This window comes from Rousettus aegyptiacus, unplaced genomic scaffold (genome assembly GCF_014176215.1).
Source record: "Rousettus aegyptiacus isolate mRouAeg1 unplaced genomic scaffold, mRouAeg1.p scaffold_m13_p_7, whole genome shotgun sequence".
NCBI lineage: Eukaryota > Metazoa > Chordata > Mammalia > Chiroptera > Pteropodidae > Rousettus > Rousettus aegyptiacus.
This window is the reverse complement of record NW_023416310.1, coordinates 60,983,154-61,127,332: the sequence shown is the minus strand read 5'-3', so window position 1 is coordinate 61,127,332 and position 144,179 is coordinate 60,983,154. Positions and strand designations below refer to the sequence as shown.

General features: G+C 38.1%; 1 protein-coding gene across 1 annotated transcript; it reads right to left on the bottom strand.

The window, feature by feature from the left end:
- Nucleotides 1-94,062: 94,062 nt before the first annotated feature.
- Nucleotides 94,063-142,729, bottom strand: TMEM182 (transmembrane protein 182). Its single transcript, XM_016161853.2, has 5 exons — nucleotides 142,071-142,729; nucleotides 141,734-141,833; nucleotides 140,023-140,121; nucleotides 112,462-112,599; nucleotides 94,063-98,104 (listed from the first exon to the last, which is right to left on the bottom strand). The coding sequence occupies exons 1-5, from the start codon at nucleotides 142,200-142,202 to the stop codon at nucleotides 97,884-97,886; spliced, it is 690 nt and encodes a 229-aa protein (XP_016017339.2). The 5' UTR covers nucleotides 142,203-142,729; the 3' UTR covers nucleotides 94,063-97,883.
- Between the last annotated feature and the right edge of the window lie 1,450 nt (nucleotides 142,730-144,179).

Below are 144,179 nucleotides of genomic sequence, written 5' to 3'. Positions count from 1 at the left end.
TATAATTTCTGTAAGTCTTTGTACATAATCAGAGCAAGAAATCTAACAATTAAAAATATATGTTATATAATTCCATCATCATGATAGTAGATTCTTATGCATGTGTGTGGTCGGGAAACATGTGGTCATAAAAAAAAAAAAAGAGTTCTTCCTAGTTACTTTTATTCTCTTAGTTTGAATAATATTTTATGTTTGCATAAAGGTCCATGTAACCATCTATTTGCAATTCACCTACTCTCAATCTTAAATTCCAAACTTTACAATTGCTGGGTAGCCAGGGAAGAAGGTCTTAAATTGGAATATGTATAAAAGTGAAAAAGATTGTAACATAAATTATTAACCTTGGGACATCATATGAATATTTAGACATCATGTGATTATTTAGACATCTCCTTATAATAATTATCACAGTGAATCTGGCATCACTGAATTTAAAATATTTCTAGATTATAATATGTTGCATAATATTTAGCCAAAGGTTCAATAAATAACATTTAATCCAGATATGAAATATTTGTTTTTATTTCACATTTACAAAAATTTGTGCTCATTTGCATGCATGGGCTGAGTTTCTAGTTTATCTAATTCTACGAGTCAGTCTTGACTTTTCCATGTTCCCCCATTTTGTGAGGAGAAAAAAATGACATCAACGTCAAAATCCTCTGAAATAGAAATATCCAGAGAGCAGACGAACTAGACAGTCATGGGACCAAGTTCAATACATTATCTGAGGAGAATTGCTAAGTACGTGTAATTATTTTAATATGTATCATTAGGCCGTATTTTGTGTAGTGGGCAGTTCTACTCCTACGTTGTTTCTTGTTTCCAGCCCAAGGACATATTTCAGTGTTATAATTTGTTCCTCTTAATGTGACTATTATTTGTGTTTTAGGAATGATTTGCAGATTTTTTTTTTTGACAAGGGACATGGGGCTCTTCATATTATAAATAAATTACAGAAAATTGCAACCAAACTACTGTTACTCATTGTTATACTGACAATTTAGAGGGTTCACAGCTCATGAGCTTGGCTAACTTAAATTTTTAGTGCCTCCTCTCTGTTAAAAATTTCTGTTTTTCCATCATTTTTGACAGAGATTTCTCTTTTGATGCCTTTCCCTGTGGTATTCGTTACCACTGCCCTGACCTGCTTGCATTTAAAGAATAGTAAAGCTTTGAGGGGCCTTCATCTTCTGATCTAAAGCCCCTCCCCCATCAGTCCAAGCTCTGAGAAAACCAGAACAAAGAGGACCTACATTTGTGCAGATAACTAACTTATTTAATCCATGTAAAGATCTTTTGCCATCAATCAACCTTTAGCAGGTGGGAAAATGGGAGCCAGAGATAATAATTACCTGCCGAAAGGGTCCAAGGTAGCAAGGGGACAGCAAGGATCTGAATCCCAGTTTCTCATCCCCAAACCCTTGCACCTTGTCTCTGCCATGGTGGGGGAGACAGTGCATTAGTAGTGAGTAGAGTGGTGTTAGAATTTTATCCCCTGAAGTCACCATTTTGATTCAATCAGCAAGAAAGGCAGTAACAATAGGAAGTTCAGGACCAGTGAGGCCCTACGGTGGTACCAAGGCATTACAAACTCAGGGGTGTCCATCTTAGTGGGCAGAAGTTGCAGCTGCCTATTTGCATCTGGGGAAGACAATATATCTTCCTTCTGTGTCTAAAATAACACAGAGACCTCCTTTTAATTTTTCTCTCTCATATTAAGCACTGAGTGCAGTTCTGATCCTTGGGAACTATGGCAGCTTAAGGCTGTCAGCCTCAACAGAAGCCGTCCTCATAAAGGATGAGTATTACGTCTCTTTCATAAGAATTAAAGATCTAATCTGACCACAGCGCCATCGGTGCTGATCCGGCAAAGAGACTTCTTCAAAAATGGAAGACACATGATTACCTTTTATGGGTGAGATATTCTAATTATTCAGTAGGGATTCGTTTCAAGTTACAGGATTTTTATGGAAAACCATTTAATTTTCAGTACCTGTCATTCGAAGTGGACAACGAAGAGGCACATTTAAGAATTACTGGAGCACAAGGCCAGGCCCTCCATAATTTGCATACACCCATAGAATATAATTTTTATCTTCTTTCCACATAGAGAGGCAGTAAAATTGCAGATATCATTCACAGACTGCTGCATGGCATATTGGTCGTAGCAAACTGTTAATAATAATAATAATGCAGGAAATTCAATTTTAGGAACTAGCTATATTTATCCCCACAAGAATCTCCTCAGATGCTAACTTGAGCAAACGAAGGGGAGACTGTGTATTTTCTCCTGCTCTTCTGTTTCTTTACTGTTCACCAAAATTAAATCTAGTGCATAATTTTCTACAGCAAGTGGTCATTTTAATAATGAAGATTAAACCCAAAGCAGACTGATCAGTAAAAAAAAAAAAAAAAAAAAAAAACTGTAAGCAATCTCTGGGCTGTTTCACTGATTTATGCTACTGGTTGATCTTAGGTCTATTACAGCAATTTCTGGGGCTATTAGGTTTGGTTTGTGCAAGTGGGAAGCATCTCAGAAGCTAGATAGCAGAGATTCTCGCGCTAGGATTTACACTTGTGCCTGTTCATGTCCTGGGAGATGCTATTTGCCACCAATCAGATGAGGTTTCCAGAAGATGCCTTGTCTTTAGAAAATGTCATCTTGTCAACAAATTTGCATTTTGTAGTTTGCAGAATTATTCTAGGCAATGCCTTTTAGAATGGCGTTCTTGTGGTGATGCCTTCCAACTATCTGAGATTCGTACAGTTTTGCCTTCAAGGCTTTTTCTCAAGCTTCCTCTACATATTTCCCATGAGCTCGAGCCACCACCACAAAGGTTGGAAGAAGACAGATGAGATTCCCATGGTCTCAGATGATTTTTCCTCTCTTGAAGAAGACCGTTGGGCCCGCTCAGATAGGAGGCACTCAATAAATGTTAAATGAAAGATTTCATGACTGAAAGAGAGTTGATACAGAAGGGCAGTGAAAAAACTGAATTGGTGATGAAAAAAAGAACTAAGATTCACAGAGGTAGGAAAACAGACAAAAACGTGATAAAGAGGATGTGATGGAACTTCTGCCTGAGTTTCTGCCAGTAACTCCTAGTTTCCTGACTCTTAACTCAAAAAATACTGATTAAATAGGTAGTCATTGATTTTCCTTCCATGTAACCTGTATTGTGGACAGAAAGCCATTGTCAGGATAGAACATGAAGACACAGAAAGGTTTCCTATAGGCAAAAGTGCCAGAAAAGGGTTCATTTTATCTCCCTATTTGGTTAATCTATGTGCAGAATGCATCATAGTAGGCTAGACTCAAAGGAAAGAGGAGTAAAAATTGGTTGAAGAAATATCAATAACTTAAGATATGCAGATGACACAAACTTATGGGAAGAAAGTAGCAGTGACTTGAAATTGCTTCCGATGAAGTGAAAGAAAGTGAAAAAGCAGGACTCCATTTGAACATAAAGAAGACAAAGTCATGACCAAAGAAAAAAATATACAAATTTAATCTAGACAATGTAGACACTGAAATTGTTAGAGACCATCCATCATAATGGAAACTGCAGCCAAGAAATCAAGAGAAGCCCAAGACTCAGAGGGGCAGCAATGCGAGAATCAGGAAGGACCATCAAGAGCAAAGATGTGTCATTAGAGACCAAGGCTAAGAATACCCAAACCCTTGTCATCACAATTACTATGTACGGATGTGGAAGTGGGATAGCGAAGAAGGCTGATCAGAAAAAAGAATGATTTATTCAAGATATGATGTTGGGGGAGAGCTCTACAGAGACCTTGGACCACCAGAAAGATGAAGAAGGGGGTTCTGGAACAAAGTAAGCCTGAGACATCACTGGAGGCAAAAATGACAAAAACAAAGCTGTCCTGCTTTGGGCACATCAAGAGAAGGTTGGGCTCTTTGGAAAAGGCAATAATGCTGGGAAAAAGAGGAGGCATCAGAAAAGAGGAAGACCAAATATGAGATGGATCGACTCCACAAAAGGAGCCATAGGCCTAAGTCTACAGAGGCTGAGCAGGGCTGTTGAGGACAGGACACTGTAGGCATCACTCATTCACAGGGTCATCAGTAGTCAGAGACAACTCAACACACACACGTTAGAACTAATTAACTCTTTCATAGACTCTAAGCCTCAACGTATCCTATAAATGAGAGCTTTCAGGAACACACAAGAATTCAAAGAATGGCCATGGAAAGAAGCAATAAATTATTGCCATAGGTCAAAGGGACCTTGGAACCCTTCTAATCAATTCACTTTCACTGACCGAGGACTCCAAGCTCTTCTGAAGTTTCTAAGTTGTCTGCTATGAGGTTAACTCTAATATAAGCAAGTTAAATCAGTGGTATTTAGGAATTCATAAAGCTCTATTAAACAGAACCACTCCTAACCATAATACCCTCTTTACCGGCATACTTCATAGTCTCCAACCAGCCTCCCATCTCCAAAGCCTTTAACAGCTCATGAGCAGGACTTAGGGAAAGTGATCTGAAGTGAGCCTGGTGTCAAAAATCTGTATCGACAGTTTGATCACAAGCAGCGTAGGACCAAAAGGTTTTGAACAACAAACGATTTGAGAGTGTGTAACGTGCTTGTGAAAATATTCAAGGCATAATTAGATAAATAACAGATCCAGTGTCTATTTTTACTTTGCCTTGATGAGAAGCTTTGCAGGAGAGACTGCTGGTAGTTAATTCTCCTTAACAACAATCTGTGTAATCACAAACCCCAATTAGCCGTGCCTGTTCTACGCCATACAAACTATTTCCTTAGCGCTTCACATCACTACTTTGTAATTAGCTTTCATCTACACGAGCTTTGACTAAAAAAATATAAAAGAGTGTAAGTGATTGTACTGCCACTCAGTATTCTGAGAAATAATCGCCTGCGATTTCAATCAGATTAATTTTATCACCCGTATTAAGGAAAATTACCTCCCTCTTCACTCTCTACAGCTGAGGGCTATTTCATTTCCTGAGATGTTCATAAAAGCATAATATAAAGCAATCTGTAATTGTAAATATCCTTCCCTAATAACTTTGAGATATTTCCTTAATACATCTTTACATTTGGAGTTTCCGTTCCATAAAATACAGTAACAAGTGCTCTATTATGTTTTAAGTGTGTGCTGTTAAGCTGGACAACTCAGTGCTGTCCTTCCTGTTTTTACATAGGGTTATATTTAACTTGCAGATAATGGGAACAAGGTTTAAAAGTGATGGAGCGGAATAATGGCGTTACAGCAATAATATATCTTGCCTTTGTGAGGGATAGAACTTTACAGCCTATTTCAGGTCAGCCGACACTGATGCCATTTTTCACAGCCTGACAGGTTTCACCTTCACCCAAACTCCACATGGGTTTTAAACACCCTTTCCAGCCAGGACGCAGCTCTCTTGCTATTGGCGTCCTTCCTTATGGACTAGAGAGGAACATAAAAGGAGGGGAGGGGGTGAACACAGGGAAAATAAAGGACCGTACTACTGATCACGAATTCTTCGGATGTCTAGAGATTTGTAAACATGGCACCCCGAAGGGTTGAGACCTCCACTATGAGTGGGTGATCTCAGAAAGGATTTCAATCCTGGGTGTGTGGGCAGCTGGAACTTTCTCTTTGGACTGGGTTCATTATCAGTCTTCTCATCATCAGGCCCAGAGCGGAGTATTCTGATGTGGTGACAGGTGGCCACCTGTGATGTGCTGAACATTGCACTGCAGCCCACTGCCTCCCTGACAATTTGGTTCATTAGGTGGGTCATTCTATCAGAGTTGTAACTGGAAGGTGGATTTTAAAAGTACTTAGGATTCCGAGCTCAAAAGTATCTCAGAGCTCCAAAGCTGGGGAACCTGGGGAGTCTGCTTAAAACCTTACTGATATTATGAAAATATAATTCGTATCCTGCGCTACCGATCCATAGTTTCATGCATAAAAAGTCTACCAGAATCTAAGACCTGGCATACCTAGACAATGCGCACAATTGTATCTATCTGTCCTGGTGGGCGCAGGTCATTTAAATTTGATAAAGACCACAGGGGGTAGGCTGGTGAGGAAGAGAAGTTCCATCGCTCTGTGCAATGAACCTTGAATTGTTCTCATATAGTCAGGCCCCATAGGGAATTGAAGTGTTTAGGCGGCTTTAATCTGCTCCCCTGCAGCAAGCACAGTGGCTTTTGCCAACTCAACTCAAAGTGTTCTCCCTTGCTGAACATTCTACATATCTCTCTGTCTCCTGGCAGATTTGCATGTTTATTTATATTATTTATTTATTTGTTTGTCTGTTTATTTATTTTCTGCAAAATCATGTACTGTAGACCAAAACTTTGGAATTAGAAATGAGAAGCAGAAAGAAAGAAAAGTAAAATCACTCACTCTTTTCTTGGTCTTCCAGTGCAAGAGAGGACACAGAGGAGGCACGCGTTTCTGTGTGAACACGTGGCCAACCAGAAGGGTCCGGAGCATCCAGCTCCCACATTGCTCTTTTCCTTAAATGGTGTTCTGACCCCCGACTGCCAATGTAAGCGATGCTCTGGGATCACTTTGAGATCGATGCCGAGATCTGGGGCAAACAGTGACATCTCGCTACCTCTGAGGACAGGCCTTCCAGGATGTGAGCAGTGAAACGAAACTGAGACCTTGCAAACTAATTAGCCTCCTTTGTTTTATCTCCTGCGCTGTCTGCATAGTCAAAGAACACGTGCTCTTGCTTTGTATATTTTAATGCCGCCATTGACAGGAGACCTTTTAGAACATGAAAATGTCATTTGCAGTTATGAAAGACACCCAAACTTGGGCATTTCACAAGAAAACCAGGTATGGCTCTAGGGTTGCCCTTTGCGGTGTTCATTGGGAAGCATCAATGAGCTACATTGCGTTAGGCTCCAGCATAAAGTCCTAACGCTGCCCAGGAAGTCCTGGTTTATGACATCCGTACACAGAAGCTCCCCTTTAACTCATTTACTATACCTCTTAACATTGTGGATATTAATGGATTGTTGCTCTGTTGCCAGTGATACAGAGCCAACAAGATCAAAACAAAAAGCTCTTGCATGTGGAGGAGTTAATTACATCACACGGTACAAGTGGATGGTTCAAAAAGAAAATTTATATTGTGAAGGCCTCTCATCAGGCATTAGTAATGAGAGTAGTCTCCTGGAGGATGGTGGACCTCCTCTATTTTCTCTGAAGTTCTAAGGTATAAGGAGAAGCCAGGTGGTGGTGATGATGACTTTTGTTCACACACCTGAGGATGAGGAGCAAGGGTCAGAGATGAGGGTCAGCATTTTGAACACGGCCACCAAAACTGCCCTGTTCGCTGGGTTCACTTAAGGAAAGCTCAGCCGCTCTTTGCTTTTATGGAGATTGAATTACACAATTACAGGGAAACCTTGGAGGTGTTGCAGGTTTGGTTTCTTTCCATTACAATCAGATGTCTTAGTGGAGAATATGATTTGGTCTCACAGGGCCTTACCTGGTATATCTGCTTTCTGTTACAATCAGGATCTAGGTTTCAGGTCCTGCTTTTGGTTGCCATACTTTAAGGTCCCCAGTAGCAGGTGCAGACATACCTTGGAGACATCGTGGGTTCAGTTTCAGATCACCGCATTAAAACAAATGTTGCAATAAAGTAAGTCGCATGATTTTTTTGGTTTCCTAGTGCATATAAAAGTTATCTTTACACTATACTGTGGTCCATTCAGTGCGCACTAGCATATGTCTAAAAAACAAATGTATATACCTTAATTTAAAAATATGTTATTACTAAAAAAAAATGCCAACCATCCTCTGAGCCTTCAGTAAATTGTAATCTTCTTGCTGGTGGAGGACTTTGGCCCAATGTCGACGGCTGCTGACTGATCAGGGTGGCGGTCACTGAGATTCAGTGGTTGTGACAATTTCTTAAAACATGTATGGATCGACTTCCTTTTTCACAAGATTTCTCTGTGACGTGTGATGCTGTTTGACTGCACTTTAGTCACAGTAGAACTTTCAAAATTGGAGTCAGTCCTCGCGAACCCTGCTGCTGCTTGATTAACTGAGTTCATTTACGTAATATTCTAAATCCCTTGTTGTCATTTCAAGTCTTTACAGCACAGTAACATCAAATATCGCTGATCACAGATCACTATAACAAATACAACAAACTGTAACAAATACAATAATAATGAAAATGTCTGAAATATTATAAAAATGACCAAAATGTGACAGAGAAACACAAAGTGAGCAAATACTGTTGGGGAAAAAATGGTGCTAATAGACTTGATCAATGCAGGGTTTCTACAAATCTTCAATTTGTAAAAAAACACAATAACTGAGAAGCACAATAAAACAAAGTGCAATAAATTGAGGTAGGCCTATAATTAACATAAAACTTTTTCCTTAACAATATAGGAAAATCACTTTGAGAAAAAGGTTTAAATATTTAAGTACTTCTTAACCTGTGAATTTTAAAAGCTTATAAAGGACAGTTTGGTTTAGAATCATAACTTTCAAGTACTGCTTCAAAGAATTAGGACAATTCATTTAATAATTGATTCATTCCTAAGGTAATCATTTTTATTGAACACTTATTATATGATGAATACTATTTTAAGAGCTAACTGTTTGAGGGAGGATCTTTTTAACACAGTAAATGGAAAGAACATTCAGAAACCTTTTTTTTTTTAACACTTAGTCACTATTGCAAAAGTAAATAACTTGAGGAAAAGATGCAAAGACTGAAAACATATGAAATCCTATTACAAGTTTTTGCTTCATACTACCAGAAAATATTCCCTGAAGATGATAAAGGGGGAGAAACTCAAATGACCTAGCATATTGAAAATTTGTATTTTAATAAAAATAACTGAAAATCAAAATATCTATGCCGATTTAAGTTATTATTAATTTAAACAAGAGAAGTTAGAAATGTTTAATTTTGTTTTTGTGAGATATCGTTTGGTAAAAAAGACTCAGCTTCATTAGCAGAGTTTCACTGCATGACTCTCCCCCGCCTCACTGCACAGCCTGGTGGCTGGGAACTGCACATCACACTCAGCATCCAGGTATCAGAACTGACAAAACAAAAAAAGGCCTGGCTGAAATGGCAGTGACAGCTCATTTAGTTTAGAGGTGAGAAACACTGACACAACTCCCTTCATCTGGGAACACTGTTGGTATGCAATGAAAGCAAAATGATAGTATTGAAACAATATTCACTTAAACCAAAAAAAGTAAGAGGAATTCAAAGAAAAAGAACACTTAAGTGTTTTGGAGACAACTGGATAAAGAAGTGATACATATATACAGGGATTATTACTCTTACTGGGTGTCTCTTATGTGTCTCTTATCATAAGGACACTAATCCTGCTGGATCAGGGCCCCACCCTTATACTCTCATTTAATCTTAATTATTTCCTTAGAAGCCCCATCTTCAAACAGAGCCACAGTGGAGAATAGAGCTTAAACATTATAAATTTTGGGCTGGGAGGAAAGGACACAAACATTCAGTCCATAACAAAGGAATCTTACTAAAATCAATTCTCAGGTAGGATCACCAAGCAATGAATCCCTAGTTACCTCAGATACCATCACAAAATAGAGATGGAGAAATAGAAATGGGCCCAGGTGAATAAGTTTAACTGCGTCATGCAACTGAAGTATCGCAGCTGCCTACTCCAACGTGTTTCAGCACTTGCCATGTGTCAAATGTTAGACAGACAAAGCGAAGCAATTTGCAAAGAAATTCTAGCCTCTCTCTTATGTCATGTGGAATTGATGCTCAGAGAACATTCTAGTCCCTGCTGCAACCAGAAGTAAAATGATGTTATTTGTTTTGCTTTTGCCTACTACTATAATGAGGAAACACGTGGTAGTATGCATATACTTTTGCAGAATGAGTTTAAGAATGAAGAGATAACTTTAGTCTATACACAAATATTTCAAATAAACCTGCCTACAGTTATACCATCACAACATCTCCCTGCTGAAAATTTTTCTGGTAGGATAACTCTTGGTGGTGTTTTTGTTTGTTTTATTTTATTTTTGTTTTTCTTACTTCTCTGTTTGTTGTTAATTTCTTTTTCAGCTATAAAACTCATTTTCCCCTTTAATGGTCACTCTATCATCTAAAATATGCATCTTTAGTTTATCACAGTATATTTACCTTAAAATAATATACTACTACCACTCGAATATTAAATAAAATCATAAGAGTTCTTTTCCCAACCTCAATTTCTGCGCTATTGATGTGCTATATTTTTACACGTGTTAAAACCCCCACAATGAATTGTTACTTTTGTTTAGACAGTCAATTATCTCTTACACTATTATATTTTGAATTAACATTTATCCATATATTTACCATCTTTGGCAATCTTCATTCTTTATTATAGATCCAAGTTTCCTTCTATAATTATTTACATTTAGCCCAAAGAATTTCCCTTATTGTTTCTTGTAGTACAGATATGCTAAAAACCAATTCTCTCATCTTTTGTTTATCTTAAAATGTCTTTATTTTACCTTTATTTTTAAGAGTATTATCACAGAATATAGAGTTATATATTTTTTCTTTCAGCATTTAAAAAATATTTCATTGATTTTTGGCTTGCATAGTTTCTAAACAGATTTGGCACTATTTCTTATTGCATAATATGATTTTTTTTCAGCATATTTCAAGATTTTTTACTTTTTCATGGGTTTTAAGAAACTTCACTATCATGTACCTTAGTTTATCCTACTTGAGAATTTTCAATCTCTTGGATCAACAGGTTTATAACTTTTAAATTAGAAATTTTTATGACATTATTTCTCAAATTATTTTGCATCCCTTTCTCCTTTCTTCTTGGGATTCCAAATACACAGATGATAGGCCACCTAGTATTATCCCACAGGGCTCTTCATTTTTTTTTTTAAAGTCTTTTTTCTCAGCATTTTGGTTTGGATATTTTCTACTGTGTTGCTTTTAAATTTACTGATCTTTTCTTCCTCAGTATCTGATCTGCTGCTAATCCCATCCAGTGACTTTCTATTTTCAGATTGTTTTTAAGTTCTATGGTTTCAATTTATTCCTTTTTATTGCATTCATTTCTATCTTCATCATCTTCATGATTTTCCTCTAGATTCCTGAATATATTTATAGTAGCATTTTATATTCTTCATCTGGTAAGTATATCATTTCTGTCTGTGTCTGTTTCTCTTGACTGATTTTTCTCCACATTATTGGTCCTGCTTCTTTAAATGTCTAGTAATTTTTATTAGATGCTACACATTGTGGTTGTTACCTTGTTGAGTGCTTGAATTTTTGTGGCTTTTTTAGAGTGTGTCAAATTCTTTTAGCAGTTACTTGCAGATTATCTTTAGCCTTCACTTTTAAGCTATATTGGGGTGGACCTAGAACAGTCTTTATGGGAGCTAGTTTAGCCATACTAATAAGGCCTCACCCTGCTGGAGTCTCTACTGAATGCCCTGCATATATGACAAAATTCTTTCACTTGGGCTGGTTGTACCTCATTCTGTGTGAGCTCCGGGAAATGTTCAACTTATAACTCACTTATTGGCAGTTACTATTTTTTTTTTTTTTTTGCCCTGATTACAGAGTTTCACTCTATGCATGTTCAGCTTAGTAAATAGCCAAAGTCTCAAGGAAACTCCTGTGCCATTTCTCTCTCTTCCTCCCTTCCTTTCTTTTCTTTTTCTCTTCTTCTTGTTTTTGATCTCTCTCCTCTGCAGTACTCTGCTTTGCGAATTCCAGCCTCATGAAATGACCTAAATTCCTCCATCTGTATAGTCAGCTCAGTGAAGCCACACACTCCTACCCTGATTCTGTCTCCTTACACTGCAGTGTGGAAAATGCCATCAGACAGAAAATTGACTGACTATAAGCTCACTTTGTTTGTTTCACATCTTACCAGTATTTTAGCCCTGTAGTGCTTTGTGTTCAGTGTCTAAAAAGAATTATTTAATAGATTTTTGTCTAGTTTTCTAGGTGCTTATGCCATGAGTGTGGGTTGGTTACTTTAACATGGCCACAGCAATCCTCTTCTTAATTTTTAATATTTAAACACATAACTTCTCTTTGTCTACCAATATAATGTTTTTTGGCAAATCTTTATATGGAAGTACTATATTTATATCCTCAATGCTCAACACAACATTTTTTACAAAGCAATAGGCAGAAAAGTCTTGAGTTACATTTCATAAACAATCTGTAGAATTCTGGATAATTGTGCTGAAATTCACACCAAGTGTCAACAAAAAGGGCATCTACTTCATATGCTGGAGCTAAGAGAGGCCACTTAACAACATAAATGCAATCTCAATTCTGGATCTATATCCAAAAGAACTGAAAATATTGAGAAGGCAGCCTCTCATCAGTGGTTACTTTTTAAACAGCTTCATTGAGATATAATTTATAGATAACAACTGTTGGTTTACAATCAAGTTAATATTTTTGTGATCTGGAAGTAGCATTAACTTTTTGCATCTTAACATAATAGTTTATTGGTACATCTGGGCTCGGGGTTTTGTGTGCTTTTGTTACATTTAGGGTATTAGCTAGGGATTTCATGGTCACATATAAGGCCACAGAGCTTTTTTTTTTTTTCCCATTCAAGGTGATGGCAAATGGATCCAGTAAGTGTTTGGAGGCAGAAATCTGATTTTCTGGATACTATTCCCAACATTAAGCATAAAATGACTGTGATTCGCAATGCAAAGGCTTCTCCCAAAAAGATTCCAGAACTTTCCAAGGGAGCACACTCTAATTCTTAGCAAGCTTCAATTACTACCCAAACATCTAGAGAACAATTTTTTAGGGTCCATTTGAATGAAATCTTTGAGAGATTATTTGAGGGTTATTTGAATCCTGACATTTGAGTTCTGCTGAAAGATGGGTAATTAAACCGTAGAAGCAGACTCACTCTGAGCTGGCTGTAGTAAATAAAAGAAAAAAATTCAAGAGAGAAAATTCAACCTTTTGACCTCAAGGCGATTAACAGCAGGAGAAGCTCTTATAATCACACATGTAAGGCCCTTATTACAAAGGGGATGACTGTTTATTAGAGTGTTAAATGAAACTTCTGACATACAGTATTAAAACAATAGAAAAATGCAGTACAGGGGACTGATAACTCAGAATTGACAATGATTATTTTTTTTTTTACTGAAACGTATTGGTTCGAAAGGGTTAAATGAGACCAAAACCTTTTAAAACACAAGTACCCAATATATTAATGATTTGTATCTACACGCAAATCAAATTAATTCTACTACTGCTGGAAGTATTACAAGTAAGGAGGGAAATTTCTCATTCAACAAAACCCATTTAAGTCCATTTGGAACCCTTTTTGAGAGGCATTAAGAAGATTTAGCTATTTAAAGAGTGCGCAAAGCTATTTGGACACAATTATTTTAAAGTATTAAAACACGCTTCTGGTTTCCCTAATTTAGAAGCACAATGCCCAGGACCTCTCCTATGCAGTGAATCCATGGTGTGTTTAACATTGGCCTCAGTTGTTTTATTTAGCAAAGATTCTGGCATGATAAGAGCCCAGACCACTTTCTCCTTTAAGCAATATATATTATCAGGTGTCTAATTAGAAAGGAATCAAGAAATAAGCTGTCTGCTGAAATTTATGATTACTTATAAAATGCTAAGGGCCACGCTGGTTCATTTAAAAATGCTGGCTGCCACTAACATTGCCTTTCCTTCTACTGAAATCACTTAACAAAGAAAAAGCATTTCTGAGCCACAAAAATTACATCCAAGAAGTCTGGGAGTGATGCTCAATGAAGTACTTTGCAGGACAGAATCTAATCATTCTGATAGGATTGGGCCTTAGTCTCAGTTACAGGGCCTCTTTTTATAGGCCCCTCAAGACTCTTTAGGGGAAAAAATGCAACCATTTCCCCAAATTTCAAATGTCCTATTTTAGTAGCATTAATAGACACCTCAGGGTGAGGCAAGGAGGGGGTAAAGTGGATGGGTGGGGGAGGCGAGAGATGTATTCTGTATGGAGCAGGCGACTTTAACAGCATGCCTGCCATTTCCGTTAATAGAAATCTTGCCGTTAGAGCCCCATTCACCCAGTGGACAAGTACAGTACCCCAGCTCGTCCTATTACAGCTTTTCATTAGAGAACAACGACACCCCTCCCTTTTGACATTAAACACGCCAACACTTTGTGAAAAGAAACACCCTAGGTATCAGACTGGTAGCTTGGCTCCAGCTTGGACTTTGTTTAGCTCTGGTGGAGCCAGTTCTGCTCATTGTGAGGCAGCCACGTGCAGGCAGTGGGCAGCGAGTCCAGACATGCAGATCACTGTACTTTCAGAAGCGCAAGCTTGAGTTCCCCAGTGGGAGTAGCTATGCCAACTGCCTCACCCCATCATATAGAGCCGCACACCACAGACATGAACCAAAATCTTTCCTGCGATGTTCAAATAAAGGGGGCAAGAAACGTTTTTCTTAGATGTATCTTCTGAAAATTACCCAAATCTGAACAAATCTCACAAACATGCCTAGTGCCAATTACAGGGCTCCCTCTTTGGTGCTTTCTGCTTTTGAGAAACTACAGTCCTATTTTCAAGAATATTTAAATTTTACTTTAAAAAATGCCTTTATGTTTAGCGCTGTATGGCCAGATAAAAAGACCAGAACTTTTTTTACGATGTCAGAATTAGGCAGAGTTTCCATGTCTCTCCATCATTCTAATGTTTAAAGTGTAAAAAGATCCCAGTGCATCTGCTCCAGCTTCATCTATAGAGTAAATTTCCTCAGTGAGATGCTTGTTGTTCTGGCCACCAGGCTGCCTTCTGGAAGCCCCCACCCCACCACAGTGCTTCCGGCTGTTAGCAATGCCTACTAATACCCAGCTTATCTCAATGAATTTGTTGATCTTCGAAAGCAGGGCAAGTGTCCCCACACTGGATTGGGTCATCTTGCTGGCAGGGTCAGCCAAAACGAATTAAGCTGTCCTTGATCCCAACATTTTCTCTACCGTTGAAGAGTCCACATCATGCTCCATGGGGCAGTTGACCTCAATCGCACTTTGGGATCTTATGTCCTTATTTTGTCCCCAAGTCTCTGTGCCCCCTACCCCAAATTCCACTGCCTCAACAATCCTCATTCTCCTTCCCCCAAAACTTAACCCACTGTTACACTAAAAGAATCATGGACTTCCAAATCAGATAAATGAATGAGAGGTAATCTTACCCATTTCTCACTTTACAATGAGGAAACTTTAGAGCATAGGATGAAGTGAGTTGTCCAAGGTCACCAAGCTTAGTCAGAGACACAGCTGACCTTAGAAATTCTAACCAAGGGTGGTGTTTCCCTATGTGAAGCCTGGGTCTTGCCAGTGACTACGTATTCGTGTGTATATGATAACCTAAATGTTTAATGGCAAAGATGTCAGCTTTCCCAAACAAGCAAATGTATATTCAAACAGCTCCTCTGTGCTCTAACTGAAGGAGTGATGAGTGGAAAATTTGTAGACACTGTGCCAGACAGGGTCTTTCACCTGGTCCCCTTCTTCTAAACTGGAGGCCACCTCCGTTGGGACTATTACAGACTGCAAGGAGAAGGAAAAATTCCACCACCAGGTCTGTAGTCATGGGGTCTTCTTTATGGGTAACATTGGCACAGATTATCTGTCTTCTCCCCTCTGGTTTAACCACCAAAATTTCTCTTCAACTTCCTTGACAAAGGAAACAACCACCAAAACAAGTATCATATGAGGAGTCTGGACAGACTGAAAGACCAACACATCCAAGGATAGCTAGAAAAAAAGAAGTCACCGGAGGGAAATTCTCAATTCTGATGAAGGCACAAGCCACTGGAGCAGAGTGGTGATGACTGCAGCACTAGAAGGCAGTGGAGCGACTGCCCTAGGTCACACTCAAACATTTCTTCTCATCCTCAGATGCTTACCCTGATGGAGCATGACCACATAGTAGTGTGCCCAAAGGAGATGTTCGAGCAGGGATGGGAGGGGAGAGCCAGCCCTGGGAAGAAGGCCGCACTCCATGACTGCTAAGGCTCTGTGGTTTTATTACAGATTTCCCACAGTAATGATTTTGACTATGCTATTGACATTGAAAGCCGTCCACCCCCGACATCTGTAGCCCTTTCGGATGTGTGTTCTTTCTGACACCAATTAAGGGGGGCTATCATATTTTTGAACTTCTACTTTAATATCCATTTGTAGTTTTCTTTGGTCTTCAGAAATCAGTGGTACTCTTCCATTGTAAGAATCAAAGGAGACTTGGTAGACCAAATTCTATCAGCAAAGATGATATTTAAATTATTTGATTATTATTATTATTATTTTGGGGAGAAACAGAAATAAAAAAATGCATATGTTGACGGGAAACATGATCCTTCTGAAAAGTAAGTAGATTTGCTTTAAAATAATTAAGTAATTAAAATAATAAAACCACCCAAGTTCCCATGCCAAACACCAACAGCAACAAATTAAGAAGCTTCCACCTTCACGTTACACATTGTTAAAGCTTCCATATTTATTTAGGTGCAGGAAAAGTCATAAGTATCTAAATCTAAGACTCAGACACCTGATTTGTAAATACAAATACATATTTTTGTATCCACAGAAACTTATATGTGAAAAAGAAAATCACACATGCAAACACATTGGCTGCTTCCAAAAACTTGGCCCCGAAAGTTGACTATATTTTGCCATCGGCAGACGTTGTTGTTGTTTTTGTCATTGGAGACGTCGGTATTTTTACACACCAGAAAGGATCACTGCAATCACAAATGCTTTTAAAAACAAACTTAAAGAAATCATTTACATTCAGGGTCCAAAACAAGGTAACAGTAGGAGCAGGCACTTTGATGAAATGTCCCTTTTCTTTCCCTCCCCTAAATAAATACAGAATGACGTGTGATTCACTTTCCAAGCCAGGTTACCTTTAAGAAGCCAGAGATGGCCGTTGCCACTGAATTGCTTGCCAGCCCTTGCCAGAGATGTCTGCCCATGCAAAACCTGTGACAAAGGATTGAAATGACAGCACTCTGACTCACTCCCACATTGTGTTTGTTTAGGAAGGTCCTAGAAATTGTATTTCACCAACCACATTCGCTATCAACACACAATTATCTGGCTTAATCATGTGGAACAGTGGCAAATTCACCTGGGGCTTAAGAACTAATGACATTCTCGTCTGAGCTGCTTTAGTGTAATGGCCTAGCACCTGAAGCAGGAACAGCAAGATTGCTCAAGAAAATTTGGTTTTCTGTTTTCATTTCACAGCATAGGGCCTCTGCTCAAATCAACAAACACTCCTGATTAAATAGCTGTGGTAGGCGACTTCTTCGCACTCCTATGCGTGGCTCTGAATGTACACTGAGCACCCCAGCCTTTACAGGAAAAGAATTGTCTGTGACTTGTTTGTGATGCATTGTCTTTTTGACGGAAAAATAAGTAAATAAATTGGTATCGAGTAATTTAGGTATGATTACAGTTATTAGTGTGACCAACCCCTCTGTAGCTGAAAGGAACTCTAGCCCAGTTGCCCCAACACTGTACTAATATGTCCAGGTATATATTTTCATTTCCTCTTCTGATCTGTGGTGAGGGCATTAAGATTCTGCTTACTCTCGAAAAATTCAGCCCCTACCCTCAACCTTAACCTCCAGTGTGTGAGGGCTTTGTAGAGTCACTGCTGACTCTGCTGCTAACTCCCAAGGAGGGGAGCGGCCAATTTTCAAAAGCTGGCAGTGGCAAGAAATTGAGTGTTCAGACTTCCAAATGCTTCAAAGAAAGGGTCAGGGGCAGTGTCCCTCCTGGTGGGCTGCAGGAGAAATGGCTTTCATTTATCAGAATAATGATTGATTTGCATTAGCATGCCAAGGCAGACCAGGAGAGCATACCAAATACCTGGTTCTCCTCTTGGTGTGTGTTCCGCACCAAATGACCTTTTATTTTTATTTTGGTTTTACCCCTCTCATTAGCAAGGGTCATGGGGCTAAAGGTGATAAATGGAAGGCTTTAACTTTAGCCAAATTATTAGGTGTTCCTACTAGCTCTGAGACTGGGCTTCCAGCATCAGAACCCAAAACAGGTTGTTTAGAGAAATTAAGGAGTCCCCAGGTTGCCATCTGTGGACGTAGTTTCTATGTACTCTGCCTCAAATTCATTGGCCCTCTCCCTTTTCACCCTAATCTCACCACTTCTAACTACCACTAATAGTACTACTACCCACTACTGCCAAGGAATACGCAGAGATGCATAAACTGGGATAAAAGTGCTCAGAGCAGAAGTGATAAAAATAATGATAAATCTCAAAGCAGTAAAGAGTCAAAGAAGGAGAGAAAGAGCGGTAAAGGTTAAAAATTAGCACAAGTCTAAAAATTCATTGTCATACTGACTTTGGATATTATACTTTTAAAAAATGGTGGTATTTTATATGAAAATGTTTTCGTACTTGATTAACTAAAAGTCTTTTTGATTGAGTTCCAAAATGAACCTGCCTCATAACAAAATGCCTAATGCCACAAACAGTGGTTCTCTGAGGCTCCAAGTAAACTCACAGTGCTTTTTTTCACCAGCCAAGTGAAGTACACATGGTTCCTCGGTAGACAGATACCGATGTGACTGCTTCCATCTCTGTGAGACAAATGTAATCAACTTTTGTTGTCTGGTTAAAATGATGTTACTACACACTAATCACAAATGGTACAGTGCTGCTAATCACTGGCCAGAAACAGCAGCTCCTGGCCTCATTACAAAGAGACAACAATACAGCACAAGATCACAATGAGTTAAGCAGGTAGGCAGTTACACAAGGGTCAGTTTACACATGAAGAATCAGGACTCAGATAGGAAATATAAGTTCAAAATCAAATAGCTGTGAGAAGCATGTCTACAACCTGCATTATGCCTTTTCAAGTACTTCTATGAGGACTCAGAAATGAAAACCACTTAGAAAAATCTCAAAATATACTCTTCCAAAAGAGTGCTCATCCAGAAGACCCCTATCTTGGTAAAGAGTTCAATGTCTTCTAGTTTTTGCATCTACTCTTGCTTTGGGCTTCTCCCTAGAGTCTCCTTCCCATTAGCTCTTCCATCTACAATGTTAATGAATGTTTATCCATCACACACATGTGGAAAAAAACTACAGTTTAACAAGACACAATTCTGCCATGAAAAAGACCATAGTATGGGTGTCGTAAGGATGTAGAAAAATATGAGTAATATGTTTTATAGTATCCATTGTAATTACAGAGATGTACATAAGGGCTTAAGGAACAAAAATGCAAATGACTTTTTTTCTACTGATAAAGTACAGAATCTTTACACACACAAACAAATATATATGTTTTAGATTCTCAGAGAGAAAAAAATGGGAAAATGAGTTTTCAAGTGGAGGAAACAGCATTCATTCACTCATCCAGTGATATGTCCCCTTAGTAATAATTAGTATTGCTCTAGCCACTAAAAGGGGAGTACTGGGGAAAATATTATATCTGTTCTTGTAAACTGAAAGTCTATGAGGGGAGACATAAGATTGTCAAATGATTATATAGCCAAAAATCGTGCTAAGTAGCATGAAGAAAAATAGAGACATCAGTTGAGAGCAATGCTGGACCTCTCTGAGTAGAAGACATGTAACCTTAGACCTATGGGATGAAGTTGAGAGAGCCATGTACACAGCAGGGAAAAGAACTAAGGCAAAGAGAAAGAGCTGTTACGTTGATGCCCGGACCAGTTAAATCCTAACTATTGGCGAAGAGTCTAGACCTATGGCTTGAAATGTATGAAAGCCCATTTTGTAGAATTTTGGTTTTCTTCACTGTTTACTGCTATGCTACATATGACCACTTATGTGAATCTCTTTTCTTCCATGTATCCACTCCGAGACAGATGAGTGAAAGAAAAGCACAAACTGATAACAGAAAATCTGTGGGAAAGAAAATGTTTATCTCCTGAAAGTTATGGCTTTCTCTTAACATTACCCAGCTACTCCTTTTTCTCTCCTACAGTCCTATGTGTAGCCAAAATGTACTTTTCTACTGCCTCAAAGTAAGACGTTTTCACCTTTGACCACAGCAAGTTGAATTATAAATTCCATCTGACCCTTCAAACCTACATGAAGTATGTGTCTGGAAAAAACAAACAAACAAAAAAAAAACAACAAAAAAAACCTTCTTATGCTGTTCCATAATCCAGTTTTCAAAAATAATCTCATGAATTCTAATTAACTAAGGTGGAGTAAAAATATCCAAATTCATTACTAAAAGGAACTCATCACTTTCTAAACTTAGCAGCATATTTGAAGTTGCACATGGAAAATAGAAGCCAAGAACTGTCAGGTAAATGGCGGGGATAATTTATAAATGAAAATGGGAAAAATCCTTGTTTGCCAAGGTGGAAAACTCAGGAATAAGAATACACAGAAATCTAGACACCACACAACTGCTGACTGGCTGGCTGTGCTGCCAGGTAAAACGCTTAGAAATTCCCTATTTTTCTTGCTTCACATTCTCCACCAAATAGAGATGGTCCCTAGTTTTCCAAAGTACTTGGACAATGAGAAAATCAAATGAACAGCCATGTTTTTTTTTAAAATGCTTTTTAAAAATCATCAAACTGCAAACATCTAAGCTCATTAGACTGTCATCCTCAATGAGGTTTCTTAGATTAAAAGATGGTAACAAAATTCCATCAGTCTCCATGGGGACAAAGATGAGGGGAAGCTCCCTAAGGATAAAAAGAGATATGCACAGAAAATCACACAGCACTATGAACAAACCCATCAGCTTGCAAAACCTTCTCCTCATGAATGACTTCTAAAGAAACTGGAAGTCTACAAGGGGACCTCCAGGAGGTATTCCAAAATAACCTCTTACCCTTTACTAAAAAAATCTCTTTGCTATTTGTTGTGGAATATTAGTTAACAATAGTGTCAAGATGTTTTTAGCCAAAGTTTCTTCCCAGGAGATTATAAGAGTGCATTGCTCACCAGAGAGGGCCGAGGTACCCCATCTTCCAATCTCCTGGAGATGGTGATTCAGTAAATGGGGGAGAACATCAAGGATCTGCATATTTAACTAAGGTTATTTAACACAGGTGATTCCCACTTTCAGGCAGGTTTAAAAACTCCCCTACAGCCTTGGTAAGCCACTGAAGTGCTTCCAGCAGGAGCTTGGCACCATTCATTCTACACTAAGACCAATTATAAATGCCTTCGTCCAGAGAACTTAGTACTTGGAGTCAGAGATTGGCTTCTTGGAATTGATTAGAAGCTGTTCAAAACCCCAGTACCCAGAGATCACACGCCAATAACGACAGAACCTTTCAGGAAAGGATCCCAGGGCGGCACTGTTAAAACTCTCCAGGAGATTCTGTTGTGAAGCCTGGTTTGAATGGATGGAATATACAGCATTTTTCTTCCTGGCTCCTCGCTCAAAGAGGATGACCCGCCCATCTCTCTGACAGGCTTTTGCTTTCAAGAATAAAAAACCAGAGCTCCTTGAGTTAGCTATGAGTATCGCTTGCTTTATGTTTCTTCATCAAACTATTGCTACCTTACCTTTTAGTATACTTTGGTAATATTTAAAATACACACACACACACACACACACACACACACGCATACACACACAACTCAGAAGAATAGAGCCTAGTATATGTTTAATTGTCTTTATTATTAAATTGAAACTATATATATAATATAAACTGACTACGGATGGGAGAGGTAAATATTATTGTTAGCCAATACAACCCTGATAAGATATTAATTGGTGAAGGTAATGAATGAAGAGTGAGAGCTTGTACCCAGCAAGAGAAAATGTCCAAATGTCCACTGCTAAAAATGGTGTGAGTACTAGTAAATTGATTCCTCTTTCCTAATAGAGAAAAATTCTCATAGATAGCCAACCATTATTAAATTTTTGTAATAGAAAGTCATTTAAATAATACAAATATTTAAGTAGATGTAAACTCTTTCTGCTCACAATCTCTCATACTTCTATAAAACAAATCAAACACAAATGAAATGACAGACCAACAAAATTTTATTTAACAAAATTAATAGAATGTGAGATATGATGTTATCCTGCAGAAATAAAAACTCTACATTTCTACAATTCTACATTTAACAGGAGAAAGTGGTATTTGTGCTTTACTTTTAACTTCTCCTTTTGATTCTTTTTCTCTTTTTTCTTTTTTTTGATCATGGTAGAATGCCATAAATTACATGGTGTCTGTAATTGAAATTACTTTCATTGAAATATTGTATTTCTCTCTTTGAACAATAAATTTGTATTTTTAAATGTAATCAGTAACTTTAATGAGCACATATATTTAAGAGTGCACCTTAAAATACAATACTGACAAAATATAAAATGCCAATTTAATGAAGCCCTTCAACATATAACAACTGTGACATCGATGATAAATATAACTTATTATTTGCAGAGCTTGGATCTCCTCACACTGGTGCAACACAAGGGCTCAGGTTACCGACTGATATAGGAAAGGTTTTATGCTTGCTTATTTTTAGATTAAAAAAAAAATGAAAAAAACGTGTATGCTATGAAAGCCAACAGCAGTTATGTCAGAGTTGTAAGGTTGTAGATCACTTTTGGATTTTTTGATTTTGTTTCCAAAATAAATAAGTATTAGTTGAATAAGTTCATCCTTTTACTTAAGACTCTATTATTAATAAAGAGTTTCAGAAAGTTGCATGTAGCATGAGCCGATTCTATAAGGAAAAAAATGATATAAATGTTTTACAAGATGTTAAAAAGTGTCTGTATGTATATATACCTAAAATTTAATAATAACCAAACCTGGGGAAATGAGATCACAGATAATTTTGTAAATATTTTTTCTCCTCTGTGCTTTTCCATTTGTGGCTGGCACCTATAAACATTGCTCCAATTAGTCCCACCACCCAGCAATCTACTCCCGATAAAAGTGAGCAAAACTTACTACTGACTTGCTCCTAACACAGTGAATACAACCAATGAGATAGACTGTCATTCTTGAGACTAAGTTTTAAGATCATTGCTTCCATCTGAGCTCTCTTTCAATCTTTCTTGGAATGCTTGTCCTTGGGAAGCTGGCTGCCCTATTGTGAGGCAGCCGGGCTCTTGTGGTGAAGGACCAAGATCTCTCTAGTGATCTCACAAACAAATCTACACTCCTGTTCCCTTCCCCCTCCCCAGGAGAGCCTTCAGATAAGACCATAGTCCTGGCAGTCGGCTTGACAGCAATTTCATGAGAGACTCACTCAATTCAGCATACCCAGGTTCCTGACCCACAGAAATAGTCAGATAATAAATGTTATGATTTATGCCACTAAATGGTGGAGTCATTTGTTATGTGGCAATAGATAAATAATAAAATGTAGTTTTACCATTTAAAAGACATAAGCATATTAACTTTATAATCAAAAAGAGAATTTGGGGTCAGTTGGTTTCCTCCTTCCTCGTTTATTTCCTTTTGCTCCCCCTTCTCTTTTCTACAATAAGATAGCTGAGTGTGATTACTCGGAATGCTGGGAACCTCATCTCGGTGGCCTTTGCCAACGCTATACACAAACGCCCTAGCCTCGTGTTTTGATTTTGATTGGACCCACACTTGTCATTTTCCGCTGTAAACTGTTGTTAAAACTTGCACAATTTACACTTTTTAAATAGCCACACTATGTAGAGAAGTGACCCCATACTCTTGCAAACTCTGTCCTTTGACCGGGCATTGCTCTAACAATAAGCCTGTCCCACCTTTGGAAGCCATCTTTGCTGTGATTAAGGAGAGGAAATTGCACTCTGATTTTTGCCTTGGGAGTTTTCATTATAAAGACAGAGCAATGACTTCCTAACAAGTAACATAATTCATAGATTACGTTCATCCTAAAATACTAAATAAATATATCCGTTCCTTGCTTTAGTCAGAGACGAAAAATTGGAATCTTAACGATGAAGAGGAAATGATGGAAAACCAGAGAAGAACCATGTGATTAGACATCTAAATGAAGGTGTGCAAGCATGTCCCATCATGAACGGTGCCAAGCACCACTTCCTGCACAGACTCTACTGTACATACGGCACTTATCACTGCTCCCAGATTCCATATGACATGTCTGAATCAGGAATAATATGGTAATTTCCACAGTTACAGAGTGGAAAATATTTATGGGGGAGAAACTGAATGTGTCTTTATTTCATATTCTAAGAATCATGCCACAGGATAAAAGCAAAAATATTTTGAATAAGATGTGGACAAGCCTCTGGATTCCTGCTTCAGAAGCCAGATAGCTTTTTGATAGAAAATACTCTCCCTGTTCATCGGGGTTGCCAGCCTATGCTGAGCTTAATTAAAATCAATGGAGAAAAAAATTGAATACCAAGAAGTACTATTTGGGGCTCACGAAATGTAAATGAGTCCAAATATGAAATACACAAATGACCTTGGGCCATGCCTTTTGTTTAATGATCACCTTGTTGGTTATGAAAGCCACCTTCCTTCTTTTCTTCTCTTCTGCTATCTTTAATAGAACCGGGCATTGGCAAATAATTTAATGTTGAGCGGGAATTTGCATACTGCTTCTTTCTGTCCATACTGTCCCCACCTTCCTCCCACTTTCTGCTGTTTCTCTATTAGCAGTTTTGTCACTCTCTCTCTTGCTCCTTTATTCATACCTGCATGGCAGAAAGAATGCTAGCAGGCTGCAGACAAAGCTTGTGTTTTTGAGTAGCCTGGAATGAAACCTGTCTCTTGATTCCAAATAAGAGGAAAATGCACATTTCTTCCTTTTGCCTTATTTAGGCACAACAATTCCGTTGTATGCATGTGTGATTAGAGGTCACAAAGAAGTTAGCTGAACCACAAGTGCATTCGAGTCTATGTAATCGATATTCCTTTATTTTTAGGGCATTCATTTGGTAGTAAATGTACAATTTGCAAAAATGGCCAAATTCCTCAGCCCTCCCTCTAACCAGGCTTCTTCCCATGTGACTCTAGAGGTCTGCTCAGAAAGGCAGAGTATATTCCTCTAACCTTCCTGCTTTGATTGGGCCAATAAAATGGAGTGGAGGTGTCAGTTGCAAGTCAGGGCCTCAGGAGCTTGCCTGTTTCCATTCTCCCACTCTCACAACTCTGCCATCAATAGGGGACACACCCAGACAAGCCTCCTGGAGGATAAGGAACATGTGGAGCAGAGCCAGATCGCCCTACCTGTCTAAGTGGAGACATCCTTGATCACACGATAGCCAGTTCTCAGACTTTAATCAAGCCCAGACCAATCAGCAGAGCCACTCTGTCGACCCCCAGGTGCCTCCAGACACATAGGCAATGAATAGTTTTTGACAGGTGCCACTGAAGTTTTTGTGTTGAGTTACACAGTATTATAGTGGCAATGAATAACTGATACAACAGAGTTTCAGCATCCATTATCACTAAAAATAAGACCCATTATAGAGACTGATTTGAGAAGTAAACTGGTATATAAGCACTGCTATGGTGTGTGTGTGTGTGTGTGTGTGTGTGTGTGTGTGTGTGTGAAACAGAGAGAAAGGACACAGTTGCTATGTCTTTACATGGAGGCCTACAGACCATAATTTCTTTAATCTCAAGATGGCACTTGGTAACTTGTCCATTTATTCTATTTGTTTATTCATTCACTAACTTAATAATTATCAAGTAGCTATAGCATAGTAGGCATCAGGGATATAGAGGCATATAGATTGTGGTCACTGCTTTTAAAGAACCTTTCTGTCTACTTGATGAAATATTGGAAAATATAATAAAATGAGTGTTCTGCCTTCTCTCTTTTGTAAATTATGAGCACGAACCGATGTTGTGCTCTACCTTATAGTTACTAGATTTTGTAATTACTATCTTCTGTTTAATATTCTATGAAAATTCAAATACTTCAAATGAGAAAAATAACTCAATTTGTTTATTACTCAGTCTGTAATGTCACACCTCAAGGTAAGACTTCCTTTAAAATATGAAACTCTTGACACTGGCGGTATGGAGAAATAAAGCACATGTCACTCAGTGGGTGCCAGAGACCTATATTATGTCCTACTGTTGGTTACAGAATTTTCAATATTTCCTTATCCTTTTTCACTCATATGAACTGCAGCTTATAGCAGTGGTAATCATTTCTTGTGTTTGAAAAAGAGATGAAAGCATTCATGGATGAAAGCAAGTTGGATTTAATCTTCTTCTCTCTCATCCAGTGCACTGTACTGATCATTTTCCAAAAAAAACAAGACTTAAGCTCATTTTTGTCATGACAAAACTAGTTTCATAATAATCAGATGGCAATTCCTAGTGTACACAATTCTAATATAATTACCAGGAGGAAACGTAGAGGGAGTTGCAGGTTTGAGATAAAGAAAAGCCTGTGAATTTTGTATTAATGTCTCAGACTCTCTTATTTGTGCAAGTAATCAATCTTTCGGGGAGTAGAATAGTAATTCTTTGTGGAAAAAATGACAAGAGTCAGAGGAAGAAAGAAGATAATCTGAGTTCCATTCGGTACACAGCAGGTCAGCTGTGATTGACAAAGCTCATCACAAAACTGTAGCTCACGAAGTAATCCCAGTAGCAGAGTCTCATTTGCAGCCCAAGCGGTGTTAATGACATGTTTAACAGCTGCTTGTTGAAGTTTGGAATCTGCATTAACCCGCAGAGCAGTGAACAGAGAAATGAGGGAAAGTATTGAAATCAAGCCTTCATTATTCTGACAGCCCAGGTGAAAGGGTGTCCAGAGGTTGTGGAGAGGCGGGGAGGAGGGTTTGGAAGGTGGAGAGTTCAATTGCATGTGAGGGCCATCTCAGAGATGACAGAGTCTGATCAATAAACACTGAGGACTACAAAAGCAAACCTACGTGCTCAACTCTAAGACAAGGAGCCAAGAGAGTCAGCAATCGGAATGAAGTCCTGGCTTGGGATTGCAAACACTATGCTGCGATTGTAATTGCTATAGATCAACTCAGTGTTCGATTCTGGGAAGGCTGTCACATTGGGAAGACCAAGCAATGCTATCTCTTCAGATTCCTTTACCTCCAGGAATATTATTCATTTGTCCAAGCTCCAAAAGCAAAGGAATATCTGTATCACAGTGTATTTTCTAGACTTCCAAGATAGTATTTGCTGCATTGGCTTAAATTAACTACTAAATGTGTTTTCCTTAAATACAACTCTATGATGGCCCATTTGTTCTGCAGAAGTGTGTCTATGGTCTTGCTATTGGCAGAGGTACCCATCGCTGAGGGCAAAGAATAAGGAAACAAAGGAAGTCTCAGGGCATCTGGGGGAAATCCCATCTTTTCCATGCTTTTTTTTAAAGGCAGATCATGCAAATGCCCTGAGCTTCAGCATTCTTATCTGTAAAATGGAATGGTAACACTCTTCTCACAGGGTTGTTGTTAAGATGAAAGTAAAATGCACAAAGCCCCCAACACAAGTAAACACTTCAGAACGAGTCATCATTGTTTTTACTGAAGATGATCACTGTCAGTAGCGTGTGTAGCCAATCTGCACGAAGAGTTTCATTAGCACTGAACAGCCACTCAGAAAATATTCGTGGGTGACTAAACCTGCTGGAAGAATCTGAATTGTCTTTTGCTACATGACATTTTGTTTCTATTTAAGCCTCTTTTTTTTTCATTAGAAAAGAAGAAAACAGAAATTCTTGAGTTATAAGATCTTAAGAGCTCATTTCATCATCCACTATATTTGCAAAGGAGGAAGCAATCTGAGGCCCAGCTAGAGGTTGCCAAACTCTAGGCAAAGAGAGCTTAAGGTGAGGATTCACAACCTTATGACATATTCCTTTAGACTGTACATGGAATGTTTTTTCTTTTACCAAAGAGTTAGGCATTAGATTTTTATGCGTATTTCAGCCATCAAAGCAGCCTTGCTCATAAAGCGCTCTTTCTTTAGCTTCAAGTCGTTTTACCTCTCAGGTCTTCTATGCCCTCTTGTATAAAATAAGGAGATTGGAGAAGGATTGTTTTCACTCTGTTTTCTGTGGAACGTGGTGGTTCTGTGGAGGTGCTGTGCAGGGCAGCTCTAAACTCAATCTCCATTCTTATATTCCCATTCAAAATACAGTAACTCTTTCTTAAAATCTATTTTATATGCAAGCTTTTATAAAAGATTTAAATGTTTGGAGTTAAACACAGTTTCTCCAGCTCAGTAACAACTTGACTAGATGACCACTAGACTACCTTCCTTCCCATCCTTTTTGAGAGTGGAAAGAACAATCAATCCATTGAGAAGACATTCATCAGCTTCTACTTCTCAAGGGAGGAGGGTCCCCACAGAAAAGTCAGGAGGGAAAGAGGACAAGAGGAAAGAATAAGAGGAAGAACAATTCTATAGCACTTGCAACTTTTCTGGACCATGTAGTTCTACACCTATCATCATACTCATCCTTCACAAAAAGTCTATAGCATAAGCACCAAAGGTATTATTTCCATTTTTCCTGGAAGGAAGCTGAAATACCAAAGGAAGTAAGATAAGTCCCCTCACACAGGTTGCTTCCTTAAGGTAACTTGTCTTAATATATTTAGTAAACAATAATGGTCTAATAGCTTACATCTTTGAAGTCTCAAAACACAATCGACATTCATTTCCCGCTGATCAGGATACATCTAGAATAGTCAAACATCTTCATGGAACTCTGTCATGGAACCAACATTATGAGCATTTTTCTACTTAGCATCTCGGTTGTGAGTGCTCTGTTGCAGATATACTAACTAGTCATGAGGCCAATAAACAGTTAATGGAGCAGGAGATATCAAACTCAACTCCTTTTGTGGTATGTATAAAGATAATTAGATATTCTGAAATTCCAAAATGCACTAAGTGTGTAGAGCACCGAGGTTCCTGTTGCTGGTTTTGTGACGTTCTGATGTTCTCCCAGATCCCGCCACTTTCCTCATGTTCCCCTACAACCTCAGGACCTTTCTTAAAATATTTTAAATGTATTTAAATGTAAATGGTTTTAATTCACTTTCCACATATATCTACACTTATGTTGGCGTAACTGCAAATATTCATTTTTCGCACATGTCTATTTATGTGTATTTTTAAATATATCTATGGAGATCCATACCTCAGTCCTTTATAAAAGCCCAGTTCAGAGAGCCAACTGTCATGAGGAGAAGTTTCAGGGTCTGCCCTGCTTCCCTCCACTCTAGTATGGTGCTTCCCCATTATGGCTCATTCCAGCACCTTTCACCTTCGGCCCTTCCTTTTTCTCCCCCTACTTGGTAATAATACCAATAGTATATACAGATTACTGAGCACTTAAATGTGTCAGAAACCATGTTGGATGTTTTACAGACAATATCTTTTATAATCCTCTCCAAAATGAAGCGCTGTTATTATTATCTGCCTTTACAAAGAGAAACTAAAGTTTAGAGGTTATATAAATGTCTAAGGACACCCAGATACTGAGGAAATGATTAATATTCAATCTAGGTCTAGTGTTCCCTGTGTGCCCTGTGCCTCGCTTTCTCAGGATCTTCCTACAGATAAACAAGATCTTCATTCATTCAGTAAATGTTTATGGATTATCTCCTCTCTGCCAGGCACAGTTCTGGGAACGTTAGTCAGATCCAGCTGTGGATGAAACTGACAAAACCCTGCCTTCATGGAGCTCACACTCTAGTGGGAAAAATGTTCATCTTTCACAGATGAACATAGCTGAATCTACTATAGAATGGAGATACTTGCCTTTTTAGCTCTCCTGGAAGCCCCGTGCCTAGTTAAGGAGAGTGGCTTTAAAGGAGGAAGCGACACAAGGCACATTGGCAGGAAAGCCGGAGCTTCCAAGGGAGCTCAACCAATCAGACTTGCCAGCAACCCTCTTCCTGCACAATCCTTGCCAAAAATAATGCTCAGACTTCAGAAGTTTGAAAATCACTCTTATTAAGTACCTAAGTCCATGGAGTCCTAAGGACTAAATGTCAAAAGAGAACGTGGAAGCATTTTGTAGTGTACACGCTTGTTTAGTATAAAGATCACATAAATGGGGCATGTGATGGATACCATTAAGACTTTGTGAGGAAAGTCAGTATATGCTGACAACAGCAAACAGGAGGTGAAATGCCAATTACCACTGAGACCTGGGCCCTTTGCTCCTCCCAAGGGTACTCAGGAGATCTGGTGATGCATCTGGGAGTGCAGGGCTCTTTTGCCTTTGAGACACATAAAGACCACAGATGTGACCCAAGCTTTTTCACAAAAATAAAACAAAATTCAAGATGCAATTTACCTTACCTTATTCCTTTCATTACTAACAAATTCTTTAAAAAATTAGTTTGTTAATGGTTTGATGCTTTGGTACTTATTTTAACATCATGAAAGTGATTCAAAAGAGTGCTTCCCCCAGTTCCTCCAGGGAGTTATTTTCCGAATGCAGTTGTGAGGGTCCAGCATGGATGGGCACAGGACATGCAAATCTGCATCACAGGGGGTGAACTGCTAGCATTCTCATGTATAATATTACTTAATATTTCTTCACTAGGTTCAAAATAGAAAAATATTGAATTTATCACAATAACATTTTTTCCAAAAATGAGGAGAAAAAAAAACTTCACATCTTGACCACATTCTCAAAGATCTTGATACACACATCACAGCAATAAAATAAAATTCACCATGTGATATCAGTAAAAGAAGAAAAAAGATGCAAAAGATTAGAAAGAGACACTCTACATGCCTGAAAACAAATTGGTTCTTCTAGCCCAAATCCACCCCTATCCCAGGTGGAGTTTTGGGATAATCATAGGCTATTATGGTAGGAATCAGTGCTATTAACCAAATAATGCCCAGTTCTCTGGCTGCCAGGAATACAGGAGTTTGAAATAAGCTGTGGCCATGTGACTAACTTTGCCCATTGAAATGTAAGCAAGAATGTCACTTCCAAGCAGAAGTATTAAAAACCTCTATGTGATTCTCTGCCTTCCCAGACCTCTGCTACAGTGATCCTGGACATCAAAGCAGAGGAGGCACCTGAGTCCCTGACTGACCACTGTGAGTACAGCCCTTGCTGGCCCACAGTGGACACCCAGCATAAGTGAGATAGAATCTTTTAGTGGATTAAGTCACAAAAGTGTGAGGGCTATTCGTCATTGTAGCACAGTTTTGCTTGTCCTGACTGATTCAGCTCAGAAGTGCCACACACCCTCCAAGTCCAGAAATCAACTCATAAAACAGCGTCTGACTGATTTCATTGCCGGATTTATTCCTCTACTGTAGCGGTTGTTCAGGATAGAAGATAATCAGTGAGTGCCTATACTCTGTAACCCTCAAAGTACCGATTCAGAAAGCTCATTTTAAATCTTTCTTTAATACCCTTATGTGCTCCTGAATCCCACCTCAACCCTCTACCCATGAGCCATGGATATTGCAGCAATTCACGTTTCATCATTTCTTTCTACATCAGACAGCAACCAAATAATTATAATGAAGGTAATCTTGCATGCTGCCTCCTCCCTTTCTAATTTGTAGAGAAATAGGAAAATGCAAGCAGAAGGAAAATGTAAGCAGCTGACATATTGTGTGAAGCTGAGCAGGTCATATTTAAAATCTATGGATTTGAGGAACTTAATTCCTGAATATATATAAATGCAAACCCTCATTTCCACTCTTTATACATAGCTCAATAAAATAGAAAGAAATTATGTATGAGAGTTAACATTTAGGTCTCATAACAAAATATGAATCTACTGCCTGCTGCTTCCCTGATTCTGGCCCCGAATTTCCCCAGGTATTACTCATGACCCTGCTGACCTCTATCAGACTCTAGAGAAGCAGCAGGTGACTTGAACAGTGACTTGAGTAGTGACTTGAACAAAGGAAACACGCAACATGATATTAAACTGGACTTTTCTTGTGGTCCTGGTTGAGACCTCAAAGGAGAAGACAGAATGGAGACAACAGCCACCTTTATTCTCAAGAGTAGCTGCATCATCTGTATTAGTGTTCTACTCCTGCCGCACTATATCACCGCAAATTGAGCAGTTTAACTACACAAGGTTATCATCTCATAGCGCTGTCATTTGTAAGTCCAGGCAAGCTAGATGATCTCCCTGCATTAGATCTCTCAAGGCTGAAATAGCAATGTCAGCAGGTCTGGGCTCTTATCAGAAAGATCTGGGGGAGAATCTTCTTCCAGGTCATCAGGAGGTTGGCAAAATTCGGTCCTTGCATTTGTAGAATAGAGGTCCCCATTTCTTTGCTGGCTGCTGAAAGAGGTCATTCTCAGCTTCCTCAGGCCACTTTTATACCAGGGCTTGTGGCTCCCTTTGTCTTCAAGACCAGCAGCAAAGGGCTGAATCTTCCTCACACTTTGAATCTCTCTGGTCTTATCTTCTATCTCATGTCTCCTGCCTCTATTCGGAAAAGGTCCTCTCCTTTTAAGAGCTCATGTAATTAGAATGGACATGTTGGATAAACCAGGATCATGTTCCTGACTTAGGGTATATAAACTTAATTCCATCTGCAAAGTCTTTTTAGTCATGTACTATAAATAGCCACATGCTCCAGAAATGGGGCCAGGAGCACCTTTGCTGAGCCCTTTAGTCAATACCACATCACCTGTCTATCAGCTTGGGCTGCTACAATAAAGGACCATAAACCAAAAAGCTTATAAAAAACATAAATCCATTTATCACAGTTCTTAAGGCTGGAAGATTGAGATCAGGGTGTCACAAGGGTCAGATTCTGATGGGCACCCTCTTCCAGGCTGCAGACTAATGACTTCTACTTGTGTCCTCACATGACAGAAAGAGAGCGAATTAGCTCTCTGGCCTCTTCCTATAAGGGCACTAATCCCATTTGGGAGGGCTCCACCCTCACGAACTAATCACCTCCTAAACTCCACCTTTAAACACCATCACACTGAGGATTGAATTTCAATATATAAATTTTGGGGAGACACAGTCAGTCCATAATACCATCTATGTCTTGCTAAAATAAGGGGTAGGCAAACCCCACTTCTGTGGCCTGTTTACCAATTAACATATGGGAAGAGTAGAAGCTGATTGGAAAATGGTAGGACTGGAGAAAGAGAAGGGTTTACTTGAGGAGATACAGGCTGGTTTGAGTCTATACGGAAGAGAAGTGTTTTGCTGCCTTAAGGGAAGGCATGGAGGGATGTTTTCACTGACCCCAAATCAACTGTAGGAACTTTGTGGCTTAGAGAATACTGAGAATCTTTGGATGAAATTGACCTGTGTCCCAGAAGTTTGAGGGGCAGGGAAGCCATGTCCCTGGAAAGAGCTGAAGGCAAGAGGCTGCCTATGGCCACAGAGCCAAGAAGAAAGGCTGTAGTGAGAGACACTTGAACCTCTAATGTTGGGTGGGTCATTGAGGCCAAATGGTTTTCCAAGGCCTGCCAGGGGCAGCTCCTCAGCAGAAAGAGGCTATAAACCAGAGGGAAAGCAGAGGTATCCTTAACAGCTGAGAAGGAAAATGCCATGGCCAAGTTGGTCAACAGTGGTATGATGGCCAATTTTATGCATCACCTTGATGGGTTCACTGTGTGTCCAGATTCAACAGTATTTCTGGGTGTGTCCATGAGGGTGTTTCTGGAGGAGATGAGCATTTGGATCGTGAGACTGAGTAGAGCACACTGCTCTCCCCAATGATGGTGCATATCATTCAGGCCCTTGAGGACCCAAAAAGCAAAAATGCAGATGAAGAAAGGGTTTATTTTCCTCCTGCCTGACCACTTGAGCCAGTACATTCTCTTCTCCTGCCCTCGGAGTTGGATTTATTTCATTTGTTCCCCTGGTTCTCAAGACTTTGGACTAGGCTGAAATGACACCACTGGCTTTCCTGAGTCTATAGGTTGCAGACGGGAAACTGTGGGACTTCTCAGCCTTCTAAATGCTGTTAGTCAATTCCTCATAATACATGTCCATATCTATATGTCCATCTGTATCCACCGATACAGATCTTGTGGGTCCATTTCTCTATGGAACCCCGACTAATACAGATTGGTAGGAACTCTCCATATTACATCTGCAAAGAGCCCATAAAAGTGTCCTCTGAGAGGAAATACTGGCCTCTGGATTCTACCACCCAGGGGTTACCACAGTCCAACAGCAAATCCAAAGCCAAGTAAGAACTGCTCCTAAACCTCACATTTCCTCTCTCCATCCCAAACCTGGAGGAGCTAGAAGGAACAATATAAGTTTCATTTTGTTTCAACAAAATGAAACAAAACAGGCCACCTTTCCTCTATACTGAGGTTTTAAGATTGCTTCTAGCTTGAGTGAGAGACAGAAGAGAAGCTTCTGCCTAATGACAGATTCAAGTTCTGATTTGGGTAAGATTTAGGTTTGCCAGGTGGTTAGTAATACAGAAGAGTGAGCAAAGGAGGTCTGAACCCTGCTTCACTTGTTATCTAGTGCCAGGGGAGAGAATGCCATCAGGACATGTCACTAGTAGTGGTAAGGAATGGAGAAGTCCATTCTCGCTTGCTTACCAAATCCTATTCATTTGGTTTACCAGTTACATCATTTGTCCTTTATGATGGAGATACGAAAATGCATACAAATATAGTTAATCCTGTATTTGAACTTTAATTGATATACAGTATATTTATTTTGTGGGACAAACCTCTGGAAAATCAGGTACCAGAAAGAAATTCTGGCCTATTTCTAACAATTATATGTTTATATATTAGTCTCTGTTCAACTCCATGAAGGAAATTTTGAAAAATAATAGTAGGAATGCATCTAGAATTCAGAAATATTCGGATGTATTCAAGATAGAAGTTCTAACTTATTCCTTCATGTGTTACTAAAATCTAGTTTCTTTTTCTTTTCGAAGATACTGAGAAAGGCAGCAATACTTGTGGAACTGTGAATTCTCTAAGTAATACCTAATCTCTCTTATCCTCAAGTTTACTTTTTAATCAGTAAAATGGGGACATTAATGCTGAGCATACAGGGATGCTATTGAGATAAAATGACATAAAACAGCATTGATAAAGCATTTAACACAGTATCTGGTGGGTGCTCAAGAAATGACAGTTCTATATAATCTCTACTTGGATATAGACATAGATATTTTAGTTGTAATTCAGGCAAATTGAAAGTTAATTCATTCTGCAAGCTTACGGAGCACCTAGAGTTGGGAGTACAAGGCTGAGGAGATGTGGACTCCACCTCAGGACACAGAAGTATCTAATTTATTCTGAAGAAATAGCCATAGAATGCATGTTTTTTTCATAAGGGAGACAAGAATGTAAACTGGCAATACAATGCAATGTGACCGTCATCATGCACAAATATACCAGCTATTCAGACTCAGAAATAGGTAAATAACTGAGCAATGTGGGACATTGGCAAGGCAGGAAAAGGTTTTTAAAAAAAAAAAAAAAAAAAAGTATCCTAGAGGGAAAGTTTCCATGGAGACCTAATGGATATTTACCAGACAGACACATGGGGAACCAAACCATCATCTACGTATGACAGAGATGGTTACTGTCCAAAAGGTTGTATTGCGTTGTGGGAGATAAAGGGGGCTGATGGGATTACATTTCTTTAACTTTGGACTGTTGGCCAAGCTAGAGGAATGTTTCCTAATTAGACTGTATTTGGCTATCAACGCCCTACTTTAAATAGCCTGACCACATGGAATGCAAAGAAATGTTGTGCAGACATGCCCAAATGATGCTCTACTACAGATTAGGTCATAGACATGTTACTTCTCCAACGTCTGCAACAAGCAATCCCCATACCCTTTACAGTCTCCCGTGGAGGAGAACACTGTCCCCTCCTTCTGGCACATGTCCCAGAGATTCTATAGCACTGTCCCCTGACTTAATTTGTTCTGCTGAGTTCTGTGCACTTTACCTCAAGTCCAAATAATCTGTGAGTCTGTAAGAGTTACTTCCAGGCTATGCCATAGGAGCGAATAATTAATAAGTGCCCCTTTAGTAATTAGCTATTTGTGCAAATTTGCTTTCCTTTCTTCACTTTCAGCTGCCAAATGGGAGAGATTTTCATTTGAGGCCAAATGGGAGATATTTTCATTTGAAGCATTCCATCAACAAAGTAGTCATTGGCCTTCTGCCTTCCCCAGAATTAGATGGCTTGTCTCTTGCCCGAGGGGCCATTTGCTAATTGCTCCAAGACTGGGAGACAATTTTTTTCCCCTTAGCTTATTTATTTTTACAGGCTAAGGAAGATACGGGCTACGTTCTAGAAAAAGCTACATTACTACCAATTGCTTCTTGGGTAACTGAAGTAGGTTGTGTTACTATTCAAAATACTCACTACCTTTCTATATGGGAAGATTATACATCTTCAACCAATTGACATCGGGTTTAGCCATGTGAATTAGAATGCTTTTCCCTACAAAAGGATTATATACTCCTGCCTCATCGACACCAGTCTTGGCTACATGACTTCCTTTGGCCGATGAAATATGAGAGGAAGCAGCATGTGACACTTTTGAACAAAAGCTTTAAAAACTCACAAGTGATTCTTATTTCCCTCTACCACAAAAATGGGCAATGCTCCAAAGAGGAATTATGCCTTTATCCTAAGTCCAAGAAATATGACTGACCTGTAATGGATGAGTAGCATGACCCAAATATTAATGTGCATTTTTATAAGCCACTGAGAGTTGGGGGATGCTTGTTATTGTCACATAACTTAGCCTAAGCTGACTGATATGATTCATAATCCTGAAGTCAGCTCTTAGTCTGGTGATAACTTAAAAATTCAATTTTCATAATATATTTCTCATGTGCAATACTGATTTGATCAAATTTTGTAACATGTCTTACAGAAAAGAAATTTCTAGGTATTTACCTTCTAGCTGACATTGTTAGTGGGTACTACCAGTGATCTTTAGCCTATCCCCTAGGACCTTTGAGTAGCAGAATAAAGAAATTCAATTCCGTAAGTCACAGCAAGTCAAGCCCTTCAGCTATTCTATCAGTCAAATTTTGTCATGTTTACATTCAGCCAAAAACTATTCAAAATTCAGATATTATAACAGTCTTCCCACAATGCACTGGAGTCTTCATGAAATGGAAATGATGAAAAGGAAGGCATATACCCTGCTTTGAATAGGATGCATTTTATCTACAATATTTCAAAGAATCTCTTTGCATTATTTTAAAATTATTACCAAAAGGACAAAGATGTTCTGTCACTTTCAGTTAAATATATGCAACCCCTTTTTAAATATATGTAACCCTCTTTTAGGGATAATTTTTCTAAGGTAGGAATCCACCGTTCAAACAATGGGACTGTTATAGTTTGAATCCTTTCTTACTCAACAAGTCCTAAGAGCATAAGATCAATAACACTGAGCTATTAAAACATTCAACCACAAATCAAAAAAAGATTAAATACATCTCTGAGTGGAACATGTGTTTAAAATTTTCTATTTATTCATATATCTAGAGAGTATTTCTGTAATCAAACATGTGAAAAATCAAAATTTTCCAAGTTTATAAAATTTGTTATAATTATAATTGTTTATATTATATCAGTTATATTACATTTTGAAAGATTACAAAGACCTAAGACATTTCTATTGGTCTTTTTCCCCCCAGAAATACTTTGTAATCTATCCTTCATGCTGAGCCAGAAAGTTTCTGACTTTAGAAACATTGCTATTAATGTAGGGAAGAGGCATGATAACTAAATGTTAAATCAAGCCACATTCAGAGACTGCAATGTGCTGATCTGCCCTAAGGCCGGCCAGGAGGAAATCTACAGAACAAAGGAAAAGTCCTACTGGGGTTACTAAATTAGCATTTACCCACACCATGAACAGAAAGTAGAATCTTGAAGTCTACCCTACATTCCTTCTCGATGTCCAAAAACCATGAGAAACCTGTAGATTGAAGACTGGGGATTGCCAGCAGGCTTTCTCACTACATACCCTTATCTTTTACACTGTATACCCATACCATCAAAGGCAAACAGGTGAATAAAGTCTTTAAACTGTAATTCACAGAAACCAAGAACAATGTATAAACTGAATTTCCCAAACACTCAGAGTCATTCTTATTGTCTTTTCTCTCTGTCTCTCTGTCCCTCTTTGCTCCTTCACTCTTTGTCTCTGAAAGAAGACCATATCTCTGTCTGTGGAGTGTTATTCCTTCTCTAATAGACTTTACTTTTATCTCTAACTCTGGTGAGCACTTGAATTTTTTTCCTGCGCACAGTTAAAGACTCTCTGTCATTGCAAGACTTGAACTCCACTCGGGGGGAACCAACCTGTCTTGCATCACTATGTATCCACCAAGAAGAATGGAACTCATAGATTTTGGCCATGAGAAGGCGACAGACAGCTGTATAGATAATCTTTTAAAAATATTTTTGACTAAATCTTTAGTCTTTGACTAAATCTACATCTAAATCTATAGCCAATTGACCCATCAGAATTGGTGCCTCGAAAATTACCAATTGGTTGGCCAGAAGTTACAAGAAATTCTTTAGATGTTTTAATTCTACTAAGTCTTAATTTTAAAGGCTTCACTCATATCTATGCAAAACATGCTGTTTAACAAATCCTGACTGCCACTTAGTAGTTACAAGATATGATCCTGATCAAGTTTCTTAACTCATTTGGGTCTCTTAACAGTCATGTAGGGCAAACAGCAGCCCCCTTGTGAAATGGTAGTGACAAGTAAAGAAAGAAAGTCATGTAAAGCATTTAACTGGTGTCTGACACATTATAAATAAATACTAGCTTTCATTATAATTATTGTGGTTGTCTTATTGCTGTTGCTATTTTTATTCATATTTATTCCTAATAATTAAATTATTAGGTATTTCAAAGAGAAAGCAGAGAACAGAAAATGTGGTGATACACTTTATCCTCAGCCAAGGTAAATTCATTTTTAGGCAACAGAATAGGTGTCTAGTAGTGTCTGGTGTATACTTTCCTGAGTTTTCTTATTCATTGTTCCTTTTGAAGAAGAATTTTCCTCCCAAATGGCTAACCTTGTAATCAGCTCTTTGTTCTTCTTCTGTAGACAAGCTTGCTGCATAGGCCAAATGGCAGAGTAACCATGAGAGCAACTGAAGACTCACCCTCCCCTTTGTTTGTTCTGTCTAGATAACAGATGTATTGCCTTTGCTTGCTAAGCCCTGAAAAAGTAAGGTTACCCCTGAGTTCAGGGCCCAGATCTTCGGAGTACTAGTTCTTATGGGACCACCAGCGTAATAAACCTGAGTTCTCCAGCTTTCCAAGTGGTGCTTGGTTTCTCACTGGTCTGATTTTTCTGTAACACTTTTACAGAAGAAAACTCCAAGCCTAAGGTAACTGGGGAATCTTGCCACAGTCAACCAAAATCGTGAAGGAGGTAGAAAGAATTTGAATCTTTGCCTCTAAAATCTCAGCCCTTTTTCCATGACTCTTTTAGATATTTCACTATTTTGCTAGCATAAGGTTTAGCCAAAAAGAGACAGAAGACTTTATTTTTTAAAGTGTTTGAGGTAATTTTAGCAGCATGGAAAAAAATTAAAACCTTCACTCTTAAGAGAAATGTTATATATAATTGTATTTGTGATAAATTCATACATGGTTTGCTCTGAATTCAAAATAATCTTGGCCGTAGATTAAGTATTTTAATGGGTTACCTTTAAGGTGTGCTTTTTTTTTTTTACCACAATAAAATATTAATTTTCCTCTCTTTTAAACATTGTTCCCATCAGCCTGGTTAATGTGATGAGGCATGTATGGTCGAGTAATGGGTGCCCTGTTATTAGCCACTGAATACGCGGCACGAGGCTGCACAGTCTTTCAGAAGCAAAGGGCACATTGAAATAAAATCACACTAAAAGTGTCCTTATATGTTTACATCTCACAATAGCAATCCCTGCCACAGTGCAGGGCGTTTCTTAGCAAGTACCGGCTAGCTGAGGTTAACTGCCCAGAGCACGGCTGAAAGCCACCGGTTCCTCCCAGCTACTCATTAGTCCCCAGGATGTCTCCTGAACCCCAGTGGTTATTGTTCAATCCTTTATAGACAATTTTCTAAGTATTTTGAGTACTCATTTTCTCCTAGAACACCTACAGCTGGCCAGCTTGTGTTTGTATAAAGAAATACTCATTTTCTTAAAAGTGGATTGAATTTCAGCCTCTCCATAAAAATCCCTTAAAGGCCAATGGCTCAGAAAAAGCCACTTTAATTGTGTTTTGGCTTCTCTCTTTTTCTAAGGGAACAAGAGAATGGAGAAGCTGAAGATAAGTAGGGGTGGAGAGGAGAGTATAAGGAAGCATAGGGTCCGACACCCCAATTTTTCTTTGGTTTGAGGTATCACCCTGAAATGATCATGCAAAGAGGGGGCTGCTGAGTAGGAAAGGCCCAGAAGAAATGTGGGCACTGTAAGGGGCGGTCAGCACCATGAGACAGTGTACTCTCAGTCAGTCACAATCACAGGCACCCACTTCTCACAACTACACAGCCAGAGCTAGGGACATGGCTCCTGGCCCAGAGTCAACCAGAGATTCAACCTCAACTCAGCAGACAGATGATAGTTCTAACAATATACTCCTGCAAAATTGAGGGGTTTCTATCAACAGAGTCCCATACACACAGTTTTAATTTTGTAAAAAGTTGAATAGTAAAAAGTAACTTGTCAATTTAGGGTACTAAATAGAATTTATATCTTCTTCCTCCTTTCCAGGCAAGATATTATATTTCACTTCAGCATTTAATATCTTCTAAATAAGATGACCAATAGTAAGAAGCTAAAGAGGTAACGGCGATATTTTTGGAAACTGCAAGTTAATTATAGTTGTCCAATATTAACTAAATTTATTAAGTTTTAATTGTTGTGTGTGTGTGTGTGCGAATGTGTGTGTGTGTGTGTGTGTGCGTGTGTGTGACAGAGAGAGGGAGAGGGAAAGACTCTTCTGAAATCAAAGTGACTTTTCATATTATAATGTCATTTCCCTTCTTCCAAAATCATTTCTCTATGGTTTTTACCCCATAAGAAAAAAAATTGTGAAATGAGAATACAGAATCTTCTGAATAATTTTTTTTTAAAAATAAGTATATCCTTCTTCTAATTTAAAATGATTAAGTTGTCTTCTTAGTCATTTTAAATCAAAGACAAAATACTAGCTAAATAGAAAAGACATATATTCTTGTTTATGAATTAAGAAAAAATAACAATAACAAGTTAAAGACTATCTCAAAGCACCAATAAAACTTCCAAAGTAACATCACAGAAATATCTTAATAGTCTCTCTTTGGAAGAAAGAAGGGAGAAACTATTTTCATAATCAAGTGTTCACCAAATTGCTTTACATCTATACACAGAAGCTCCCTTGCTCCCTCACAGTCTTGGGCTTCTGAATATAGATTAATAAAATATTATTTTAAATCAGTCCAACGTGAGTCAACAAGAAGTGAACAAACATGAGTCTGGCCCTTGTGTTTTTATGGAGCTTACAATATCTCGTGACACGGCCAACACAAAGGGAATAACAAGGCTATCTATTTAAACGTGGTAGGGTCTAGGGAAATTTCTATAAAATGTTCCCTAATCTGACAACGTCTACACAAGCAAAAATACACTATTAGACAAAATGAATCCCATTATTTCTACAACTTGATGTTGATATAGATACACAGCAAGTCAGTGATTCAGTTAAATAGAAGTAGTGCTGGTTCCATTCTTTACAGGGATTTGGTATCTGTGTGGCTGTAACCACAACGTGCTTCGACCCACACCCAGAGCCGAATGCGTGGTGGAATGGGGTGCTTTTGCACAGTCAGCCTTTATGACTTCGATTCAGAGGGAAACAAAAAGTTTAGCTCCATTGTGTGTCCCTTCTTCATAAAGATTCTGAAAACACAGGTATGAGGAAAAAGACAGTGGCGGCTGACCTTTGCCTTACACAGCCACCCCCTCCCTGAAGGCTCAAAGCCTGTTGAAACCTGCAAAGTTGTGATAGGGAGTCGGAGCAGACCTTCCACAATAACTGTTTGGATGGGTAGGTGTGTAGTTAATTACTATGGTTTTCTTCACCCTTTCAGAATTTATAAACTCTGCCTCAAGGTCAGGGCATGATTTTTCTGTGCTGTTAACAGGTCATTTATTCCTAAAAAAAAAAAAAAAAAAAAAAATTATTTTTGAGAGAGAAATAGCTATGTAGCTCTAGGGAAAAATCAGTAACCCAGTTTGAAGAAATGGGAAATGGCAAAAATTTTTGTTTTTCTTCAATATTTCATCCCTTTTTAAAACTGCAGGTTTTTTTTTTAAGCTGCATGTGTGTGATTATTATTATTGCCAGGTATTCCACTAAGAAGTTTATACATGTTATCTTCTTTAGTTTTCACAATAATCATATGATGAAGATATTTCATTGCCATTCTCATTTTATACACTAGAAGCCTGAAAATTTCAAAACTTTCACAGAGGTCATGAAACTATTAGGACCCAGAACTGAGATTTGAATTCAGGTTTGCCTTGACTCCAAATCTTTTTGTCTTAATCATTATGGAATATTGCAACTGAATTGTATTTTGGATGCAGATTGACTAAGGAAACAAAATGAGATTTTCATTTTCTTCTCTATTATCTTGTTCATCAAAAGATGATTTAAAAAACACTATATTAGATATTCACTGTCTTGTCATTTACTTTTTTCAAGAGTCTCATGAAATAAGAAGTCATATTTCAAAGAACAAAACCAAAACTTTAAGTGACTAATTCTATCCCAATTCCACTTCAACTTAAGGGCATATTGTGTAATTAAGGCAGAGAGTATCTACTCCATTATCACCCAAACAAAGCTCTTCCTAAACAATTGAGCTTCATAGTGACATGTTGATATGAGGACAGCTTTCACTTTATGCTGCATGATACTAACATTTTTAATGAGAAAATTTAAATATCAATGTAGAAATACCATGGACTATATAAATTCAAACTTTTGGCCCATTTGGAAATGTTCAACAGTTTATATCTTTGTAAAAGGAGTTTTGATCTCTTCTCTTCCTCAGGACCCATCCCAAAAATTATATCGATATCATTACCTCACTGTCCTACTATGCGCTCGTGCACACACGCACACCGATGTCATTCTTAGAGGGAAAAATAATGAATAGGGTATTTGAATAAGCAGCTAATTAAATGCACTTGGCCTACATTGCTATCAGCTTAACGTATATTCCTTTACCTATGTAATCAAGGCGTGAACCTTGGGCTGTCAACACCTCAGCCCAAATAATCAAAGCAGATCCTGGTTAATAAAGAAGCAATATGCAAAGTACATCTATATCCTTATAAATTTATGTACGGCTAGAAGGTCTTAGATATTCTTTCTGTGAATTTCTGACTTAGTCGTCACTGCCAAAATAATAATAATAGTTTCTTATGCTAGTTTATACCATTTACTTACAAGCCAAACATTTACTTAATAAACATTTTATGTAATTTAAAAAACCTTCATAAGAAAATGTAACAAAGCAGCATATGTAGAAGGATTAAAGAAAACATGATCTCTTTTAAAAGAATATCTTTTAAAAGTTCAACTATAACCATTAAAATGGCTGTTTTGACCACCTGAATATTTTCACAGAGAAATAGCTAAATCCCTATTTGTTTTACAAATACATTTCACATTGATTACCAGATCACTATCAGTCTGAAAAGAATTGTTGTTTTACCAACTTTCCATAAATATGAAATGATCTTTGAGGAATAAATGCATAATAAATATCAAATTGGAGTTGCCCGTTTCTCAAATGCCACCTTGTTCATCTGTGACCCGTTGATATCACCACAATTCTGAAGGGGAGAATTAGGTCACGAATGGAGGTGGCTGAGAAACAAAGGTTGACAAAAAATGATATGACATTTCTCAACCAAGCCTAAGGTATTATGAAAATACATAAGGCGATGTGAAGTTCTTCCTAGTAAAACAATGACCAGTACAACTGAGCTAATATATACTGGTGTCAGTGGTTAGAGAGGCCAGGCAAAACAGTCACGGGGAAATTATCACCTTCTTAGATAAATAACACACTGCAGATTTATATTTATGTATTTTCACTAGAGTTGAGAATAGGGTAAGGTTTATGTGCATTGCAAACACTGAGAGTATAAAATCCTTTTAACGCGGCATCCGCGTGCCAAGGAAATAGAACAGTAAAAACTAAAATCAGGAAAAGGTATTGATTTTAAAAAGTTTAAAAATTCATGAACTTTCTTTTGGTTTATAGGAGTGTGGTATTAATATTATAACTAAAAAGTTGAACTTATCAATGCAGAAATGCTATAGTATAACAAAACCAACCCTTGCAGTTTTAAAGTGATCCGGTCTCTCTCTTAACAACACAGGATTTGAAAAGTGCCAAGATATATTGCTTAGGGACAAACATAATAGACTATAAATCAGGCTACCATAACAACTATAAAAACTTCTCTTGTGATTCTCTACCTCTAGGCTCACCTCTGCCCAAGAAAGATCTGGAAGCCCTTCTATTTAATAGACTGTGTTTTGAAACATTTATCACAACCTGTGATAAGGTGGCTTAACCATTGCAGCAAAGTGCCTAGAGACTTGATTTGTCTTAACTGATACATATAAGAACAAAGGAAACTTTGATTCACTAGGTTGGGATGAAATGCATCCATATCATAGCAATATCAAGACCTTTTAATTGTCTCTCCATAAGAAAAGATTAAAATGCCTTAGTTATGTGAGATTAAATGCTCATTCAATAATTGCAATGGACAGTATGCTTTCAGAGTGGGAGAATTAAATTAAAAGAAAGACAACTCTGGAAAATGTACTAGTGGTAGAATTAAAGAATGTTTCATCAGATCCTGATGTCTCTACAGTAATGAATCTGCCAAAAGATAATAATATTTTAGTGAAAGGTGTGATTGGATAAGTCACATTATTTATTAACTGTTACCTTAAAATATCACTTTTGTCTTATTATTAAGAATGGTTAGAGGGCAGCAGGGAAGCCTGACACAAGGCATTAAAAATGGATTGTGTCTATCACAGCTCCCAGAGGACGTGAGCTGCTGCGTGTCGGGCCAGGTGACAGAGCTCGCTAACACCTGCTGGCCAGGACAGTCTCAGCCCACAGTCAAGTCCCTGAGACCAGTCAGTCACTCACTTACTCCTTTCCAATGGCCTAAACAAGGGCTGATCTTTCATTCCTAAACTTGTTTTCTGAAAAAAATTCAAATAAACACACATATTTGAGTAGACTGATGGCAACTAGGAAGATTAAGGTCATAAAAGTTGGTGAGAAAAGGCCCGCAAAGCCATCTCTGGAGGTTCCTGGCATTCTCCCGGAAGCAAACTTTTCATATACACTTTAATTTAGCTTCCTAGAGTCTCAAAAAGTGTCCACAATAAAAAATATGAGGGCAAAAATAGACAGCGCTAAAGCTCAGATTTCTAATTCTACCACAGTAAAATCGTGAAAGAGATATTGACCTACACAGTGCTGACAAATTGACAGGCCTGTAGCTCGTCAACCAGGAAAGGAGGAGAAGGTGAAAAAGAATGGGAAAATATAGAAAAGAAAACTAACAATTCCAAGATTCTCTCATGAAGCCCTGGGTAGATCGTCCCCTGAGGGCTTCCTGTAGTGTGATATGGCTCTTTCTCCAAGTCTCAGGTGAGGATGTCAGTGGTACAGAGAGGGGTCCTTCTGTCCTGGGGAAGTTATGCACCTTCTCAGTCCATTTCTGCTTGTCATTTTACGAATCAGAGAATCTTAGCATTGAAGAGGGTGTTAAGGTTACCAAAAGCCCTTCTCAAGTTGGCTGCTTGGGGCAGAGTTGGAGCCTCTTCTGTCTGTTTCTCTCCATTCTGGGCACAACCAGCGTCCTTCGTACCCTCCTGTGCTGCCATGCCTGGCGCAACTCCTGACAAACAGTCGGCTTGCATCCCCCTGGAATTGTTCACTCAGGTTTTTGCCACTTTTCATCCAAAGACCTAGCAATGCCACCCCAACACTCTCAGGTCGATAGATTATATTTATTAACAGCCTCTCATCATTTTGGTTTTATTTTCATTTCTACCAATCACAATTTAAAAGATTGTCCCATAGCTTTGGTCATGAAGTCCTTGCCTCTATAAGATACCAAATTTCATTAAATAGAACTTTATTTAGTGAGACTGTCCTCCTAGGATGCCACCACAACATATCTGACATAGCGAAAATTTAGTAAATTAACTGGCTACATCATGTAAAACAAACCAAAAGATAGTTGCCTTCCTTCCATAACACGCTCCCCACCCCACACATACCCAGAGACTTGGCTTTTTATAGAGTTGCCTGATTTGGGGGTTTTAGAAGACATACAGAGTTAACATCAGGAATTCCCAATATTTTCTACATCAAAACCCAATCTGTTACATCATCCATGTGATGAAAGATATCCAACTTAATAACGCTGCCCACGTAACACATCTTTTCAAAGAATTTGCCTACCACACTGACTTTATTAAGAAAGAATTCTTCCAATGTTGCTTTTTCAAAGGGCAGCAATTGCAAGCGATACTAAAATTAATAATAGTAGTAATAAAAACAGCCATGGTCAGCTACAAGATTTGCAGGGTCCAGTGCAAAATGAAGTCTTGATTCTAAATCAGAACACAAGCTTTTCTTTTCTTTCACAGTCTCTCCATGGCGTTGTCTTAGTGTTTTTTGATTGTTATTTAATGCTGCAATCCCTCTGGCACAGCGACGACTCTCCAGATGGCAGGGGACAATTCCGTGGGCTCCTGCACACAGCATGTGTAGAGCAGGAAGGCAACCTCGGACCTCCAGGGAAGGCAGGTGGCAAGCTGTAGGCACATAGCCATAGCCCCACCAATTTTACTTACAAAACACAGATTCAAAGATAAAATTTTAAGAAATTCAGGGTGGTGATCACAGAGCATTAAACCCCTTCTCAGGTCTGGGCCCAGTGTGACCACACTAAAGCCGGCCTTGACTGAGTATCAGCCTGACGCATTTAATGACATGCTTGTCATCGCACTTAGTCTGATGCCCTGTTCTTGGATAAATGTGTAATATGTATTTATTAGACTTTTGAAATCTTGAAAGTAGTTGGTAGGAAACTATTTCACATTTCCTCACTGTTCTAGAGCAATGCTATTCAACTTTGTAGCCACGAGCTACATGAGGCTATTTTGATTATTAGAAAAAAGAGAGGGGATGCAAAAGATCTTTTAAATAATTTTTTAAAAATATTGATTACATGTTGAAATGAACATATTTGGGGTACAGTTAAATTAAATATATTATTAAAATTAATTCCTTCTATTTCTGTGTACTTTCTTATGGGGTTATCAGCAAATTTTAAATTACATATGTGACTCTCATTATATGTATTTATTTATTGCAGAGAAGACACATCCAGGTGTCATTGTCCTCCATACATATCTCCAAGAGCAGCATAATTATTCATCTTCTGTGTCACTCTCCTATCTTCTTTTCATTGTTCTAAGATTTTGTTCTTTTTTCTTGAAGGACTAAGTACACATGTTTTGAAAATAACTGAAAGAAAATCAGACAGTATTCAGGTGATCTGGAGTACTGTTCTTACTATTTCTCTAGAGATGACTGGGGCTCCCTTTCCATTAAAAATAAAATAATAAAATAAAATAAAATAAAATAAGATAAGATAAGATAAGATAAGATAAGATAAGATAAGATAAGATAAAATTGAGCCAGATCATCACTTGGGCCCCTCCCAGTCCTAACTCCCTAGTGTCTTTGCCGCAATCGCTTCTGTCTTTAGGGAAGTTATGTAAAATTCTTACTAGAAGAATCTCCCTGGCACTCTATTCCCCAAGAATGACTGAGAGCTTTAAAGACTATGAAGTTGCATATGAATCAATATCACTCTTGCAATTAGTTATTAATTAGAATGAGGAAAATGTACAATTGAAGCAAGAGGGAATTCTGCTTCCAGAGTGTGTTCAAACTCAAGGCTGCAGCACTGACTCTTACTGGAATTTTCAATGTGCGGAGGCCCTGCCCCACATTTCATATTTACCAGCCCCACAAGCAGGTAAACTGGTTCTGTTTCTTTGGAGGAACTGACTAATACAGTTGGGGAGGGGTTTATGGCATGAATGGGCTCCATATTTAAAATATTTCTAAATCAGGCGTGTTGGTCTTTAAACAATCCTATGTATTTTTTAATGTACATATCCATGCTTATTTAATTTTGTTTTATATCATACACAGCTGACCAGCACAAAACTCTGAGAGGAGGAAATTCTCAGAATGCCTGAGATTTGTTTACTGCGTTGGTCCATAGTAAGCACTTTTCCAGTGACTAAAGTTTGCTAATTAATCATGTGTCTCGCTGCGTTACAAGAAAACTGTTTTGTTGCCTCTACCCTATAACTTTAACCCAGTTATAAGAAGTTTGTATAGTCTCCGATGCATCTAATAAGATGAGAACTCTGTTTTAGTACAAAAGAGTAAATACACAACATTCTTTAGCTCATAATCAGAAAAGGAGAGACGTTTAGTTGGCTTTTGCCACCCTCCACCCCACCCCAACCCCATGTCTCATACCCAGCACCTTTCAAAGATTTCCAAGACACAAATTGTGGTAACTTGCTCAGTGGCTTTTTCCAGAATACACAGTGAAGGACCAACCTGTGTGCTGGACACGATGACCCCTTGATGGCACAGAATATTTAAGTGAATTTCTAGCTCAGTTAATAATATGGTAAAACCAAATATATGCACATGGAAAATTATTAAAGACTTGTTTACGTGGGACTCTGATATTTGCCATGAAAATTCCTACAATTAAAATTTGACTTAAAAAAATAGGAGTTTTTCCCCTTTCAAAATCAGTTTCAAGAAACCCTTGATAGAATCAGCTAATTAATTCTTGGCCTCTTTAACTAACATCACATTTGAAGTCACGTGCTATAAATCAGTTTCAGTTGAGATATTAAAATCAGATTATAACAGAAAAGGCTTGTAAATATTTGCCTCCAAATGAGTTTAAGAATAAATATATATTCAGTAATTCATCCATATTTAGCAGATATTAATAAGACAAAGCATAGCTTTAAATTCACTTATCATTTAATACAAAGGAGGAAATAGGAAACTGGGCCTGATTAGCTTGTTTATTCTTGGGCTTATAATACCTTATTAAAATTTGAAGTTCAAAATTGATATAATCAGTCAAATGTCAGCAGAAATATTTATTCTGTAAATGAAGCTTCAGTTAATAGAACTTTAATTTGAAGTATTTTACATTTTCTTCTAAAGAAAAAGGAAAGGGGAGAGTGGGGACTCCGTGATAGGAATGTGAAATTAACACGGAGGTTTGGATTTTCCTTCTAGATCTCTGCTGACACTAGAGGTCAGCAACCTTCCAGAAATAATACATCAAATCTTCATTTACTCACTGTAATTTATAATTTTCGCGTGTGTGACCAAAGAACCACAGAATTTTAGGTTAGAAAGTGGTTTTACTACTGACCTAATTTGCTGTCTTTTTAGAGGTGAAAGGAGTGAGCTTGAAGAGGTCCAGTTGCTTGGCTGTTCTCTGTTAGGGGCGCCACAACCTAAACGGGCCCTTAAGGGTTAAGGATAAAACATGCTGGGCTTGGGCTTCACAAGAACAGAAGACAAATAGCAGCTCAGCAGCCCGTGACACCAACATGTTTGTACAGAGAACTCTGAGAACTTCCTTTGTTTTACACCACCTGTGCTTGACCGATCAGTACATGACCAGTACCCCCTTTCCTCTTCTTTCCTTCCACTGCCCCTTGTCCCCATAGCACCAGCTGAAGACCAATTATATTGTGACAAGTCCCTTTTGCCTGCCCCCCTTTGTTCTTGCTGTATAAATATAGCTGCTTTGTAAAATAAAATTTGAGGCTTGATCAGAATACTGTCTTGCCTCCACTCTTTTCTCTCGTCCGTGTTACCCCTCTTTTCTTTAGGTTGGGTTCTCCTCGGTTCTCCCACCAAATAACCGGTCCCGCGGGCGGGACAGTTCTCTTAGTTTTACCAAAGTAGGACCGAACTCAGGACGTGGTGAGCTGATCAATAAAACTTAAGGTTGGGGATCTTCATGGCCACTAAGATCCGGAGAAATTAGGTGTGCTATGTCCTATAATTTTGGATAATTTTGTGGACTGATCATGTTGGAAAGAGAAGAGTAGTTGTAGGCTTAAAAATATCATGTTTCTTGCAGAAAAAAATCAGGCTGAAGAAGCTAAAAGTATATAAACAGCTTAGGGATGCCCTTTTAAAGGTTTGGGGTGACTTCTTTCTTGGACCCTTCTCCACACAAGTCTGGGACTTGGACACTTGCTTCATTTCTTTCTAAATTCCAGTGAAAATTCTCACGGAGAAAGCTGGTCCAACTTCTAATCAATCCAGCTCTTTACTAGGTTCATGGCACTCAAATGCAACTCAAGAGCCACTCTGAACTTTGGGGCCATCATATACCAGGCCAGATCCAGTTCCATTTTGATCATGGTCTTGGGCCAAATAACTGTAACTTTAGGCAAGTTATTCAGCTTCTCTAAGCTTTAGTTTTCTTGTCTTGAAAATGGCAATTATGTTACCACTGGTTTCACAGGTTTCTTTATACATTAAGTAAGATGCGCATATGGACTTGTTCATGAACAAAAAGTATTTGATGCTGACTGTACTATTATAACAAAAATGGGACTAAGGTGGGGAGGAAATGTCTAGGCATGTAGCTGCCAATTCCAGGATCTGCCCTCCTTCCTGTCCTCCTGCCCTTCTCGGTCATTCCATCTCCCCTGACTGAGTCCAGGAGAGGAGTATGTCTGTACCTCATCATCCCCAGGCCAAGTCCTGCAGATGGCTCCAATCTGCCTTTCTCACTGTAGGCTCTCCCTCTTCCAGTCAGAAATGACGTGAAGAGATGAAAGCCCCCAGTAATGTAGGTCTGCGCTGGCATGTGGTTAAGAGTTCAATAAATGTCACCTATTCTCACTGTTGTTGACATTATTATTGTAAGTCACATTCACCTAGATCTTGTTTACAATAACCTGTGGGATTTTACCCGTGAAGGAATGGAGGTTCACAAAAGTTAAACATCTCTCCCCATGAAGTGGATTGTGGATTCATCCTCAGCCATTCTCACCAGGCCCCACACCCTGGTTTATCAACACACAAGGCATGTTAAAAGTGGCTCAAAAGGCTTTTCTTGGCTAAGTATGAAGGTGAATCTGGAGAAATCAAAATTAGCCATGATACTAAGATCGATGCTGGGTCAACATGAAAACAAAATAATTTGTTGATAATTTAAGGATGGAAAGAAACTGTTTTTCAAATGACTAGGTTGTCTACAGTACATCAAATAACCAATTTGGATTTTATTGATAAAATACACACAATTTTAGTGTTTTTCAGTACCATGTAAGTATGACCTTAATCCAATGATTTTGAAGAAAAATTAACCTTGTATCTAGTCCAATTTAGGTTAATAAAATATCTACTTATTTTAGAATGGGAAATATTCAACTTTACCTTAGGATGCCTTAAGAACTTTCCACTGCATCAAGTTCAACAGATATATTACATTAGGGAGACAAAGACCTCACTGTTTTGCTTAACTGAGAATGACTCAAATAGCTGTTTTGTTTCTTTTTTCCCTCCTCCTGACACTGTATCTTTTGAAAACACAGAAGAAAAACTTAAGTCTATGATGCTTGAAGGGTCTGTTAGAAAATCAGTTTAAGTGAATATGTAAAACAATATAAATTCTCTAATACTCTAAATTAAATATTTGACAATGATGTTTTTTAAAAGAAAATAATTATTCACTGTTATAAGTAAACAAATTCAAATAATGTAAAAGAAAGAAATAAAAATTACTTTAGAATTTAGAAAGTGGATGAACTATATATAAGGTAACACAAATAATAAACTGTCCTTTGAAATGATGCATTCATAATTCAAACTTTTTTTGTATAGAAACTAGCTACTGTCTCTCAAGTACCTTTCCATTTTTTTTCCTGTGACATGCACCATACCATAAATTCAAATAAGATTGTTAGCCTTACTATACATTTCTTCTTTTCCACTAAAAATATACAAAAGACTTCCAGTCTTGTTGAGTTAACATAAATATCTAAAGAGTAAAAGCTTTTACAGACCAAAAAAAATTTTAAGTGCTTTTGTATATCATAAACTTATCAATATCTATTTTTAATTTTTATTATCTTCTTTTGTAATAACATTGTCATCTGAATTTTCTTAAATAAAAAGAAAAATTATCTTCCAACAGAAATGACTTATGTTTTCTTTTTGCAGTATTATAATGAGAAAAACAAGAGACTATCATGAAGAAAATCCATGATCTCTTACAATAAATACGATTTTTTATATAACTCTTAAATCCCACAATCTCTAAGCATTATATTGACGTTAATATAAGATATTTTTTTAACCTCTCTAAATCTGTCTGCACAAGCATGACAGTTATTAATGCAAGTTTTTCCCTCCTTCAATTTGATTCACCAAACTTTTTAAGAATACTTACATGGCCAATAATAGGGCAGGCAATTCCATTAAATTAATAACAAAGAGAAGTTGCTGAGATTTTTGTTTGGTTGTTTTTGTTTTTAATATTCGTACTACTTGTTTTGACAAGGTGCACATGCAAGTTCTTCATAAGACATATCACAGTGAGGATAATGAGATAAAATGCATGTCATGTAACTTTGAAGACTGGCATTTGACCTGTTAATGAGATTACAACCTCAGTTTTCAATACGGTCATTGCCAATATTCATAAAATTTATCAAATGATTATGCTGAATCGTTTTACATGAAGCAAGTAAGATCTCAGAATGTCATGCTGTGTAAGGTCAATTGCAGTAGAGCATTATGGTCATCTGTAATGTGTAACAATGGGGGAAGTTCTCAGGGTGATAGAACAAAGCCTAACTTAGTGACACAACTGGCTTGGCATCTCCTGTATCACTAAATCCAACGAGCCATTTAAGATCTCACATTTGATACGTCTCCTACTCTTACCCCATTGAACTTTTCTTCTCTGAATTCAAATAAAATTTTATGCTCTATCATTTGTCTTTAAATGTAATGCTATATGAAATTATATTGCTTTTTAAGTTAAAAAGTTTTTTTTGCAATTATAGTTGACATTCAATATTATATTGGTTTCAGGCGTATAGCCTAAAAGTTAGACGTGTATGTAACTTATGAAGAGCTGTCCCCAATAAGTTTAGTTTCTCCCAACACCAGATATAGTTATTTTAATATTTTTACTATATTCCTTATACTGTACTATACACCCCCATGACTATTTTGTAACTGCCAATTTGTATTTAATTGTTTCCAGGACAAAAGAATAAGATATCAGTCTTCTCCTACCCTTGGACTGGGATTTGGATCATTAGCTCCCCAGGTTCTTTGGCCTCTAAACTTGAACTAGAATTACATCTCAGGCTTTTGTGAGTCTCCAGCTTGCAGATGGTAGATTATAAAACTTTTTAGTCTCCAAAATTCATGAGCCAATTCTTCATAATAAACCCATATGTATATCTGCAACTGGTCTATTTTTCTGTCAAACTAATTCACTGTTCATCTTTTTTTCCAACTTAATAATAATGCTATATATATATTTTATTAGTCTTCTCAGGCTGCCATAATAAAATACCACTGACTAGGGGCTTAAATAGTAGACGTTTATTTTCTCACAGGTCTATAGGCTAGAAACCCATGATCAAAGTGCTGGCAAATTCTATTTCTGGGGAGGGCTCTCCTTCTGGCTTGCAGACAGCCACCTTCTCACTGTGTACTCATGTGGCCGTCCCTCTATGTGCATATGGAGGGAGAGAGCTTTGGTCGCTCTTCCTCTTATTTTAAGGACGCAAATGCTATGAGATTAGGACCTGGACATTATGATTCCATTGAACCTAAATTATCTCCCTAAAGTCTCCAAACATGATCACATTGGGGGTTAGGGCTTCAACACATAAAGTTGGGGGTGGACACAATTCTGTCCATAACAGTACATGATTGCTTAGTGTGAAGAAGAATAGGTTTTCCAGCCTCCTTGAGATTAAGTCACTGAGTTCTCATCAGTAAGATGGAAAAGAGGATAGCAAAAAAAAATGGCATAGGTGATAGAGGCATTGTTCATCCCTCTTGTGACCAAATCAAAGTTGTGAAATAAACACGAAGCAAATAGCAAGCAAAGTTTCCTGGGATCTAGATGAACAGAACTTCTATAACTAGGGAGAAAAATAATTAATCAACCTACAAAGGTAAAAGGTAGGAGGGGGTGAAGACGTGAGGCCGCCCAGCCCTGAGTAACTGAGTGGGACAGAGGCTGCAGCAGTTGCAGACGCCTCTTAAAGGGGCGGTGTCTCCAAGTGGACTTTCACGGTGCTTGCTCTGAGCACCAGCGCCAGGCTGTCTGCTCCAGGGGCACCATGGACTCAGAAGGGGACACTGAGCTGTTGGAATGAGGGCCAGAGACGAAGCTCACTCTTGGACAGAAGTGCTGGTATCCATTGTTCCTCTGTTGAGCCCTCCCCCCTCCCAGTGTGTGGACGCAGCACTGCCATAACTGAGATGTCATCAGAATGAATAACAGAGGTTGTTGCTCTGCTCAGAGGATTCCCTGAAAGCCCGCATCCCTCAACTCGGGGCCCCACCCAAGCCACACCCAGGTATATCCTCAGCAAGTCAGATGCTCCTTGCTGAGCAGTGTCTAGACTCACACTGGTGGCAGCTGGCTTTGGTTTCTGGCATGGCCTTGTGAGGCAATTATAAGCACAGCATCTGTGGATTGCTTGCTGAATCTTAACAGGTGGCCCCAGAGGAGCACAGGGTGGGGCTAAACTTGGCCTGCAGCTGAACCCCTCCCAGGACTGTGCTGTTGGACACATAATTCACAAATCTACACTAATAAGACTGGGAGATTTAGGATCTTTACTTAGTACATAGAAACAGACACAGAAAGGCAGCCAATTCGGAAGACAAAGAAGTAGAAACTATATGAGAGAAGAGAACAGAGATCCAGATATAATGGAGTCAGAAATCTAACAGATACAGAGTTCAAAACACTGATTATAAAGATGCTCAATGAACTTTTGGGAAGTCCAGATAAATTCAGTGAGAACTTCAACAAAGTGACAAAAAAAAAAAAAAACATAAAAATGGAAATGAAAATTATAAAAGAGAACCAGTCTGAAATGAAGAACACATTATCTGAGATGAAGAGTATATTAGAAGGAATCAACAGAGTGGATAAAGAAGAGGATCAAACCACTGATATAGAGAATGGGAAAGCCAAGGACACTCGATCGGAGCAGCAAGAAAAAAGAATCTAATACTATAATAATTTAAGGAGCCTATGCGACACAATTAAATGTAAAAATATCTATGTCATAAGGGTACCTGAAGGAAAATAAGAATTCGAAGAGCTATTTGAAGAAATAATGATAGAAAACTTCCCTAACCTGGTGAAAGAAATGACATACAACCCCAGGGACCTCAGAGTCCCTAAAAAGATGAACCCAAAAGAGCCCACACCAAGACACATTATAATTAAAATACCAAAGGTAGTCTATGGCCATATCACCCTGAACAAGCCCAATCCCATCTAATCTTGGAAGCTAAGTAGCATTAGGCCTGGTTCATACTTGAATGGGAGACTACCTAGGAAGACCAAGTGCTGTAGGTGTAAACAGTAAAAAAATATAGGATTGTAAGCTGACAAGGTCCTTGCAATCTGTGAGGTCAACCAAGGATTGCCTCATCTATAAATAAATAAATAAATAGATAGATAGATAGATAAATAAATAAATGCATACATACATACATACATACATACATTCATACATTCATACATACATACATACATACATACATACATACATACATACATAAAATGCCAAAGGTTAAATACAAAGAGAGAATCTTAAAAGCAGCAAGAGAAAAGCACTTAGTTAACTCAAGGGAGCACCCGTAAGATTGGCAGCTAATTTTTCAAAAGAAACTATGCAGGACAGAAGGGCTTGGCACAAAATATTTAAAATAATGAAAACTCGGGATCTACAAAAATGAACACTTTAACCAGCAAAGCTATCATTTAGAGTCAAAGGACAGGTTAAGAGCTTCCCAGACAAAAATAAGCTAAAGGAATTTATCAATACCAAGCCAATATTACAGGAAATATTGGAAAGACTTCTTAAAGAAGAAAAAACATGTATCAAAACATGAATAAAAAATGGCAATGCCTACATACCTATCAACAAGTACCTCAAATAGAGGTACTTTTGCTCCAACCAAAAGATAGAGTGGCTGAATGAATAAGAAAACAAGACCCCTACACATGCTGCCTATAAAAGACTCACTTCAGATTAAAAGACACACACAAAATAAAAGGAAAGAGATGGAAAAAGATATTGCTTTGATGGACCTAGCAGGTATTGCGCTGAATGAAAGAAGTCAGATGAATATCACATGATTTTGCATACATATGGAATCTAAAGAACAAAACAAACAACAACAAAAACGGAAATAAACTCATAGGTACAGAGAAGATTTTGAGGACTACTAGATGGGACAAGGGTTGGAGGGATAGAGAAAAAGGGAAAAAAATTAAGTACAAATGGATAGTTACAAAATAGACATGGAGATATAAAGTGTAGCATAAGGAAAATAGTTAACAATGTTGTAATATATAAAGGGGAAGAGGGGTACTAGATTTAGTTGGATGATCACTTTTTGAGTTATATAGATCTCTAATCACTATGTTGTACAACTGAAACTAATATATTATTGTATGCCAATCATAATTGAAAAAAACTCATCAAATTTTACAGTTGATATATGGCTATTATATTTTATAAATAAGTCTATATATATTATAAATATGTCTATTATATATATTTCAATGAAGCTGAAAAAAAATTAAACTCGTAAAGCCTGGATGGAACTTAAAAAAAAAGATGGAAAAGAAAGTGTCATGAGTCATTTTCTGGGAACCTACTTCAAGAGACAGCCCTTCCTTTGTGTTTCTTCCTTTCTTCCTCCATCTCACAGCCTGGAACAAAGGCTGTGGGGACAGGGGTCACACCTCAGTAATGGTTGGAAAGAATCTGGGTCCCTGAGGGCACTGCTGAGCAGAGCTGCTAGCCAGCCCTCTCCTCAACTGTCTGCTGACTACTATAAGTGTGAGGCAGAAATTTCGTTTGTCATGATTCTTTAAGGTTTTTCATTTACCTGCAACTGAATGTAATATTAATCAACATTCCAGATTTACATAGCTACAGTGAAATAGAGTTGTCATGTAATTATCAAAAGTCTATGGGAAAATTTGAATGTAAACTTTAACGTGGATACAAACTTTACAGTTTATTTAATGTAGGGGTTTGCAGACAAGTAATCCATTTGCTAAAACCAGAATAGTGTTCAAAACACATCTCATCTGTCTTAATTGGGGCTCTCATATATCTCCTGTTTGCCTCAAGTTCAAGCACCCCTAACACTTACACCTGTCTGGCTTCTTACATATTTGAAATCGCAATAACTAATTTATTCTAATCCAAATCCTTTATTTCACATAGGAGGAAGCAGAGATCAAGGAAAGTAAAGTAACCAGATTATAGAAAAGTAAATGCTAGTGTTCTGGGCTTCTGTCTCCCAGTCTAGGCATCTTTCCATTATTTGAGCATCTTTCCATTATTTGAGCACAAATAATCCCATCTGAATCCCCTTGGGGAGAAATATGCACTGGGGGACCATTTTCTGCATCTGTGAAGCTTCCCTGTGCCTAGTCCTTTCCAACCACATTAGCTCCAGCAAGAGGTCCAGGTACAGGGCAACTCACGCTGTAGTCTGGTTCTAGTATCATAGCTGAAGGTATCTCCATGCTCAGCTGCTTAAACCTTCCATCCATATGCAGGGATCTGGAGAAGCTACATGTCTATCTCTCGGCAGTTCCTCTCAGCATTCATTTTTTATCACATAGACTGAGGGACCAGTGTATTACATTCTCAACTCTCTGTCATCTCACATCACATTAATGTGATATCATTTTAGTCTATTAGAGTGCCATAACAAAAAAAAAAAAAAAGAGGTGTTAGAGCATGACAGCACCTGTCATAGTGTTGCAAATACTTCTTTGAAATATTGGATTAAACCAGTTTCATGTGACATCAGTGGTGGCAAGTTGTCCCCGTAGAGTAAGTTCATTTATTTGCACTATGTAAATGAAGGTGTCACATGCAGGCTATCATTAAAGAAAATGTCCCCTCTCAGAGTTATGAAATGAAAAAAGTCTAGGATCGAGAGCTGCTTAGAGGCCATTGAAGACCATGGCACTGCATTCCTCTCTTTGGAGGGCTTGCTGTCCCTCATTTTTCAGCAAATGAGCTCACCAGCCACCTTGTCGATGAACACTTGCTAAACTTCTCCAACCACATGGGTGAATATCAATAGTACTTCGATTATTTTTTTTTCAAACATGGCTTTAAAAATATCACAGCGGGCTCTGTAATGTAGCTGCATCTGTATTTCTTACATTTCCTAGACTGTAGACTCCTTGAAACAATAGGATGATCTTGCTCTTTTCTTCTTCACTGCAGCATCCATCACCAGGCTTTCATTGTATCAGGAGTAGTGTTTACTTACTGATGACCTCGTGCAATCCAGTTTTATTTTATTTTATTTATTTATTTATTTAGACAGATGAGAAGACCAGTCAACACAAAGGAATTGTTCAGAGAGGGAAAATAATTTAGTCACGTTCTTCAAAGCACACATATCTTTTTTGTGCGTAGTAGTATTCTCACTTGTGATATTTAAAAATATATACAGACCTAAATTAAGAATTTAAGATTATGTCTTCAAATCTAAAACTGGGACCGAATGTATCAACCTGGCATTTGAAGACTTTAGGTTATAGCCACATTATGACTGGGTGGTTGAACATAAGGTATTTACTTTCTTGAGTCCCAATCACACTTTAAAAAATTTGTGATGAAACACAAAGAAGTACAGGCTTTTCGGAGGGGAAGACCATTTGTGGCGATGACAATAAGGCCGCACCAGGCGTAGGAAAGCTCAGTGTTACAAGTTACTATCAAGTGGAATTACAAGCAGGTGCAACATGGATAATTGCACCGGCCACCAGCCTCTTTCCTTCTGGTTTCCATTTTCTTTAACGTGGGATGTGAAGAATTTAGAAGGAACCATAAAGTTAACTCCATGCTCAGGAGTTCGGTGAACTAAAAACAAAGCATTTAATAAATTTACAGATAAAGCCTGATGAAGAAATAGAACACTGGCACTCAGAGGCCTCTTCCTGCCCTTATCAAAGGCGGCCACTGTCCTTCCATTATGACACACCTCTGTTTTCCTTTGCGCCTGCACCATACGAGCATGCTTATTCCTAAATACTGGCTTCATTTCATCTGTTTTGGAATTTACTTTGCTCAACACTGTGCTGTAAGTCATCTATGTTTTTGTTTCTAATTATAAGTTTGTTCATTTACAGTGCTGTGTATTATGTTACTATGTAAATATACACAATTTATCTATTTTATTATGATGGCAATGTGGATTTTTTTCCTTTTAGAGATAATACATATAATACTGTTAAAAACATTCTTGTATATATGCACATGTGCATGCATTTTGGGGGCATATTTCTAGTTGTGTAATTTCTGAGTCAGTAATATTATCCTTAGCTTTAGCAGATAAATTGTAAATTATTTTCCAAAGTGATTCTATGAAGATTTGCCATTGTTAGCAGTATATAAGAATTAATATTCTTCTTTTCCTTGAACATTATCAGTCTTAAAGTCTCAGTCATTCTGGAGGTTACATGGTATATTTCATTTTGTGTGTGTGTGTGTGTGTGTGTGTGTGTGTGTGTTGAATGCTCCTGATTGCAAATGAGGTTATGTTTTAATAGATTTATTGGCCACTTTTGAGAGGTGTCTTTCCAAGTTTCTCATTTATTTTTTGATTGGACTGTTTGTATTTCTCTTACTGACATACGATAGTTCTTCATATATTTTGGATATGAGCTTTGGGGTTATAGATATTACAAGTATATCCTCTAAAGCAGTGACATTTATTTTCATCCTTTAATGAATGTTTTTTGAGGAGTAGAAGTTCTGAAATTCAAAATTGTCAATCCATTCTACTTCTTTTATAAAATCATCTATCTTTGTGATAATAATACATTGTCTTAAGGCATAATTTTTTTGAGTCTCATGTCTAGTAAGTTCTACAAACTTGTTATTTTTTCCCAGTAATACCTTAGCCATTCTTAGGCCTTTGCATTCATAGAAATTATAAAATAAAATGATAAAGTTCCACAAAAATTAACATTAAATTTTGATTAAATTACTTGAAACTTTAGATGTTTGTAATCGACTGGCATATTTATGAAATTGGGCCTTGCGATTCACAAGCTCGATACATCCTCTACTCATTTATGTCTATTCTCTAATTTCCTTCAATAAGGTATTTTAGATATAACTCTGTCATACTAAATTATATCTTTTTCATTTTAATATTCTAATGATCTCTGGTAAGTAAAAATGCAATTTGTTTATAAATATTTGATATAGTATATAAGTACTTTTTATTTATATATTTGTGTGTTTTATAGACTAAATATTCATATCACCCTCAAAACCATATGTTGAAGCCCTAACCACCAATATATAGGGTTATGGAAGTGAGAGACTTTGGGATGTAATCAGATTTAAGTGACATCATGAGGGTAGGACCCTCACGATAAGATTAGTGCCCTTATAAGAAGAAAACTAGAGATATCTACCTCTCCCCTCTCCTCAACTCTGTGCTCACATGCCAAGGCACCAACCAAGGAAAAGCTCTATGTTTACACAGTCTGAAGGCAGGAAGAGTGCTAAATGCCAGCACTTTGCCCTCAGACTTGCTGGCATTTAGCACTGTGAGAAATAAATGTCTGCTGTTTACAAAATCTCAGTTTATGGAATTTTGTTATAGGAGCCTGGATTAACTAAGACACATACTGTTCAGTTCTCTTGCTGAACTTATTAATTATAATAATTTATCTATAAATTCATCTAAAATTTTTTCACATGTAGTCATATTTATATCATATCACTATGGCTTTTATTTATTTCCTTCCAATTACCACGCCTACTTTTCTTACCCTGGTCTACTATTTGAGTACATCAAGTACAAAATTGAACAGAAATGACAGGAAAACTCTTGTCATTTTCTGATCTCAAAGAGAAAGCTTTCACGTTTCACCCTAAATATGGTGTTTGCTCTAGGCTCTTTAGAGACCGTTTTCGAGATAAGAAAGTTTTATTCTATCGCTGGTTTGCTGAGTTTTTTTCTAAAATAATGAATGAATGTCAAATTTTATTTAAGAATGTGTGCTTTTGTGCAGATGATCATATGATTTTTCTCCTTTATCCTGTCAATAAATTACATAGGTGTATATTCAAATGTTAAGTCAACTTTATATTTCTGGAATATGCCCAGCATGTCATAATTGATTATCATTTTTATAATTTGTGATATTATTCTGTTTAGAAATTTTATATCTATGATCATCACTAAGAAGGACCTGTAATTTTCCTTTCTTATAATGTCCCTAGTAAGTTTTGATATCAAAGAAACACTGCTTCTTAAAATTAATTTGGAATTTCCTCTCTTTTTTGCCCCTAATGTCTGTGAGAATGGTAATATTTATTCTTTAAATGCTTGGTAAAACCCACTCTTAGGCCTTTTGGACCTGGAGTTTTATTTGTGAGAAGGTTTGAAATTATTTTTCCACTTCTTTAAAAGTGAAAGGATTATGAAGTTGGTATAGATCTGCTTTAGTCACTTTGGTAACTTGACTTTCCTACCAATTTAACCATATCATAGAGATTTTCAAATATATTGAAATAAATTTGTTTAGGATATTCTGCTGTGATATTTTAATAACTGTGGGATTTTTATCAAAGCATCTTTTGGCATTCTTCTTACTGCTTATTTATATTTTCCCACTTTTTTCTAGATCTGTTTCACAGGTGTTATTAAAGTTACAAATCCTTTTAAATTAATTATTATGTATTACTATTTCAATTAATTCTTAATTATCCTATTTTTGATTGTTTCCTCTTTTATAGTTTAAGCTCTTTTTCTGTCTCTCACTTTGAGTTTATAATTCTTTTTCAAATGTTTGAACATTTGGTTTATGTATTTTCAAACCACCTTTTTCTCTAATGTAGGCACTAACTGCTGTAAATTTCTAAGTATGGCTTTCCTTGAATTCTATACGTTTGATATGTATGCTAATTTTGTTATCATTATCTAATATTAATTGTTATTCTTCTGCTTTGATACATTCATCATACAAACTGTTTTACCTCATTTTGTTTTATTTTTTTCTTACAAACTTATGAGGATTTTGTGGGGGGGGGTTGTTGTTGTTGTTATTATTTTCTAGCTTAATTGAATCATGGTCAAAAATAGATGCTACATGATTTCAATCCATTGAAATCCCTGAGACTTGCTGTGGAAGATTGTGTCATTTCTCAAAGCATTTACTGCCCCTTCCTCAGATGATCTTCTCTGTATCATTGAGGTCAGTCATGAGCCACATAACCTTCGTCCAACCAAATGTTAAGTGGAAGTGACATGAGATACTTCTGATATCTCTTTTTCTTCTGCCAAAAGATAGTCAGTGTCTCAGAGAGAGGCAGTTCTGCCAGCCTGAGTCATAATGAAGACATGGAGAAATGCCAGAGGCATTCTCAATTATATTTGGGGTCATTTGTGACTACAGAGTAAGAGAGAGTAATCAGCAGATGTTAAGACAGCCCTCCACGGCCTCTACTTCCTGGAATCCATGCCCTTATATAATGCCCTGAGAATTTAGTGACTTGTTTCCTGTAAATAGAATGCAGTAAATGTAATGGAATATCACTTCTGAAATTCGATTGCAAAAAGACCTCAGCTTCCATCTTGAACAACTTTTCCTATCCTCTAGTTCGTTCTCTCTCTCTCTCTCTCTCTCTCTCTCTCTCTCTCTCTCTCTCATCAGCAGCTGCCATATCATGATGACATCCAGGCAGCCCATGCAGAAATCCATGTGGCAAGGAACTGAGGCCTGCCAGCAACTCCATAAGTGAGCTTGAAAGCAGATCTGAGCCAGGCACATAAGTGAGCTAGAAAGTGGATTCTTTAGCCCTAGTTGAGACTTGAAATGATTGCAGCCCCAGAAAATATCTTGATTGCAGCATCACAAGATTCCCTGAGCCAGAACCATGCTGCTTAGCCATTCCTAGACCCCTGACCCACAGAAACTATAAAATAATAGATGTTTGTTGATTTAAGACACTAAGCTTTGGGGTAATTTGTTATATAGCAATAGCTAAATAATACATATATTGGTACCTGAAAATGGGGTGCTGTCATAAAAAAATACCTTAAAATGTGGGAGTAGTTTTGGAACCAGACAGTTGGTGGAAGCTGGAAGGATTTTTAGGAACATGTTAGAAAAGTTTAAATTTCCTCGAACAGACTGTTAGTAGCACTCTAGATTTTTGAGGACACTGTGAGTGAGGACTTACAAGGAAATGACAAATATATTTTTGGATACTGGAGGAAGGGGAATCCTCGTTCTATAGTGGTGGAAAGGTTTGCAACATTATCACCTGCAGTAACATGGAAAGTAGAACATATGTCAAATGAACTAAGGAGATTTCCAAACAAGTTGTTGAAGGTACCAAATGGTTTCTTTTTGCTGCTTATAGTAAAATGAAAAAGGAGAGAGATAAATCGTGGGAAGGACTGTTAGTCTCAAAGACTCCAGGACTTGCCGGATTTGAAAATGTCAGACCCTTGAGATGACAAACGATGCTAAAGTTAAGAAATGGCTTTCAAACAAGGTCCAAATCCAGTGTACTGGAAACAAAATGTGGCCTCATGATGAAGGTGAGGGTGGTCACAAAATCTTCCGTTCAGATTTCAGGAAGATCAAAGTTGGTGCCCCCACAGTACTATTTGGTTACTCAAAAAGCCCTCTACAAAGATTAAGGGTGTATCTCACAGGTCCTCTCAACAACAAACCTCTGAAAAGCTTTAGGTCTAATTCGAAAAGGATTTGGAGCTGTAACTGTTTTTAAAACTAGTGATCTGCAAAGAGATTTTAAGGAGCCCACAAAGTTTTTGAGAGAATTACATGAGGATAAATGTAATTGACTTGAAGTGAAAGAGTCAGACAGAGACAGTATGAAATGAAGAGGTATCGGACACCCCTCTCCCAGTCTACCGGCAGAAAGCTGGCTAAGAAAACTACTCAGATGCAAAGACGTGCTACAGTTCTGAAAAAAAGAGGATGATTTTGAGGATGGATTCAAGAGCCACAAAGAATTTTTTCCTAAGCCTTGAGATCTAATCAAGGAGCTTTCAATAGTTCTCCCAACTACATTTTAAAATTGCTATGGACCAATGGCTTCTTTATAACCTCAATTTTCCCTATTTCTGGACAGGAGTATGTACAGCAATTACCCTGTGCTTGTCTTACCATTGTATGTTAGATATGTGGAAAGACAGAACACTCCTCTCCTTAGCTGCGCGTATTTACAGAGAGGAGCTCTACTTGAAATCCAAATAAGGGCATTCTGAACTTTGAGCTGCCATCTTAATGGGATGAGACTTTTGTGGGTCTTGAGAGGATGTGGATATATTTTTTAGGTTAGTGTTATAAGCATCATTGGGGGACAGAGGGAAGATTGTATTAGCAGCCTTCAAGATGGGGGCGGAACCTATATATGCTCTCTATGCTGGGCTCTCCTTAGGTTTCCATTAGAGTTAGAAATTATAACATTTTTTCAATATTTTAGGTACAGAGATCACAATAAAAAGTAATCCACACTAGTGGAACATATGCTACTTACTTGCCCTAAAGTTTTCAATTTTAAAAATCATTTACTTATAGCTCTACCTTATAGACAGTTTTTGTTTTGCTGAGCCACTGACCAGCTGACATTTCTGCTTTGTATGACATATGACATTCATACTAAAGGGAGAGACAAAGCCATAACTTTAGACTCTGCTCAATAACACTCATGCTAGTCAAAAAGTGGTCCACAGAAAGCCTGCTCTCTAGTTGTTTCCATTTCACAAAAAGAAAAGGACAGAAAGTTGAGAACAAGCATTCAGAAATTTGTACAGAATTTTGGCACTGCCACGCTATCCTCGTGTGTGGCCACTGGCTGCCTCTCCTTGAACAAGGTTTAGATTTATCTGCGAGATGCTGAGCTCATGCACAGTTACATATGGCATAGCACATGCTAGCCTGGCACTGTACACAGTAGGACGGGAGTCCATGAACCACTGGAAGTTTTAAAAATGTGTCTTTCATAGTAGATGATTTGAGAAACACTGATCATTTACTAACGTCAGCTTATGTGCTACTTTACACCCTTGCTCCTCTAACTGAATCAAAATACCTTAACAACGACTGAATCTTGGACTGGTCACTCCTGCTGTGAGCCTGTACACTTAGAACCCTGTGCATGGTGCCAGCTGCCATATCTGTCCTTTGGCAGGCTAATACTCGTGGAGGCTGGATTTTCCAGTGACGCCTAGACAGGAAGGTGACATGACCCAGAAGCGGGGATGGGGTGAAGATCCCAAGAAGTAGCATTAATAAATTGGAAATGAGAAATGAGAGAGAGCTGGTTGATACATCCTTTTGCCTCTCTCTCCCCAGGCAATAAGCTGAGCTTGTTATAGAGTAGGGACCAATTTAGAAACTCAATAGCACACACGCTCATATCTGTTTGCTCTCCTTCCCTGCCTCATGTTCCTTTTTTCCCTCCATACCAGTCTTTAAGGGACCGCATACCCCAATAAAGCATCAGCATATCACCTTTCCCCTCAAGCCCCATTTCTAGAGAACCTGGGCCAAGATAAACACTATGTAAAATGACCTCATGAAATGCTTTTCAAATGCTTTAGACGCGTAGTTCTCAATGTGTGGGCCTGTACCAGTGTGATTCGTGATATTGTTAGAAATTCAAATTATTGAGTCCCCCTGGTAAGAACTAAGCCAGAAATTCTGGGGGTGGGGCCCAGCAACCTATTTAACAAGTCTTACAGATGACTCTTGCATGCACATTTAAGAACTGCTGCTTCAAACTAGAAATTAGACCTGGGAGTAGCTTTTTCCGTTTTAAAGTATAATGGTACGCCAGAAGCTTAGCTCAAGGATGGACCGTGTCTTGAATGATAGTCATAATGTTAACCTGACAATATTATAATGGTATATGATCTGGTAGCTAAAATATAACATTTCTGTGATTGTACTAGATCAATTGAAAAAAAGAAAGCTGTATATTAAACTTGTCATGACTTTTATTTTTTTAAAAAAAATCCACTTTCTTTTATACTGTTTATCACTTAGACCAACAGAGGAAATTGAAACCTCCAGACCAATGCCCCTGCCTCTTCAGACCATTCTTCTGTTGTGTAATTTATTTAACCTCTCATTGCATTCCTCCATAATCTACCCTCTAAGATAGTTATCTAAAATAACTATTTTGTTTTAAACAAAGCATGTTAAAACTAATTTTTAGGCTTTTGCAACATTCGTGGAAACCCACAGAGCCCCTGTGGGCTGTGGACAATATCAAGGTTTGGGAGCCCTGCTGTACTCAGAGTCCTGGGTGCAGGTAGAATCACCCGGGGAGCTTTCAAAACATATGCACTGGCCTCAGCCCAAAGAAACTGATTTAGTTGGTCTAGGGGCGGGTCTTAGGCATTGTCTATTTCAAAAGCCCCAAGGGAGTATTCTAATGTGCAGCCAGGGCTGAGAAACACTTTAAGGCTAGCTAACTCTAGCTCACAGTGTGCTGCTTTTATTGCTCTTTGATCCCAGAAGCCCTGGGGCAAACACACTATTTCATGTGTTTCTGCCTTTCAAAGGCAATTGAAAAGGACAGCTACCACCACCAATACTTCAGGGCAATCTTAAGGCCGTCTTCTGGTGAAATGACATTCTGGAAGTTGAAGTCTAGGGACAAATCAGAGTCCATTTAAAGTGACTCTCAAACTGCACCTTCAACAGATATAGGACTTCAGGTTTTGTTTAAAATGGTTTGCAGTCTTCTTATGAAACTGTTACTGCCTCATGTGTTCTTTGCTCCATTCCTAGTCAGAGCAAACTTCATCTCCCAGAATCCCAGCCCAAGGACTGCAGCCTGGTGCTCTCCAAGGTACATGGCGTGTGCATGGGGTCTGCATGCTAGTCCAGAGCATGAAACATCCAACTCCATGCTGCTTCTACGTGCAGTCTCCAGAGGCTTGGAGCTAGCTCCCAGGAAGACTTCAAAGACACAGGTGCCCCTGAGCCAGCACCCCAGGTTCCACAGCCCAAAATTCAGGCTCCTCCTGTGGGTTGGTTTGTGCTGAAATGTTTGTGTTTGATTCTCACCTTCTATTCCCTTAGTGAAAATCCCATTATCTCTAACAGCTGTGTGTCAAGAAAAGACATGAATTTTGTGTAACAACAGAAGGCTACCACGCTTGTTTTTCCAGGTAGCCTTAGGCAATACCATTTTATCTCACTTTCTTCATTTTTAATATAAAGACTGAAACTTCCTGCAGAAAGAGGGGAGGTACTTCGGGGTAGGAAACTTTTGAAAAAAGGAATTAAATCCCCACAGCACAGAAGGAAACCTGACGATATGCATATATATATATATATTTAAAACAGTCCAGGCAAACACAAAAATAGTAGAAATTTGCCACTAAAATATTATTTGCAACTTATCATTTCTAGATAAATTCATAAAGTGAAGGAGAACCAGGAAGGTGACATACATTGCTTGTGTAAGCCTTGAAATTGATTTCAGAAGCATCAGCGCTCACTACAAAAGAATTCACAGTTTAATTAGGATGGCTCAAATCCAGAGTCTATATTTAGGATAAGCTGGAAATTACAGTGTAGAAATGAGAATCATCCAGCAACAGTCTAAATGTGTGTGTGTGAAGGGGTGGGGGCAGTCATGAAAAAACACACCGCAGCTTTTCTCAGTTACCCATACAATTTCTTAACTGTTGTTTTTCAATGGACACAAACTGAATTATCTCTAATGATTTTACCTGTTCAGCTGAGGAATACATTTTTACTAAAATCTTCTCAATATGAGTTTTTAAGTCTGCACTTATATGTATTACTCAAATTCTCTTTAAGACCTGTGTTATCTGCTTAAATACAGATAAATTTGGCATTTAACTTATAACATATCAAAAAATCTCATTAAAATTCCAAATGTATATAAACATATTTTTTACCATTAATATTTTGGCTTCATTCTTAAGTGGTTGGCAGAGCTCTCATGGCACTATATCATTAATTCCTTAAATGTTCCTGTTTTCTTTTCATCATTCGTATATCATCAAATAAATTAGTTCAAACCCAAAATGTGACAGATTCATATGATTGATTTTTTTTTTAACTTCAGGAAATGCTTTAAATGATTTTGTGCAAGTTATATTGGCTTAACATCCAATAATTTATTAGAGGAGGACATGAGTTTTATAACTACAATTATGGTTTTTAGATGTTGAAAAAGGATATTTTTCTTCTTCCTTCTCTTCTTTATAGTGACCTAGGTCTGGGTTTAAATATGCTTGTCAGTAATTTCCCTAAAAGCAGTTTAAATGTTCTAAATAATATACTCAAAATTGTTAAAAAAAATAAATCGCTTCAGTGAGCTGACCTCGTCAGCAAATACTCTGTAATGTGCAATAACAGCGCAGTCAGGGAGAGGCAGAGAAAAACTAGCATCGTGGGAGTAGAGTCTGAAATTCTTTTAAGTTAAAGTTGGTTGCTTTGGCTGAAGGTTTAATTTTAAATTACAAGGAAGGAAACACTCCAGGTAAAATAGCTCTTACCCAATTTTATCTAACACGTAAATTGTAGATATCCAGTTTAGAGCTTGAATGTGCACTAGTCACATCTTAGTGAATTATTTTCTCTTCACTTACTAATTTCACAATAGTTCAAATACTATTCAACTCTATCATTCTAATGTCAGGCCTCTCACTCAACCAGATCATTCACATTTAAAAGTAGCCTGAAATTCACCAAACTCCAGCACTGAAGACCTGGCGTGATTGCATTTGCTTGCTCTGTGCTAGTGTTAGCTAGCAGCACAAAGACTAGACAGGTAGACTGGTTAGACAAACTTATTCCATCCTCCTAATGTCACTTACAGTCCTGTCCTCATTCTAGGTGAGAACAAACCGGAGTCAAGCATGGTTCTGTAATTTGGCATCAGAGCCCTAGTGCAGAACTCACTTTCTAGTCACCAATGTTATTCCCTGGGTTGCGCTTGTCACTGTTGCAGATCTCTGATGACGCAGTTTGGGAAAGATGTAGCCGATCCACCCAGAAGTTGCTTAATATCGGGATGAAGAAAACGAGCACTTTTTGTTTCCCTGAAACTGTCCTAGTAATTAAAAGTGAAACAGACAAAGTCGATTGTTCTCTTCCGAGGGTGGGGAGCAGGAAAGGGGGTCATGACTGAAATAAACATCTTGGGCTGCCACTGCTTTATCAAATTAGCTGAAACATCCTTTATGTCTTATGGCTAATTTTAACAAAAATTGAAAACTTTCAGTCTCCAACCCAAACAAACGAACAAATACCTTCTACTTTTGGACTAATGGGCAAAAGAGCTGATGACGGTCTATGACAAGGCAGGCAAATCAGGCTGATCAGATCTTGTCGGCCATCCTCTTTACAGGCACTGAGCAGACCCCAGGAAGAGGGGCTGTGGACAAGATGAGCTTGACGCTCTCCGTTTTGCTTGTGCAGGGGTTGCCATGGCTGGCGGGCACCAGGAAAACACAGAGAACTCAAGGTAAAGTAGGGGCAAGGTCAGTTAAGATGTGGAGATTCACCCAAGAAGAAAATATTATGCCTAACACTGCCACCAGGTGGTCTTTCCTGAGAGAGATTTATTAAAATAACAAAAACCTCCTCTGAGGTTTTCTTGCTGATGATCAGAATCTCATCGAGTCTCAGATCTATCAACAGCTTAGATGCCTTATGGCACTGGAAAGTTCAATCAGCCAAATCCAGAATGATGAATCTTCAGGATAAATAACTCACTTTATTCAATAAATTAATGGCAGGAAGGGGGAAAAAAGAATGAAAGGGAGATAGTAGGAAGTCAGGAAAGAGAGGGGAAACTACTTTAAAAGACACAAGAGAGAAACCAATGAAATGCACTCAGTGTGTACATCTCATTTGGGTCCTTATTCAAACAAATCAACTGTAGAAAGACATTTTGAGCCAACTGAGGACAACTAGATATAGCCTGGATATCAGATGATATTAAGGAATTGTTAACTTTGCTGATCATATGTTGAGGTTTATTTTTTAAAAGAGGGATGCTTTACCTAATAGATAAATAATATACATTGTTGAAATAATATAGTATGGGGATTCAAAAAATATCTATTCCAGGAAAAAAAAAGTGGCACTGTGAAAAGATGAAAGGAGATTAGAGAATAGTGATATCCATGGAATCCAGGGAACGAACACATGAGGGTTTATTATACTAGTATACTGTTCTTTGTACTTGTATGTTTGAAAATATCTTCAACAATTTTTTCCCAAAATGATTTCATTTACAAGGGGAATTATTGGTAACTCTATGTTAAATAAATGTTTCATAAAATATATACTGCTTTTTGACCCATCTTGTGGCAAATTTTCTTGAGTTATCACCTTTCTTTTCACGCACAGACACACATATGTACCATATCAGTTGCTATTCCATGTCACATGTATTTTTGTAAATACTATGCATCAAATGCTACCAAAGGGAGTTGGCTTTTGAAACAACGTAATTAAACAAAACATCCATAATTCCACTTTAAAAATCTACCAGTATTAGGAGTCCATTTTGTCTTATCTGGTTAAAAGCTTCTCTCAGCGAAACACTTTAAACCCCGTAATGCATACATTTCCTTCTTCTTTCATTTCTATGACATGAAAAGATAGAAAACAAGCACATGAAATGACTATTTCTTTTCTAAAAGAGATTTCATTCCTTGAACACATCTTAATATATTTCTCTAGGAGTTAGGGGAAAAATCAATCAACTTTGATAACCATAGTATCTGAATTCTGAAAGTCAAATTAACATTTTGCATTCAAATTCAAAAAATGTAGCGCCCTCACAATAAGACCCCATTTGTAAGTCCAGGAAAGAAAACAAAGCAGAGCATTCTCATGAAATTGGGTGCCAGCAGACTGATTTTCTGGATCAAATTTCTTAAGAGCAGGAACTCCAACTACAGCTTAAGGAAAAATTTCTAAATAGATAAAGGTAATAAGGAATTCTTTCACTAAATTAAAAAAAAAAGTCACTAAAAAATAGCAACAACAACAAAATATTTCTCTCAGAAAACCTTTTTTAGTTTTTTGTCCTCCGTTATATTTTGCTTGGGGGTGGGGGCGGGGGACATAAGTAAAAATACCAAATATGACAGTTGCAATCTGTAATTCTCCTACTTTATGTATTTTATGTTTCCGAATCAAGAACATCACTTCATGTGATTAGAAGGTGCTTTAAAAAGCATTGGCTATATTTCAGTTTCTCCCAAATTACCACTTCCCTCCACCCAAGAGAATGGGATTGGTTTTGCTTCCCAGCTTTCAGGCAAGTCCCATCTCTGATCACATACTTATGCAGAGAGCCTGGAGAGCCCTGTGTTCTGGAGAGCCCTGTGTTTGGTGCCTTGTGTTAGGCATGAAGCCGCTCCGTCATCAGCCAGACGGCAGGGCCTCTGCACACAGCTGGGCATCCACAAACTTGGGGAGCAGGACAATTTATTTCGTCTCCAGTTCTCCTTGGTTTTCTAGTGGTCATAAACCATATCGCCGTTGGGAAAGATCCAAGTAACTCCACACCGTCAAGGTGCTCAAGAAAAAATACTGGGGCAGAGCATCCACTGAGTTCTCCAGTCCCAGAGCTCTGCTGCCCGTGCCTCCGCCCACATGCGCGTGCACACGCGGCCACGCGCCTCCTGCCAGTCCAGTCCTTCCCCATTCCTGGACTCCCAACTCCTGTTCCCCTGCTTGGGAGCTTCTCCCTGATCTGCTCTGCGTTCCAAGTCCTGCTTCTTCTTTGCGGCTCAGTTTCACCATCAGCCCCTCGGGAAGCCTTTCTTCACCCCAAATTAACCCCTTCTTTCGAGAAGCCGAAGCCTCCTGAACATCTCCTGATTCTTGAGTTTTCAGTACTTATTGGTGGGTGAAAGTAGTTGTTTCATAACTGACCACCACTTCCATTTGACCGTAAGTTCCCACAGGGAAGGAAACTGGAGGTCGTACCTATGGCCACATCCGTGTGCTCAGCACACAGTAGGTCCTGAATAAGCATGTATGAAAAACATGAATGCGAAGTTTATGGAGAACACATAAAGTTTTATAGAACCTACCAGAAGGACAGCCAGCCGGTCCTGTTGAGAGAGGTGCTGGGAGGCGGCAGGAGTTGGAGGAGCTACAGGAGGGGATGTGGGGTCTTCTAAATTAGTGCCAGTCGTAGAGACGCACGGGGATGCGAGAAGACAAGGGCAAGAATAGCTGCCGCTCCCTGGGTGCTTGCAATGCACCGTTCCTCACCTGCGAATCCTAATCCTTACAGCAACCCTAAGGAATTCGGAATTCAGAACAGTCCCACTTTACAAATGAGACGATTGAGATTGAGGGAAGTTAAATGAATGTCCAAGGTCACACTGTAAACTGAGCAACGGAGCCATTCATGGACATACTTGGGCAGACTGGGGGCTGCGGTCCTTCCCACTCTGCCATCGCCCAGCCCATGGTACAGTAGCGCCTATGATCCCGGGGTGTCCATGGCTGCGGACACACCCACAGCTGAAGAAGACTGAATAACAACACAGACAAAAAGGAAGCGTTCTTTTCTCCTCGACTATACTGTAGGCTCTTTTTGTGGTTGTATTTCTTTCAGCTTGCAGAACAGGGCTGCCTGTTAATAGGTGCTCAGTAAATAATTGCTAAATGATCAAGTAGAAGCCTCTTACCTAACTAATGTACTGCTAAACTGGCTCCTGAAATAAAATTGCAAGATGTATAGAATTACTAGGAAAGAGTTCATTAGTAGAAGTACTTATTGCAGTACTCTTTTATTATTATTATTATTATTATTATTATTACTAGAATATTTATTATAAGAATAGGAACTGTGCCACTTTGGACAAGTTACTTAACCTCTCTGTACCTCAGTTTCTGCCACTGCAGAATGGGACTAGTAAGAGCGCCTGCTTTGCATGGCCATGGTGAGAGCTTATGAGGACACCCATGGACTATGTACAACGCTGGTTTGTGTGCACTCATGCATGGATACTGGCACATCAGCACTTGGACACTAGAGGTCCCCGAGGACCTGGGGCACTGATGTGAAGGGGAGAACAGACAACAGGAGACAGCCCTGTGGCTTTCTAGGCAGCACAGTCCTTGAATGTCTCAATCCAAAGCCATACTTTGGCTCTGCTCCCAAAACATGGAGTTGTCCCACGTTAGCTCCGGCCATTGCAGTTTCCCTCCTCAAGGAAGAGTCTCCCTCAAGGAGGGAGCAGTTGTAGCTGAGTAACTTTGGGGTCTCAGAAGAAAGGCGAGGACACTCACAGCAGCAAAATAAAAAAGTAACCATCAAGGTGGAAAGCCCTTTCGCCCTAGTCACTGGACCCTAAGTCAATGCCAAAGGAGTGGGGAGCCGCTTTTCCCCATCACCCTCTCACCCCATCCCTGTACCCCTGGATGGCCAAGCTTAGGTCATCGACCTCAGACATCAGCACAAGGCAGGGCAGGCCCATGTACAAGACAGTCAGGAGGAAGAAAAGACATTTGGCCCAAGGCGCTGGCCTGGCTCCAGCCTGGGTGACCGTCCCACCTCCCCATCAGGAGGGCCTGGCAAGCAAATCAGGCCAACGCCTGGATGCAATTAGCTATGGACAGGCTCTGGGAATCTGTATGCAAATGTTCCCATAATGCAACCTTAGTCATTTTCCAAAGCCATAATTTTGTTTTTAAAAAAACCTTATGCAGGGCTAGAAATATCTGAGACGAGGTGGCCTCTACTGACCACCAGGTCACCATAGAGGTTCCTGGTCACAAACCACTATTCATTAATCACCCTGACAGGAGCAATTACAAGGCAGACATTCTACAAAGGGAATGTTGCATTTCCTTCTACATATGAACTGATGAGGGCATGGAAAATTGAGAGCATTTTTGGAAAAACAAATACTATACTCCCAAGTTCCCTTAAATTATAAATATAAGCAGGTATGAATTTCCTCATTCAATAAATATTTATAGGACATGGTTTAGTAGGAGAGAAACATTTCAACAAAAGCTTTTAGGAATAAGAGTAATAGAAAAACATTTAAGCATTAAAGAGAAAAACATTAAAACAAAATTCAAGACCTGTTCTCTGCTTTCAAGGTTGCAACTATTGAGAAGATGCATTAAATACAAGTGGAAAAATAAATGGCAATATAGACTCGTATGTGATAAACGTTCAGTGAATGGTTTATATCAACAGTGGTATAAGAGCTTGGAGGAAGGAAATGTCACTGACGACCGAGAACTTTCTGGAAGGGACTGAGACATCAGGGCTTTGAGAGACTGGAGTAACAGAAGGAGAGGAAATTCCATGGAGAAAAGATTGGAATCTCCTGGTTTTAGAGAAGAAATTTCTCAGAGATTCTGAGAAATCACATGAATTAGGTATCGGAATTAGATCGTGAACAGACTAAATCTCCAATATTGTATCAGATGATGTTCTGTCATTTGCTAACAAGAGAAACTGAATCTGGGTACTTAAATAAAAAGAAAAAAAAGAGACTATTTGGAGATGTCAGGATAGTTTATAATGGGGTAGACTCAAGAAGCCAGGGCTCAGAATGGGCAGACCAGGCTTTGTCTGGAACTCTCAGCAACAAGACTTCTTAAAAAAAAAAAAGGGTCACTGTTCACGGGACCCAGCTTCCTTGACTCCAGATCTCAAAATCTCTCTGTTTCCAATTTCATATTCTTTGGAAATAGCATCTGTCTGCATACATTAGACCATAAGCCTGTGCTCAGCTATGGCCAAGGAATAGGGACAGTGGCCCTTCTATATATCAGGACAGTGACTAGAGAAAGGACCTGGTTGTGATCTAGGCAACACCAGAGGTATCTGTTGTGATTAAATACATACTAGGGGACAGGCGCTTTGCTATGTGATGACCTCACCTGACTTGAAGTTTAGTCCACTTTCCATGAAATAAGAAATCACGAAGATGTGCAGCAGGGAAAGGACAAAATAAAAACATGGCTTTAAGAATAGCATTCTATCAGCGAAGTCCATGTTGGGTTGAAAGATAAAACTGACTGGAGGTGATTCCCAACAAAATCCAGAGCGGACATTAACACCATGTCATCCTGCCCCTACCCCAATTTCGACTATGTAGGTCTAGGAAGGGGCCTGGAATCAGTGTTTACTGAAAGCTTCCAGCATACCTAGGAGCCCTTAAGACAGGAAACCAGACTAGTAATCCTGCCAGCAAGCAATGTGACAGCAGCAGGAAGGCAAAGGAGACGGTGCGACATTTGAAAATGATATTGCCATTTACGGAATCTGTTTGAATCTAGGAGATAGTGATGAAGGAGAATTTGAAGTGATCTCAACAATTCAAGGTTCAGGGAAAGAGGACAGCACCATCGAACGGAATAAAGAAAGCAGAAAGGGGCACTGGACCATAGAGACGATGATTTTGCAGTTGAGTCCTTGCAGGACATCTGAGCAGAGATGGTCAGTGGGCACTTGGGCCCAAATGAGATAACGGGTTATTGCCCTAGAGGTTATAGTGTGGACACATGGGTAGTAACGTGTGAACAGAATCTATTCAAAATGAAATTAAAATATTAAGGTAATAATGAAATTTAAACAGCATTTCAATGATGCATCTGGATTCAGACTTAACTAACCGTTCTAGGTGCTTTCATGAATATTATTTTATTTAACCTTCGCAATTACCCTGTCATGGAACTGAGCCTCAAAGCTCTAAATTATGTAAATTGTCTAAAGTAACATACACATAGGGATGAAGAAGTGAAGACTCTGGACCCAGTGTTTTGGACTCCGGATTCCTTCCATGACTTCGAGTTACCCCTCCCAATTAAAAAACAAACAGAAACGTCTATGCAAACGGTCGGCAAATAAAAAAATTTCTACTGCTCCCGACACTGTGAAATGTTGATATCTCTTTTGAATGTACTTATGGATCATCGTTCTGCTTCTTAAAACTTGAAAATCCGGGTGAACTAAAGAGTTCAGAGACAACAGTCACTGTGGCCACAGCCCCGGAGTCAGCAGAGGCAGCGGTTTCTCATTCCTCTAAGTCGCTGCTGTGCAGCCTGCGTACAATTTTGGTTCAAGGTCTTTTACTTGAGGCTGAGCTCACCAGGATGCAGCTGTTTGTCTTCTTTCCATTTTAATAATTCCACAGTGACACCTGCTGGGAAGGAAGAACTGTTCAGTCCCAGGTCCCTGCAGAAGCCCCACGGGGCTGCTGGAGAGCCTTGCTGCAGGACATGTAGCCCTGGGCCGTGGGGGGTTCTCCCATCCTTCTCCACGCGGTGGCTTGGTATCCCATGAGAGGGGTCTCCACCCACCGTGAAGATCAATACCCAGAATCCAGCTTCCCCTCTAGCCAGGTCCCAAAACATCGAGACCTCCAAGGGAACAGCAAGTTGAAGGAGACAACCTACATTTGCTCGTCACTCTGTGATGATTCTAGCTCCCTTTTCTGTCCCTGCTTGTGCCCACGTGCTCCCTCCTCCGCACCTCATCTCGGATACTGCTGTTTGCTTCTCCGTGGATCTCTGTGAGACTGTACTTAATAACAACGCACAATTGAAAAAAAGTCCCCTGGCATAAGATGACTTCTATGGAAAATGCCAAAATGTTTTAGAAATAAACGGCAGACAACAGAGTGGTTGCGTATTTCACGAGGCAAGAGAGTAATTTATGTAATGTATTTTTAACTGTGAGAAGGGAGGGGAGAACCACTTAAATATAACGTGAATTGAAGATTTGTCAGTTATGTAGTTCATGCAGTGGCAGATCTGGAAAATGTTGTACAAACTGAAGGCTTACCAACAGAGAATGCCTAGCATTGGGGCTCTTATTTGAGTTCTAAATACCCCTATCGCTGGAAATTTTCTGCTCTCTGGGAATAGTCTGTTTTCTGTGAAAGAGACTGCAATTATGCATTGTCTGTCAAATGTCCTTGTTTTTAATCACCTTTCTTAATTTTTGTCTTTTTACCCCTTAGCTCTCTATTTCAGCCTCTCTATGACGTTGAGGCGGCCTGACACTAACTCAGTGCCCCCCTATTCCCTGCACCCAAATGTAATTTACCTTACCCAGAAATACCACTATATTTACTTCGATTTCTGCCACACTTTAGGTGGACGGGCCCTTGGGAACACAATGGAGCATTAGCCAAACCTGGATCCTTCCTCAGAAGAGTTATATTGGAATAAATAGCTTTAATTTCTCCCTGGTATATATGCTATATATTGAGTCCACACAATTGGTAAAATCAGCATCCTAACGTGTGATGACTTCATATTTAGCACACACCTCCCTCAAAAGTTATCCTAATACATAACTCTCTGTCACCTGCCAGCATTACCCCTCCCCTACTTCCAGCTTTGTGCTCCAATCCCAATCACCCTTTCAGACACTCTCAAAAAAAGCCTTTTGGAAAGTTCCTGGGTTTACAAGGGAAAGATTTCTTTATAGATGAAATGAGCCCTCTAGTGGCTACTTGTAAAGTTACAGCCTCTAGTTCTATGGTTTTTTGAGGAAGCTGGTTGTTTCCTTTCTTCTAAAGACACACCCAGAGCTAGTGCTCACTATGAATCAAGATAAATTCCTTCCCCCCAAAACAACTCTACATGCCTTTTCTCCATTTGCAGCATCTCTGAGAATCTTTCTTCGTCTATTTTAATCTGTGCCATTCATTCTCACTGAGTGGCCGCCAGAGGACCACTCTGAGACCTTGTCCTGTGCTTCTGCTGTAGACCTGAGGATCTCCTGGCTCCAGAGGTGGATGCTGAGAATAATACCACCACCTGGAAGTCTGTCGAGTGGACTAACAAACTCTTTTCTCTGAACAGAAAAGTAATGCAAACGGGATCCTCCTCATCAGAGGATGTGTTTCAGTTTTGCCAAAAACTATAGCTACGTTTCATTTGAGTTTCACGATGTTTCAATATTTACCCCACAGGTCATATTGTCTGCCATGCTGGTCATATATAACACCTTCAAATCTGCTTTTATAGTGTGCCAAAAAAACTAAAAAGGCAATTTTTGACTGTTTGGGAAAGGATGCCAGCAAGCGGTAAGTTTAAACCTTCACAATAGGCATAACGTGAAGTCGCTATAAGCAATGCAATCAGAAATCAGTGCTAACTCAGACGTGCACGGTGGCAAATTGCTCCATCTCCTTCTATTCCGAGTGTGTAAATCAACAGAGAAATTCCACATAGCCTTTTAAACAGCTTTGACGTTCTCTTTGGGATCTTAATCAAGTCAAAAAAAAAAGTATGTATTTAGCACCCACAACTGATGCCATGTGAAACAGACATATTTACAAAAGCAAAAGCAAAAGCCAAAAAAAAAAAAAAAAAAAAACCCACACACACACACAAAACCACACAGCATCCACAGCTGAAAGGAGAGGGCAAGACCAACAGATGAAAAACAACTAAGAACCTGTTTATCAGACACAGGAAGACAAGCACAACTACTCTTACTTATTTGAAGTCATATGGGGTGTTTAGGACTTTGTTTGCATTACCTTGGAGAAGACAACAGTCCTTCACCATCCTTGACTTCTCGCTCACTCTCCCTCATTGCTCACATCCACGGTGTATCTTAAATTTATTCTCTCACCACACCCCCTTTGCCAGTGGCTTGGTTTAAGTCTCAAGGTCCCTCTGCCCGCACAGCTGTGAGACTCTCAGCTGTTTCACTCTGACCTTTTGTTCACTCTCTGCAAAGATCCAGGACTTTCTAAAATGTGCATCAGATCTCAGTCACGCTCGAAAGTCACCAGTGACCTCCTGTTGTCGTCCATCCCAGTGTCCAAAGGGTTTTTAGGATTTTTATTCCTTGGGAGGTTACTAAGGACAGATTAAAAAAGCGTTGTCCATTTGCGAAATGGCAAATGTGACTGCATTACCAAGTGGAAGCGAGGGGACAGATGGGGACAGTGCACAGACGTTTCAACCCTGGAGTCCTTAATGTGCATATCCTTACCATGTGGCACAATGTTGATGCAGCTACCTGTTTTGTCCCCTGCTAAATTATGAGCCCTTGAGAGGAAGAACTGTGTCCAGTCATATCTCTGGTCCAATGTACTAGGCAGTACAATGAAGGAAGAAAACAAAAAACTCCTTTCTTGAATCAACAAAGTTACACCTTAAATTCAAATTATAGTGATCAGTCAAAAGTGATAACAGAGCTTCATAGTTTTCTGTTTTGAAATTTAAGATTTACAAAACCAAAATCCAACCGGGGAAATATATATGCCATGCCGTTTATGGAGGTAGCTTTGGATAATTAGCTTTATCAAGTAAAGGGTCTAAGATTTTGTGAATTTGTAAGTGGCCATTAGAAAATGTGCATTAGTATTTCTTATTAATACTTATTTCACTGTGGAGGAGTTTGTAGCCTATGAGTGGAATTCTAGGTATTTCTTCGCACTGAACTATAAGAATCTGAAACAATGTGACTTGTTCATTTTCACTTAATTGTATTCTGATAAAATGATAGTTCAGGTTTATAGAGGACAGTCTCCTCCCCAACACAGATTTGGCACAAAGATAAGAAGAGATGTTAACTCTGGGGCAGCTGATTCCGGGGTGAGTGACCTGTGCGGTCATATAGGACCCCACACTTTAAAGGACCCACACTTGGTTTAGTGCTCTGCTCTAAACGTTTTCATTTTGCACTGGATCCCGCAGATTATGTAGCCAATCTTGCAGTGGGGAGCTTCCTGATGGCACTGCCACCTCCCTCAACTGGCACCTTCCCTGGAAGTTACCACCTGCCCCACAGCAGAGAGAGGCCAAAACCAGCCTGCAGCACTGGGTCTCTGGAAAGCACGAAAGCAGCACCAGATCCACTTGGGGCACTAACAGCCCACCAGCCCTGCTCTGCTAGCTGGTCAGAGTGCGCAGCTAACCCAGCTGCTCTGCAGCAGAGCATCATGGCTTGTTGGCTCCTGTATCCGCCAGCACTTTATTGAACACATTTCACAAGCGGGTGCTGGCAGTTCCATCAAGGTGCCATCACAACAGCTCTGGGCTCCAGAGCCCTCTTGCGGCATCACCATGCAGGAGGGTTCTTCAAGGCCCGCACTGGCCTCTCACACCCAAACTCTGCTGGCAGTTGTAATGATTCTCACTTGGTCAGGAACAGACTCTCCGCCCCTGTAACAACAGCGAATCGTCCTGTGCTCTAGCTCTAGAAGGCAGTCAGCGCTTTACTGTTTGTGCTTTTCTATTCTCTACTTCAAGTTAAAAACAAATCATTTTTTTTTATTTGTCTTAATGAGCAACTTTAAAATTCTTGGCATTTTTGGAATTACAACCCCCTAAGTTGAAAAAAAAAAAAATCCACGAACTTCACCTTCTTATGCCTAACATTTGTTTTCAAAATTGAATTGGGTTGGAACTAATGTTCTAAGAATTCTCTATTTCGTATGAAAAAATTAGAAACACCACAGGGTATCGCGGAACTGGGAATGGAAAGTACCTAAGAAAACAATTATCAGTGGGGGGAGGTACCATCTGACACACAGCTCTCATCTGCCACTGGGGTTCATGCTCAGGGGAGGCAACATATTTCAACCAGATGGCAAGGTGATGCTAAGTTTATATGTTGCACTCAAGAGAGGTCCTCTGTTTCTAATCTGAGCATTAAATTAAATGCATTTAAAATAAGCACTGGCTCAGAAAAGCTTGGAATACCCATCCATCATATATCAGGATTCCTCAGAAAGCCCAGACTGCACACTTTGTGTTAGAGGCTAATTTGAACTTGACCAATGTCTTAGACGTTATGTGGTATAGAGGGCAAGGCTGGCAGGGAGAGGGTGTCGTTTTACCCTAAACAGCCGTCTCACCCTAAACTTCCAGTGAATCCTTTAATGGACCTGGACTTGATGTTCTCCTCTGTTAAGTGGAGAGGTGAACAGGCAGACCAGCAAGGCCACAGGGAGCTCTTCTAAACGCTTGGCTTTGTGCTGGCTGTTAGTGGAACCTTGGGCAAGTTAGGTTTCCATCTCTAAATTTCCGTATACTTCTCTGTAAAATCGAAAGACAAAACCGTAGCACTGACTTTACAGGCTTTTCGTAAGGATTAAGTGAGACCATTGTTTATAGCGCTTAGTCCAGAGTCTAGCGCATATTAAGCACTCAAAAACTTTTGGCATAATGAGATACCACTACGCACATATCAGAATGGCTCAAATCCAGACAACTTAACAACAACAAATGCTGGAGCAGATTAGACAGACAGGAACGCTCATTCATTGCTGGTGGGGATATGAAATGCCATGGCTACTGTGTGAGACAGTTTGGCAGTCCCTACAAAACTAAACAAGCTCTTACCATATGATTCAGCAGTCTTTGGTATTTACCTGAAGGAGCTGAAAACATGTCCACACAAAAACCCGCACACGGATGTTGTAGAAGTCTTAGTCATAATTGCCCAAACTTGAAAGCAACCAAGATGTTTTTCAGTGGGTGAATAAAAACAAAACAGAAAAAAAACAAACAAAAAAACTATGGTACATCCAGACAAAGGAATATTATTCAGTGTTAAAAATTAGCTACTAAATCATGAAACGATATGGAGGAAACTTGAGCACACATTATTCAGCGAAAGAAGCCGATCTGAAAAAGCTACATACTATATGATCACATATAAATGTGGCATTCTGGAAAAGTTAAAACTATGGTGAGAGTAAAAAGGTCAGTAGTTGCCAGGGGTTAAGTGGTGGCAAGGGGGTGGGGGGAGGATGACTAGGTGGAGCACAGGGGATTTTTAGAGCAGCGAAACTATGCTGTATACCATCGCAGTGGACACATGTCACTATTCCTTTGTCTAGACCCACAGAATGTATAGCACCGAGAGTGAACCCTAATGTAAACTGCGAGTGCTGGGTGATGATGATGTGTCAGTGTAGATGTATCAGTTCTAGCAAATATCCCGCTCTGGTGGGGGATGTTGATGGCAGGGCAGGCAATGTGTCAAGGGGGAGCAGGGACAGGGGTACATGGGAAAGAAATCACTGTAGCGCCGGCTTAATATTGCTGGGAACCTAAAACTGCTCTAAAAACAATAAAGCCTGTTAGAAAATGTTGACTGTGGTTATTGTTATCTAAAATCCCTTCTAGCTTCAGATTCTGAGGTTATATGTAGCTAATATGTATTTCTTATGTGAGCTTACTGTTTACCAAGCATTTGTGATATCCTGGCCTCCGGTAGTGAATGTGCAGAGAAGTCATAATTCTTACCACTGCCTTTAACATTTCCATAGCATTTTCCCCTGATTTTTGTTTTCCTCGAGCTCTTACATTTATCGTGCCTTTCCCATCCCACCCCCACGATTGCTTTGTGTGCAGCTGATTACTATTATTATCCTTAATTTCCAAAGGAGGGAACAGGCACAATGGGTCCTCATCTAGGAAGTGTTACTTGGGCACAAATAACACCTCTGGTGAAACAGGTGAGGCACAATTTGCATCTTGGCGCTAAATTAGAAATATACCCAAGGAGTATTTTATTCTTGAAAAAACAACCACCAAGTGGAAAAACCAAAGTGATTAACTAACGTTCCTTGGCTTTCATAATAACTTGGTAATAAATTCAGAGCTCGAGCCACCTGCTTTTAGATTGGACTGCTCTGGATCGCCAACAGCCCTGAGCCTTAACTTTTACTGGAATGAAATGAATGTCCAGGCAGTTTGGTGGACTAAACATCAGAGAACCTGGAGCCTCTGATTTTGCACTGTCATAGCCACATACCCTTGGCAAGCCCTTGAAACTTTCTGAGCATCGGTTCATCAGTTTTTGTTTTGGTGTTTGTTTTCAATTTGTGAAGTGAAGATAACAATCTAATTTTTCCCCATCCAGGGTGAAGGAGAAAAAAAACCATATATTTGGCATATGCAGATGAAAAAAGACAACTCCAGTTGTGGTAACTTTATCCGTGCTTCTTTCTTTAGGTGGACTCATGCATGAAGCTCATCGGTGGATAACCCTTTGCACCAAGGCAAAGTGGGATCAGGTGTCGGCTCACTGATGGTTACAAACTGTCATAGTATTACCAGAGACTTATTTAGACCTGTATATATTATCATGGCCATAAATCATAGAGCACAGAAATTAAAAATTCAACATTCAACGATTCAAAGCATTGAATACTTACTCAATTGCACATATGTGCTGTTTAAATTGTCTGCTATACTAATAGTTATCATAAGGTTAGCTATGTTCTTCTGTTAACTTAGGCCCCAGTCACAGAAATGGAGTAAGGTACATGTCATAAGCTTAGTAGAGTCTACCTTTACTAAAACTACCATCACCACTAGTGGGATAAATTAATGCCGTAAGCCTCATGACATGATGCCATGAGATGGGTACATCATTTCTGTGGCTTTCTTTCCCAAAACCCATAGCTCCACTCTGTCAAAGCATCAGGTAAAAAACAAAATGAGAAACACGTGACAAGATACTTGACCAGTACTCTTCAAAAGTATCCAGGTCACGAAAGACAAGCCTGAGCAATGGGCACAGACTGGAGCAGGCTAAGGGGACATTGCAGCTAAACATAGTATGGGACCCTGCATCAGATCCCGGAACAGAGAAAGGCACTGGAGGAAAGACTGATGAGAGCCGAGAAAAAAAGTGTGTAGTTTTAGTTAGTGGCACTGCACTGAGGTTAACTGCTTGAAAGTCATACTGCGTTTTTATGAGATGTTTAACTTTGGAGAAAGAGGGTGACGAGATGAGAGGGAACTCTGTTTTATCTTTGCAACTGCTTTGTAAGTTTAAATTTATTTCAAACTAAAAAGTTAAAGAAAAAACACATGATGCTTGATTTTCCAGTTTCCATGCACAATACCAGGCTAAGACTAGAGCCAGGAGTGGATGTGGTGGGGGGAGGGGAACAGTAGCCATGCTATTTAAATCGATGCAAAGGGTCAGTTTTACATGGTTGTTATTTCTACAAAATGCACATCCATTATTGGTTTATGCCAGAAGTGAACGAATAACTGAGAATTGGTTTGATAAGCTCCTGCCAGCAGCTCACTTATCCCTAACCCACCACTCCTCCCTCCACCTGCCTGCAAAAGGCAAGCTCCTCCATGAAATCATTGCATGTTCCAATTTTTGTGTCAACCACTGCAAAGGCACCAACTCTTTTATTTTTTTTTTACATTGTTCCCTGAAGTATGCCATTAGGGGCTCAGAATAATAAAAACCGCTGTCATAATTAAGCTCTGGGATGTATTTCAAAGACTCCCAGACATTAGAGATGAGAAAGACCCAGCAGGTCGTGCAAGCCCATCTCCCTGCCAGCGCACGATGGCTGTGTGCAATTTGGCAAATCTGTTATCAGGCTATCGAAATTCTAAACTATTCAAAAAATTACAGTGTATAAATTATAATAAAAAGTTTACCTTGTTCCTGGGTTATTCCTCAGAGTAGGGGGAACAAAACCAAGTTGTGAATAGCTTCCTAAAAACAATTACTGTCCTATTTCGAATATATTTTCCAAGGTGAAAATGTGCTTATTTTCTATTCAATGTGACAGCCTGTGCTTATTGTCATGCAAGAGTTGCCACTTTGCATCTGATAATTTAAAATTTAGCACTGACCCCAGCTGTCCCTCAAATGATATTATAAATGTAGTTTGTAATAATTCCAACTTCTTTTGGCTTATATTTAAGTGCTGGATTTGAATACAGTTGTACTGTATGATTCTATCTTTGACTCAAGCATCTAGCCCCAGATGCTTGAGTTTCCAAGAACAAATGCTAGAACAAAACCCGGTAAGGCCTTCAAAGAATGATGCTCAAGCCACTGTACCTTATCAAGTTGCGTGTGGCCTTTTCTGATCATAATTGTGAAATGACAGTGATGATCATGTGGGCATAGAGATCCAGTAAAAAGGAAACAACAACTACGATAATAACAAAAGCAGGACGTATCTTCAGTGGACAGAACTGGGAGGAAGACCGAGGAGAATCACTGCAATGGAAGGCTCAATTCATAGTCTAGAAATATATCCTTGGAATATGTTTCAATTATATGCAAAGTGGAAATTTGGCAGAATAAAAATGTAGGCAGATAAAGTTCAGCGAAATATATGACCACAGCATCCATGAAGACCAGATGTTCATCATCTGTCACTCTTCCATGCTGAGCATAGGGAAACAGGGGCATGGCAACAAAAACATGTCAATATTTTCCATTTTTCTTGAGTTTTCTCTACTTGGCATACACATTTCACCTTTATATAATATATAGCAAAATGCAGATCTGTGTACTATGCAAAAAAAGGAGCATTGTAGCAAAAACTCTACCTAGCCTTTCTTTACAAGTTCTGTATTAGTTTGGCACATGATGTCTAAAATAAGTCGTGGGAAAAATTCATATTAAAGAGCATATATCAAGAACCAGAAGTTCTGTATTTGAAATTCTTCATTACTCTTCTTTTAACATGACTGCATGAAAGACGTATGCAGACCGGACCCTGTTTATAAATGGTTTATGTTCCAAATTTTCATTTGTCAGTTGGTTAAAACTAGTGTGTACTTATCCAAAGCCTCAGTGTCATAAACGATAGCTTACTACCTGGGTTAGCTCACAAAAGTCTTGTTATTAGAGCTGGTATTATGGCTTTGACCATTTCAGTGTACAGAATTCTTAAAACTTAAGCACTGAAAGTTCCTTAGTTTCATACACCATCAGGGCTTAATGCAGCAATCCAGCACTATTGGGTTTGGAGTCTCTAGGCTAAGAATAGTCATTTGTATGAAATTGTTGTCAAAAATTGATTATTCATTAAGTCTGAGGATTATAATGTTGAAAACAATAGGTAAAAGTTCAGATATATGAAATTACCAACAGTGATAACACATCTATATGACTATAACAACAAATGGGGGGCAGATTAGAAATTAAATATTCTACAAGAGACATAAGCCCTTAGTAGAACTGGATAAATAGTAAGTTCTCAAATGCTATAACTTTCTTGATTCCCCCAGGGATATATAAGCAATATGAGCATACTTCCTGTTACTCTTCAACTATTGCTCTTATAGGTAATAAGGACATTGACCTATTAGGTGGAAGGGAACTACTCTTAAATTTTCCTTTTCTGTTTTGGTTCAGGTTTTTGGGTCACCAAGAGTGTGGACAGCCTCTGTATAGTTTAAATGGGATAGGAGAGTGTGCTAGCAAAATACACAGTACTGAAGGTCTCACAAAAAGCCAAGGCCTAGAATGTCTGGTGCCTGGAGCTGCAGGGCAGGAACCTCCAATGGCCACAGAGGCAAAAGCATCTAGATCTCATGACAGCCATCTAGCATTAATGGGACTCATCTATACACATAGGTGGCTTTCTGACCTGCTGTCCAAAATCTTTAGGTGTTTTCCAATAGTCTCCACCCGCCTAAGCCTTCTGACTATTCTCATGATGACTGTTGGCTTCTGTCTCTACTTCTTTCAAACATCTTTTGACATGTCCCCAACACAAATACTTCAAGGGCAGCAGTTGGGGGAGAAGAGAGAATCCGGAAGGGAAAAGAGGAGAGAACCTGACTTCCTGACTTTTGCCCCAGGCTGTTGGTCAGAAGTTATGAGTAGTTGGATGGATCATGGATTGGCTATCTGTGGGATTGGTGCCCCTCTTGACATGATTATCTGTTCTAGTCTTGTGGCATAAGCTAGGGACCTGCTACCTAGAAAGTATAACAGGAGCCAGCTCTGTGACATGATTAGTACATTTTCTTATGAAGTATATATTAATGTGTTTTAAGTAAATACAATTCTAAATCCAGCAATGCTCAGTGTAGACGAAGGAACTAGCACTACCTGTTGAGAAACATTAGCTATCACATAACCTCAGCCTTGCACTCTAACTTCTGCTGGGAACTGAAGGAATAACTTGCTAGTTAGTATACATTAAAAAAAGAAAGACAGAATCAAGTATATTTGTTAACTTCTGCTCTGTTCCAATTCTTTAAAACAATCATTTTTATTTTTCTAAATGACCAGAAAATTTACTTACTGTAAATTTTTTTTACATGCTGCTTCGGTTTCTTCTAAGTCATCAATAAAAGTTATCTTCCTCTGAGCCAAAACTTCACAGCAGCTTTTTGCATTCACCTCATTCATTCATTCAGCTAATGGTTATTGAGTAGTGACTGTGGAGAGGGGTTATCAGCAACATTCCCCTTACTTGATGATCACTTGTGATACCTTGACCAACAAGTCATCTTGCATGAAAACCAGAAGGGACATCAGAAACAAGAGCAGTTTTCCTGATGGTTTGTTTGCAAAGATGGCATATGGCAATCTGGGAAATAAGCTGGCTACCTTGTTTTCCAAGTTCTCTAAATGACTCTTTGAATTTCACAGATGAAAAATTAAGTAATATCTTTCCTAAGATTATGACATATATCAGTCAAGAGTCGAAACAGTGCCCTCACCTTCGTTTTCCCATACATACCAACCATTCCATTTGTTTGTTCCATTTGTTTGCACGTGACCTGAGACACATTTAACCATCAATCATTTGTTGAATTGGGATTTGATTTCTCTTCTCTGGTTAACAACTTCACGGAGCCACATCTCCTACCAGATCACATTCCAAAACATTTTTAGTTCTCTAAACCTAGAACTGCAAGTCACTGTTATCTGATAAATGCACTGGCCAGATCTTTTTGGAAGTTGCTTGTTTTCCTTGAATGTTCTGTGAAATATAAATATTGTATGGCAATGAAAGAGAGGCTTAAACCTGCTCTTGTAATGCTCAACACTCAGCTGCACTTCCAAACCTCGTCTGGGACTTCTTAGGCAAGGGAAAAGTGTGTGTGTGTGTGTGTGTGTGTGTGTGTGTGTGTGTGTGTGTGTGTGTCCAAGAAACAATCTTCTAAGATCAATGATACACAAAGCATTTAGGCTGGAAATGAAGAGAAAAGAGAAAAGCAAAGAAACAGAAGTTGTGACTGGAGGACCTTTTTGAAGTCCTTCACAAAAGTCATATGTACCCTTGACAGGTCATTTCATTTCGTTCAGCACTTTCTATTCCTTGCCTTCAGAAATGCTTAAGCAAACGTAGAAGAAAGGAAAAGCTAATGTGTCTGATAATACAGTATAACGGACTGACAACCTAACTGAATTTCCCCTGGGGTGCAAGCAAGACACTGTTCCAAAAAGAAAGAATGCAAAAGAAAGGAAAAAGGGGGCTATAGAGAGCATGCCTTTACACTTAATTTCATAGAAGAAGATCTGAAATTGACTTCTGTTTAGATCACTGGTAGACCAGTTGGAACACAAGTGCCTAGCACCACATTGCAGTAATCTGATCTGTGCTTTAAATAGTATGTGGTGGCTGGCAGTGTACTACATGTGGCCATGAGAGCCGTCTGTTTCAAAGTGAAGCCGCATAACAGGGGTCAAGTAAAGCCGATGTGTAAAAGAGCTGTTTTTCATTATCTTTCTGTGTTTTACTTTTTATATTTAAATGTATTCCCCATTTTAAAAGGGCACTAATTTGATTTGACATTTTTTTGGTCGGCCAGCCACATTTGGAAATCCACCTAAGCAATTTCCGAGATAGCTTCTCTTTTTTGGTTGTCTGTTTTCTCTAAAGGGACATAATATAACTATGGCCACTGCTTCCCCCAAGTTTTTCCTCACTCTCATCACACTCCTGGGCAATCTTACATAAGCAAAGGCAGTGAGATGTAAGATGCTCCTCAGGTGAGTAAAGGGGTAAGGAAATGGTCCAAGAAAAATTGTATACACTGACCTTTGAAAAGGTAAGGAATCTTGAATTAGAAATTATAGAAACATGGAAATTCAAAAGTAGAATAATAATAATAATAACAATAACAATAATGATAATAATAATAGCCATAGTAGATAACACAAATGAAGCGCTCACTCTGTGACAGGATTGTTCTAAACACCATGCCTGTACTGTCCTTACTTCATGGGTAAGGAGACTGAGGTGTAAAGAAGTTATGTGATGGCTCAAGACCCCACTGCTAATACTGGAACTCAGATTCCAAACCTGAATTTCACTGTCTCTCCCACTAGAGCCCTCTCTCGTAACTGAAAGGCCTCCACCCCAGCTATCCCAGTTAGCGTTTTTGGGAACTGTTAAAAGCCAGCTGCAGACTGGACATTGCCCAGTGACACTGTTTGGAAAAAAGCGAAGAAGCTCAGCAACTTTCCCGAGGGTACACAGACAGGTATTAGACTCAGAAGTCTGGTGTATTTCCCCTCACAGATGGCCAGATGTTCTCTCCAACACTGCGTGCAATGGCTTCCAAAACAACACCAGGATGCCATTTCTGTAAGGCTATATTTGCTTTCTACATAACAGACTTTCTATTTTGCACCAAGAATGGCATAAACCACTAAAGTGGCTTCAGACTCCTATTGCCTTACACCAGATTCTAGGTCACTGTGGTCATGAGCATGTCACAGGGACTTCAGGATGCCATAACATTCCACTTTATGCTTGAAGCTTAAACATTACGTCAAAGTGAGTGGTCAACAGAGAATTTAAAAGTAGCTCACTTTGTGCAACTTGGTTTTTCTTTCATACAACTAATCCAATGCATAGATAGCCCTAACTATCACAAAAATCTGTTTTTACTCAAATATGTCCAAAACATTTTCCCGCCACTATTAGGGAGAAGCCAGTTGGTGTTATGGAAAGAGCATTAAGAGGCAAATACTTAGAAATTCATCTCCAACCTTTTCTAGCTGTGTAGCCTAGGGCAAGTTTGGTTCCCTCAACTCCCCAAGAGGAGTGACTCCTCCAGATAACTCCTAAAAGCTACTGGCACATAGGAAGTGCTCAAAAATAAGAATTATCACCATTGTTAACCTCGTTTTGATTTTCATTCAGTGGAAATGCAGAGAGCACTCTTTATTTTTCTAATATGATTTTCAATGGTCTGCATTATTTAACTCACAATGACCTAGGCTGGATGGTCACTATTATTCCTCCATTTAAAAAGAAGTCCACATAGTAAAGTGACTCCAAAAACCAGTGGGCTCTCTAAAGTCAAAGATGCAAACACAGATCAGATTGACATGCTTCTGAGCTGTGCTGGCGTGGCTATTACCGAAAGACTGTAGACGATCACTGAAATATTTAATGACACACAATTGTTAAAACTACAGTATTAGATAAAAAATTAAGTTTACAAAATTTTATTCAGTATGACCCTTTTCTAGTTACCTGTTAGAACTATTTATACTGCTTGACACTAGCAGTGGAATTATGGGTGAAACGTGTTTCTTTCTGTTCATTTGTACTTTCTAAATTGTCTAATAAATATGTACTGCTTTTGTAAAGAAAAAACAACTTGGAGAATTCAAAGATTTCTTTAGTGTCTTTTTTTCTGTCCTATTGTTGTGGATAGGCCTTGGAAACTATATGTTTCAAAAAGTTTAGTAGGTAGTAAAATTGTAGGCTTTGGGGTTCATTCACCATTTTATTATTAAAATAACAACCTTACGGAACAACCAGATTAATTTGGAAGATCTTACTCTTCTATGAACAATCACGTGCGTGGGTAAAAGTATCAAAAATCATAAACTATATTAATAATGCTGTAGATTGATCAAAAATTACAGTATCTACAAGCATTAGATGTAGCCCCTATTCCCTGAGGTCCTGAGATAGTTCATTGATGGTACTCGTAGTCATTCAGGCCACTTAAACAGAGAGTAGTAAAAATAACTTTCTTCCATATTCCTTTAAAAACAAACTCCTCCAATATTACTACTGATAAATTAAGAAATACAAGAATTTCTTAGGATCCAAATGGAGCCAAGTTTTAAAATTCTCTTTCTAATCATTTCATCACCCCTGTTTCTTACTTTTCCTTTTATCTAAGGGTATTTTCCCAGATCAAAAAAAGGACACCCCAAACAAATAATGCAGAATCTAGGTGCAGGGTTCTAGTGCAGTATCTGGTATGTTTTTTGATTGTTCTTAAAAAGGAAGCCAAGTATTCCCATCCCCCCAGTGGATGGTTTTCTGAAAGCCACTAGGATTCTTCTAGAATGAAACTAAAGCCAGCAGATATAAGCAAGAAATCTCCTCAAATACTTATCTAGAGAAGCATTTAACTTCATTATCAAGATAGAATCTTCTATATAGGCAGTAACATCCCAACGTACTGAGTCTGCTGTCATTTTCTATTCCTGTTCAAGATTCCAACAGATTTTTCAACTTGGTTGACTCCCGGGGTGTTATGTGTACTCTTGGCTGATAAGCAATCAATTTGACCTGTACAAGGTGATTTGCCAAACTTTCTGGAACCCCAACACCTAACGATGTAACTAGTACATGGTTAAGGCACAACAGAATTTTTATTTGGTTTTTATCAAATTTAATGCAATGAGCGCTTTTTAGATTTTAAATATTTTCAAATATGTGACTTTCTTTAAGGTAAGACAGGTACCATTGTCTCTCCAAATGGACACCAGATACTCTGTGATTCCACTCTCATGGTCCATTTTCACACCACTGACTTCTCTGGGAAGAATAATTTTCAAAATACACAAACTTGCTCTCATTAAGGTTTCTCTGGACCTCACAATCTCTTCTACCCAGATCCACCAACTCTTTGCTCCCTTCAAAGACAGGCTTTTCTAGAAATTGCACAACAAGCTTTTTCCACTTTCTCACCTCTCATTAACTCCTCCAGCCAATCAAATCTGGCTTCTATGCCCACCGTTACACCAAAACTTCTGTTGTCATTGTCAAAGATGACCACCAAGCTTCCATAGCCAAAGTTCACCTTTTCTTCCCTTAGTCATTGTCTCCAGTGTTGGGAATGATCAAAACTCAGTTCCTTTTCATGCCATTCTCCTCCCTGGGCTTCCTTCACATGACATTTCCCATCGACACTTACATGTCTATTTTGGGCCTCTTTTCAGAGTCAGTCTTCTACTCTTCCATGAAATATTGGGTGTTCCAGTGTAGAGAGTGTTACTCTCTCTAGCCATCCTCCATAGTGGTCTCATCTGTCCCATGGTTTTAAACCTGGTGACTCCTAAATGTGAGCCTTCAGCTCAGATTGCTCCTCTGAGATCCTGGCTGCCATATGCAATTGTTTACCAGCATTTCAACTTGGACTTTTCACAGGCATCTCAAACATTACATCATCAAAATGAACCATCGAGTCTTCTCTCCCTCAAGCCTGTCACCTCCTGTCTTTCCGATTCTAGCCTTCTCATCTACCCATTTGCTTAAGCTGAAAATCTGAGAGTGATTCTTGATTTGTCTCTCTCATCCCATAATCGACACACCAGCAAGTTCTTTCAATTTTATCCTTCAAAAAATACTATAATGGCTCAAGGGCAGTGAATGTTTGGGCCTCCCTTGCTTCTCCAACTTCATCGCAAACATTTCCCCTTCAGTGCCCAGCCACACGAGCTACCTTGCTCAAAAATGTCACGCTCTTTCTCACTTTGTCCTCCTCTCCCACTAGTCACCCTCCCTGAAAACTTCTTACTACCACTTTTCACCCAGATGGCCCTTTCATATATTTTATGTATCAGAATATTCAGAACTCTCTCCTTTACTTCAGAATTCTCTCCCTACATAGAACTTTCCTGACTATCCATCAATCATGGTTTTACCTGCCATTCTATCTCATGTATTTTCTTTAGAGGATTCATCACCATTTCCAAATTCAGTAATTTTTTTTTGTTTGCTTGTTTGTTGTCTATATTCCTTCCTTGATAGCAGCTTGAAGAAGGAAAATACCATGTCTGTTTTGTTTAGTAATATATACCCGATATACAGCACAATTTGTGACACGATTACTATTGTTGACTGAACAGTAAATATATTAGATGAAGAATCTGAGCCAAAGTTAGGTGGAATAACTTTTCAAATTATAAGTTTAATTTCCAGGATTGGAATACATGTCTTCGGATACTGATTTATTGCCTTTCCCATCATACCACAGACCTCCCTACACATGACCCTTATAAGGGATTCATGGTGAAGCCGGTTGACTTAGTCTTCTGCAGGGGAATTGAATACATGTGTCAAATAATGTATGTTTCTTTAGAAGGGAATTCTTTTATCCAAAAACAAAATGTATAGCTATTAAATAAATATTCATCAACAGCTATCAACTACCAGGTATCAGTTGCTAGAAAATGCTTAAAGATTGGGTCATTGTCAGTGGATATTTATGGGGTAAGTGTGACCAGTCCATTGCACATGCATCACACATATGCCCTAGATCCAAGAAAGTCAGGCCATGACAGCAGTCACGGAGTCTCCCTTGTACCCCCACTCATCATTGGGACAGGCATGTAATAGCAAAAGATAAAATGCAACTTCCTTTTCAGAGCCTGGGTATGCCTGAGACAGACAGATATGTGGATATGCACATATAATAGGATATATATATATATATGTACATATATACACACACACACACATATATGTGCAAATTTTTTATTAATACACATTATATATATGCATGTGTATTCAGATGTGTATCTATGACAAATACATATATATATATAGTACTATCCAAATTCATATATACATATGCATATATACTACACATGTGCATATATACAAACATATGTGGAAATACCTACACACATAGACATATACACATAGCTTAATCTAACTTCCTGTTTGACATCTCTCCTGATACTTATATGTACCTATAAAATTCTTGAGAATAAAAGGTCTCTTAAGTTTTGGGGTAGGGGGTAAAGAAAATTTATCAATATTTCTTATAGTGTCTTTGTATATGCCACACCAACACATGAGACAATAAGCACTATTCTTTGCATATCACTCTTTTTAAAGCTATATTATTTAAATCCCTATTTGTTTGGATAGTTTTTCATGTCAATACTATCTTCAAGAATTGGTGAAATTTTAAGTGGCAGTTTCTTTTTAGAACGAATGGAGAAAGAAATGCTAAGAAAATAGAGGAATTGCTACATAAAAGAGATCTATCTAGATTTTCAGTGAATTATTTCACAATAACTCTGAACTCCCAGGAGAATAAAAATATTAAAGTATTTTGCTATGTGTATTTATTTTATCCCAGTGAGTCCTCTCCCCCCTAAATTATCTACATAATACTCAGGATCAGTTTAGGGTGCCATTTACTCCAACCACACTTATTTCATAAAGCCAATTTAGACTATTCTTGCCATTTGTGTGAACCAGAAAAATCATTACTTGAAGAATTCAAAATCATCTTAATTTATTTACTTATGGATACCTTACATATAAATTACATATATACACACATATATATATGCAAAATAGAATTATTAGACATACCATGTGATTCTTTATATCCAGAGGCAGATCATTTCACAAAGTTCAATTGCCCCTTACTTTCTCACAGTGACAGCTACACATTAGTGAGAAAAATGACCCTTCCAAAGCCAGAGTGTGACTCTTTGTACTTCTCCATTGTCATTCCAGACTTGTTCTCTCTAATAATTCCCAGTTTACAGACTGGTTCAGGTTGAGCTTAATATTCCTGAAGACAGAGCTCCCAGCACTTGAAAATATAAATCAAATTATGTGTGAACTGAACAGACCATCATCGAGTCAAACAGTTGAACTGGCACTCAGGGAAACACAGCTACATTACTGCTCCCCAAAAGAAACAGATTTTTAAAAATTTGCTTATCTTAAGTATATTGATTTCCATTATCGACTTTATCTTTCTACCCAAATCTATAATTCACACACACACACACACACACACACACACACACACACACACACTGATGATAAATAATAAATACCAAATACTGACATTTCCTTCACCATATACCCTTATAAGTGGATTTAATCTTCAAATTCTCTTTCTCTCTCTGTATATATATATTTCATAGATTAGCTATAAAAGTGACTAAATGACTAGTAAGAGCACACTTAATAGCATTTTTAAGTCCTGCCCTCAGTTCCCAAGTTGAACACCATCAGTCAGCTTCTCTGTACAGCCTAGCCAGTTTCAGTGTATGTGCTACCTGCTGCCTGACCAAACCAAACCCTCTGAACAAACACAATGCAGAGAGATTGCAGCTTCCACCAAACTCTGAGGGCATGACTCACTGCCTTCTTGTTTCACTTTCTAGAATGGTCACCAAAAATTTGTCAAACTAAAACTTTATAATGCAAAATCAACACTTAAGATTTTAACACTTTGTTGGGAAGCTCCTTAAAATTAATCAACACGCTAAATAGAGAAATAATCTGAAACATACTATCTCAAATCACACACAAGGTTGTTACAAGAATATATTGTATATCTGCTATTTGTAAGTATATTTTACTCATTGACAGCAAACACAACTCAGATTCCCCCCTTCTGAGGACTGCTGGTAAGTAGATCAGGAAATGTGCTTGAATTAATGTGACTGATACATTACAACCATGAAATACTTCCAAAGCGTGGGTCTGTGTAAAAGTGTCACACACATCAGATATTCAGCCAATTGCCTTATGATAAATATATGGTAGCCACATAAGTGCATTAGAAAATGAGGATAACCACCTGAAATTTATAAATATTCAAACCTTTACTGAACGCAGCTTGTATGTAAAATTAAAATGACATATAATACAGCAGGAAAAGGCTCCATTCCAAAGTTCTGCAAAATGGAATTGTATTTACAGATGACACAAACTAATCAAATACATCTAGCATCATCTGGAAAACTTAATGACATGCCATAACTTAATATCACAGTCAATATGCATAATAGAACCCATAATTACTTTTTTAATAATCAAACCAAAAGCAAAGAAATAAATGAAGCAATATAAAAATGAAACAGAAGACAAAGGAAAGTGCCACCAAATTGTTTATGATATAAACTGAAATGGCTTGAGAAAGCAGTTAAACCCCTGAAGATTTTTATTGTTGTTATTTTTGTTTTTACTACATGCAGTCCTAACTGGCCTTAATCACTAAAATGCCTCTCCTTACTATTATTTTGCGATTCCTTCAGCAATCCCTCACTCCCACTGAAACACGATTTAATGGAAAGAGATGTGGAGAGAAAGACTCTGGCAATCTCTCCATTGGGAGACATCTGGATGGAAGGCAACAGTCCCTCGATCCCACAGCACCTTCCAGGTGGTTACCCTTAATTTGCCTTTGAGCCCTGCCTTCAGAGTCACAACAGCTGCGGAGTAAAACGCTGCCCCTGGAACACAACTCACTACCACACTGTACTTGTTTCCTTCGCTACCACATACCCCTCCCTGGTGAAAGCTTCCACACAGGACTGAGGTTTCTCAGATGGATTTGAGTTCAATGAAAACTGGTGCCAAATAAACCTCTGTGATATGCAAAATGTCTATGCTAGTAAATAATGCAGAATTATTCCACTCTGACCCCCACCCCCACTGCCAAAAGCTAAAGTTTTCTTTCAAGAGGTTAAAGAAAATCACAAATCTGTAAATGTTAATATACCTGATATAAAGATGGAGGAATTGAGGGATGATAATTAAAGGAATCAAATGATCAGGAGAACTACAACCCTTGAAATCTTGGGGAAAGTTAATATTTCATAGTCTTTAATAAAGTTCCTCATACGGAACTATTTTGAGCATATGAAAAGGCACATTTCATCAATGAATTTTCACATGCTGAACATATTAGCAATATAATTTTAAATGAGAATTTTAAAATAACAAATAGTTATATACTAAGCTAAGGTTCTTGCTTTTTACATATTTTCAACTATATTAAGTATACAATTAACCCACTTTAAGTTCTCAAAAATCCAATCAGTATCATAGGTAATTTGCTGTGCAGATATGCTACTTTTAAATATAGTTTAAGGTTGATGTAAGCATGTACAATTAACTGAATAAAATTAGGTATCCAAACTACTGTTGGTAAGAAAGTGGAAAAAGTACACGTTCTTAGTTTTGTTGTGGCCCATTTTAACTGATGAGTTTGTGTGGCCCCAGCTACAAGAATAACTGCTATCCACTTTTAAGTAATGAATACTTTGCTCACAAGAGTCAGTGAATGTGTATGTGGATATATATGTGTGCAGAGAAGAAATGGAGGAAATTCTCTGACATTTGCTTCCCATTCTTAATTATTCTCCAAAGATTTTTTTAGGTAGCAACAGAAGTAAATGTCAAGGAGGCTTTAAATCAAGTCCTGATTTGCCCCAGCTGATGACATTGTGCTATCGTATTCGCAATCTATGTGAACTCTAACCAGTGCAATTGAAAGGGAGGCCCTGTGTCCTGCTCCCTAGAGAACCAGGTTCTTGATAGCAGGTTGGTATCTGGAGAGATTCTAGAACCTTCTTATCAGAGGAATTCATAAGTAAATGGTTAATTTGAATAGCAACTGAAAAGTTTCACCAATTAACTCTACTCTGGGGTCACTGAAACAAAATGACAAATAAAAATTTGTTGTTTAAAAATCTCTCAAGAAAACACTGGTAGCAATATTCTGATTAGTGGTGAATCTGAATATGCCGCCCAACAACTAGAAATAGTAACCCAGCAAGCAAAGAAAACAATATCCCCGCTGGGGCCAGAAAAAATGACCAGCCATAGAGAACAGAAGGGGTAAAATCCACGCAGTCTTTCATCTTCATGTTTTTGTAGCTTTCGATGTCAGCCACGGCCTGGACCCAGATGACATACAGCGTCACCACCAGTGAAAACAGGACGCCTGAGGAGGACCAAACAAGAGATCGTTAGCCTTTTGGAAGATGTTTTCCCAAGAACACTCACCAATCATTTGCCCAATGATATGTTTCTAAAAATACATTTCTAGCTAAATCACCTATTTGTGTCAGACTTTTATTATGTACTTTATATGCACATCATTGATGTTTAAGTTTCAAAGCACTGAGAAGAAGTGAGGGCTACAGCAGCGTTAGAACCATGGCAACAGCTGACTTGCTTTTATCAAGTACTTACTGTGCTCCGGGCACTGTATTAGGTGCTTGTGGACATAAGGGTCAAAGATTCCCGCCTAGTGGAATTTATTCTAACATTTGTCCACCTTGACTGATGCCCAGTTTGGGTTGAGCACTGTCATACATTATTTCTTTTGCTATGTACAATAAACTGGTGAAAAAGGTATTTAAGCATGCACAAACACAGCCAGTAGTTTTCAGAGTTGATTTTCAGCTTAGGTCTTTCCGACTATTATATCATTATAACACAGATAATTGCTGCTGCAGTTAAATAAGGCCATGGAAATAGAAAACAAGGTAAGTACCAGACAAGAAAGAAATGAAAGCATTGAATTAATGTAAAAGGAAGCACATAATTCTTGAAAATTGAAAAATATATGCTGAAGATTGGTTACAGCATAGAAAGAATGAGGGAGGGGACTGATAATGAAAAAGATTCTGTGGAACGTAAAACCACAGGTTTGAGATCTAGAGCCTATTAAAGAACAAAAAAGGATGGAGTGAAGAAGGGAGGAGGAAGGGAAGGAGGAAAGGAGTAAGAAAGGAGAAGGGAGAAAGGCAAAAAGGAAGGAAGGTAGGAGGGAAGGACAAAGGAAGGGAGAGAGGAAGAAAGGGGGAAGGAGGGAGGGAAGGAAGGAAGGAAGGTACGTGAGAGGAAAGGAGGGAAGGAGGAAGGAAGAAAAGTGCTTAACCACTAACTAGAAGGCAACATTACGATTTATTCACGACTTCAGTGTAACGGTAACCCACCTGTTCAAAAATACTGTTAGAGTTATGAGAGTAGAGAAAATATTATACTTTTGGACCCTTGACCTGAACAAGCAATGTGACAGAAGAGCTTCACCGATGCCAAGTTATGAGAATACCACTAAGCACATCCTTCTCCACAGGACCATTATTGTAATAACAGAGGGAAGCAATAAGGCCGCGCTGAGCTGCAAAGTCTGGAGAGTCAGCTAAGCTGATTTACTACTGAGTGCATGACAGGCCGCACACACAAACCACACAGCCTGAGGGACTCAAATCTGTCCCAAAGCAAAATGCACTTGAGGGCACTTGCTATTTGTCCAAAAGTTCAATTGAAACTTGTCAAAGATCTATTGTACTCTTTGATTTAACACACTGACCCTGAGGTATAAAATCTCCATGTTCTAAGTGCTAGTCTGTCTGAAAGGAAACAGAACTCTGTGACCAGGAGCAGAGACTGAGGCATATTGGCAGGACAGAGTGTTGTTTTTTAAGGGCCTAGCCATCACTCGCCCTTCTCGAGTTAATTGTGCTGCTATAGTATTTAGGGTGCCTTCATTCTTGGGCCATCAGTTTCATAAGGATCTTAAGAAGTAAACACAAAAGAAGAAGGGCTTATAAATATGTCAAGGTGCATCCGTATCAGCGCTTAAACTTTCTCATAATCTTGATACAAGCTGCAGAGCAATGAAGAACCAACATAGACACTTCCCTAATAAGAAACATCCTTCACACTGTAGTCTGTAATGTAAATGCAAATCCTGGAGCATAGAATAGAGCAATTTAATGACTGAACAACAACCACATCACAGGCAAACAGCAAAGTCATAGCCAGCGAGCAAACTCCTCACAAGGCCGTCCCTCAGATTTTGACAACAATATGGCAACACCATGTGTTGTCTAGCAACTCTGCATTTCAATACATTTTTTTTTGAGCAAATATATAGACAGTGTCCTCTGCTAATGTAAAGATTTGGCTTAGTTATTTCCACACTATCTGTCTTATGCAAATGTTTACATTGCAAACCTTTGTTATTATTTGTTGATATGAGCTTTATTTTCCTCGCATCATATGAATCTCTTATGCTTTCAGATACTTATATATAAAAAAAGAAAATTGCCTTTGTGAAAACCAGTAGGCTTATACACAGTCTTTTAAAAGTTATAAAACCCATTTCTGAATTTAGAGTATTTAGAAAAAGTATTGCAGGTACTCATGTAGATGATTCTTAACAAGAAAGAATTAACTTATATTTAAATATTGCTGCTATTTGAAGAGCAATTAGATCCTGAAAGCAATGAATAATAGACGGCTCTATCACTACAATCTTTAACTTGTTCACTAATTGAAGATACAGTCCATTTAATTCATATCAGATCAGTGTACGATTATATCTTACCCAGGGGTAAGTTGGTGGTTCCCTGTCCATTCAATTACCAGTGTTTTATACGTGTATGTGCACGCACACGCAAAGAGACAGAGACAAGGAAAATGAATTAAACACGGTGAAGTACTTACACCAAAGGCCACTGCTTTAGCTGCAGTAGCAGCAGGAATTTATGCCAGGGTCCTGCATGAGGTATGTGGCCAAGGGAGAAGCCAGGATACTGTTAAGTACAGGAAGACTAATCAAATACATAAGTACATCGAGGTTAACTGGAGCCACATTCTTCACGGCCTGAAAAGGGAGCTACCAATGTGAAACGGGGAAAGCTAAAATGAACTCTGCAGTGTTTGTTTGGAATTGAATGCATCAGTGTGAATTTATGGTTTTAGATAGATAAATGATAGATAGATGATTGATAGACAGACAGACAGACAGACAGACGAACATATAAGTAAAAGTGTGCGTGTATTTTAAAATGTAGCTGTGCGTGTATGTCTAGATATACTTCCTGGCTCTGTTCCCTGACAGGGTCTGGAATCGACGACACCCCAAAGCATGGAGTAAGTAATAACTCAGGCAAGAAACCATGGATGAAATTTAGATGAGAAACAAATATTTATACAGGCTCAAAGTCTCTTCCCACAAAACAATTAAAAATTATAAAGAGGAAAATAGTTACTTTATACTAAAGAAATCTAGCAAACACCACCTTACTCAAGTGACCAAAGTTAACATCACCAGAGACATGACAAATTGATGTCACTCGCACTGCATGACTTGCAATGAGAAGAATATAGCATCGCTGCTATGATATTGCAGCCCAAAATGAAGAGCCTAAATCCAATCATGAGGAAAATTCAGACAAATCAATTCAGAACATTCTAGAAAGTTGGTTTTGTATTCCTCAAGAGTCAAGCTCATGAAGATTAAAGTAGGACTTGCAATTTCTATGTACATCTTAAAATATTTCCAAAAAGCGAAATGAATAATTAAAAAAAAAAAAAGTGTGGCAGAGGTCTGTGGCTATGTGTGTTATAAAGTGTATATGTTGGGGAGTGGGAGGAGAGCATGTGTGTTCATACCCCAGAAAGATGCCTTTTTTGGTGAGAGATTATGACAACTAATGAATAATAATATTATTGATTTGGTCCACCTGCCAGGTAGAGCATCTCTTCTAGGGCAATACTCCTACTTTGGAAAAATGTTAATTATTATCCCTTGACATCTTAAGTCCCTCTTTCATAAAAACATAACAATAACTGTTTTGAGTAACTAGTGAATTACATTTCAAATCTACCTGCCACAATGATTTCAGCAGGAATTGAAATTACTAATAATATCTAGGTAATGTGTTTTTAAATAAAGTTATATTTAAAGTCGATCATATATGTTGAAAGCATAATTTACTGCCAATTAAATTCTATAATACCTATTTTTCAAACTCCAACAAAAATTCGTAAAACAGCTTCCTGGAGGCATCATCAAAATGTGGCCCCAAATCCCATGAAGATCTATGATCATTAAAAAGTCATGGACAAATAATTAAGTCACCAGGAACACAGAGGTTGCTCTTCTTATTGGCAGTGTAGGGAAGAGATAGACACTCAAGCTTATGGTTACACGTGGATTTTCTTACAGAGATGAAAACTTTTCCCTCTAAAAATCATGACTTCAACTTGGAAAGCATTTTTTCTGAAACAAAGGTCAGAAAATTTAGTCACAAATGCCATGAGGAACGCAATTGCAATGATATACAATATGAAAATGATCACAATATGGAAACAAAAACAGAATTTCCCCCAACATCAAGTCAGACTGAATGCCCTCAATATTTTACAGAAACAAGAATGAAAACAGAAGACATACTATAAAGATATTTTCTGCTATATTTCTTTAAAAAACAGATTTAAAAATGCTTTCCTAGGAAAACATTAGCCACAGAAATGAAAACTTTCTTCTTCAGAGACATAAGCAAATGCCAAATGCCTATATCCTCACCTAGAAATACATATATCTGTATTTAAAGTTAAAAGCCTATGAAAACTATTTATGTATCTTCTGTAATTTTAAAATCAAACTTGATCTTTAACTATTTCTATGTAATTGACCTGCCTTTGAAATGTGCTTGAGTCATGGGCAGTTATTGGGTACTTGGGAAAGAATCATAAATTCTAGAGGAGTCACCAGCCTCTCTTAGTCATGCTTCCACTCAAATTCAATGGCAACTCATTTCAGCTTTCAATAGGCATAGGAAGGGCCATAGAATGCCATATCTAAAAACTCCATTACGGAGGAAGTTAAAATGAATAGCAAGTTAGAAGCAGAATAGTTTGTCTCTTCTCAATTTGGAAAACACATGCACCCTAGAGACAGGGCAACATTCAGTCAGGGCATCTACAGGGGACTAGAGAACATGCTTCATAAAACTTTGGGGATATGACAGCAGTAGCTTACTCATTGTGTCTATTTTCGGAGGATGAAGATGAGCTCTGCAGTCATTAATTCTCTACCAAGGTCAAAAGGTTCAGGCATAACTCAAACAGAAGCCCTCATAGTGGGTGTAGCACCTTAGACATCCTACAGTAGAAAGGAGGTGGTAGGAGACTCGGTTACTTTTCTAGCGAGAGCTCCCTGGAAGGCAGGGGGAGAGTTTCCACTAACTACAGAAGTAAAAAACCTGGAGGTGGGCAACTCAGCAAACAACAGATCTTCATAGAAATGCTGAATGGCATGATGATCAATATCCCATAAGGGGCTTTTGCAGAAGATACATAAATAGTTTTCATATAAATAGTTCTTATGTTAGACCACACAGCACTAACATTTTAAGGTATTACATTAAATTCCAACAGCTTGAAGTTTCCTCTAAAGGGTAAATAATAATAACAGTCTTTTTTCTCTGGATGTTTTTACTCAAGAAGATGACTGAGAAATAGACACAATTTGTTTATCTATTTATCTGTTGGTGACATTTTGGTTTTTCCTAGGTTTTGGTTATTATAAATTAAGCTACGATGAATATTTTGGTTTGGGATGTTCTAGCTCAAACAAAGTCTTGAAATGATGGATACATCTCCTTAGACAAATGTTTCTGGGGAAAAAAAAATGGCAACAAAATCTTTTCACAAAACACAATCTTATACCAAATTGATAAAATAGTGCTGGGCTTACTGATGCTATGGCAGTGACCTGAAGCACACCTGTCCATGCTTACTGCCCCCACGCCAACACCCTAGCAGCCCTACTAAACTATACTAAGAATACTGGTTTTTAAAAAGCTACCTTATGTTATCTTTCACAAACATCAATTTGTCAACAAAACTTTGACGGTCGTTCAATAGTGCTCGCTGAGCAATTACATTCTCCAAGTGCCTAGAGCAAAATGATTTTTTATGACTCGTTGTTTTGAGCTCCTTCTTTAACTTTCACTATGTATTATTTGACATATATAAAATATGACATATAAATGAATATTATGAACTCTTATTATAAAATGAACCCTGTCAACTGGTCCCCAATCTAGGAACAAGACCACCACCCTCGAACGATTTTTTTCTCAGAGTCCTTTGGAAAGAAAGTTGTCCCTCAGATATTCAGGAAGTACCTCTAGGCTTTATTTCCAGGAATAAAATTTAGAGACCTAAGAGAGCTATTCTCTTGAGAACCGGCAAGGGATGTGACCTCCTGGAATAGAATCATAAAGCCCCTTCAAGATATAGATAACTTTGGAGTCCAAATGGATTATGTGATTTGAGCCCTACATTCATATAAGACTGTGGATAATATCTACAAATTAAGTTATATATTAGATAGTTACATTTAAGTATGTATTTTAAAAGTGTAAAACAGTAATGTATTAAATGTAAACACTTAAAATTGCCACAATATCTGCAAACCAGTTTTGACATGTATTAATGATTAATATACTAGTAATCTTAAATATTGCAGTGTTTGAGGCCTTTCTCAACTTTTAAAGAGCACTATGTGTCATACTAAAGGAAGACATGGCCACTAGTGCAGGCCAGATCTATTCCAGAGGCTAAAATGTATACTTACTTCCCTAAACATTACATGATGGGGAAAGAAAAATTTATCAATTCTACATTTTCTAAAGAGTAATATTGTCTTTATATTGTAATGTACTTTCAAGTCTCATATCTATTAGTTCATTCATTAAAAAAAAAATAGTGCTTCTACCAATGACATAACCACTGTTTGATACATGCTATTAATTTTCAGGTTATCACAGAATATAATAACATCCATCTTTATGAATCTTGTTTTGTAGTAATCGCACAGTCAATTCACATCACAGTGGGTTGTTATATATCTGTCCACTATCCCCAGAACCTTCGCATTACACTTTAATGTTACTATAAGTCTTTAGAATAACAATATGTGGTAGCTGGTTCAATTGCATTGATTTTGTGGGAAGATAATTATGGTTCATTTAATTTTAAAGTTATTTCTTAACTTTGCTGAGTAATCAATGATTCTTTTGAACCCCCTCCCCCCAAAAATAGATTTTCAGGGAAAATAAACTAGAAGTTCTTAAAAATAATTTAAATTGTGCTTTTGTAATAGTTCTTTCTTTTTAAAATTAATATGTTACTGCTTTTTCTTATAGCTTAATTATGTTCATTTTTACATCTCATATTTCAAAATTATAAAACTACTGATACATAACAGTCTACTATAAACATTCTTGGCTTATCTCCATTCTTTGTTTTCTCAGACTTGCTCTCCACTGATTTTTCTCCAGTTTTCTGAGATAGCCTGAATAGTTTTATATAATTATAAATTTCATGACCGTATATTTTCATTATATCTATCTAATTGACAAATAGTCATTGCTGCCCACACTTCATCATACTACTTTCAAATACATGAGTCGCTTCTTCTCTTTCATTAAGTAGACTGAACTTGGATACTGTCCATCAGAGTTCTCAAATATTTATCGGCATAATAATTTTAGGCACTGAACATCCAATATATTCAATACTCTACTCTCTTCAGAAACAGTTATTGACAGAGAATGATCATGAGGGTTTATCTATCTCTACAAGTCATTAGATATTTAATCTGAAAAGCGGAGTTTCATTTAATGCCAAGGAAGTGTTTGTCGACTGAGTTTCAGGAAGGAGGAAGTGGTTGAAGAGAACTGGCCTACTTCTCCGTCTCAGTTTTGTTATTAGTAAAACGCAAGTGCCTACCACAGAAGGCAGAAATTGATGATAACTTATCAAGGTGCCTGTAAGCTGGCAAGCGCATAATCATTACTGGCTAGATGACGATGATAATGATGATGATGGAGCTTTAGCATGAGATCCTGCTAATGGCTAGCAAACAGTGTTCTCTGAAACTTTTTAAAGTATCAGAGCTCCTCATATGACTGGGCTGTTACAGGACAGGCCAAGAGGTAAGATAATAAACTTGTCACAGTGTCTTCTAGTTCTGGGGTATCACAGGAGAAATGAGGGAAAATGTGCTTCAATCGTGTCTGTAGATGTTTTTCTAGAATTCTCCACCAGGTGGCACCAGTCACCCCCCCAGTCCCACTACAGAAAGTTTTGGAAAAGAAAACGTCAGGTGGACCCAGACTTGTGCTGTCACACTAAAGACATTTTCTGCTTCGAGGGCCCAGTTAAGCAAACCTCCTGTCCCTCCCCAACAGCCCATTGGTTATGGCAGGTAAACATTCCTTCTAAGACTCAGCATATGTTGATCCGAGGATTGAGACTGGTCTGTACCTATGTGCTTCTCTTTTACACGAGAAAGTATAAAGTCCTCAGAAAACACATAACAAAATTTAGTAAATAAACCAATTTGCCTTAGCCATTCACTGGTAGCTATTGCAGAGCAAAGAGACTATTTGTGGGAAGGGTGTGGAATGAAACAGAATGCTTACACAGAAATGAAATCCCTTATAGTAGAAGTAAACAGATTTTAATGACACACATACTTTGGAAAAGAGGAATGAAGCAAATGAAACTCATTTTGCCTTTCCACCACGACAAACCTAATCCCAAACCAGAGATCCTATTTATAGGCCAGAAATAATCTTGTCACCTTACACATCTGAGAATTCTGTCTCAGAGTGGAAATTAATTATACCACATAATAATATGGCATGTGAGCAAAAGCATTCATTTGCCAGGTCTGTCACTCTGTTTTTCAGAAGACCAACACAGATACATTTTTAAATGGGATGGGGAACATTTATTTAAGTTAGAAGTTTAAGTTTTTCTAGAAGAGTTCCACCAAAGTAATTACTGAGCTGCCTCTCACTCCCTAGATTTGTCAAGTCAGGACCCAGACCATAACCCAGAATGTCTGTGACAAGGACGCATATATCAAGCCTGGGGGGCGGGGTGGAGACTCATGGGGAGGCAACATCTCTTCCTAGAGAAATACCTGTGTGTCTCTTTTCTCTTCTTCACACTATCCCTCCCTTCCAAAGCCTCCATCTGGCTGAGATGCTGGACACTCATGGACCTGAGCTTGAAATGTCCCCCTTGAATTCTTCTTCTGGGAACCCATCTCCTCATTTCAGTGTCATAAATCTAACAAATTGGTGCCCCATTCGAAACCAAGTCAGGACGGGTCTGATTCTAACAGCCTGTGACACATATTTCAACTAATAAGCCATGTGGGGAAAAATAAACTTGCAATGAAGTATCTGAGGAAGAAAAGTAATAAGCCTTCAAAATATTTTTGTAAATAAAAACTCTTCCCAGCTCTCTTCTATTTAATATTAACAAAGGTTGACTTATTCTAGCACTTGACATTTATATAAAATGTCACAAGGAGGACATTAAAATTCCACATCAAAATTTTAAGGAAGGCTTTCCCACATTATAATAGCATCAGTATCCGAAACAGTAATTTTCCGTAACAAATTCTCGCATATGACAACTAAAGACACACAGCAAGTGTGCAAAACAGGTAGTTTTAGAAACAAAAGCGGCCAGTTCTTCAAGACCTACTTAGAAAGCAGATCTAGTGTACTAAGCTTTTGGATTGAGTGAAAGGGAAATTTGAGCTGTCATTCTATAGTTCATAAAAATTAGATAAATTAGTTCTACTGTAAAAAGTACATCTGGCCGTTATATCAGTAACCAATAGTTTACATTAATTACTTTTTCCTGTCCACCTCCCACCTCCAACAAGCCAGAGCTCTAAACAAAATATTAGATCCTGGACTTTGGTGGAATAGTCTATTCCCTGTTGGCAACTTATGCTTGTGATTTTCTCCGGGGAGTCTACTTTCTACACTCTAAGAAAGATACAGAAGCTTCAAAAAGCCATTCTGGCAAGACTTCAGGGGCCTCTCCAGCCTGTTCTCCTCGCACGGAGGCCCTTTTGCTTGTTCAGAGTAAGCAGCTGTTTATAGCCTGGCTCTTTCACTACGCACACATGGAGACGGCAGGTGCAAGCACCGAGATGCGTGTGCCGTAAGTTTAGAACGCCTTCCTCTAGGCCATCAGCAATTCTTTCCTAATCCCTTCCTGCTCTTGGTCTGTTTCTCGGACATGCTCTTCCCCTGCTCTGACTGCCACCATGTTCTGCTTTATCAGGAGGAAGATGGGAGGAGCCAGCCATGACAGTGAGCACCTCCTTCCTGTGAGACATGTGCTTAGTCTCAGCCAAGGGAAAATGAACATCCGGAAAATGTCTCTTGGCTTTTGTGAGCTACTTTTTCTAGGATTAAGACAAAAACAAAAAACAAAAAAACAAAAAACTCTTCTGTTATGCATCTTTCATATTTATCTCATCTCATGTAGAAATAAATGTGGTTTGCTGATAAGCTACTATAAAATCCATGGATCTTTCAAAAGAAAAAGGGAAACAAGCCACAAATCTGATTTACTTCTGATTCAGTATTACCTGCTAGATATAAGAATTTTATATTCCCTCATAGCCATGCACCTCTTCTACCTACATGACTTCTTTTATGAGGGTGGATGATCAGAAGGGAACAGGGTGGCCAGAGATGGATGTACTTCAAGCTGTTTGTCCCACATGGCAGAGTACTCACACAGTTCACCCCGAGTCACTTGGCTCATGTCCCTGAGAACTAACAATATCTTGAGGAACAGCTGTCTGGGAGAGCAGCATACACCCCACAGTCACAGAATGGGGCAGGAGCCGTACCACAAATAAGGGCAGCGCTCTTCCTCTGACTGACAAGATGGTTCAGCAGCCTCATCAACGTGGGGGTCTAAAAACAGAGTTAGCCAAGATGTAGAAGTATTTTAGGTACCTCTCCCCAGGTAAGACTCTCAAGCTCTACACTCAGCAGAAAAAGGTAATCCCAGTTTGTCATTCAGGAAAAGGTGATTTCAATTGTGGAGGAAAGTCTTTCTATCCTGATATGCTGGTAAAATACTTATTTCTAATGTTTGTGGCTCATCGCCCAATGCCAGTGTCCCAGATAATCCAGACTGTGTCATTATTCTTTCTTGTGCACTGGGGGGTGGGGAGGGTCTAACTGATGCACAGCAATCAATCCTTGCACGGATGTCTCCTTGCACAGGCATTAGAAATACGCAGCTGTATAATAATTTTCTCCGTATTACTCAAATGTTTTGTGATGCCATGCCTACCCATTCTACCTCCTCCTGTGCCTCTCCTGTAGCCTCCAATATCACAGGGTGAGGAGATGATGGGAGTCATCCCCTTTGTATCTAAGTTTTCCAGGAGTCCACATTAAAACAAATGTCACCCATAGTTGAGGCATTGTGGAGATGTGTGATAAGAGTCACTGAAACACAGGCTCGGTGTCATACCGTCCTGACTGTTACCATACATTTGGTCTAGAATCGAACATCCTCGGGAGCACATGGCCTGGCCTGCCTGAGGAGGAATCTATCCATGCAGGGAGTGGCAACATCCAAGGCTTGCTCAGAGCCAGTTGCCAGAGCAAAGGGAATACCACGGCCCCCGCCCCTTACTCACACCAACAGCTGCAACATTAGCATGTCCAGCCACGTGCAGAATACCCCAAACGATTGTCTTGTTGATGCCAGAGTCGTTCTATGTGCACATGCCCAGAAAGGGCCACCTGGAATGTGGTTCCTCCCTGTACCAAGGCCATCTATCCAAATAAAGAGGGACTGTCCAATCTTGTTTGTGGCATTGCTAAAGCAGCCACGGCAACCATGGGCCCAAGCCACACTGGTTCCAACTGCCTGCCAGAGCACAATGTGTTGGCAGGGGACAGTGCTGGAGATGCAGTCGGGCAAGGAATGATGAAGCAAGCCCTAAAGCGAAAGATTCTGGAATACTAGGTGCATAGAATGAGACCTTTTCATTTCGAAAATATAAAATTTAACCAAAGAAAGCATTATAAATTCAGTTTAACTCAGTAAATGTATCTTTCCTATCACACAGTATATGCATGGTTCTGTATTAAATGAGGTACAGAAAGAACTTGGCTGGGGAACAAACCAAGTGTTTATTTCATATTTTCCTCATCTGGGTATTATCTATTAACAATATCTGGGAATGTTTTAATGGAGAATTGAAAGATTTAAAAAATTCTGTCAATAAATTCTCAAGTTTAAGGATGATTTATTGGTCCAAGAACTACTGTAAAAAATTGTGTTTCATGGTAGAAATTGCTACTAGACAGTAAACTTAAGTTATTCCTGAGAACATTACTTTTCCTGCCCAAATGATAAGATGAACAATAACAGTTTATCTCAGCCAACAGAATCTCTCTCTCTCTCTCTCTGTTCTTGGGGAATAAATGGTCCTATATACAATGAAGAATTGTGCCATGGAGGAAATCAAGTCAAACTCGAAAGAAGTGTCATTACAGTCCTCTAGTCCAGTGGGGTTCAGACACCTGGGACACCTGCTACCTCTCAGGGGGCTTTTCCACGATGCCCTAAGCAAGAGGGAATTCAGCTCCAGGCCCACACGCAACAAAAGAGTCAACGAAACAAGAAAATGCTCTCATCATAGGCACATGAGTAAATATCAAATTCTTTACCTTCTACAGGGTTCTCAGCCTAACATAATTTTAAAAAATTTATTAAAGTATAGTTGACATACACTGTTATATTAGTTTCAGGTAAACAACATGGTGATTTTACATTTATAAACCTTATGATGTAATTACCACAATGAGTGTGGTTAAATATACTACTGTCTCACACAAATTTTAAAAAGCCAACAATTTTCTTCAAAACACATCCACACATTCTCTAAGACCAAACTCAGGATCAGAGTTTTCTGAGTTTAAATCAATTGTGCTGCCCATAATGTGTTAGTACCAATCCACTACTAATACATATTACATTTATTGACAAAGATTAAAAATTAAAATCAAGGAATGAGAAGAAACAAATAATTACATATTTTAGCAGAGAGCTGTTATTTCTGGGAAGACTATAGAAAAAATATGCACCTTAACTAGACCTTTGAATGAAGCCAGGGTAGAACATGGTTTGGGGGAGAAATAATATGTGGTAAAGATGATGCCCAGTTTTAAGGCTTATCAAGGGTTTGGTCTTATGGAATTATGAACTAAAGAAGAGAGACAATGAATTATGAGGTCTAAGTGAAAGAAGCCAGACACAAAAAGTGACATGTCGTGTGATCCCGTTTACGTGAAATGTCAGAACAGGTGAACCCATCTGACTGAAAACGAGTGGATTGTGGTTTCTCAGGGCTGGAGGATGACAGGGGAGAAAATGAAGTTTCTTCATGGAGTAATAATAAAAATATTCCAGAATCAGATAGTGGTGATATTTGAACCACTCTAAATGTGCTTAAAACACTGCACTATGCACTTAAAAATGGTAAATTTTATGGTATATAAATTACATCTCAAGTTCAAATGGGGAAATTTGAGGCCCTGTTAAAGGCCCCTGAAAAATCACTAAAGAGTTGAAATAAAAGATAAAAGACAGATGAGGTTAGATAGGACTCTTGTTCTCAGAATGAGTTTTTTTTTTTTAAGCTCTTTGAGCAGAGGATCCATATCTGATTATTCTTTTGATTCCATCTGCAGAATTAAGCACAATACTTATTATGCAAAATATGTGCTTAGAAAAACTGTTTGTTAATTGACCATTGATTAAAGAAAGATGGGCACCATCACGAGCTAATTATAAATAAAGCTATCCATTCTGTTCCTTCCCTTTGCTGTCACTACCATCTTCTGTAGAAACACTTGGTCCTTCTTATCTGATGTTACAACGTAGCCATCTGGTACAGTTTGGTCTGAGTCATACTGAAGTTTGTCTAATTTTCTAGAATTGCTGTCTTTACAAATAACCTTGGGCTTATGTTTTCAGGTGAGTATTCTGGCTTTTACTTCCTAATTAAATGAAAAAGTTTTAAAATTCACAAGACTTGCCTATTCATTTATTTTCCTATTTGTATTACAATCATTTTAGCAAGAACTAGAAAGACTAGCTGGAACGCTGACTAAAACAAATGTAGATTTTACAAAGAAGGGAGAATATGTTTAGATAATTTACATGAACCAACTAAGAAAACGGAATGGTGACGCTGGAGAAAAAGATGCTGTTCACCTATGAGAAATCAATCATGAGAGTTTTCAGTATCATCGTGGGGCTATCTTTTTCAGAGCACAGAGAAAAGTTCACCTAAATCCTGATGCTACAGAGAGGCATGTCGTGACCCTTTTTTACAATCAGAAAATTAACAGGGCACGAGAGGGTATAAAGGTTCTTCAGCAGGCTTTCTCTCTAGTGTCCTCTGATGCACAATGGGGATACAATGACCAAAGATTGTAGTGCTGATTAAGTGTGTTAGCACATGGAAAACAGAAAGTCCCTGGAAAAGTGTCTGATGTATAGTTAGTGCTCTGGAAACATTATTTACAAATATTATATTCCTACTACTGGAAGTCCGAGACCTAAAACTATAAGTGGAAAAAGACAACGATATGGAGAAAATCCATAGCTAGAAAATCATACTCACAGCATTGTACATACCTGCAGCAACATATGCACCTCCCCCGGCTTTATAGAGAAGATGGCTGGCAAAGGGCGCTGCACAGATGATCAGAAAGCTTGCGGTCACCACAGCAACCACCGCCAGGAGCATCAGAACCGCCCAGAAACCGCGGTAGACTGGAGACCCCAGGAGAAAATGAGAAATGAAAAGTACACTTAGATGGTGAACCCAGCAGATTTCCAGGCCATGGGTCCTGAACTTATCTTTCAATGGAAACCTTACCGACTGAGTTCGGACTCATCATACCTGAGATCTGCGCCACACACAGGCTTAATATACTTTGGGAGCTCAGTTTTCTGATCGGATTTTACATTTTAGAAGTGGAAACACCTAAAGTTCTTAAAAGTGTTCTCTTGAGTAATTACCCAGCCTGGTCACATGTAGGTGTTTCACAGCAAATGCACAAAAAATGTGAAAAGGCATTGACATTTACGAACACTGCCTCTTATTTCTTGCTAAGATAATGTTTATAGTTAAAACAGAAAGCAAAACAAAGCAAAACAAAACAAAAATGATGGTCTGTAGATGGAGATTTTAAATCAGATCTATTTAAGGCATATTACTTTCTATTGATATTTATTTTTAGAATGATTCAAAATGAGGAGTTACAGTGATGTCTTATTATAGAAGGACCAGCAAGCCCAAATGAATAATGATAAATGGATTGATCAATAGAATTTATATATATATATGAATTCTATTGATCAATTTTGAGCAGTATAATTACCAATCTATTAAACAAATTTATAATTTCCCAAAAGCTAAAATGCTAAACAAATTCCTTTTGGTACAAGCAAGTGAAAGCTCAGTGAAATATATTAGTCAAATTACAATTTTTTTTAATGAAAATATAGAAACTTTTTAACAAAGCAAAGGATGGTTTTTCTCAATAAGCCCATCCAGAAAAGAAAAACATATATATGTCAATGAACTGGAAAGTCAAAGAGAGAAAAGAGGGTGGGAAGATGGGAATTTGAAGAGAGGTGTTAAATAGGATGGCGGGCTGGCATTTTCTTGTGAATAACAGTCCTGAACACAGGAAAAAGAGGTCAGCATTTACCTCAAGTACCTGCGCCGCTGACTGGACAGAGGCGGCCGGCTGGCTGTTGTCAGGAAGTATTCTGTTCAGGCAGGAAGCAGAGCCTCAACAGAATTCATCAGCTTTGAGTGTGGGAAGTAAGAGTGACAGACTGTGAGCCATGTGTTTTATGTCTTGGTCCTACCAAAGCTTATTAGATAATTGGCAAGCTTCACATTTTCCTCTTTAATTCACCCATGTTCTTCACTTTCTATCACAGGGCAGGTTCCCTGGCAAGTGCCAGGGGTAAAAACAGTAGCAAGACACAGCCTAAGGAGCAAAGAGCCTGTTCCTTTGCAACCCTGATCACACTAAAACTGGAAAAATTTGGCAAACAATTGTCTGAGGTATCTGAAAAGCAAACTAGCAAGTAGATTAAGGAGCAAAGTCAACCTTTAGCTGAGATCCACTCAGCTATGAAGAGTCTTTGCAGTGCTTCCTTTTTTCTTCTCCTGGATTTGGCTTGAGGGCAAGCCAAATTGGGAACTTTGTAAAAGGTGCAGCAAAAAGCAAAGCAAAACAAAACTACCCCAATTAAGGCTATCATTCTGGGCACAGAAGCCAGAAAAAGGGTCCCCACAAGTATATGGGGAAAACCCCTTGTTTCTCTTTTTATTCTCATAGTCGTGCTTCAAGTCCAGCTTTAAAAGTAGACCTGCATTGGTATTTCAGTGGAGGCATGCGGATTTAATATTCCAAGTGATGATTCAACCTTTTAGATAGAAGAATCATAAAAAGGGCCTCCCATGATACAAAAACTGGGGGAATCACTGTTACATGTTTTCTCTTTCTGCTTGCTACTTCACACTGCAGTGTGATTGCACGGAACTGTGCACAGCACAGGAGGGCCAGACTCTGAAAATCTCAATCCTTCCAGCCAGAAAAGCAGGAAGAAGGAGCCCTAGAAGCCAGAAGTTGTGAGGAAAATTCCACAGATAAGAGAGAGATGGAGACTCTTTGGACTCTCTAATTCTATGTTTGAAGCCACACAAGTAAGGAGCTCAATTCCCCAAGCTACACACTGCAGAAAATGCCCACAGAAGTGTAACAAAGGCTTTGAGAGCTGAACTACAGCATAAAAATCACCCAAGCACAAGAACAATCCCCGAGTGCTGTGTGCTCCAAGCAGACCCAAATAGCATGGCAATGACTCCGAACACTGAAATGACTTGATCTAATACCACAGAAGAAACAGGTTCAAACAACAAATTACTATTCTCAGATAATTTTAACTGTTGCAGACTGAAAACGTAATGTTCAAAATGTCTAGGATACAATCAAAATTACTTGGTATATTAACAACCATGAAAGTCTAACCAATTCTCAAAAGAACAAGCCATCACCAGATGCCAATCCAAGAATAACTCAGATGTATGAATTATCGGATGACTTGAAGTCGGTGATTAGTACCATTTTCTGTGAACTTTGGTGAACCATCTTGAAATGGATAGAAAGGTAGACATTTGTAGAAGAGAAACAGAGTTTGTAAAAAAGACCTAAAGTTTTAGAGTTGAAAAATGCAATATCTTAAATTAAAAATTCATTAGAATAGCTCAAGAGCAGCATGGAGATGAAAGAGGAATGCACAAGTGAACTTTCATAACAAGCAATAGAAATTATCCATTCTGAACAAGAGAAAGAAGAGATTGAAGACAAAAGATGAGTACAGTTGCAGAGACTTGTAGGACCAAATCAAAAGACCTCACATTTGTGTCGCTGGAGTCCCTAAAAGCAGAGGCAAAAGATGTTGGTGCAGGAAGAGTATTCATTGAAATAATGCCTGAAAACTTCCCAAATTTGGCAAAAGATAAATTTACAGATACAAGAAACCAACAAACTCCAAAGAGGAAACTCAAAAAAAACCAGCCCATACACATTATAATAAAATGACTGAAAACCATGAATGAAGAAAAAGTCTTGCAAGCAGGCAGACGGAGAGAAACGATATATTAAATATAGGAACAACTGATCTAAGGGCTGCGTTTCTTATTAGAAGTGATGGCAGCCAGAAGATATGGAATGACATCTATAAGATGCCACAAGAAAAGACCTATCAACCTAAAATTATGCTTCTGGTAAAAATATTTTTGAGGGATGAAGGTGAAAGAAAGCCATTTGTCAAGGAGGAAAACAGGATTTCTCACCAGTAGATCTCCTCTTCAAAAACATGAAAAGGAATTTCTTTGGGCTGAGGAAAATGTCACAGAGTTCACTTGAAACTTCAGGAATGGTGAAAGAGAAACAGAAAAGGTGAATAACTGCATAAACAGAGCAGACTTCTTTCTCATCATAATTTATTTAAAATATGTTTGAGGGTTGAAATAAAAAATATATATAATCACATAATACAGTAAAGAAATGTAGGTTTTGGAATAAGAGTAACCTGCGAAATCACATTTACATGTGATATGACCTTGAACCAGTTAATCAAGCTTCCTGAACTTCTATCACTTCTTCTGTAAAATAGGGATGTTTGTATCCACACTTTAGAGCTATTGGGAGAATTGTTAATAATGTATGTGAAGTGTGTGGCATAAGAGACCAATGAATGGATTTATTTTGTGATTGCTTTTATTGTTGTTAATGTTAAATTGTATTAACATTACACAGCAAGTGGTATTGTGCTCAGTAATAAGAAAGGAAATTACTTCCTTTTGAGAGCCTTACATATTGTTTTTTTATGTATCACTGACATTTGGAAATCCCTTTAGAATATAGCTTAGAGTATAGTACAGAAGTCGTATTTGACTGCCAGTACAGAAAGTTCCACAAAGTTCTCACACCGTCTCTCATGGGAAGGTTCCCTGACCAGTAATCACTAGGAAGGCATTGGGCACATTTTAAACCACGTGACTCTACCCCTAATCACCCAAAATTACACAAATGGGGTCAGACACCTGACACAAAGGCAGGTGAAACATGGCGACCTCTGACGCCTGCCTTATGATCTACATTTTGAACAGATGAGGACTTGGGCTAATTAGCGTGATCCCTTCAGAACCGGAAAAGTGAGGGGATTAGCAGCAGCATTGAAGTTAAAAGAAAGTGCTGGTAGCTGGGTCCAGAAGAGAGCCATGGAGAGCCAAGGCCATGTGCCAGCAAGAGGGCAGAAATATGAATCAGGCCCCAGGGAGGCAGGAGAAGCTGGTAGAGCCTCTCCACACAGACATGCAGAGAGACCATAAGAAAAACACATGATGAAGGAGAGAGAGAAGGACTCTCAGACAGATATGGTGACAAATGCTCCTCCAAGCTCCCACTTGGCAACTGCTATTTCTGTCATTTCCTTACCTCCAGCAAAGGGGCCCAACTTTTAGTTTTGAGTCCCCTGTAAAAGACAAGAGAAACAGACCTGTATCTAAGGGAAGGGGGTACCTGGCTGCCTGGAGAGTCGTGACCAAGTGAGATTCTTTACTGTAGTCACCAACCATGTGCTTTATTCTTCTGCCTGCGCCTCCACACTCAAAACTGCATAACTTCAAGCCTATTTCGAAATAATTTACTTAATTCGCACACTTTCATTCCAGAATTAAAATGTTCAGTCGTAATGAAGAACCATCTTGTGTAATTGGGTAGAATTCTTTCACTTTCTGAAGTAAAACTGAGGCAATCAACATAAAGTGAATTGAGTGCATGTGTCTTGGGAGTCAAACATGGTATTGGGGCCCCTCTGCTTGCTGATTCATAACTCTAATGGGTAACAGCTTTTTCTAATATGGAAAACAATATCTTTCACCTAAGTTTCTAGTGAGGAGTGAGAAAATATATGAAAAGATACATGTAGTAAGCACTCAAATATATTTGCTATTTATTATTCTGTATCTTGTAATAAAATGTTCTTGTTGAAACTTATTTTTTATTTTTATTTATTTGTTTACTTTGTTCATTTTTTTATATTTATCATGGTGACATTGGTTAACAAAATCTAGAAAGTTTCAGGTATGCCATTCAACAGTATAAGTTGCCACTTAAAAGATATCTATTGATCTCATAGATCTAGGACAAAGACGAGCTTTCCGTCTATACATGTAAATATAGTATAATATAATAAAATACTGTAAGGATAAAAGTTTATTACCATATGTAAATTTTTTTAGATCATATGCAAAATTTGGGTGGGAAGAGCATTTTTGTTTTGTTTTGTTTTTTTTGGCTAGTAGTTTATATTAAGACTCTTGTGCTTGAATATATCTCAGAGAACAGCTATTTTGTTTCCATACTCTTTATATGAGCCCATTAAAACTGCAAAGCCTTCTCTTTGAAAGCGCTGGACTGTGCCAAGTGAAAATATCTTTCAAAATTCATTTGTACTATAAAATACAACTCAATGCTTAACTTAAACTATATCGAATTTCTATTACTTCTTATTAAAATATGAAGCAAGAGTTACAATGTAAATAGATTTGCATGTAATCTATGTTATCATACTTTGATTTAATTAAGAGAAAGTCTCACCTACATCTGTGGGAGGCCAGAATTAATAACTATTTTCAAAGAAGTGAAGTTCTGTTCATGCTAAATAAATGGGTAAATTGACCTAACAAAGTACTCCTTGGTAAAGTATGGTAATGAGGGTGACAAGCGGTAATTTCTGTAACAACAACAGATGTTATAGAAATGGTTCAACTGGAGTCCTCAGTTTATTTTCCTGAATAAATTTTTACCTTTACAGTATTACTTTCACCAATTTGTTTAATAACTTCATTCTTGTAGATCTAGAATCATTAGCCCAGAGTATGCTGAAGTGCCAAATCAATATATTTTATGTAAGTATACCATTTCATATTTTTATAACATTTTCACTTATATACAATATTTTTTAGTGTTCTTTCACTTGAGGACTATCTTGTTGTCATTTAATGGAGAAAAGAGACATTGTCTTATAGATTGCCTTGTTTGTTAAATAAGAGAGTATACAGAATACAAAACTATGTTCCTAGTATCTGTTTTATAAAAAGTACATAATATAAAAAGTATTAATTGCATTGCAAATTCAAATATCAGATTCAACATATATCAAAGGAACTCATATGTCTTTGAATGTAAAAGCCCAAATTCCAAAGTGGCATAAATATGAAGCGTAGGGAGACAAACATCTGTTAAGAATGTCTCAGGGAGAAAACATAAAAGCCATCCAAAACTGCAGGCACGGTGAAGGCTAAAGTGGACTAATAATGATGCACATTAATACGTGTGCATGTGTGCTTACGTATGTTGTGCATGTGTGTAGACTACCACAGACTACAGATGGGAAGCTACTGGCAGAATTGGCTTCTGTTCTGAATTCTATGTAAACAGGTAAAAAATAAAACCCTATCACGTTTCCTTTTTCCAGTAGAATTATAATGAAAATTCACTAAATCCTCATTGATTCCGACAATGGGCAAAAGCAGCCCAAGTGTTAACTGTGGATTATTTGTGAATAAATTCCATTCCAAGCCATTCACATCCAGCCAATAACTCAAACTGGTGTCTCACAAGGGACCTCTGAGAGGGGCCCTGCCAGCTTGCTTGTGAATAGGCACACTGCTGACCAGCAAAAGCTACTTCATTTAGCAAATGTATCTCAATGGCTCTCCTAGTAACAGGCACCAAAAACTGCTAGAGGCAGACGTGACCCTTGGGGAAAGCAACTAAGTTGAATGCTGTGTGCTAGGTGCCTGCACAGAGGAGCATGGAGCTGGACAAGCTGTTGCACAGAGACCACCATTTCAGGGCTAAAGGGGAGAGAGAAATGCTGGGTCTCAGCTTCTGCCTAGGATGCCATTAGGCAGAAGGCGGGTGGATGGTCCCTCCAATCAGAGCAGGAAAGAGTTCCATGGGTGGGGGAGGGGAAAGCTGCTCCATGCTACTGCCACCTAAAGGAAGAAGGGACAGAAACTAGAAACCTAGAAAGGAAGCCAAAGCCATCTATGCCAGGCAGAAAGAGCCGACCCTTTATCATACAGTCCCCCAAAGCCCCTAAAGGTCAGTCATCAGAAATTACAGCCAAAAAAAAAAAAAAAAGCCACATTTGTATCAAAATATCACTCTTGCAACTGTACAGAGAATGAACTGGCAAGAAAAATAAGTGAAATGGGAAAACCAGTTGTTAGGTAGTTATTATAGCAACCTAAGTGGGGCCTAAAGCTGGGTGGTGAGTTACTGTTGTGGGTGGGGAGAACCCAGCAAGAGTAAAGACTGTCTTCCTAAGTTTTCATTTGAATGCCAGTTTGTTCTGTTACAATATTAACAAACCTCTTGATTTCATAATGCTATAATTTACACAACAAACCTTCTTTCACACAGACTAAAGTAGAAAAGAATCAACCCAAAGGATCACAATTCCAAATTCATAGTGTTTTGATAAATTATTTTGTTGTGTCTATAAAATGTAAACATTGTATTTGCAGTTTAAGGATAAACTTAGGCGTTATTCATTTTTCAAAACTTGCTATCTTGCTTCAGACACCTCACAACGCTAGTTCATAAAGCTAATCCTATGTTTCGACACATCCTCAGGCACACACAGCGTGAAGTGCTATAAAACGGTCTAAGTGAAGCCGAAACAAAACACGCCACCCCCTCCTCCACCCTCTGCCGCAAATGAGAGCCTCCAGCATATGCTGCTGTAGCTTTAGGCGAGAGGCTTCTGTTTCACGGGCCTGCAAGCCGGTCCTGCTTCTCCCCACGCTGCTTGTCTTGGCAGAGCCAGGCAGGTCTAAAAATACAGTAACGCCTGCACCACAGCAGAAGGACAGGCTGTACAGTGCGTCCGTGTCTGGGCTCGGTGACTGCGGACGCGTCAAGCCAAGTCATGTGCTCTGTGCAGTCCACTGCTTTTTCAGAAGAGAAAGAACGTGGAGCAACACAACGGAGTGTCCTTCCTCCTCCAGTAAGCTCTGGCATGTGGGAACAGCTGAAGCCTGGACGCCTTGGGCAGGAAGAGGGCGGGCCCTCACCTTCCATGCCTGCCGTGACCTCGGGAAGTCCCTGAAGCAGGAGAAGGAGGGGTTTCTTCATGTGGATGGAGAGCTTTCCAGATCTGAGAGGCCACCGAAGGTCATTATAGCATTTGCTCCTCCTAAAGATCTTGGGAGCTACGGAGGGAAGCTTGCTGGGCGTTGGGCAGGGTGGCTTTGCAGAAGTAGTGGTGGCTGCAGTGATGAGTGAGAGTGGGATGATGCAGCTTGATAGCAGCAGCAGCCAGCATCCTCAAGGTCACAGTAGTGAGGCAGCAAGGCTCTCGGAGTGAGGTGAAGGGGATGAGAATAACGCCATCCCAACACACACCTCTTGGGTTTAAGGATTATTTGATGCTGGGAGCAACTGTGAATCAGTGCCTGCAGAAGGAAACTTAGTTTTCCTTAGTTGGCTAAAAGCAGAAACTTTGGAGCAATGAAGACTACCATAAATCCCCTCTTCCAGGGGAATTTTTTGGCTGCCAAAAAGACAGCAAGTCAGCACCAAGATAGGTCTCCAAACCAACCTCGCAAAAATAGCTCTAATAGTACATTAGTTTCTCCATATATTTCCTAGTCATCTTCCACAGCTCACTATCCCTAATCCAAACTCCTTTTTCCTTTGTCTTGTCACATTTCTACATTTATCCTTCTTTGTTAAAAAGGTGTGCAAACTCTCAGGCCTATCTGCTTCTTTGGGTCTTTACTTTCCTATGAAGGCCTAAGTATGTACACATAATAATAAACCTTTTCCATGTCAATGTGACTTTTTACAGTCATATTTGCAGGACCCTGCCACTGAACCTAAGAGGGCAAAGGAAGAAGTCCCTTCCTCTGTCACAGAGGTATTGTGCACAAAGCTACTCAGATCCTGATATTGGACAAGGTGAGCACCCAGGGCTTACACACCAGCTCCCAGGTCTTCCCCTGATCCCTGGGCCTCAGAGGGCCTGAACTGGTGACCCACATCCCTGCCTGAGTGTCAGAGCTGCTTGTAGGGCTTTAATACCATACCCGAGCCAAGATTCCAAACCAGACCAAGGGAATGAGGCTCTCTGAGGGCGGACACAAGCAACCATATTTTCAAGTCCCCTAGGGGAATGGAATATGCAGCCAGGTTGAGAACCACAGCACTTTGGGCTCTCTCGAGCTGCTAATTTTACTGAGAAGGTATTGTACCCTATGCAGTGGCTCAATCTTTACAGATGTTCTTTCCTCTGTCATCACAACAATCCTTACTGTGTATTTTACAGGTGATGATGCTCAGAGAGTATAAAGTCCCAAAACTTAATTAGCCAGTAAATGGCAAGGGCAAAATTTGAACTTAGGGCTGGCTATCTGTGCTCTGTCTCAGACACCATTAGCATCTATGTTTGTTGTATGTGTGTGTGTGTGTGTGTGTGTGTGTGTGTGTGTTTTCAAATAAATTGTCACTGCTCCATCTAAGTGTTCTAGTCTCAAATCCTCCCACTTTGAACCCCAGTACCTTATCTTCCAGAAATGTCCAAATTATTGTGACCTTTCCTGTTACCATGCCTCTGGGCTTTTACAATACTGTTTTCTCTAGCTGGAATAAGCAGCCTTCCTAAGCAGCCTTCCTACTTGATCTTTGAGGTCCAATCAAGCATGCTCTCCTTCTTGAAGGGACATAGTGCAGCTATTTCCTCATCTCCACCAAAAGGCAGGAAAGCACAGAACCAGTAGGAATATAGGTAGGAGTTCCAATACCTCTTACCAGGTATGTGAGCTTAGGTAAGTTACTTAGCTCTCCATGCCTTGCTTTCCTTCTCTAAAATGTGATGATAATGATACTATCTTACAGTATTGTTGAGAGGATTGCTAGAGTTTGTGCTGGTCAACACTGAGAGGAGTGCCTGGCCTCCATACTCAATCAGTGGTCCTGACACATGCCAGCCCCTGGACTTAGGGTTCTATATGGTATCCTTCTGCACATATCCACTTCCACTTCTTGACTGCAAATTCCTTTAGGGAAAGACACGGTCTTGCTCATCTTTCTAACCTAGGGGAAATGTTATGGCCGACATGTAATAGATGCTCAATAAAATGCAAAGGAGTGAATAATCAATAATTTATCACTCAGTTACTACTGAAATTTCAAAGTAGATGGTCAAGGTTGGTGGCATATTTAAGGGTCAGGGGACATAACAAAACTAGCTCATTCGAAATGACAAGAATCCATGAATTTTGGCTTCATTACCCCAATATTTGAAGAGTCTATAACTTAAATCTGTACTAGAAAGAAACAGGAACTTGGAAAAGAACAGCTGAGGAATCAAGTGGTGAGATGTTATCACCCAGGTACGAAGTAAGTATTGGGGATGTTCCATGCTCCTGAATACCCAGTGCACAAAAATGAATCAAAAACATAGGAATTTCTGTGTTTCTGTCCCACTTTAAAAATGCCAGGAGAGAGAAAATTTCCTCGTTCACTGATTCTCTCTTAAAAAAAGAAAATCTGATCTATACCTGAGAAGACTTGTTATTCTTTAAATTAAGCCTTCAAAGGAACATTTTTGGGATCACTTTATTTGTACATTTTTTTAAACAATAGATTTGAATTTGCCTACCCAAAGCTTTTTTATAGACAATTGAATATAATTAGAGCAAAGTCGTGTTTACTTAATTGTAGTTTTCCATTGTGAGAATTAAAGGCCCTGAGTCTTCTTTTTTTTATGTCTTTCAAATTATTTGTCTCTATAAATTTCTAACATCCTAGAAATCACAATAATCCAAGGAATTTTATAGTCTTTTATCACAACTACACATCCAGGAATCTTTCTCTTAGAGAGAGTAGTTTTTACCATTTCTACATCAGCAAAGTTAGTTTAGGAATTTCATAGCACTAAATTAATTTGATATTTCTCTTGCTATTGTTATCATGAAATACCCAACAAAAGAAGGGATTAACAACTACATTGAATTCCATGCCTTCACCCACCTGTGCTCATATACTGATTGAAAAAAATCTACCTTGCATCAGGCACTGTGCTAGGTAAGCAATACTGGTGATATAGCATGAAAAAAAGTACAATGTGTGCCATCAAACAGTCTAATTGCAGAGAAATAAATACACAACCAGATGAATATCAGCTAGGCCAAGTGTAAGAAGAAAACTCCATATTATAGATGAATAAAAAAAGGATACTTGACCTAATCTTGGCATATTGCATAAGGCTTCTCGGAGGAGGCGATTCTGAAAGGGGAGAGCAAAAAGCACAAGCAGAGGGAACCAAGAAGGAAAGCAGGTGTGTGTAAGTAGCTCAGCGTGAAGGCAGAGAGAGTGAGAGATTTGGTGTCAAAGGAAGTGCCGAGAGGGAGAAAACAAGAGGCAAGTCATGATGGCCCTTCAAGGTCATTTCCCAGTGGAATATTTTGGCCCACTTTGTGTGAGACTTTCTCTAGAAATGATATGAAAAATCACTGAATAATTTGCATTAATATCAGCTTTTTGTCCACATAGAACTTCAATCTATCAGTAATCAAACCACTGACAAAACATTGGTAGTCTTGGTTTCTGTGTGTAGGGAGGTAGTTTTAGTATGAAAGAAAAAGTAGAAAAATACACACGCCCTTTTCTTTCTCATAAAAATTTCTATATTCTTAATTTTTCTTTCTAAAAGGGTACAATACTGTGAGATAAAGCCACCAAAAACCTAACAATGTTTCATGGTAACCGGCCTTTCTTGTGGGGAAAATGAAATAGGCAAGGAAGGAGAACTTATCAAAAAATTGGAATAAGAAGAAAATGAAGCAAAAAAGTTTCTAGGAAGAAAATAAAGGTATTGAGTTGAGAGTAATCATTGGCTTCCAGGATGAGAGGGTTGTGCAGGCAAGTGGTAGCCTGTCCCTGCCAGCAAATGCCTTGGACAAATAGTTGGCCAGCTCAGAATAAGGCCTTGCGCAGTTTGAGATGTGAACCATGTATACAAGGAGTGCTAGCACAGCCAGGGTAAGATGAGTGTCTCGTGGGGACAGACAAGATAGCTGGGACATAGCTGGCATCTCTGGCAGGGCAAGTATGCCTCATTTACTCCAGCACAAACGTATTCACTTTGCTTATTCACAGACTGAAAGTCACATTTTCCCACTTAGCAGGAAACATGATCTTTGGTGTTCAAAGTCCACATCCACCAGGTACAGTGCCTACGCCCCTCCTGGACATCCTGCATGGACTTGCCCTCTTCCAAGGAGCACTCTGCAGAGATCCTTGAGTCCTCACTGACCTGCCAATTGTTTGCTCTTTAGAAGTGAGTCACTTAAACAGCCTCCCTAATATTGTTTGTTTCTTGATAAATAAGGTAGAATCAGCAGTCTCAGAAGTCACTTCCGGTTATTCTGGTTAGAGTCCCAGCAAGATGATCAATATTTCTCTTTGATAAAGAACTGTATAGATTAAACTTTCAAGTTTCTGCTTGAAAGAACCAACCTTCTAAAACTGTCCATTTTAAGCAGAAAATCATTAAAAAGATCAAATATAGCATTTTCATAGCTATACTCTACATGGTCTAGTGGGTGATTCGGTTTTATTTATTTAATATTTGCAGGTACAGGATATGTCTTTGGAAGATTTCCCTCTCTAGCTCAGCATAGCAAGGTGTTCCAACAAATCCCCTCCATACTGCCTTAATAGCTGTTGCTCTGGAAACAAGTTAATGTATTGATTTCCATAAAATGTTTCACTCCCCTGAACAATACTGACCCAACACTGTATTGATGTGAATGACAGCCTTGGCCACTCAAAGACTTGAAGCAATAAATTTGAGTGCAAGGAAAAACACTCTCAAAAAGTCTAACATATTTTAAAATAACTATATTTAAAAGTCACTTTAATTTTATTTATATATTCCCAAAATTGTTTGTAAAGAGTAACAAATAAGTAAAAGAAGCAGATGGTCTGAACAATGGGATGAGTGAAGAAAAGGGATATGCTCAAAACACGGAAAATAAATATAAATGAAATGGAATTCTAAAAAAAAACAAAAAACTAAGTAACTTATAGTAAGACAGGAAAAAAAAACACCAAGAATGAAAAACAAAACAAAGAGAAAACAAAAATTGAAATGGCAGCGTTAACATGTCAATAATAACATTAAATATAAATGGTATAAATACACTAAAGGACAGCTTTGCTTTAATGTATATCTGCCTAACAAAAGAATGTCGAATTATGTGGGGCAAAAATCTGATAAAACTGAAAGCAGAAAAAAATAAATCCACTGCCATAGTTAAACACTCCAGCACCTCTCTATCAGAAATGCATAGATCCAGCAGGCAGAAAATCAGGAAGGACATAGCTGGACTCACAAAACCACTGATCAACTAGATATAACTGACATCTATAGACTACTTCACCCATCAACAACAGAATGCACATTTTTCTCAAGTTCACATGGAACATTCACTAAGACTGACCACATTCTAAGCCACAAAGCACACCTTAACAAATTTAAAAGATAAGAGATTATAGAATGTCTGTTCTCAGACCACAAGAGTTAAATTAAAAATTGATAACAGAAAGATAAATGAAAAATCCAAAAATATGAGGATATTATAAAACACACTTCTACATAACACATGGGTCAGAGAAGAAATCTCAACATTAATTTTAAAATATTTTCAACTAAGTTAAAATGAAAAAAAAAGTATCAAAATGTGTGGAATTCAGGAAAGAGTGCTTAGAGAAAATTTTATAGCATTGAATGCATATATTAGAAAAGAATGATCTAGCATCAATAACTTAAGTTTCTATCTTGAGAAATTAGAAAAGGAAAGCAAATTAAATCCAAATGGAGCTGAAGCGAAGAAATATTAAAGAAAATATCATCGAATGTGAAAAGAGAAAATCAATAGAGAAAAACAACCAATCTAAAAGGTGATTCTTTGAAATGATCAATAAAATGTATTAGCATTTAGCTAGGCTAAGAAAAAAAAGAAAGAGGTCCCGAATTACTAATATCAGAAATGGAAGAGGGGACATTAAAATAGTAATAAAGGAATACTATGAAATATTCTAGGCCCACAAATTTGATAGTACAGGTAAAATGGACTAATTCCTTAAAAGACACAATCTGCCAATACTCAGATAAAAAGAAATAGTCTAAACAGGCCTACATCTATTAAAGAAATTAAATCTATAATTAATAACCTTCTTAAACAGAAAGCACAAGGTCTGGACAGGTACACTGGTCAATTCTACCAAACATTTAAGGAAAAAATTATACCAATTCTCTACAATACCTCGGAGGATAATAGCAGAGGTAATACTTCCTAACTCAATCTATGAGGCCAGTATTATCCTAAAACCAAAATCAGACATCAGAAGGAAACTACAGAACATGAACATAGATGTAACTAACCATCATCAATAAAATATTAGCTAATCAAATCAAATAATGTATAAAAAGAATTACACACGATCAAGTAGGATTTATCCAAGCATGCAAAGCTGATTCAACATACAAAAATCAATTAATGTTACCATCACATTAACAGGCTAAAAAAAGATAAATCACATAATCATAGCAATAGATGAAGAAAAAGATTTGACAAAATCCAATTCCCATTCATAAAAACAACAACAACAACAACAACAACAACAATCCTCAGGAAATTAGGAATAGAGGGGAAATTCCTCAAATTGATAATGCATATATATGAAACCCCTACAGCTAATATCCTATTTAATGTGAGAAACTTGAAGCTTTTTCATTCAAATCAGGAGCAAGCCAAAGATGTCCCCTCTCACCACTCCTTTTCAACATCGAACTGAAGTCATTGCTAATACAATTAAACAATAAAAGGAAATGAAAGGTATACAGATTAGAAAGGAAGAAATAAAACTGTCTTTGTTCATTGATGACATGATTGTCTACGTAGAGAATCTGAAGGAATAGACCAAAGGGGGTAAAAACACTCAGAGAATTAAATATAGCAAGGTTTTTGGATACAAGATTAATCCAGAAAAGTCAATTGACTTCCTGCATACCAGAAATGAACAAGTAGAATTTGAAATTAAAAACACAATTCCATTTACATTAGCACCCCCAAAAAATAAAATATGTAGGTATAAATCTAACAAAATTTTGTTGATGAACAAAATTAAAGAACTAAATAGAGAGATGTCCTATGTTCACAGTAAAAAGACTCAGTATTGTCCAAGATGTCACTTCTTCCAAACTTGACCTACAGATTCAATGCAGCCCCAATCAAAATATGAGCACATTATTTTGTGGATATCAATAATCTGATTCTAAAGTTTACGTGGAGAGGAAAAAGACCCAGAATAGCCAACACAACACTGAAGAACAACAACAACAAAGTTGGAAAACAGAAACTACTTGACTTCAAGACTTACTATAAAACTACAGTAACCAATACAGGGTGGTACTGGCAAAATAATACACATACATAGATCAATGAAACATAATCGAGAGCCCACAAATAGATGCACAAAAGTATAGTCAACTTATCTTTGACAGAGGAGCAAAGACAATAAAATGGAGCAAAGAAAATGCTCTTGGAGAAAGTGAGTATCTACATGCAATAAACAGAATCTAGATACAGATCTACACACTTCACAAAAATTGTGTGTGTGTGTGTGTGTGCGTGTGTGTGTGTAATCTTGTCACATGATTTTGCAATCACTCTCCTTGGTATTCACCCAAACAAGCTGAAAACTTGTGTTCACACAAAAACCTGCACACAGATGTTTACGGCAGTCTTATTAATAATTGCAAAAGTTGGAAAAAACTGAGTTGTTCTTCAGTAGGTGAATGGATAAATGAACCGTGGTACAACCATCCAATGTAAACGTATTCAGCACTAAAAAGAAATGAGCTATCAAGCCAAGAGATGACATGGAGAAAACAAATGAATAGAATTAAGTGAAAAAAATCAATCAGAAAAAGCAACATACTAATGATTCCCACTATATGACATTCTGGAAAAGGCAAAACGATGGAGACAGTAAAAAGTTCAGTGGTTGCCAGATTCTGAGGTAGAGGAGAGGTATGACTAGACAGAGCATAGAGGAATTTTAGGGCAGTGAAACTATATAATATTGTAATAATGGATACATGTCATTACACATTTGATCAAACCCATAGAGTATACAATGCCAAGAGTGAGCCCTAAGGTAAAATTTAGACTTGGGGTAATTATGAATGTATCAATGTAGGTTCATCAATTGTAACAAATGTACCACTCTAGTTTGGGATGTTGAGAGTGGTGAAGACATATATGTGCAGTGACAGGGGGTATTTGGGAAATCTCTGTACTTGTCTCGCCATTTTGCTATGAATCTAAAACTGCTCTGAAAAATAAGTCTTAGAATAATAAAAAAAAGAGACAGCTTAGCTGACTTGATTTTTAAAAATCATCTAACTATATGCTGTCTATAAGACATTCACTTCAAATATAATTATACAGAAATGTTGAAAGTAAAAAAAATGAAAAAAATATACACGTATAAATATTAATCCAAAGAATGAAAGAATGGCTGTGTTAATATCAAGGAGGTAGATTTTAGAATAAAAAGTTTACTGGCAACATTACAAAATGATAAAAGGATCACTCTACCAAGAGTATACAGCAATACTAAGTGTGTATGTACCTGACAACATAGCTACAAAATATGTGAAGCAAAAACTGTTATAACTTGAAAGAGAAAAGTTCAGTAAAATGAACAAGCCTCTTACATACATGACAAAGAAAAACTAAGACACAAATTATCAGTATCAGGAATAAAGCAGGGGATACCATACACAGGTACTGCATACATAAAAGGGACAATAAGGGAACATTATGAAGAAGTCTATAGATGTATATTTGACAACTTGGATGGAATGGATCAATTCCTAAAAAAAAAACATAACCCACAATATTACATTCATAATTTAAATAGCCCTATAACTATTGAGGAAATTGAATTTGTAATTTTACATTTCCTGAAACAAATCTCCTGGCCCAGATGGTTTCACTGGTGAATTATATCAAACATTTACATTTAAAGAAGAATTAGCACCAACTCTCCACAACCTCCTCCTGAAAACAGAAGAAATGACACTTCCTAATTAACTTTATGAAACCAGTATTACCCAGACGCTGATATCCAGATACTAAACCCAGTCAAAGACAGTACAAAAGTTTTCCTTTCCGAAAAAGAAAAGGAAAACTGCAGCCCAATATCCCTCATGAATACACACACAAAGATCTTTAATATAATTTTAACAAATAGAGTTCAGCAATATATAAAAAATATTATAGATTATGACCATGTGGGACTTATTTCAGGAATAGACTTGTTCAATATTTAAAAATAAATAAGTTTAATATGCAATGTTAATACACTAAAGAAGAATAATCTTGCAATAACATCGAGTGATGCAGAAAAAAACATTTGACAAAATTCAACATCCATTCATGACAAAAACTCTCAGGAAACTAGGAATAGGGTAAAACATCTTCAATTTAATAAAGAACATCTGTAAAAAAAAAAAAAAACCTACAGCAAACATCATACTTAAAGAAATATACTGGACATTTTCTCCTTAAGATTAAGAACAAAGCGAGGATGCCTGCTCTCACTGCTGTTATTCCACGTGGTACTTGAAGTTATAGCCAGCCCAATAAGGTAAGAAAAGGAAATAAAAGGGATATAAATCAGCAAGCAAGAAAGAAAATTGTCCCTATATGCCAAAGACATGATTGTCTATATAAAAAAATCCCAAGAACTCTACAAAAAAATCCTCATAGAACTACTAAGTAAATTCATCAAGGCTTCAGAATACAAGATAAACATATAGAAATCAGTTATATCTCTACTATCAATAAACACTTGGAAGCCACAATTAAATATACAATACCAGTTACAATTACTCAAACAAATTGAAATACTTAGATATAAATCTAAAAGGGCACAATCAGGCCTTATATGCTGAAAACTACAAAATATTGATGAAAAGAAACTAAAGAAGGTCTAAATAGATGGAAAGATATACTACATTTACAAATTGGAAGACTCAACATAATAAAGATATTAATACTCCCCAAACTGATTAATAGATAATTCTATCATCTAAGAAATATTTTTTATAGATCTAGACAAGACTATTCTAAAATTTATATTGAAAGAAAAAAGATCTAGAATAGCTAAAATAATTTTGAAAATGAAGAGCCTTGTGGGAGGAATCATTCAACCCAACTTTAGGACATATAGATAAAAATGGTATAGCATTGGCAGAGGGATAACACATAGGTCAATGGAACAGAATACATAATCCAAAATAGTCCCACACAAGACTGAATGACTACTTTTGACAGTGGTGCAAAAATAATTCAATAGAGGAAAGACCGTCTTTTCAACAAATAGTGCTAGAACAAGGGGACACACATTAGAAAAATACTAAATTGTACACTTTATACAAAAAGTAGCTCAAAATGGATCATAGATCTAAATGTAAAACATAAAACTATAAAACTTTTGGGGAAAAAAAAGAAAACAGGAGGAAGTCTTCAAGACTCGAGGCTTGGGAAACAGTTCTCAAACATGACATCGAAAATACGATCCATAAGAGAAAAACTCCATAAATTGAACTTCATCAAAATTTACTACAAGAAAGACCTTAAGGTTATAAAAAATTAAGCTACTGACTGGAAGAAAATATTTGGAAACCACATATTCAGTAAACGACTCATAGCTAAAATACATTCAGAACTCACAGTAATAAAATTCAATTAGAAAATACGTTGATAATTATTGAAGCTGGGTGATGGCAAGATATGGGTTTATTATACTCTTTTGTCCATGCCTGTCAATGTTTGAAAATTTCTATATTACAATAGTTTTTAAAAATAAAAAGAAGGGAAAAAACAGAATCTAGGACTGACATTTCAAAGTAGGTAGCAGCCTGAACATAAGATTTCTTTTTTTTTATTTTGCTGTGTTACAGATGCTGTCTATTTGATAGACTTCTTTACTGGTTGTTAAATAATTTTAAAAGGACCATGCCAGAATCAGACAAATTTTCACCGATCCCCTTGTAATCATCTGAAATATAGCAAACCTCCTCACTGGGTTCCCTTCCATTTCCACCCTTTCGTTTCTAGTCTGTTAACAACACAACAACTGGAGAGATTCTTTTACAAAATAAACTAGGTTAAAGTCCTCCATTGGCCCCCCTCTCATCTCACTTAAAGTATAGGTCAAGGTCCTCACACTTGCCTAACTTCTCTCAGCATCCTCTAGCTCTCTGACCAACCCCTCAACTCTCCCCTCACCCACTCTTCTGTTGTGCAGACTTCATTTCTATTCTTTCCACACACCAGGTATGTCTGGCCTCTGGGCCTTTGCATGTGATGTTCCCTCTACCTGGAACACTCTTGTTCCAGATATCACATGGCTCACTCGCTCACTTTCTACAGGTCTGCACTCAATTGTCAATTTCTCAGAGGTATGCTTTCTTCTGACCACATCGTAGAGTTTGTATCACCCGCAACTCTGCCACCACAGGCTCCTTAGTTTGTATAATGTTTCATTTTTTTCCAGAGCACTTGCCATCTTCCAATGTACTATGTACTATGTAATTGACTTATTTATGTTGTTTTGTTTTTCTTCCTCACTAAAATGTCAGTCTCATGAGGGGAGGGATAGCCATCCTGTTCTCTGCTCTTCCCCAGAACCTAGAACAGTGTCTGGCACAGAGTATGTACTCAATAAATATTTGTTGAATAAATTTTAATTGGTGTTACAAAATAAATAGTAGTAAATCTTGGCCAGTACAGATGGTTAATATTAACTGTCTTGTACTAGGATGATGCTGAGCATGATAATAACAGTGAATATTATTTATGAAGCCCTAACTTTTTTGCTAGAAACATTGCCAAATGCTTGATGTGACTGACACACACACACACACACACACACACACACACACACACACACACTTCAGAGAGCAGGAAGCATTTCACGAGGGAGAAGCTATGTTGCATTCATGAGCCCTGATGATGACTTATTTCAGTACTCTAAATTGGTATACTGTCATAAAAATATCTGACATTTATTGAATACCAACTACATGGTAACCACTCTGCTAAGCCTTTGTATTATTATCTCTTTTCATTTTAACAACTGTGTGAGATTGTTACTATGCTGATCTTCCTCTCACTAATGAGTGCAGGGGATTCCGTGGAGACCAGGAAGCCAGAACCAGGAAGTGGTGACCCCAGGTAGTGAACACAGATGCACTGACTGGAACCCCAGCTCGGAACCCTTACCACAAGCCAGACTCTGTGCTAAACACACTCTGTACAGTATCTATCTAGTCCTCAAAAGAGGGATCAGAGAATAGTAACAATTTAGCTAGACAGCAGAGCTCCATTCAACCTAGGGCTAGCCAACTCAAAACACATTACCTCTCTATGAGGCCTCCTTGGTCACCCTGTTTAATACTGAGATCCCCTCCACATGCACTCCATCCCTTTTTATTTCTCCAAGTTCTTGACCAAATTACTTTGTCTACTTTCTTCCTCCCCACTATAATGAAAGCTCCATGAGGGTGTGAATTTAGGACTGACTCTGAAGCACCCAGAACAGTGCCCAGCATGTAGCAAATATTTAATGATTTTTTTCATTGACTCTAGTTCATACTCTCTTCTAAGAAAAGGTCCAAAGCTTGGAGCAAAAGCAATAATATTTAAAAATAAGAAGCCTATACCAGCTCTTTGCTCCTATTCAGTCTGAATATTCTGCATGAAAAAGGCACAAGGAAATTAACCATTATTTACTCATTTTTGGGTCCAGCATTGGAGCTGGGCACAGAGTATAGGCAGTATGTATATAATTCCAAAGAAGAGCTTCAGCCCTGGGTCATAAGTGCTAGGAATAAATGTCTGGAATATCCCAGTGGAGGTGATTTTGTACCCACCATACCAGGACATTTGGCAATGTTTGGAGACATTTTTGATCATCACAACTGAGGGGTGCTACTGGCATCTAGTGGGTAGAGACCAGGGATGCTGCTAAAGTTCCTACAAGGCACAAAACAATCCCACAACAAAAAATAATTCGGCCCAAAGTGTCAATACTGCCAAAGTTGAGAAACCCTGGTCTAGAGCACCAAGAGGTGCCCTATCATTAGAGGCTATTTCTCCCTCTGAGTGTGGCCGACATTTTTGCAGACATCACAAGAAGTCTCTGTAGAGGCTGGAATCTGTCCTCCGTGAAGGGAAGCCAAGCCACACTGCTATAAATAACCATATAGTCTTGTTTATAGAGAGCAACCACCTTCATTATTGAAAGGGTAATATACAAACTGCCAACCAATCCTTAGATGTCCATGAATAAATTGTAGGAAACAATAATAACACTGTCTGAAAAAAGTGATTTTTGATTTCAGCTTTGAAGTTGGGCCCTGGAACTGGAAAGCATACTGTATCCTCATGAGCTGCCATGTTTGAAAGCTGAGCAAGCCCCCCTGTGAGTGGCACTCCAACCTGAATGAGAGGCGGCCCACACAAGGGTCACAGAGGCAGAGCCAGCCAAAAGTCAGGGACTGTAGCCACCTGTAATAGTAAAGCAAGATGTGTATGTGTGTTCGCAATTATTTTCTAAGGACTTGGTATTCTAATGCTGTGGTCTTTGAGTAACTATTCCAAGGGTTGGCTAATAGCAAAGGTATCATTTCCTCACTGCCACTCCCTAAACTTCCCAGGGTGAGGTTTCACATTCTCAGCATTCTGTGGCCTCGCCCCTGATGAAGATCACTGCTTTCAGACCTTATCTCTTGGGAGAAGAGGAGGAGGAGGGAGCCTGGGCTAGGGGTTGGCTCTGGGGAGGGCCTTCAGGCAATAGAATGTGAAGGAATGTAGAATAGGTTCCTGGGGGAGGCAGGGAATTGCCAGAGCCCTCTATTCCATTATTAGAGGGTTACTCAATTCCTTCCTGCTCCCTTCTCATTCTCATTCATTCTGCATTTGTCATTGGGGACCACCACCTCTTTCCCAAGACTCCCTCCTCCACCAGCCCCTTTGACAACACTCCAGCCTGTTCATCGGCTTGCTTCTCAATGCTTCGTTCTTTTTCTTCTTTGTGGACTATCCTTGTTTCTCTCTTTCTCCCACTTAGTATTGTTATTTTACTGCCTCCTTTCCTATGATTTTTTTTTCAAAAACCACCTTTACAATGTCCTATCAGTATCTATTGGGCTAAAGGAAAATTAGTTTTGCACATTGAGCTGCTTGAATTATTTCAAACTGGTTTTCCATCATCAACCCAAATTTATCATATCGAAATCCAAACTAAACTTTCATCCTCCACTTCAAAACATGCCCCCTCCTCTCGATCATCATGTTTCTGCCTCCCTTCCTGAATTTCCTTAGTTAAAATCGTTCACAGTTCAGCACCATTTGGCAAGCATGTTGGTCTACAGCACAGCAACAATGAAGACAATCTATTCCAAATGATTAACACATATTATAAAAATTGTTAAACATGTATAATTATTTTTAATGTGGATGCTGCATCTAACATTTAAAATTTAAGAAATCATTAGGTAAAAATATAAAGAAATGTGTGCTATCTTAAAAGTAGAAAAGCGAGATACACATTTGTATTTACAATGAATAAAACTATTTACAATATGCATATAAAAAGGACTGGAAAGAAATACTCTAAAATAATATTTACTGTTTAGGGGGAAGTGAGTATATTACACCTTTTATTGTATATTGTATAAACTGAGTTATATGTTCTTCAAAAGGAAATTTCTTCATCATCCTAGATTCTTCCAGCTTTCTTTTGTTTGCCTATCAAGTTTTATGCATTAACTCTTTAAATATCACTGGCATTTATTATTCCCTTTTCATCTTCGCTGTCCTACTCTCGTTCAAATCCCAATGACTTATAGGCAGAGTTATGACGCTAGTGGCCAGAGGAGGAGCTTCAGGCTGGTCCACTCAACACTCTGTCCCAGCCTTTCTCTCTTCTCCTGCTTCACTACAGAGGCTAGAAAACCAACAACTCCAAGTCCCGGCCTAACATACACCATGTGACATAATTCTGATGAAGAAAACAGTGTTAGAAATCTACTGAAGAATTCTAGGGACACTTGTGCTCTTCCGAAGATGGAAGAACAGGATGCTGACTGTCTAACTGCCAAGGATGGTGGAAATAAAAGTTGAAAGGCACTGGGGCCCCAACAGCGTCACTAGGGCAGCTGCCTATGAACTTCTTATTGTGGGAGAAAAATATTCCTTATTTTGCAGCTACTGTCTGTTTTCTGTTACTTACAGCCTAAGGTGTTGCTGACCAATTATGTGTTGCTTAGCTGCCTTCCTGATTTCAGTCTTATGTCATTTCCTTCACCCTACATTTGTTATAATGGTGATGGGGAAAAAAGACCAGAATAGAATACTAAATAAATAAACACTGACAATAAAAGCAAAGGACAGCTGACATGTGAAAACAATGTGGAAGACCTAAAAACTACAAAAAGTATGAGTAAAATATTTTAAGAGTAATCTAGGTCCATTTAGTAAAGTTTTAAAAAATTCCTACATATACTGGTTGTTACGTAGGGCATTACCACAGTACGGTCATGAAGATTTCCAATACTCTTACGTAGAAACAGTCATGGTACAAAAATATATTCAGCCTACAGTGGATACAATGGTGAACCAAGCATTAAAGACTTCACTGTAGGAGTTGAGAGTTGAATCGGGAAGAAAATACACAAACAAAATAATCACAGGATAATTAACATCTGTGCTATGAATTATCAAATTAAACCATGTGTTCATAAAGGAGAGCCCAGTCTAGTCCAAGTATTACTGGGTTAGGGAGCCAGCAAAGAAGGCTTCCTTAGAAAACTGAAGTTTGAACTATCTGGGAAGATAGACCTGCTTTGTTAGCGAAATGATGGGAGGAGGGGTTGAAAAGAGAAATAGCATTTGGGGATGAGGGATGGTACAAATAAAGGCCTAGGAGATAGAGTACAAATACTGATTCTGAGGAACCCAAAGAAGGTCATGGTGGCTGGCCTGTGTGTGAGTGTTTTTGCAGCTGGTCAAGAGAAAATGAAATCATGTTTGACATAGTCTGCTTAGAAAGAAAGCCAAGTACGAAATTTAGTTTAAAAAATTTTTCCACTTGGAAAAAATAAAATTGAAATAGTTAACTGCTGAAAATATTACCTGTAATTTCTGTTTTGTCATTCTATACCAATAGTTAAGCATCTACTAAGTACCAGCCACTATATTAATTTCTGGGGATGCAAATATGAGTATGAAACACTCTGTGTATATAAGGAGTTGCAACGGACAATGAAGGTAAACAATTATAGCTAAGTAAAATGAGCATTTTGATAGAGGTGTGGTCACAGGCTAGGGGGACATCAAAAATAAATGATCAGTTTGCTCAGGGGTTGGATTATCTTGGAAATTAATCTATGTCCAGCACATGATTATCAAGTGATACTAAATAAATGAACTGTGACTGAGTTTAAGCATGAAACGAACAAGAAAAGCTCAGTTCTGACAGACATCAAAAGGTATGGAGTTGTTTAACGGACTTCGAAGTATACAATCCCACCTCAAAAAACAATCTGAGAATTAGAATACCCCTCTAGGCTAGGGCAATCATTAAAATAACTGGATTTTAGCATAACAGAATTTTGGATAATATATTTGCGATTTTAAAAATTAAGGAAACACTGAATTAGACCTAACTATATACACAGGTCAGAATCAGACAGAAAGGTAGAATAAACCAACAACATATATTTAACTTATTTTTTCATTGAGAGTCAACTAAATGACTTATACTTAAAAAACTTTTAAGCATTGAAATTAGCCTTTTCATTCACTGCATTTTATAAGTTATCAATAAACAAAATCTAAAGATTTGAACTTTTGCATTAGTTCTGGCAATGATCAGCTGTGTAACAACAGGGTCATGTGGTTTCTCAGTGTCTCAGTCTCAATCTCCATATTATGAAATAGAATAATTTTATCAGTAGCATCCAATGATTCTAAAAGAGTTTTTCCATAAAAATCATATACCACTGTATTATTTTCACTGATTTCAATATTGGCTAACTGTAACTGTAAAAACTCAGAACAATATAAACCATATTTCTAATAATTTGCCAGGCCAGCTAGATCAAATTTTACAAGCAATACTTTAAATTTATCAAAATAAACTAGCAAATGTATCACACCTGATAATTATGAAGCTGCATGAAGCTACAGAGTTGCTACAGAGTCTAGTGAAGATGGTATGGCCCCATTGACTTGGAAACACACACTTTCAATTCAGATAGAATCCTTTGAATGAAATCTATGCCCTTCTCTTGGATAAAGAAAATGATTTTTTAAAAAATTACACAAATATAATGTCAGATATCACTGTACAATATCATGAAGATAAATAGAATGTGTATGTACTATCTATGCTGTAGGACATACCTCTTCCATCTCAGTAATTTTTACTTAAAGTGTTTTATAAAGTTGCATAAAGTGAATGAGCTACAATATGTGTACCAAAGGGGAATTTGATAATTTTATTAAAAATTGGAATAAGGTTTTGTCATTAGATCCAAAAAATGACACAGTAATTATTGCAGTGCTACATAATAATTCTAAGTATAATTGCAGTATAATTTTTCTGACATGCATTTACTATCCATCGCCATCATAATTATTACACATTGATTATGTTACCTTGTTTTTCAAGTTTTCTATTATCTCCATGAGGTTCAGACTTTTTAAATATGTAGATGAATTTTAAAATACATGGGGCCTCTAATACCTGTCTCATCGCAGGACCTCAGCATATGAATATCAACAACAATACTAACATTTATGCAAATAGCTAAAGTGCTAGTAAACCAACTGTGTACTACTTTTTAGTTCATTTACTAAAAGTAAGAACATTGGGGAAAGGTTACCTTTTTTGTAACTTTTTGTAATATAAAATGTTTTATTGTACTCTTTTCTATGCCATCTCTTCTCTTAGCAGTGAGAAAGTCCACAGCATACATAATACAAGAGGTTTTGAAAAATGTAAATGAGATGTCTCACTGAGGTTTTAATGGGGAAAAAGCAGCTACACTGCACATATTTTCAAGACCAAAAGTCACAGTCCTTTTGACTGTGTGTAACAAGCCGCCCCAGTGGAGGACAAGCACAGCTGCAGATCAGCTCATTTCTTTTCCTATCCAGACCCCACATCACTCCATAAAATGTCATAGTAATGATGTGATATAAGCAAATATTACATCCTTTGACAAACTAAAAACAAAATTATAATGTATGGAAATATATGTTTTACAAAAAGATGAAAAAATGGATGAATAATAGAAGTTCTATGCTGGTTAATTTTGTGTGTCAGCTTGGTTAGACCATAGTACCCAGTTGTTTGGTCAAACACTCATTTAGATGCTGTTGTAAAGGTACTTGATAGATGTGGTTACCATTTAAAATCAGTAGACTATATGTAAAGCACATTATCCTCCATAATGGGAGTAGGCCTCATCCAATCAGTTAAAGGTTTTAAGAAAAAAGATTGGTTTTCTGAAGAAGGAGGAATTCTCCTCAAAACTACAACACAGAAAGTCTAGTTGAGTTTCTGTTCTTCAGACTCAAGACTGTAATATCAACTCTTATCAGAATCTCCAACATGCAGGCTGGTCCTACGATTTCAACCGTGTCAGCCAGCCTCCACAACCACACAACCCAATTCCTTAAAATCTCTCCCTCAACATCTGTCTCCTATATTTATTCTATGGAGAATCCTGATTAATACAAGTTCATTCAAAGCATTAAATATATTAGGAATTTTACGAAAAACAAATATTTTAAAGCTATGTTTATGACATTAGCAAATTCTATACTAACCCTTGGTTTTAAGATTAGGATAAGCACTCTTTATTAAAAACTTCATGAAACCAGCTGAGAATAAAGTTAACATACCAAGTTTATGTACTTTCTATAAAACTAAATTTATATATTATATATTATGCACTTTCTATAGAAGCTAAGATTTATGTTCCTTCTGTAGAAAAAAAAGGAACAGTAGGAAAACACAAAAGAAACTAATGACATCTGACTATTCTCTTTCTATGGGATATCACACATAACAGAGTTCAGTCACTTTGTAGGAATTCAGTAGCATAATCCTATGTGTAACAACTGCAAAAAAATATTTTAAAAGCAGGATGTATATTACAATATTTTCAATTGTCAGACTAGTTGTAGGTTAGTTAAATCCTTAAGAAGCAGATCTTGTTAATGAATATCATGATTTTCATATCGGAAAATGTGCTTTTAAAAAATTATCTTTATAAATAGCAGGCAGATTTTAATGGCTTTACTTTTAAAGTTATATTCTATTAGGATGATAAATGGTGCGTTAAAAATGACATCTTATTCTTTTGTATATAACAGACTGATATCAGAAAAAAAATGTTGAAGTTATAGGACATTCTGAGGACAGCGGTACTTACTAACTGCAGAGTCGTAGGAGGTAGAATTGTGCTCGCCCCTCATGAAGGGATATGGCGACAGGTAAGCGTGCATGCAGTTCTTGGACAGTGGTTGATTGGCTAGGAAGAAAACCAAAACAGTGGTATTTGTTATTGAGAAGCTGAGCAAAGACTTGTCCTAAGAGAAATATGGAGTCTGGGGGTACACAAGCTAAAGAAAACTGCAGATTAGATCAAGAAATTCAGAGAATTGTTGACTGAGAGGGGAAGACTTTCTAAAAACCTCACATTGAGAAGAACCTGGAAAGTGGATTTATTCAAAGCATCCAGTTCATGACATAATACAGTGCAGAGAATGCCTGTATTATCTATCACCTTAAAAGTGAAGGCACCACATTTTATTTATTTTCACAACCATATTCTTCAGTTCCTAATACAATGCCTAGCACACAGTAAGTGCTCAAAAAATTATTGTTTTTAAACTCTAATAAACTTAGATTTAAACTGGATCAGTTCCAATTATATAAAGTTTCTTCTACATCCTATTTTTAGAGAAAAGATGGAAATGATAGATAATACAAGTTAATGATTCAAACACATTTTTAGCACTTGAAGAAACCACAAGAAGAGAACTTTTATGTTGTTTGAAAACTTGAAAATTTTAATTATGGACATTTTAAGGAGGAGTAAAATATTCTTTCTTTCTCTAAATGCTTGATGAAATCTTCCTCTTGCATGGCCTGATTTATCCACTTTATCAGTCTAAATAACTTTTTATTGACACATTGCATGTTCATTCCTCCCTGAAATGACTATAAGATAGTCTACCAATTATTCTTCTCAAAATGTCATTTCATTGTTATTTTGTTCCTTTTACATGTGCCAACTTGCCATCAGCTTGCTTAAGTCTTCCATGATCTCCTATTTTTATTATACATTCCATAATCTTGACTTTTGTGCAAATATCATATTTTGATTTATTACAAGAGTACTTTATAAGTAGACTAATAAGTTCCACCCACAATAAGCTTTAGGGTAATAAACAGTACTTTTATTCATTGGATGAAATAAGATAAAGGCTAGCTATCTTCAATGAGCTGATTTTCAAAGATTAGTACAATACAATGAATATGGTTGAAAGAATGCATCATATTTTTAAGATGCTATTCCACTTCAAAAAAGAACTTTAAAGTTTCTTTGAGAGAATGAAAACATCAAAAGCAAGGCATGTCTTGATATTGCCCACAAACCTGGTTGAATTCCAAACAGAACAAGCTTTCATCTGTCACAGCTGATAAATAAGTTTTATCATAAAAAATATTTTTTAATGTTGAAGCCATGAATATGAAATAATACATCTCTAATTCTGGATTTTCTAAAGAATAAAAATGATTATTTGTAATATAGCCATGACGGGTACTCAAAAAAAAAATACTATAAATAACATCTCATGTTAGGTTTAGTGTATTTTAAATGCATGCAAGGAAACAGTAAATAATTCAATTTAACAATAAATATCTAGACTCTTATTTTTAGGTTAAAATAAAATAATTATTGCTATGGCCATTTCTACTAACTGAAAAGGAGTCACTTCATGAAACTTTCAATGACACCCTATTGAGATTCTACAACTAAGAATCATATCCTATTTTGTAAAGAACGTATACTAAATAAGAGGCTGCTGACTTTTATTTTAAAGGCAAAGGAGAAAATAAAGCTAAATTGTACTTACTATACCAGAACTTCCAGATACTGGAATCATTCTCTTCCACAATCCCATTAAACCAACATCTCCAGAAGAATCCTTCATGGTGAAAAGTAACATTCTCTATCTGCACAGAACACAAATGAAGTAACTTGCCTTCAACACAAGAAACATAATCTAAATTGTTATAACCAGGAAATTTTTTAAGCAATGCATTTTATCCCAGTAATAATGATCAGTAGCTTTTTACATATCTCTTCTATGAAGAAATAGACACTCCACTGTTATGCTCTAATTTCAAGAGGATACACAAGGCTATCCTCACCACTACCAAGTACATCAATATTTTGAAAAAGAAACGCACATTCTGTTCACCTGAACACTTCCCCACTTCAGTCACAAGAAGCCAATAATCCGATCCAAAAGCCACCAAAAAAAGTAAAACCCCCAAAGCACCAAAAAGAGCCCCAAAGAAGATGGTGACATTTAGTTTCATTTTTAATCCAATGATTTCCCTTTAAATAAGAAATGTTAAAATGGTAGACACCTAGCTTCTCAATAACAACAAAAAGAATAGAGTTTTGAGTAGGCAGAATCTTCTTGAGAAGCCTCTCCTAGTTTCTGTTTTGGTGGCTTCTCACTCACAACGAGCCGGTAGATTGTATTCCCTTTGCTCACCCCTGGAGGGACTCCAGCCCAGCAGCTGAGAATGGCTGGCTATTTTAGGAAACTGATTGAGGAGCTGTCTCTCTCCCATGGGGATCAAAAAATAGCTGACCTTCCCCTGACTGTAGAGAGGAGTGTCGGAAATTGGCTAGGATGATCATTATCCATAGAAATGGATATAAGATGGAATGGTGTAAAATCATTCATAGTATCAGCCCAAAGTCATAAGTGTCTGAGAAAGCTCCTCTTGGTCTACAATGGTCATTACAACCCCAAAGACACTTAAACCTCTCTTTGAAGACATAAAAATCACAGCCATAGAGAACCACAAAGACTTCTCTTGAATACAACTGAAGTTTTAACTAATTCTTAATTCCTTTTGAATGCGTTTGGGATAGAAAATAATTTGTGGGTGAAATGATCTAATACAACACTGAAAATAGTTTGGGTTTATAACTTAGACATTCATATGTGTACTTAAAGGATCAAGAATATGGTAATGTAAACTACTTAAAGTTTTGAAAAGTACTTTTATGCAGCAAACACTGTTGACATAAAAATAGCACTTTCTACAGTAGTTCCCAGATATTATACAAGTTATTCCAAATAATCATCACAAAAGTGGACTGAAGAAGAAAAGTCTAAAAAATATATAGTTTTCTGGATCAAGATGAAAGAATCTGGTCTGCTCTTTTGTTTTCATTATAAATATCCAGTTTCCTCAATAAATGAGTCATACTTGACACCCATGCAATCTACCCAATAGCAATGAGTCCACACTTTTTTCATGCCTTGTCTCTATGGTTTGTTTCTTTTCATTTCTCTGAATATTCCAGAGAGTATTTTTTAAGTATTTTTATATTTTAAAACTTCTACTGTCCCTATGGCTATTGCCTTTATATTCTCAACAGTGACATGAGCTACTGCAGCTTCAAACCAGGCATCTGAACTCTACCAACTTGCCTCACCACTTCGTCTGTCTGGCATGGGACAGGTCTGTAGATGTATACATGGTGAGGACAAAAAGATGCCTCCTCAGTAAGGATGTAAGACCTTGGCCAGCTCTAGTTATATGCAATCAGAGGTGCCCAAAGGTCATGACTAAAATTCTGAGTCACAGAATCAGTGACTTTGAGGGTTAAATGGAATTTGAGAGTTCACCTCAGCTTATCTTTCATCTAATACTCAAATCTCTTTTAAAAGACTCCCCACGTCATCAAGCTATGCTATTTCCAGCCTGTTGGACTTAAAGATATTGATAACGTTCACTCACCTCTGCCTTAATTTCACCAAAAGCTGCTTCTCTCAAGTTAATTAATCCTATTCTGTCCTCTGAGTGCACATATGACAGAACTTCTGCTATTTTGAAGAAATAATTCTCTCATGACCCCTCAAACTGGAACTCCAACTCCACCTCTAAATATGTCTTTTTTTTTTTTTCTAAGCTAAAGGTCCTATTCCTTTAAACAAACCTTAGATTGACACAACTCCAAATCTTCTTGTTGTTCTGGTTCTTTGCTATAATAAAGATTTGGTTGAAGTGAGGTACAGTAAAATATTCTGGCTATAGTCTAAGAACTTACACCACTTTTCTTATTTGAATGCTGTGATAAGTAGAATAATGACCTCCCAGAGATGTCTACACCCTAATCATAAAAATAATCACAAAATCTGTGAATGTTACCTTACATGGTGATTACACAGGTAGGCCCATTATGATCACGCCAATTACTAAAAGAAGAGAGTCTTCCCAGACAGAGTAGTCAGAGAAAGAAGTATGACCAGAGAAAGGGTCAGAGAGTTGCTA

Excerpts from the sequence above, each read along its gene's own strand:
- TMEM182 (XM_016161853.2), bottom strand. The coding sequence starts at position 142,202 with ATGAAACTAAATGTCACCATCTTCTTTGGGGCTCTTTTTGGTGCTTTG. Across the intron at positions 141,834-142,070 it reads AGTGTTCAGGTGAACAGAAT|ATAGAGAATGTTACTTTTCA; the intron begins GTGCGTTTCTTT and ends TGTTCTGTGCAG. Across the intron at positions 112,600-140,022 it reads CTCCTACGACTCTGCAGTTA|TCTACCGCGGTTTCTGGGCG; the intron begins GTAAGTACCGCT and ends TGGGGTCTCCAG.